The sequence below is a fragment of the Lonchura striata genome, chromosome 22 (assembly GCF_050655825.1).
Source record: "Lonchura striata isolate lonStrDom1 chromosome 22, ASM5065582v1, whole genome shotgun sequence".
NCBI lineage: Eukaryota > Metazoa > Chordata > Aves > Passeriformes > Estrildidae > Lonchura > Lonchura striata.
This window is the reverse complement of record NC_140724.1, coordinates 7,128,630-7,262,620: the sequence shown is the minus strand read 5'-3', so window position 1 is coordinate 7,262,620 and position 133,991 is coordinate 7,128,630. Positions and strand designations below refer to the sequence as shown.

General features: G+C 60.8%; 8 protein-coding genes and 1 long non-coding RNA gene across 28 annotated transcripts in view; 4 read left to right on the top strand and 5 right to left on the bottom strand.

Annotated features, from left to right (window-relative positions):
- The window catches only part of CNNM4 (cyclin and CBS domain divalent metal cation transport mediator 4), a 10,590-nt gene extending 8,254 nt beyond the window's left edge, over positions 1-2,336 (bottom strand). The window contains exon 1 of the mRNA XM_085559342.1: positions 887-2,336. Coding sequence (XP_085415468.1) covers positions 887-2,336 — 1,450 coding nt within the window. The remainder of the gene's footprint in view (positions 1-886) is intronic.
- Positions 2,337-2,818: 482 nt separating this feature from the next.
- LMAN2L (lectin, mannose binding 2 like) lies at positions 2,819-14,459 on the top strand. Of its 4 annotated transcripts, XR_014949874.1 has the most exons (10): positions 2,819-3,397; positions 3,485-3,603; positions 4,393-4,510; positions 5,312-5,394; positions 6,735-6,767; positions 8,460-8,621; positions 10,253-10,367; positions 11,697-11,816; positions 13,274-13,733; positions 13,886-14,459. XR_014949874.1 is itself a non-coding variant. In XM_085559343.1 (9 exons), the coding sequence occupies exons 1-9, from the start codon at positions 3,238-3,240 to the stop codon at positions 13,414-13,416; spliced, it is 1,053 nt and encodes a 350-aa protein (XP_085415469.1). In that variant the 5' UTR covers positions 2,819-3,237; the 3' UTR covers positions 13,417-14,459. The 4 variants fall into 4 exon arrangements, 2 of the variants coding, with proteins under 2 accessions (XP_085415469.1, XP_085415470.1); XM_085559343.1 differs by having other exon boundaries at positions 13,274-14,459; XR_014949875.1 differs by lacking the exon at positions 6,735-6,767 and having other exon boundaries at positions 2,829-3,397.
- LOC146765641 (uncharacterized) lies at positions 9,490-10,245 on the top strand. The gene is made up of 3 exons (XR_014949876.1): positions 9,490-9,566; positions 9,598-9,648; positions 9,792-10,245. It is a non-coding gene; the product is annotated as an uncharacterized LOC146765641 (long non-coding RNA).
- A 2,239-nt stretch (positions 14,460-16,698) lies between the features above and the next one.
- Positions 16,699-44,554, bottom strand: LOC146765639 (myoferlin-like). The gene is made up of 47 exons (XM_085559102.1): positions 44,470-44,554; positions 44,319-44,374; positions 44,151-44,242; positions 43,970-44,078; positions 43,548-43,886; positions 43,412-43,474; positions 42,523-42,573; positions 42,288-42,318; positions 41,440-41,702; positions 41,254-41,365; positions 40,404-40,474; positions 40,244-40,312; positions 40,105-40,148; positions 39,915-39,991; positions 39,763-39,839; positions 39,136-39,309; positions 37,862-38,360; positions 36,103-36,245; positions 34,873-34,964; positions 33,272-33,455; positions 32,990-33,142; positions 32,265-32,378; positions 31,440-31,603; positions 30,356-30,458; positions 30,146-30,248; positions 29,829-29,992; positions 28,454-28,627; positions 28,142-28,253; positions 26,899-26,976; positions 26,641-26,822; positions 24,749-24,907; positions 24,568-24,666; positions 23,304-23,453; positions 22,414-22,603; positions 22,078-22,097; positions 21,728-21,964; positions 21,136-21,267; positions 20,903-21,058; positions 20,738-20,829; positions 20,071-20,241; positions 18,925-19,073; positions 18,178-18,313; positions 17,998-18,048; positions 17,787-17,882; positions 17,370-17,511; positions 16,953-17,052; positions 16,699-16,754 (listed from the first exon to the last, which is right to left on the bottom strand). The coding sequence occupies exons 1-47, from the start codon at positions 44,552-44,554 to the stop codon at positions 16,699-16,701; spliced, it is 6,114 nt and encodes a 2,037-aa protein (XP_085415228.1).
- Positions 44,555-46,317: 1,763 nt separating this feature from the next.
- Positions 46,318-68,523, top strand: KANSL3 (KAT8 regulatory NSL complex subunit 3). 5 transcript variants are annotated; one of them, XM_085559324.1, is made up of 20 exons: positions 46,318-46,576; positions 47,692-47,862; positions 48,929-49,019; positions 49,636-49,821; positions 49,930-50,061; positions 50,469-50,585; positions 51,081-51,182; positions 51,289-51,360; positions 52,032-52,106; positions 53,397-53,554; positions 54,008-54,071; positions 54,465-54,665; positions 55,079-55,232; positions 56,669-56,845; positions 59,309-59,387; positions 60,267-60,415; positions 61,150-61,262; positions 63,011-63,224; positions 63,957-64,081; positions 66,852-68,523. In XM_085559324.1, exons 1-20 carry the CDS (start codon positions 46,344-46,346, stop codon positions 66,852-66,854), a joined length of 2,616 nt encoding a protein of 871 aa, XP_085415450.1. In that variant the 5' UTR covers positions 46,318-46,343; the 3' UTR covers positions 66,855-68,523. The 5 variants fall into 5 exon arrangements, 4 of the variants coding, with proteins under 4 accessions (XP_085415450.1, XP_085415452.1, XP_085415449.1 ...); XR_014949873.1 differs by lacking the exon at positions 56,669-56,845 and having other exon boundaries at positions 63,957-64,283; positions 65,045-68,523; XM_085559326.1 differs by lacking the exon at positions 56,669-56,845.
- Positions 68,524-69,685: 1,162 nt separating this feature from the next.
- ARID5A (AT-rich interaction domain 5A) lies at positions 69,686-74,783 on the bottom strand. The gene is made up of 7 exons (XM_085559336.1): positions 74,724-74,783; positions 74,291-74,373; positions 72,968-73,211; positions 72,824-72,876; positions 71,831-71,928; positions 71,597-71,732; positions 69,686-70,828 (listed from the first exon to the last, which is right to left on the bottom strand). The coding sequence occupies exons 2-7, from the start codon at positions 74,342-74,344 to the stop codon at positions 69,764-69,766; spliced, it is 1,650 nt and encodes a 549-aa protein (XP_085415462.1). The 5' UTR covers positions 74,345-74,373; positions 74,724-74,783; the 3' UTR covers positions 69,686-69,763.
- A 3,099-nt stretch (positions 74,784-77,882) lies between these two features.
- Positions 77,883-90,469, bottom strand: NCAPH (non-SMC condensin I complex subunit H). 8 transcript variants are annotated; one of them, XM_085559327.1, is made up of 17 exons: positions 90,255-90,469; positions 88,741-88,831; positions 87,880-87,972; positions 87,035-87,173; positions 86,515-86,633; positions 85,136-85,325; positions 84,629-84,720; positions 83,290-83,480; positions 82,968-83,116; positions 82,653-82,759; positions 82,363-82,485; positions 81,374-81,481; positions 80,465-80,617; positions 79,964-80,062; positions 79,666-79,748; positions 78,894-78,969; positions 77,883-78,344 (listed from the first exon to the last, which is right to left on the bottom strand). In XM_085559327.1, the coding sequence occupies exons 1-17, from the start codon at positions 90,458-90,460 to the stop codon at positions 78,285-78,287; spliced, it is 2,079 nt and encodes a 692-aa protein (XP_085415453.1). In that variant the 5' UTR covers positions 90,461-90,469; the 3' UTR covers positions 77,883-78,284. The 8 variants fall into 8 exon arrangements, with proteins under 8 accessions (XP_085415453.1, XP_085415454.1, XP_085415455.1 ...); XM_085559328.1 differs by having other exon boundaries at positions 82,653-82,756; XM_085559329.1 differs by having other exon boundaries at positions 90,264-90,469.
- Positions 90,470-96,580: 6,111 nt separating this feature from the next.
- TACR1 (tachykinin receptor 1) lies at positions 96,581-108,870 on the bottom strand. 4 transcript variants are annotated; one of them, XM_085559341.1, is made up of 6 exons: positions 108,446-108,870; positions 107,789-108,295; positions 103,341-103,535; positions 100,731-100,881; positions 99,376-99,572; positions 96,581-98,089 (listed from the first exon to the last, which is right to left on the bottom strand). In XM_085559341.1, the coding sequence occupies exons 2-6, from the start codon at positions 108,178-108,180 to the stop codon at positions 97,795-97,797; spliced, it is 1,230 nt and encodes a 409-aa protein (XP_085415467.1). In that variant the 5' UTR covers positions 108,181-108,295; positions 108,446-108,870; the 3' UTR covers positions 96,581-97,794. The 4 variants fall into 4 exon arrangements, with proteins under 4 accessions (XP_085415467.1, XP_085415464.1, XP_085415463.1 ...); XM_085559338.1 differs by having other exon boundaries at positions 107,789-108,870; XM_085559337.1 differs by lacking the exons at positions 103,341-103,535; positions 107,789-108,295; positions 108,446-108,870 and having other exon boundaries at positions 100,731-103,339.
- A 4,450-nt stretch (positions 108,871-113,320) lies between these two features.
- The window catches only part of SLC4A5 (solute carrier family 4 member 5), a 68,475-nt gene continuing 47,804 nt past the window's right edge, over positions 113,321-133,991 (top strand). Inside the window, exons 1-5 of one of the 3 annotated variants that reach the window (XM_085559319.1) lie at positions 113,321-120,376; positions 120,770-120,832; positions 126,320-126,524; positions 129,407-129,484; positions 132,726-132,881. In XM_085559319.1, the coding sequence (XP_085415445.1) occupies positions 120,290-120,376; positions 120,770-120,832; positions 126,320-126,524; positions 129,407-129,484; positions 132,726-132,881 (589 nt within the window). In that variant the 5' untranslated portion in view covers positions 113,321-120,289. The remainder of the gene's footprint in view (positions 120,377-120,769; positions 120,833-126,319; positions 126,525-129,406; positions 129,485-132,725; positions 132,882-133,991) is intronic. The other 2 variants (XM_085559322.1, XM_085559321.1) reach the window with 2 other exon arrangements.

The following is a 133,991-nucleotide window of genomic DNA, read 5'->3' as shown; positions in this document are numbered from 1 at the left end:
AAGGGCAAAATCCCACCTGGGAATTCTCATTTATCTGAGGGGCAGGCTGGAAAACTTTGGGAAAAGATTCCAAAAAGGGCAAATCCCACCTGGAGCTTCTCACATCCCACAGGAACTGTGGGGTTGGGTTGGAAAAACTGGGAAAAAAACCCAAAAAAGGCAAATTCCACCTGGGAACTGTCCCACATCGTCTTCCTCCTCCTGCTGCCGATTTTTGGGAAGCAGAGCAAGAATTAAAAACAAGGAAAACATTCCTGGCATGGGAAGGCTCCAAATCCACGAGGTCAAAACCCCCAAATTTGGGACTTTCCTTCCCAAAATCCCACCTGAAGCAGAACAAGGAATCATGGAATGGTTTGGGGTGGGAAGGAACCTTAAATTTGGTGACCTCCCTGTTCTCCAAAAACCTCCAGGGATAAGAATTAAAAATAAGGAAAACGTTCCTGGTATGGGAAAGCTCCTAATGCAGGAAGTGCAAATCCCTGAATTTTGGGATTAGAAGGAAGAATTCCTTCCCAAATTCCCAATTGAACCAGAACAAGGAATCGTGGAATGGTTTGGGGCTGGACGGAACCTCAAATTTGGTGACCCCTGAGCTGTCACTGGTTCCCTTGGGATTGTGGCCACTGGAGATCTGGTGTGGGCAAGCTCCAAATGCAGGAAGTCCAAATCCCTGAATTTTGGGATTAAAAAGAATTCCTTCCCAAATTCCCAATTGGACCAGAACACGGAACCGTGGAATGGTTTGGGGCTGGAAGGAACCTCAAATTTGGTGACCCCCGAGCTGTCGCTGGTTCCCTTGGCATCGTGGCCGCTCTGGCACCTCCAGCTCCATCCCTGCCCACCAAATCCCGCCCGGAATTTTCCTCCCGGCCGCTCTCCTCACCCTTTTTGAACTCCTCCAGCATGGCGTCCAGCTTGGTGTCGTGGAACACCACGTGCACGGGGTGGTTGTAGAACTTGGTGATGGTCTTGAGGGGCGTGCAGTCGTCGGGGTCCACGAAGGCCAGGTCCTTGACGTAGAGGATGTCCATGATGTTGGACCTCTCGTCCTCGTAGACCGGGATGCGCGTGTAGCCGCTCTCCATGATCTCCGACATGGTGTTGAAGTCCAGGATGGCGTCGCTGTTGATCATGAAGCAGTTCTGCAGCGGCGTCATCACGTCCTCCACCGTCTTGGTGCGCAGCTCCAGCGCTCCCTGGATCATGTTGAGCTCCTCCCTCACCAGGTCGTTGTAGGGCTCCGTCACCTTCAGCATCTCCACCAGCTTCTCCCGGTTGTAGACGGTGCCGATCTCCTGGCCCAGCACGCAGTCCAGCAGCTTGCTGATGGGGTAGGACAGCGGGAAGGTCACCAGCATGAAGAACTTGGTGACCACGATGGTGTTGGCGCCCACGGCCAGCCCGTGCCGCGAGCACAGCGCCTGCGGCACGATCTCGCCGAAGATGACGATGCCGATGGTGGAGGCCACCACGGCGCCGAGGCCGGAGCCGATCAGGTCGTCCAGCAGGATGGTCAGCGTGGTGTTGACCAGCACGTTACCCAGGAGCAAGGAGCAGAGCAGGTAATTCCCTTTCCTGCGGATGGGCTCGATGCGGCGGGCGTAGCGCTTCTCCTTCTCGGTGCCGCAGTTCTGCACGATCCTCAGCTCCATGGGGTCCAGCGCCATCAGGCCCAGGTTAAGCCCGCTGAACATCCCCGACAGCACCAGCAGCGCGGCGATCAGGATCACCTGCAGCCACAGCGGCAGCAGCGATTTCTTCTCCTCCAGCACCACGACGTGCCCGTCCGCGCCTTGGTGCGGCAGCCAGGGCTGGCCGGGCCGGCGCTGCGAGCACAGCACGTAGGTCTTGGCTCGCTCGTGCTTGCGGAGCGGCTGCACCCGCAGGCGGAGCAGCGCCGAGGTGTCGCGGGGCTCGGCGGGCCCGGGCCGCACCAGCAGGTCCTGCGAGCGCTCCCGGCACGTGGCGTTGCCGCTCGAGGCGTTGCCGTGCGGCCGCAGCTCGGCGAAGGCCACGCGCTGCGCCGCGCCGGGGCCCAGCCCCAGCCCGTAGAGGCGGAGCAGGGCCTCGCTGCCCTCCGTGAGGCGGATGGGCCCGCGCGGCTCCTCCGCGGCGGCCGGCGGCGCCGCCGGTTTGCTGCTCTCCTCCAAGCGCAGCCCCAGCACCACGGTGTCGGCGGAGGGCGCGGCGGCGCTGCCGGGCGGCGGCGGCAGCAGCAGCAGCAGCGCGAGCAGCGGCGGGACAAGCGCCGGCGGCAGCGGCGGCGGAGCGAGCGCCGAGGGGCCCGGCCGGAGCGGCGTCCCCCCGGTGCCGCCGCCGCCGCCCGCCGCCATGTTGGGCACTGGCGGCAGCGTCACGCACGGGCGGGCGCGGCGGCGCGGTGACGTCACGGCCGCGCCGGCCCCCGCCGCCGAGGACACGCCCACCGCGCGCGGCCGGAGGGTGACGTCACGAGTGGGGGGGGCACTGTGGACACGCCTCCAGCCGTGACGTCACGCGTTGAGAAGGAAGTAGGGGCGCTCTGTTCACGGTGACGTCACGCGTCGAGGAGGAAGCAGCAGGGGGAGGGAAGCCCCGGCCATGACTTCAGCCGTGACGTTACGCGCGGAGGAGGGACGCTCCGCCCCGGAATTCAAACGCCGCGCCCGCAGCCGTGACGTCACGCCCCAGGGGAACGCAGCTGCTCGTGCCCAGTTCTGACGTCATGCAGAAAACCACGCCCCCATGTGCATTTGCATGTGGCCACGCCCCCGCAGCACCCACGGGACATCGGGAGCCTGAGGAGCACCCGGGCTTGGGGACATCGGGACCCGGGGTGGCACCAGGATCCTCAGGGCCACCAGGACCCGGGGTGGCACCAGGAGCTCTGGGGGTGGCACCAGAACATCCGGAGGTGACACCAGGACCTCTGGGTTGTCCGCAGGAGCCCTGGGGGTGGCACCAGGAGCCCTGAGGGTGACCCCAGGAGCTCTGGAGGTGGCACCAGAACATCTGGAGGTGGCACCAGAACATCTGGAGGTGTCACCAGGAGCCCTGGGGGTGGCACCAAGACCCAGGGTGGCACCAGGGCCCGGGAGAAGAGAGCTCGCCCACCTCAGTGGCGGCTGCCATCACCGGGCGCCAGAACTACATTACCCACCACCCCCCTCGCGCCCCGAGCTGACAGACACCTCACTTGCCCAATCACCATCTGCGCTTCCGCCGGTGGGCGGGAGCAGCGGCGCGAAGCAGCCAATGGGCGCGCGGGGCCGGCGGCGGGGGAAGATGGCGGCGGCGGGCCGGTGGCGGGCCGGGCTGGCCGTGCTGGCCGTGGCGCTGGGGCTCGGCGGGGCGGCGGCCGAGCAGACCGAGGAGCACCTGAAACGGGAGCACTCGCTGTCCAAACCGTACCAGGGTGAGCGGGGAGGCGGGCCGGTGCCGCCCGGTGCCGCCGGTGCGCGGGGCCCGCTGTCCCGGTACCGACGGTGCGTGTGGGCCGCAGGTGTGGGCTCGGCCAGCTCGGGGCTCTGGGACCTGCTGGGGAACGCCATGGTCATGACCCAGTTCATCCGCCTCACCCCCGACGTGCAGAGCAAGCACGGAGCCGTGTGGAACCGGGTGGTGAGCGGGGCACCGGGAGAGCGGCGGGGACGGGGGGACCGGCATGGTCCGGGGAGAGGGCTGGGAGTGGAGGGAAATGGGGAGAGGGTCGGCAGAGGGATTCCCAAATTGGGAATCGGGTTCCGAAACTTCGAATGGGATTCCCAGAGTGAGAATGGGATTCCCAAATTGGGAATCGGGTTCCGAAATTGGGAATGGGATTCCCAGAGTGAGAATGGGATTCCCAAATTGGGAATCGGGTTCTGAAATTCGGAATGGGATTCCCAAATTGGGAATCGGGTTCCGAAACTGGGAATGGGATTCCCAAATTGGGAATTGGGTTCCGAAACTGGGAATGGGATTCCCAGAGTGAGAATGGGATTCCCAAATTGGGAATTGGGTTCTGAAATTGGGAATGGGATTCCCAAATTGGGAATCGGGTTCCGAAACTGGGAATGGGATTCCCAAATTGGGAATTGGGTTCTGAAATTTGGAATGGGATTCCCAGAGTGGGAATTGGGATCCCAAGGTGAGAATGGGACTCCCAAATTGGGAATGGGATTCCCAGAGTGAGAATGGGATTCCCAAACTGGGAATTGGGGTTCCCCAACTGGAACTAGGGTTCCCAAACTGGAACTGGGGATCCCAAACTGGAATCGGGGTTCCCAAACTGGAATCGGGGTTCCCAAACTGGAATCGGGGTTCCCAAACTGGAACTGGGGTTCCCAAACTGGAATCGGGGATCCCAAACTGGGAATTGGGGTTCCCAAACTGGAATCGGGGTTCCCACCTGGTCCGGGGTCCCCCCAGCCCTGCTACCTGCGGGACTGGGAGCTGCAGGTGCACTTCAGGATCCACGGGCAGGGCAAGAAGAACCTCAACGGGGACGGCTTCGCCATCTGGTACACCAAGGACAGGATGCAGCCGGGTGAGGCCGGGGACACTGGGGACACCTTGGGGACACCTTGGGGACATCCTGGGACACCCTGGGACACCCCGGGGACACATTGGGGACACCTGGGACACCCTGGGGACACCTGGGACACCTTGGGGACACTGGGGACACCTGGGACACCCCGGGGACACATTGGGGACACCTGGGACACCCTGGGGATACCTTAGGGACACCTTGGGGCACCTTGGGGACACCCTGGGGACACCTGGGACACCTTGGGGACACTGGGGACACCTGGGACACCCCGGGGACACATTGGGGACACCTGGGACACCTTGGGGCACCTTGGGGACACATTGGGGACACCTGGGACACCCTGGGGACACATTGGGGACACCTGGGACACCCTGGGGATACCTTAGGGACACCTTGGGGCACCTTGGGGACACCCTGGGGACACCTGGGACACCTTGGGGACACTGGGGATACTTTGGGGACACCCTGGGGTCACCTTGGGGACATCTTTGGGACACCCTGCAGACACCTGGGACACCTTGGGGACACCTGGGACACCCTGGGGACACCTTGGGGACATCTTTGGGACACCCTGCGGACACCTGGGACACCTTGGGGACACCCTGGGGACACCTGGGACACCCTGGGGACATCTTGGATACCTTGGACAGGCCTTTGAGGACACTTTGGACGGGACCTCGAGCAACGCGGTCTCCTGGAGAACGTCCACACAGATGGGACTGGATGGTCCTTGAGGACCTTCCCAAACAAGTGCCAAAGGTCTCCCCTGAGCTTCCCAACTTTCCTTTCCCCTTCCAGGACCTGTTTTTGGCAGCAAGGACAACTTCCTGGGGCTGGGAGTGTTCGTGGACACGTACCCCAACGAGGAGAAGCAGCAGGAGGTGAGAGCTCTTCATCCTCGGAGCTCGTCCTCCTCCTCCTCTTCCCGTTCCTTTTCCACATTTTTTTTGGTCAGGGAAATTGGGAGAGGATTTCCCAGCTGAGCTGGCGGTGCCACGTCCACCAGGAGTAGGGTGTGAGTGAAGCTGGAGTAGAAGCTGAGGAGAGGTCGAAAAGTTGGCGCGTTTCTCGGGTTTTTTTGGTGTCGTTCGTGTGGAAAAAATCCAGCTGGAGGGGACAAATGGCACCGCTTGGGTAGGGACAGGTGCCACTGTGCCAAGGTGCTCCAAGCCCTGTCCTGCCTGGTCTTGGAGAAGGTCAAAAAGGGCTCCAAAAGGTCATAAAGCCCTCAAAAAATGGTGAAAAGAGCTCCAAAAGGTCATAAAGATCTCCAGAAAGGTCAAAAAGGGCTCTAAAAAGTCATAAAGATCTCCAGAAAGGTCAAAAGATCTCCAAAAGGTCATAAAGATGTCAAAAAATGGTGAAAAGAGCTCCAAAAAGACAAAAAGTCTCCAAAAAGGTAAAAAGAGCTTCAAAAAAGGTGAAAATATCTCCAAAAGGTCATAAAGATGTTCAAAAATGATGAAAAGGGCTCTAAAAGGTCCTAAAGATCTCCAAAGAGGTCAAAAAGGGATCCAAAAGGTCTTAAGATCTCCAGAAAGATCAAAAAGAGCTCCAAAAAAGACAAAAAATCACCAAAAAGGTCAAGGAAGCTTCAAAAAAGACAAAAAGTCTCCAAATGGGTCCAAAAGAGCTCCAAAAAAGGTGAAAGATCTCCAAAAAGGTCAAAAAGAGCTCCAGAAGGAGCCTCCAAAAGGACAAGAAGACTCTAGAAGGTCCAAAAGAGCTCCAGGAAGGAGAAGAAGGAAATTTCCCGGGATTTTGGGCCCGGCTGGACTCGGTTCCAGGGGGAATTTCCTGGGATTTTGGGTCTTGCTAGACACGGTTCCAGGGGGAATTTCCCGGGATTTTGATCCCAGCTGGACTTGGTTCCAGGGGGAATTTCCTGGGATTTTGGGTCCTGCTGGACGCGGTTTCAGGGGGAATTTCCCAGGATTTTGGGTCCTGCTGGAATCGGTTCCAGGGGGAATTTCCCGGGATTTTGATCCCAGCTGGACTCGGTTCCAGGGGGAATTTCCCAGGATTTTGGGTCCTGCTGGACTCGGTTCCAGGGGGAATTTCCTGGGATTTTGGGTCCTGCTGGACTCAGTTCCAGGGGGAATTTCCTGGGATTTTGGGCCTGTCTGGACGTGGTTCCAGGGGGAATTTCCCGGGATTTCGGGCGTGCCGGGCTCCGTGACCGTGTCGCTCTCTCTTGCTTTGTGCTAATCCTGGAGGGCAGGCTCAGAAGAGGAGGTACAGCCCTGGAAACCAGGTACTGCCTCTGCCCTCCCACCCGGAATTCCCCGTCCCCCGGTTCTCCGCAGAGCTTTGGGGTTTGGAATCCGTGGGGACGAAATTTGGGGTCACCCCGGTGGTTTCTGAGGAGACTTTTGGAGTTTGGAATCCGTGGGTACAAAATTCGGGGTCACCCCGGTGGTTTCTGAGGAGATTTTTGGAGTTTGGAATCCGTGGGTACAAAATTTGGGGTCACCCCGGTGGTTTCTGAGGAGACTTTTGGAGTTTGGAATCCGTGGGTACAAAATTTGGGGTCACCCCGGTGGTTTCTGAGGAGACTTTTGGAGTTTGGAATCCATGGGTACAAAATTTGGGGTCACCCCGGTGGTTTCTGAGGAGACTTTTGGAGTTTGGAATCCATGGGTACAAAATTTGGGGTCACCCCGGTGGTTTCTGAGGAGACTTTTGGGGTCTGGGATCCGCAGGGTGGAGCAGGACGGTGCTGGTGTCTTCTGGAGCAGGTTATTTGGGATGAAGGACTTTAGGATCATTCCCGTGTCGGTTGGAGAAGTTTGGGATCGTTCCCAGGTTGTGTTGAGCAGATCCCTGTGGGGTGAAGAACTCTGGGATCATTCCAGTGTTGATTGAAGGAATTTGGGATTGTGGCTGGAGAACTTTGGGATCATTCCCATGTTGTTCTAAGCAGATCCCTGTGGGGTGGAGAACTTTAGGATCGTTCCCGTGTCGGTTGGAGAACTTTGGGATCATTCCCAGGTTGTGTTTAGCAGATCCTTCTGGGTTGAAGAACTTTGGGATCCTTCCAGTGTTGGATTGAGAACTTTGGGATCATTCCCATGTTTTTGGAGAACTTTGGGATCATTCCAGTGTTGATTGAAGGACTTTGGGATCGTGCTTGGAGAACTTTGGGATCGTTCCCAGGTTGTGTTGAGCAGATCCCTGTGGGGTGGAGGACCTTGGGTTCATTCCCATGTTGGTTGGAGAAGATTGGGATCATTCCCATGTTGGTTGGAGAACTTTGGGATCGTTCCCAGGTTGTTCTGAGCAGATCCTTCTGGGTTGAAGGACTTTGGGATCATTCCCGTGTTGTGCTGAGCAGATCCCTGTGGGATGGAGAACTTTGGGTTCATTCCCATGTTGGTTGGAGAAGATTGGGATCATTCCCATGTTGGTTGGATCGTTCCTGCGTCAGTTGGAGAACTTTGGGATCATTCCCGTGTTGTGCTGAGCAGATCCCTGTGGGGTGGAGGACTTTGGGATTGTTCCCGTGTTGTTTGGAGAACTTTGGGATCGTTCCCATGTTGTTCTGAGCAGATCCCTGTGGGGTGGAGGACTTTGGGATCGTTCCTGTGTCAGTTGGAGAACTTTGGGATCGTTCCCGTGTTGTTCTGAGCAGATCCCTGTGGGGTGGAGGACTTTGGGATCATTCCCGTGCTGTGCTGAGCAGATCCCTGTGGGATGGAGAACTTTGGGTTCATTCCCATGTTGGTTGGAGAAGATTGGGATCATTCCCATGTTGGTTGGATCGTTCCTGTGTCGGTTGGAGAACTTTGGGATCGTTCCCGTGTTGTTTGGAGAACTTTGGGATCGTTCCCGTGCTGTGCTGAGCAGATCCCTGTGGGGTGGAGGACCCCACCTCTCCTCCCCGCCGTCTCCCCGCGGTCCCACCCCACCTCCTGGATCCCAAATCCCGTTTTTCCCCCGCGGGCAGCGCGTCTTCCCCTACATCTCGGCCATGGTGAACAACGGCTCGCTGACCTACGACCACGACCGCGACGGGCGCCCCACCGAGCTGGGCGGCTGCTCCGCCATGGTGCGCAACCTCAACCATGACACCTTCCTGGTCATCCGCTACGTCAAGAGGAGGCTGACGGTCAGTCCGGGCCGGCCGCGGCGGGAGGTCCACCCCGCCCGGGCCATCGGGGCTTCCGGGGGGGATCTGGGGCTTCCGGGGGCGTTTGGAGGTTCCAGGTGGGATCTGGGGGCGTTTGGAGGTTCCAGGTGGGATCTGGGGGGGTTTGGAGGTTCCAGGTGGGATCTGGGGGGGTTTGGAGGTTCCAGGTGGGATCTGGGTGGGTTTGGAGGTTCCAGGTGGGATCTGGGGGGGTTTGGAGGTTCCAGGTGGGATCTGGGGGGGTTTGGAGGTTCCAGGTGGGATCTGGAGTTCTGGGTGGGATCTGAGGGTTCCAGTTGGGATCTGGGGGTTCCAGGTGGGATTCCAGAGTGGATTTGAGGGTTCCAGTTGGGATTTGGGGGTTCCAGTTGGGGTTCCCGAGTGGATCTGGGGTTCCTGAGTGTGTTCCTGAGGGGATGTGGGGGTTCCAGGTGGGATTTGGGGTCCCAGGTGGGATTTGGGTGTTCCAGTCGGGGTTCCAGGTGGGATTTGGGGTCCCAGGTGGGATTTGGGGTTCCGGTCGGGGTCCCTGAGGCGCTCTGGGTGGATTTGGGTGTTCCAGTCGGGGTTCCAGGTGGGATCTGGAGGTCCCAGGTGGGATTTGGGGTCCCAGGTGGGATTTGGGGTTCCAGTCGGGGTCCCAGGTGGGATTTGGGGGTCCCCAGGTGGGATTTGGGGTTCCGGTCGGGGTCCCTGAGGCGCTCTGGGTGGATTTGGGGTCCCAGGTGGGATTTGGGGTCCCAGGTGGGATTTGGGGGTCCCCAGGTGGGATTTGGGGTTCCGGTCGGGGTCCCTGAGGCGCTCTGGGTGGATTTGGGGTCCCAGGTGGGATTTGGGGTCCCAGGTGGGATTTGGGGGTCCCCAGGTGGGATTTGGGGTCCGGTCGGGGTCCCTGAGGCGCTCTGGGTGGATTTGGGGTCCCAGGTGGGATTTGGGGTTCTGGTCGGGGTTCCAGGTGGGATTTGGGTGTTCCAGTCGGGGTCCCAGGTGGGATTTGGGGTCCCAGGTGGGATTTGGGGGTTCCAGTGTGGATTTGGGGGGTCCCAGGTGGTATTTGGGGTTCTGGTCGGGGTTCCAGGTGGGATTTGGGGTTCCAGTCGGGGTCCCAGGTGGGATTTGGGGGTCCCCAGGTGGGATTGGGGGTCCCAGGTGGGATCTGGGCCCGCTCGGGGTCCCTGAGGCGCTCTGGGTGGATTTGGGGTCCCAGGTGGGATTTGGGGGTCCCAGGTGGGATTTGGGGTCCCAGGTGGGATTTGGGGTCCCAGGTGGGATTTGGGGGTCCCAGGTGGGATTTGGGGTCCCCAGGTGGGATTTGGGGGTCCCCAGGTGGGATCTGGGGTCCCAGGTGGGATCTGGGCCCGCTCGGGGTCCCTGAGGCGCTCTGGGTGGATTTGGGGTCCCAGGTGGGATTTGGGGTCCCAGGTGGGATTTGGGGTCCCAGGTGGGATTGGGGGGTCCGGTCGGGGTCCCCAGGTGGGATTTGGGGTCCCAGGTGGGATTTGGGTGTTCCAGTCGGGGTCCCAGGTGGGATTTGGGGTCCCAGGTGGGATTTGGGGTCCCAGGTGGGATCTGGGCCCGCTCGGGGTCCCTGAGGCGCTCTGGCCCCGCAGGTGCTGCTCGACATCGACGGGCGGCACGAGTGGCGCGACTGCATCGACGTGCCCGGCGTGCGCCTGCCCCGCGGCTTCTTCTTCGGCACCTCCTCGGCCACCGGGGACCTGTCCGGTACGGCCGGGCGCCGCGGCACGGGGTGCTGGACTGGGGTGCTGGGCGGGATTGGGGTGCTGGGCGGGATTGGGGTGCTGGATTGGGGGTGCTGGGCGGGATGGGGGTGCTGGGCGGGATTGGGGTGCTGGATTGGGGTGCTGGGCGGGGACCCTGCGGGGATTGGGGTGCTGGATTGGGGTGCTGGGCGGGATTGGGGTGCTGGATTGGGGGTGCTGGGCGGGATTGGGGTGCTGGGCGGGATTGGGGTGCTGGGCGGGATTGGGGTGCTGGATTGGGGGTGCTGGGCGGGATTGGGGTGCTGGGCGGGATTGGGGTGCTGGATTGGGGTGCTGGGCGGGATTGGGGGTGCTGGGCGGGATTGGGGTGCTGGATTGGGGTGCTGGGCGGGATTGGGGTGCTGGATTGGGGGTTCGGGTGGGATTGGGGTGCTGGATTGGGGGTGCTGGGCAGGATTGGGGTGCTGGGAGGGACTGGGGGTGCTGGGTGGGGACCCTGCAGGGATTGGGGTGCTGGATTGGGGGTGCTGGGCGGGATTGGGGGGCTCCAGGTGGGATTGGGGGTTCGGGTGGGATTGGGGGGCTCCAGGTGGGAACTCCAAAGGGATTTGGGGGTTTTAGGTGGGGACCCCACAGGGATTTGGGGTTTCCCAGTGGATTTGGGATTCCTGAGTGGATTTAATAAAAACTTTGGATGAGCATAAAATAAAACCAGGACTAACATGGAATAAACCAGGATTAACAGGGAATAAACCAGAACTAACAGGGAATAAAACCAGGACTAACATGAACTAAAACTTTGGCATGAGCATGGAATAAACCTTGATATCAACATGGAAGAAAACCAGGATTAGCATAGAATAAATCAGGATTAACATGGAATAAAACCTTGGGATGAGCATGGAATAAAGCCAAGATTAACATGGAATAAAACCTTGGGATAAACATGGAATAAATCAGGTTTAGCATGGAATAAACCTTGAGATTAACATGGAATAAACCAGGATTAGCATGGAATAAGTCTTGAGATTAACATGGAATAAACCAGGATTAGCATGGAATAAACCAGAATTAGCATGGAATAAACCAGGTTTAGCACGGAATAAACCAAGTTTAGCACAGACTAAAACCAGGACTAACACGGACTAAAACCTTGGGAAGATCCCATTCCTTCACCATTCCAACCCCTTTTAACCCCAAAAATCCCCCAATTTTCCAGCTGGATTTAAATTTTTTTTCACCGACTCCGACAATTCCAGCGAAATTCCTGGAATTCCAAGGAAACCCCACCAAATTCCGAGGTTTTTGGGTTTTGTTTTTTATTTGGCAGACAACCACGACATCATCTCGCTGAAGCTCTACCAGCTGACGGTGGAGCGGACGCCGGAGGAGGAGAAACGGGACCGGGAGGTTTTCCTGCCCGTGGTGGACAACCTGAGGCTGCCGGGAAGTCAGTGGGGTGGGGGAAACTGAGGCAGGGGTGGGGGAAACTGAGGCAGGGGTGGGGGAAACTGAGGCAGGGTTTGGGGGAAACTGAGGCAGGGTTTGGGGGAAACTGAGGCAGGGTTTGAGGGAAACTGAGGCAGGGTTGGGGGAAGCTGAGGCAGGGTTTGAGGGAAACTGAGGCAGGGTTTGGGGGGAAACTGAGGCAGGGTTTGAGGGAAACTGAGGCAGGGTTTGGGGGAAACTGAGGCAGGGTTGGGGGGAAACTGAGGCAGGGTTTGGGGGAAACTGAGGCAGGGTTGGGGGGAAACTGAGGCAGGGGTGGGGGGAAACTGAGGCAGGGTTTGGGGAAACTGAGGCAGGGTTTGGGGGAAACTGAGGCAGGGTTGGGGGGAAACTGAGGCAGGGTTGGGGGAAACTGAGGCAGGGTTGGGGGAAACTGAGGCAGGGTTGGGGGGAAACTGAGGCAGGGTTGGGGGAAACTGAGGCAGGGTTGGGGGGAAACTGAGGCAGGGGTGGGGGGAAACTGAGGCAGGGTTTGGGGAAACTGAGGCAGGGTTTGGGGGAAACTGAGGCAGGGTTGGGGGGAAACTGAGGCAGGGGTGGGGGAAACTGAGGCAGGGGTGGGGGGAAACTGAGGCAGGGTTTGAGGGAAACTGAGGCAGGGTTTGGGGGAAACTGAGGCAGGGTTTGAGGGAAACTGAGGCAGGGTTGGGGGGAAACTGAGGCGGGGTCCATGGGGAAACAGCCTGAGTCAAAACCCCAAGTCCCAAACCCCAAATCCCCAAAATCCCAAACCCCCAAAATCTCAAGCCCCAAATTCCAAAATCCCATCCCCAAATCCCAAACTCCTGTTCCCAAATCCCAAATCCCCAAAATCCCCAAATCCCAAACCCCAAACCCCCAAATCCCAAACCCCAAATCCCAAATCCCAAACCCCCAAACCCCAAATCCCAAACCCCAAATCCCAAACCCCCAAACCCCAAACCCCAAATCCCCAAAATCCCCAAATCCCAAACCCCAAATCCCAAACCCCAAACCCCAAACCCCCAAATCCCAAACCCCCAAATCCCAAACCCCCAAACCCCAAACCCCAAATCCCCAAAATCCCCAAATCCCAAAATCCCCAAATCCCAAACCCCAAACCCCAAATCCCCACAGTGGAGGCGCCGCTGGAGCCCATGAGCGGCCTGGCCCTGTTCCTCATCCCCAGATCCCAAACCCCCAAATCCCAAACCCCAAAATCCCAAACCCCAAATCCCAAACCCCAAACCCCCAAATCCCAAACCCCAAATCCCAAACCCCCAAATCCCAAACCCCCAAATCCCAAACCCCAAATCCCAAACCCCAAACCCCCAAATCCCAAACCCCAAATCCCAAACCCCAAATCCCAAACCCCCAAATCCCAAACCCCAAACCCCAAATCCCCAAAATCCCCAAACCCCAAACCCCAAATCCCCGCAGTGGAGGCGCCGCTGGAGCCCATGAGTGGCCTGGCCCTGTTCCTCATCGTCTTCTTCTCGCTGGTGGCCTTCGTCTTCGCCATCGTCATCGGCATCATCCTCTACACCAAGTGGCAGGAGCAGAGCCGCAAGCACTTCTACTGACCCGGCTGCCCGCTGTGCCAGGCTCCAGGGACCCGGGACGGTGCCAGCCCGGCTGGGGAGCGCCGGAACCTCCCCTGGCACAGACTTCTCTCGTTGGTGTGGCCACCAAAGTCCAGCAGACGAGCCCCACCTGGGCCAGTGCTGGCCACGTCCCGCTTGCCACCCGTGCCAGGCTGTGAGGACGGCAGGGAGCCCCAAATCCCTGGCACTGACTCGGTGCCAGCCCGGCTGAGGAGTGCTGGAACCTTCCCTGGCACAGACTTCTGCTGCTGCTGTGGCCACCAAAGTCCAGCAGATGAACCCCACCTGGGCTAGTGGTGGCCACATGCCGATTGCCACCCGTGCCAAAAGTGCCAGGGACCCCGGGATGGTGCCAGCCGGGCTCAGGAGCGCTGGAACCTCCCCTGGCACAGACTTCTCTTGTTGTTGTGGCCACCAAACTTCAGCAGACGAGCCGCACTTTGGCTAGTGGTGGCCACATGCCGATTGCCACCCGTGCCAAAGTGCCAGGGACCCCGGGATGGTGCCAGCCCGGCTGAGGAGCGCTGGAACCTCCCCTGGCACAGACTTCTCATGTTGTTGTGGCCACCAAACTTCAGCAGACGAGCCGCACTTTGGCTAGTGGTGGCCACATCCTGGTTGCCACCCGTGCCAGGGCATCAAGAACCCCCAAATCCCTGGCACTGACTCGGTGCCAGCCCGGCTGAGGAGTGCTGGAACCCTCCCTGGCACAGACTTCTGCTGCTGCTGTGGCCACCAAAGTCCAGCAGATGAACCCCACTTTGGCTAGTGGTGGCCACATCCCACTTGCCACCCGTGCCAGGGTGCCGGGGACCCCCAAATGATGGTGCCAGCCTGGCTGAGGAGCGCTGGAACCTCCCCTGGCACAGACTGCTGCTGTGGCCACCAAAGTCCAGCAAAAGTCCCACCTGGGCTAGTGGTGGCCACGTCCCACTTGCCAACCCGGGGGGGTTCTGGTGGCCCCCGGGGGGTTTTGTGGCCCCCGGGGGGTTTTGGTGTTTTCCAAGGAGAGTTTTCCTGGAGATTTGTCTCTTTTTGTCATACCTGGGTCCACGGGGAGGGGTCTCTGGGGGTCCCAGCCCCATTTTTGGGGGTCCCAGCCTCATGGGGAAGGGTCTCTGGGGGTCCCAGCCCCATTTTTGGGGGTCCCAGCCTCATGGGGAAGGGTCTCTGGGGGTCCCAGCCCCATTTTTGGGGGTCCCAGCCTCATGGGGAAGGGTCTCTGGGGGTCCAGCCCCATTTTTGGGGGTCTCGCCGCGGCCACGCCGGGATTTGGGGTGACTTTGGGTGGGATTGAGGCCGAGCGGGGGCCGAGTTCAGGAGCTGGAGCCGAATCTGGGGCTGAATTTGGGGTCAGAGCTGGGCTTGGGGTGCCTGAGCTGGGTTTGGGGTGCTGGGGCTGGGTTTGGGGTGCCGGGGCTGGGCTCGGGGTGTCCGGGGCTGGGTTTGGGGTGTCCGTGGCGGGGTTTGGGGTGTCGGGGCTGGGCTCGGGGTGCCGGGGCTGGGTTCGGGGTGCAGGGTTTGGGTTTGGGGTGCCGGGGCTGGGCTCGGGGTGCCGGGGCTGGGTTCGGGGTGCAGGGTTTGGGTTTGGGGTGTCCGTGGCGGGGTTCGGGGTGTCCGGGGCGGGGTTTGGGGTGCCGGGGCTGGGCTCGGGGTGCCGGGGCTGGGCTCGGGGTGCCGGGGCTGGGTTTGGGGTGTCGGGGCTGGGTTTGGGGTGCCGGGCTGGGCTCGGGGTGCCGGGGCTGGGCTCGGGGTGCAGGGTTTGGGTTTGGGGTGTCCGGGGCTGGGTTCGGGGTGCCGGGACTGGGTTTGGGGTGCCGGGGCTGGGTTTGGGGTGCCGGGGCTGGGCTCGGGGTGTCCCGGGCGGGGTTTGGGGTGCCGGGGCTGGGCTCGGGGTGCCGGGGCTGGGTTCGGGGTGTCCGTGTCCCTCCCAGCGCCACGGACGGGGCCGGTGCCGGTGCCGCTGCTGCTCGGACGCGGCTCTGTCGGCGGGGAGCGCGTTCCTGCGGCGGGGCAGTCCCGCCTGGCCGGAGCCGCCACCGAGGCCGCCCCGGGCGGCCCGGGCAGGGGCGGCAGAGCCGGGAAATCGCGGCGGACCGGGCGGCTCCTCCGCGCCCCGGCCCCGGCCCGCCCGGGGAGGCTCCGTGCCCGGCCGCCTTCACCGGTGGGGAGCCCGGCGGGGGGACACGGGGGGCCGAGGGAGGACCCCGGGGTGTTGAGGGGACACGGGGGGCTCAGCGGGGACCCCGGGGCGATGGGGGGATACGGGGGGCCGAGCGGGGACCCCGGGGCGATGGGGGGACACGGGGGGCCGAGGGAGGACCCCGGGGCGATGGGGGGACACGGGGGGCCGAGCGGGGACCCCGGGGCGATGGGGGGACACGGGGGGCTCAGCGGGGACCCCGGGGCGATGGGGGGACACGGGGGGCTGAGCGGGGACCCCGGGGTGTTGAGGGGACACGGGGGGCTCAGCTTGGACCCCGGGGTGTTGAGGGGACACGGGGGGCTCAGCGGGGACCCCGGGGCGCTCGGGGGGCGCTGCGAACGGGAGGAAGGAGCGGAGCAGCAGGAGCAGCAGGAACGCCGCCAGCCCCAGCCCGACCCAGAGCAGGTAACGCCACCGGACGCCGTGGCGGACGAGGCTCAGCGGGGACCGCAGCCACAGGAACGAGGACTTGGGGCGCCTGCGGGGACACCGGGCTCAGCCCCGCTCGTCCCCTGCCCGGCGGCTCCTCCCGGTTCTCCCGGGGCTCACCTGGGCTCGGGCAGCGTCGGGTGCTTGTTGGGCTCCTCCCGACCCTTCCCCGCCGGCCGCTCCTCGGCCTCCCGCGCCGTCAGCAGCTCCAGGCTGAGCTCCAGCTTCCCCTGCAAGCGGCGCCCGGCTCGGATCCGTCCCCGCCGTCCCCCAGCCCCGCCGGGATGTCCCCGACCTACCGAGAGCCGCTGGCCGCCCTCCTCCTGCAGGGTGCAGGGCCACCAGCCCCGCGCCCGCCGCCTGCGGAGCAGGTTCAGCGGCGGCAGCTGCAGCGCCGGGGCGCGGCACCAGCGCCGGGAGAGCCGGGACGGGGAGAACCGGGACGGGGAGAACCGGGACAGGGAGAGCCAGGCCCGGGAGAGCCGGGACAGGGAGAGCCAGGCCCGGGAGAGCCAGGGCAGGTCCCACGGCGAGGCCCCGCACAGGCGGGCGCTGCGGGCCGGGCGGGGCAGCCGCATCAGCTCCAGCTCCAGGATCCCTGCGGGAAAGGCCAGGGGACAGCTCTGTCACCCGGGGGACATCCCTGTCACCAGTGGGTGCTTCTTATCACCAATGGGTGCTTCTTATCACCAATGGGTGCTTCTTATCACCAATGGGTGCTCCCTGACACTGGTGGGAGCTCCTTGTCACCACTGGGAGCTCTTTATCACCACTGGGAGCTCCTTGTCACCCATGGCCGCTCGCTGTCCCCACTGGCTGTCCCCTGTCCCCTGTCCCCTGTCCCCTGTCCCTGCAGTGTCCCCCCGGCGGTGGCTCTCACCCAGCAGATCGTCCGCCTTGAACTTGTCATTGTCCCACACCTGCAGGATGAGTTTGGGCGGCACCTTCAGCAGCGTCTCGTCCAAACTCCACACGTGCTCCTGCCCGGGGACACGGCAAGGTCGCGCGTGTCCCCGGGCCGTGGCCTCAGACCGTGTCCCCTCGCTGTCCCCGCTCTGTCCCCTCGCTGTCCCCGCTCTGTCCCCGCTCTGTCCCCGCTCTGTCCCCGCTCTGTCCCCGCTCTATCCCCGCTCTGTCCCCGCTCTGTCCCCTCGCTGTCCCCGCTCTATCCCCGCTCTGTCCCCGCTCTATCCCCGCTCTGTCCCCGCTCTATCCCCGCTCTGTCCCCGCTCTGTCCCCGCTCTATCCCCGCTCTGTCCCCGCTCTGTCCCCGCTCTGTCCCCGCTCTGTCCCGCACCTTGCGGCGGATGGCGCAGAGCTTCTCTGCCGCCAGGAACTCGAAGGGGAACACGAAGCGCCAGTTGAAGGCGCCGCTGCCGTCCAGGGAGCGGTAGTGGATGTCGGTGTGCTGCCGCTGCTCGGGGAGCCCGTCCAGCCACCTGCGGGGACAGCGCTGTCACCACTGTGCCACCCCCAGGGGACAGCGCTGTCACCTCTGCACCCACCCCAGCCCGTCCAGCCACCTGCGGGGACAGCGCTGTCACCGCTGTGCCACCCCCAGGGGACAGCGCTGTCACCTCTGTGGATGGGGACACCCTGAAGTGACAAGGGACCCAGGGGATGGGGACACCCCGGGGTGACAAGGACCTGCCAGGGGCTCTGGCATGAGCAGGACACGTGCTGGGAGGTGACAGGGGACACGACGGGGACACACCCGGACACGTAGATGTCACTCATGCGCTGGCCCAGCAGGTTGATGTCCCCAAGGTCCGTGTCCCGCACGTTCCACACCACGCAGCGCAGCTCGTACCTCGGGAGGGGACAGCGACGTGTCACCTCCCGGGGCGGCCCTGTCCCCACGGGGGTGGCCCTGTCCCCACGGGGGTGGCCCTGTCCCCACGGGGGTGGCCCTGTCACTCACTCACCCCTCGGCCTTGCGGGGGTCGATGTTCACGGGGGGCCCGGGGGGGCCGAGGCTGGCGGGGAAAATGTCCACCCACATCTGCACCTTGCCCTGGGGACATCGGGACGGGCTGGCACCGGCCCCGGTGTCCCCCGGTGTCCCCCGGTGTCCCCCGGTGTCCCCCGGTGTCCCCGTCACCTGCTCCAGCCCGGGCCGGGCGCGGCTCCGCAGCCCGCGGGTCTCCAGGTGCTCCGGGACGAGCTCGCACAGGTTCAGCACGTGCAGGGCCAGGCGCTCCCGGGGCGGCCCCGAGTGTCGCATCGGGGGGTGGCCCCGCTCTGCGACACCCTCCGAGCTGTCACCCGGCGGCCAGCGACCCCGGACCCAGCCAGACCCCCAAAATTACCCCCCAGACCCCAAAACCCCCCCAGACCCACCCAGACCCCCCAAATTACACACCAGACCCACCCAGATCCCCCAAATGACACACCAGACCCACCCAGATCCCCCAAATTACCCCCCAGACCCACCCAGACCCCCCCAAATTACACACTAGACCCCAAAACCCCCCCCCCAGACCCATCCAGACCCCCCAAATTACACACCAGACCCACCCAGACCCCCCAAATTACCCCCCAGACCCACCCAGACCCCCCAAATTACCCCCCAGACCCACCCAGACCCCCCAAATTACACACCAGACCCACCCGGATCACCCAAACCCCCATTAGACCCTCCCCAAACCCCGAGACTCACTCATACCCCGTAACCCCCCCAGACCCCAAAACCCCCTCCAGACCCACCCAGACCCCGCAACACCCCCCCAGACCCCCCAAGACCCTCCCCAGGATCCCCCCAACCCCCCCAAAACCCTCCCCAGACCCCCAACTCCATCCAGACCCACCCAGACCCCCCAAGACCCTCCCCAGGATCCCCCAAGCCCCCTCACCGAAGTGGCGCAGCTCGAAGCGCTGCCCGGCCAGGCTCAGGGCGGTGCCCCCGCGGCTGAAGCGGGGCGCGGGCAGCCCCCGGGTGCCCGCCAGGAGCTCCAGGGCCCGGCTGGGGCACAGCTGGTCCCGCCAGCACGCGGGGCCCGCGCTGGGGACAGGGAGCTGGCACCGCAGCTGGCAGCGACCCCCGTGCCCGCCCCCGGCCCTGTGTGCCCGCTCCGAGACCCCTCCTGTGCCCCCGACCCTCCTGTGCCCCCTGACCCTCCTGTGCCCCTTCACCCTCCTGTGCCCCCCGACCCTCCTGTGCCCCCCGATCCTCCTGTGCCCCTTCACCCTCCTGTGCCCCCCGACCCTCCTGTGACCCCCGATCCTCCTGTGCCCCCGATCCTCCTGTGCCCCCCGATCCTCCTGTGCCCCCCGATCCTCCTGTGCCTCCCGACCCTCCTGTGCCCCCCGACCCTCCTGTACCCCCTGACCCTCCTGTCGCCTTCACCCTCCCGTGCCTCCCGATCCTCCTGTGCCCCCCGATCCTCCTGTGCCCCCCGATCCTCCTGTGCCCCCCGATCCTCCTGTACCCCCCGACCCTCCTGTGCCCCCCGATCCTCCTGTGCCCCCCGATCCTCCTGTGCCCCCCGATCCTCCTGTGCCACTTCACCCTACTGTGCCCCCCGACCCTCCTGTGCCCCCCGATCCTCCTGTGCCCCCCGATCCTCCTGTGCCCCCGACCCTCCTGTGCCCCCAGAACCTCCTGTGCCCCCCGACCATCCTGTACCCCCCGATCCTCCTGTGCCCCCGATCCTCCTGTGCCACTTCACCCTACTGTGCCCCCCGACCCTCCTGTGCCCCCCGACCATCCTGTACCCCCTGACCCTCCTGTGCCCTCCGACCCTCCTGTGCCCCCCGACCCTCCTGTGCCCCCGACTCTCCTGTGCCCCCCGACCCTCCCGTGCCCCCCGTGTCCATCCCCTGTCCCACCCTCTGTGTCCCTTCCTGTCCCCCCTCCCAGGTCCCCATGTCCCTCCCGTGTCCCTCCCCGTGTCCATCCCGTGTCCCTCCCCGTGTCCCTCCCCGTGTCCCTCCCCGTGTCCCATCCCCGTGTCCCTCCCGTGTCCCGTGTCCCGTGTCCCCGTGCCCGGGACACGCACGTGCGGTACCGCGCGGGCAGCCCGCAGTGGGCACGGCAGCGCGCCAGCAGCCGGTTCTCCAGGTCGATGGTGGTGCTGCCGATCTCCTGGTCCGGTGGCACCTTGTCGTGGTCCATGATTGTCACCCGCAGGTCCTTCTCCAGGGGGATGGTGGCCGTCAGCTCGAACATCCTGATGGCAGCAGCGCCGTCAGCCCGGGCTGGCACGGGGACAGGGACACGCGGGGACAGGGAGCTGGGGACACCGGGAATGGGACGGGTGGGGACACCGGGAATGGGACGGGTGGGGACACCGGGAATGGGACGGGTGGGGACACCGGGAATGGCACAGGGGAGCTGGGGACACCGGGAATGGGACAGGGGAGCTGGGGACACCGGGAATGGGACGGGTTGGGACACCGGGAATGGGACGGGTGGGGACACCGGGACACGGGGAATGGGACGGGTGGGGACACCGGGACACGGCAGGACAGGGAATGGGACAGGGAATGGTACAGGGGGTGACACCAGCAATGGCACAAGGATGTGGTGGCACGCCAGCACAGGGATTGGCGAGCTGGTGGCACCAGGCCAGGCTGGCACCGGGAATGAGCCCCCCCATTTCCCCCTGGGGGTGACACTGCCAGGGCCACCCGGCCCGGGGTGGCAGTGCCAGGGCCCGGCCGCACCTGCCAAAGACGGGCTCCAGGGTGTTGGGCACGTACTGGTCCCGCTGTCCCAGCGTCTTCTTGCCCAGCGCCACCCGCACGTAGGGATCGCTCTGGGGCACGGGGGGGACGCGTCGGTGACGCCGCCGGGCCCGGCCGGCCCCGCGGGGTCCCCGCTGTCCCTACCAGCCCGGTGACATCGCGGGGGGACAGCTCGAAGGCTCGCACGATGTAGACGCGCACCAGGCAGGGCTGCGGCTGGCGGGGCGGCAGCCGCTGGAAGCAGCGCGGCGCCGGGGCCGCTCCGGCGCCCTCGGGCACGGGGTAGATGCGGAAAAGCCCCTGAGAGACCCCGCCGTGCCTCGGGGGTCCCGCCCCGCTGCCGGGGTCCCCCCCCCCAGGGCGGGGGGCTCACCCACCTTGAAGCTGCCCACGGGCTCGGGGTGCTGGCCGGGCACGGGGGCACGGCCCGGCTTGCGGAGGGGGAAGGTGTGGCAGAAATCCTGCAGCCCCTCGAACTCGGGCACCGCCTCCAGCTCGCAGCCGTAGATCTGCGGAGCCGGGCCGGCCTCGGCTCAGCCCCGGGCCCCGGCCCGTCCTGGGGCTGCTCCTCACCGCGGCCCCGGCCCCTTCTTCATCCCTGTCCCCATTCCCTCCTCATCCTCAGCCTTGTTCCCTCCCCAGCTTCATCGTCATCCCTGTCCTTGTCCCCATTCCCTCCTCATCATCATCCCTGTCCTTGTCCCCATTCCCTCCTCATCCTCATCTTTGTCCCCATTCCCTCCTCATCCTCATCCTTGCCCCCTCCCCAGCTTCATCATCCCTGTCCCACTCAGCTTTATCCTCATCCTTGTTCTCCTCAGTTTCATCCCCATCGTTGTCTCCTTCCCAGCTTCATCCCTGTCCCCATTCCCTCCTCATCCTCATCCTTGTCCCCTCCCCATCTTCATCCCCATCCCTGTCCCTATCCTGTCCCTGTCCCGTCCCAGGGCAGGTCCCAGGCTCTGGCACCTTCAGCCTGTCCCTGTTGGTTCCCCTCGGAGATTTGGGGTCCTTGTCCTCCATGGAGGCGTAGAATTTGCTCCACCAGTCCCTCTCCTCCTCCTCCTCTTCATCTTCCTCGTCTTCCTCGTCCTGGTGGGCAGCAGAAGCACGGGTGGCCCTGGTGGCATCCCAGGTGCCACCCGTCCCCGTCCCTGTGCCCACCTCGTCCTCATCCCGCTTGTTCCTGAGGCAGCCGAGCAGGCCCTGTAGGGAGCAAAGGGCTCGGGGGGAAACTGAGGCACAGCCCGGGCGGTGCCAGCGCCCGGCGGTGCCAGGGCTGGTGCCAGGGCAGGTGCCAGGTGGCCGGGGGGACTCACCTGAGCCATCCTGGCCGGGGCTGCGGCCAGGAGCCAGGAACAGCAGCGCCTGCAGGGGCTGGGGGAGACGGGCACGGAAAGGAGCTCGAGCTCGTCTGGGGGACAGAGGGACAGCAGGGATGAGGGAGGGGACAGAGGGACGGGCTGGGGACACCGGGGACAGGGCAGGGACAGGGCTGGGGACACCGGGGACGGGCTGGGGACACCGGGGACAGGGCAGGGACAGGGCTGGGGACACCGGGGACGGGCTGGGGACACTTGGCACGGGCAGGGGTTACAAAGGGTGAGGCAGGGATGGCACAGGTGTCACTGAGGCAGGGATGGCACGGGCAGTACCTGGCATTGACACAACCGTGTGAGAGCCATTACCGGAGCCCGGGGGCGGCTCCTGGCGGGGTGGGGGGCACCGGTACCGGCCCAGCTCCCCGACGCTGGCCTGGCCCAGCAGCAGCCGCCGCTCGGTGCCGGCGCGGTCCCAGAGCCGCAGGCGGATGGGCGGCACCAGGCGCTCCTCCTCGGGCATCGCCTGGGGGGACAGCCCGGTCACCCAAGGGGACAGCCCGGTCACACACGGGGACAGCCCGGTCACCCGCGGGGACAGCCCGGACACACGCGGGGACAGCCCGGTCACCCGCGGGGACAGCCCGGTCACACACGGGGACAGCCCGGACACACACGGGGACAGCCCGGTCACCCGAGGGGACAGCCCGGTCACACACGGGGACAGCCCGGTCACACACGGGGACAGTCCGGACACACACGGGGACAGCCCGGACACCGTGGGGACAGCCCGGTCACACACGGGGACAGCCCGGACACACACGGGGACAGCCCGGTCACACACAGGGACAGCCCGGTCACCGCGGGGACAGCCCGGATACACACGGGGACAGTCCGGACACACACGGGGACAGCCTGGTCAGACAGAGGGACAGCCCGGTCACACACAGGGACAGCCGGGTCTCACACGGGGACATCCCGTCACTCGTGGGGACAGCCCGGACACACACAGGGACAGCCCGGTCAGACACGGGGACAGCCTGGTCACACACAGGGACAGCCCGGTCACACACGGGGACAGCCCGGACACACACGGGGACAGCCCGGACACACACGGGGACAGCCCGGTCACCCGAGGGGACAGCCCGTCACTCGTGGGGACAGCCCGGTCACCCGCGGGGACATCCCGTCACTCGTGGGGACAGCCCCGGCCCCGCAGCCCTCACCAGGGTGAGCACCAGGGCGCTGCTGGGGAAGTTGGGGTTGGTGGCCATGTCCTGGATCGGGGGGGTCCACAGGCTCTGCTCGCCCCACTGCAGCTCCAGCCGCGGCTCCCGCACGGCCCCGCGCAGCCCCCGCAGCCCCCAGGCCAGCACCTGGCGGGACACGCGGCTCCTGCCACCCGCGGGGCTCCCCACGGTGCCAGGCTGACGGGACTGTCGCCAGCCGTGTCCCTGTCCCTCCCCGAGCCACCCCTGGGCTGGCTTTGCCTCCGCCCTGTGCCCGCTCCCGTCTTGGCTCCTGTTCTTGTCCCTGTCCCTGTCCCCATCGGTTCTGCCCACAGCCTGTGCCACCCAGGCTGCATCTCCAGTCCTGTCCCCATCCCACCTTTATCCCTGTCCCGTTCCTGTCCCCATTCCTGTCCCCATCCCACCTTTATCCCTGTCCTAATCCTGTCCCCATCCCACCTTTATCCCTGTCCCATCCCTGTCCCCATTCCTGTCCCCATCCCACCTTTATCCCTGTCCCATCCCTGTCCCCATTCCTGTCCCCATCCCACCTTTATCCCTGTCCTAATCCTGTCCCCATCCCATTTTTATTCCTGTCCCCACTCCTGTCCCCATCCCACCTTTATCCCTGTCCTAATCCTGTCCCCATCCCATTTTTATTCCTGTCCCCATTCCTGTCCCCATCCCACCTTTATCCCTGTCCCATCCCTGTCCCCATCCTTGTCCCCATCCCATTTTTATTCCTGTCCCCACTCCTGTCCCCATCCCACCTTTATCCCTGTCCCGTTCCTGTCCCCATTCCTGTCCCCATCCCACCTTTATCCCTGTCCTAATCCTGTCCCCATTCCTGTCCCCATCCCACCTTTATCCCTGTCCTAATCCTGTCCCCATTCCTGTCCCCATCCCACCTTTATCCCTGTCCTAATCCTGTCCTAATCCTGTCCCCATCCCATTTTTATTCCTGTCCCCACTCCTGTCCCCATCCCACCTTTATCCCTGTCCCATCCCTGTCCCCATCCCATTTTTATTCCTGTCCCCATTCCTGTCCCCATCCCACCTTTATCCCTGTCCCATCCCTGTCCCCATTCCTGTCCCCATCCCACCTTTATCCCTGTCCCATCCCTGTCCCCATCCCATTTTTATTCCTGTCCCCATTCCTGTCCCCATCCCACCTTTATCCCTGTCCCCATTCCTGTCCCATCCCTGTCCCCATCCCATTCCGCTGTCCCCGCGCTGTCCCCGGCCCGCGGGTGGCTCCCACCTCCAGTGCCACCCTCTGCAGGCGCGGCCGCAGCTCCGGGGGGATCCCGAACCCGTCCTTCCTCAGGGGCGGGGGGCTGAGCGGAGCCGGGGACCCGTCCTGCCGTGGGGGGACACGGCGACAATGCCAGCCGGGCCCTGGGTGTCCTCTGCGTCACCCCCGCGGTGTCACCCCGCCTCACCTCGGGCTCCTGCAGGAGCTCGAAGGCCGCCAGCAGCTCCCCGGCCGGGCCCCGCGGGCCCCGCAGCGCCTGGGGCTGGAGCCGGGGCGGCTCCCGGAGCGCCGCGTCCAGCCAGACCCGCGGGGAGCACACGCAGCGGCCCAGGAGCACCGCGGCGTCCTGCGAGGCACGGCCTGAGCGCGGGGCTGGCCAGGGGGGCTGGCCCTGTCCCTCCATCCCTGACAGCGCCGGCCTTCCACCCCTAACACTGCCACCCCTGTCCCTCCATCCCTGATCCCTGTCCCTCCACCCCTGACACTGCCGGCCTTCCATCCCTGATCCCTGTCCCTCCATCCCTGACAGCGCCGGCCTTCCATCCCTGACACTGCCGGCCTTCCATCCCTGATCCCTGTCCCTCCATCCCTGACAGCGCCGGCCTTCCATCCCTAACACTGCCACCCCTGTCCCTCCATCCCTGACAGCGCCGGCCTTCCATCCCTGACACTGCCGTCCTTCCATCCCTGATCCCTGTCCCTCCGTCCCTGACAGCGCCGGCCTTCCACCCCTGATCCCTGTCCCTCCATCCCTGACAGCGCCGGCCTTCCATCCCTGATCCCTGTCCCTCCATCCCTGACAGCGCCGGCCTTCCACCCCTGACACTGCCGGCCTTCCATCCCTGATCCCTGTCCCTCCATCCCTGACAGCGCCGGCCTTCCACCCCTGACACTGCCGGCCTTCCATCCCTGATCCCTGTCCCTCCATCCCTGACAGCGCCGGCCTTCCACCCCTGACACTGCCGGCCTTCCATCCCTGATCCCTGTCCCTCCATCCCTGACAGCGCCGTCCTTCCACCCCTGACACTGCCACCCTTCCATTCCATCCCTGATCCCTGTCCCTCCATCCCTGACAGCGCCGGCCTTCCACCCCTAACACTGCCACCCCTGTCCCTCCATCCCTGACAGCGCCGGCCTTCCATCCCTGACACTGCCACCCTTCCATCCCTGATCCCTGTCCCTCCATCCCTGACAGCGCCACCCTTCCACCCCTGATCCCTGTCCCTCCATCCCTGACAGCGCCGGCCTTCCACCCCTAACACTGCCACCCTTCCACCCCTGACACTGCCACCCTTCCATTCCATCCCTGATCCCTGTCCCTCCATCCCTGACAGCGCCAGCCTTCCATCCCTGATCCCTGTCCCTCCATCCCTGACAGCGCCGTCCTTCCATCCCTAACACTGCCACCCTTCCATTCCACCCCTGATCCATGTCCCTCCATCCCTGACAGCGCCGGCCTTCCACCCCTGACACTGCCGGCCTTCCATCCCTGATCCCTGTCCCTCCATCCCTGACAGCGCCGGCCTTCCATCCCTGATCCCTGTCCCTCCATCCCTGACAGCGCCGGCCTTCCACCCCTGACACTGCCGGCCTTCCATCCCTGACCCCTCGTCCCTCCATCCCTGACACTGCCACCCTTCCATCCCTGATCCCTGTCCCTCCATCCCTGACAGCGCCGTCCTTCCACCCCTGATCCCTGTCCCTCCGTCCCTGACAGCGCCGGCCTTCCATCCCTGATCCGTGTCCCTCCATCCCTGACAGCGCCGGCCTTCCATCCCTGATCCCTGTCCCTCCGTCCCTGACAGCGCCGGCCTTCCACCCCTGACACTGCCACCCTTCCATTCCATCCCTGACCCCTCGTCCCTCCATCCCAGATCCGTGTCCCTCCACCCGTGTCCCTCCATCCCTCCATCCATTCCCCATCCATCCTTCCCTCTCTCCTTCCTCCCTCCCTCTCTCTCCACATCGCTCCATCCCTTCCATCCCTGATCTCCCATCCTTTTCCACGTCCCATTCCCCATCCCTCCCTCCCTCCGTCTCCCCGCCGCACGCCTCGCCCGGGCCCGCAGGGTCCCGTACCTGTCCCCGCCGGTCCCACACCTCCACCACCACGGCGGGGGGGTCCTCGCGGACGCCTCGGGGGTCCCCGAACAGCGGCACCCGGGGGAAGAGCAGCGTCTGCTCCCAGCGCGGGTCCAGCGCCCCGCGCACCGCCCGCGTGCGCTGGCTCCGCGACACGAACGACACGTGCGCGGTGGCATCTGGGGACAGCGGCACCGTCAGCGCCCCGGGCGGCCGGCGGGGCGGGCCCGGGGCGCCCCGGGGCCGGGGTCCCACCTATGGAGGTCCTGGAGCTGCCGGGCGCCAGATCCAGCGCCTGGAAGATGTAACAGCGGAGCTGGAAGCGGCCGGGCCCTGGGGACAGCCGGGGGTCAGGGGGGCTGCGAGCCCCCGGCCACTCCCGGCCCCGCCCCGGTCACTCCCGGTCACTCCCGGTCCCTCCTGGTCACTCCCGGTCACTCCCGGCCCCGCCCCGGTCACTCCCGGCCACTCCCGGTCCCTCCCGGTCACTCCCGGTCACTCCCGGCCCCGCCCCGGTCACTCCCGGTCACTCCCGGTCCCTCCCGGCCACTCCCGGCCACTCCCGGCCCCGCCCCGGTCACTCCCGGTCACTCCCGGTCCCTCCTGGTCACTCCCGGTCCTTCCCCGGTCACTCCCGGTCACTCCCGGTCCCTCCTGGTCACTCCCGGTCCCTCCCCGGTCACTCCCGGTCACTCCCGGTCACTCCTGGTCACTCCCGGTCACTCCTGGTCACTCCCGGCCCCGCCCCGGTCACTCCTGGTCACTCCTGGTCACTCCCGGCCCCGCCCCGGTCACTCCCGGTCACTCCCGGTCCCTCCTGGTCACTCCCGGTCCTTCCCCGGTCACTCCCGGTCACTCCCGGTCATTCCCGTTCACTCCCGGTCCCTCCCCGGTCACTCCCGGTCCCTCTCCGGTCACTCCCGGTCACTCCTGGTCACTCCCGGTCACTCCCGGTCACTCCGGTCCCTCCTGGTCACTCCCGGTCACTCCCCGGTCATTCCCGGTCACTCCCGGCTCCTTTCCCACCCCTCCCGGTCATTCCCGTTCACTCCCGGTCCCTCCCCGGTCACTCCCGGTCCCTCCTGGTCACTCCCGGTCACTCCCGGTCCCTCCCCGGTCATTCCTGGTCACTCCCGATCCCTCCCGGTCACTCCCGGCCCCGCCCCGGTCACTCCCGGTCCTTCCCCAGTCCCTCCCGGTCCCTCCCGGTCCCTCCCGGTCCCTCCTGGTCACTCCCGGTCCTTCCCCGGCCACTCCCGGTCCCTCCCGGTCCCTCCCCGGTCACTCCCGGCCCCGCCCCGGTCCCTCCCGGTCCCTCCTGGTCACTCCCGGTCACTCCCGGTCCTTCCCCGGTCATTCCCGGTCACTCCCGATCCCTCCCGGTCACTCCCGGCCCCGCCCCGGCCACTCCCGGTCACTCCCGGTCACTCCCGGTCACTCCCGGTCCTTCCCCGGTCCCTCCCGGTCCCTCCCGGTCCCTCCCGGTCCCCGGGCTCACGTTGGAAGGTGCAGAGGATGAAGAGCGGCGGCTCCTGAAGGGGGCTCAGGGAGGAGCCCCCCGGCAGCTGCGGGGCCACAGCTGGATTGTCCTGGGCCGGCTCCTCGGTGTCCTGGGAGAGGACAGGGCTGGGCAGGGGGGACCGTGCTGTCCCCCTGTCCCCCTGTCCCCCTGTCCCGTGTCCCGCTGTCCCGGCACGGCCCCGCTCCGCAGGGCTCCATCCCCGCCATCCTTCCTCATTCCACGCCTCCCATCCATCCATCTCCCCCCCATCTCCCCTCCTCCCGTTCTCCCGGTCCCTCCCGTTCCTACCGGGGCTCCCCGGAGCAGGAAGAGCCGTGCCCCGGCCGCGGGCTCGGCGGGCACCAGGCTGCGCTGCCAGCGCCGCCGGCGGCACCGGGGACCGGCCGGGACCTTGGGGCGGAAGGTGCAGCCCCAGAAGCACTCGGGGTGCCAGGGCTCGTCCTCCCACAGCTCCTCGGGGTCCTGCAGGGGCGGGACACGGGACACGGGGACACGGGGACACGGGGGACAGAGGGACACGGGGACAGTGGGACACGGGGACACGGGGACAGTGGGATACGGGGTCAGAGGGACACGGGGACACGGGGACACGGGGGACAGAGGGACACGGGGGACAGAGGGACACGGGGACAGTGGGACACGGGGTCAGAGGGACACGGGGACAGCGGGACACGGGGACAGCGGGACACGGGGGACAGAGGGACACGGGGACAGTGGGACACGGGGTCAGAGGGACACGGGACACGGGGACACGGGGACAGCGGGACACGGGGGACAGAGGGACACGGGGACAGAGGGACACGGGGGATAGAGGGACACGGGGACAGAGGGACACGGGGGATAGAGGGACACGGGGACAGCGGGACACAGAGTCAGCGGGACACGGGGGACAGAGGGACACGGCGACACGGGGACACGGGGGACAGTGGGACAGAGTCAGCGGGACACGGGGGATAGAGGGACACGGGGACAGAGGGAGACGGGGGACAGAGGGACACGGGGACAGAGGGACACGGGGGACAGAGGGACACGGGGGACAGAGGGACATGGGGACACGGTGACAGCGGGACACGGGGACAGCGGGACACAGAGTCAGCGGGACACGGGGGACAGAGGGACACGGCGACACGGGGACACGGGGGACAGTGGGACAGAGTCAGCGGGACACGGAGGACAGAGGGACACAGAGTCAGCGGGACACGGGGACAGTGGGACACGGGGTCAGAGGGACACGGGGGACAGAGGGACACGGGGTCAGAGGGACACGGGGGACAGAGGGACACGGGGGACAGAGGGACACGGGGTCAGAGGGACACGGGGGACAGAGGGACACGGGGGACAGCAGGACACGGGGGACAGCGGGACACGGAGGACAGAGGGACACAGAGTCAGCGGGACACGGGGGACAGAGGGACAGAGGGACACGGGGGACAGCGGGACACGGGGGACAGAGGGACACGGGGGACAGCGGGACACGGGGGACAGAGGGACACGGGGACTGCCACCCTCATCCCCATTACCTCCTTCCCTGTCATCATCGTGCCATCACCCCTCACCCCCACCCTGTCACCCCCATCACCCCCATCCTGCCGTCCCCACCCGTGTCACCCCCATCCCTGCCACACCCGTTTCTGTCCCCTCCATCCCTGTCCCCGTGTGTCACCAGGGTGCCGCGGGTGTCCGCGTCCTGCTCCTGTGCCCAGCTGTCGCTGTCCCTGTGGCGGATCCGCACCCAGCGCCGCCGCCGGAGGGTGTGACACTGCTGTCCCTTGCCGTGCCAGGCTGCCGGGGGGCTGCCATCCTCCGTGCCCACCGCGTACTGCCAACCTGCACGCACGGGTCAGCGCCTCCCGTGCCACCCTGTCCCTGCCACCGTGTCCCTGTCACCGCATCTCCATCGCCTCCTCCCTGCCACCCCCATCCTGTCATCCCATCTCTGCCACCCCCGTCCCTGTCACCCCTCCGGGGACCCCCCCTCACCCTCCTCATCCTCGGCCCCCTCCGTGTCCACGTGCCAGTCACTGGTGACGCGCCAGCCCCGGGGACACGCCAGCTCCTCCTTCGGTGGCACCGCCACCCCGTTCTGCAACGGCAGGCGAGCGCTGAGCCGCGACACCGGGTGCCACCCGCGCTGTGCCCGCGCTGTGCCCGCGCTGTCCCCGCGCTGTCCCCGCGCTGTCCCCCACTCACGGCGTCCGTGCTGGCCGCGCTGGCCCAGCCCCCGCTGGGGTCGCGCCTCTGGTTCTCGTAGAGCTCCTCCGGCACCGCGCTGCCCTCCGCCCGCGCCGGCACCCTGGGGACACCGGGGGACACCCTGCTGTCACCGTGCCGGCACCCTGGGGACACCGGGGGACAGGGCGGGTGTCACTGCGCTGGCACCCTGGGGACACCGGGGGACACCCTGCTGTCACCGTGCCGGCACCCTGGGGACACCGGGGGACACCCTGCTGTCACCGTGCCGGCACCCTGGGGACACCGGGGGACAGGGCGGGTGACACCGCGTCAGCACCCTGGGGACACCAGGGACACGGCTGGTGACACCGCGCTGGCACCCTGGGGACACCGGGGGACACCCTGCTGTCACCGTGCCGGCACCCTGGGGACACCGGGGGACAGGGCGGGTGACACCGCGTCAGCACCCTGGGGACACCAGGGACACGGCTGGTGACACCGCGCTGGCACCCTGGGGACACCGGGGGACACCCTGCTGTCACCGTGCCGGCACCCTGGGGACACCGGGGGACACCCTGCTGTCACCGCGCCGGCACCCTGGGGACACCGGGGACACTGGGCGGGTGACACCGTGCCAGCACCCTGGGGACACCGGGGGACAGGGCGGGTGTCACTGCGCTGGCACCCTGGGGACACCGGGGGACACGGGGCGGGTGACACCGTGCCAGCACCCTGGGGACACCGGGGGACACCCTGCTGTCACCGTGCCAGCACCCTGGGGACACCGGGGACACGGCTGGTGTCACTGTGCTCCCCGCACCGGCACCCTGGGGACACCGGGGGACACCCTGCTGTCACCGCGCCCGCACCCTGGGGACACCGGGGGACAGGGCGGGTGTCACCACGCCCGCACCCTGGGGACACCGGGGACACGGCTGGTGTCACTGTGCTCCCCGCACCGGCACCCTGGGGACACCGGGGGACAGGGCGGGAGACACCGCGTCAGCACCCTGGGGACACCGGGGACACGGCTGGTGTCACCGTGCTCCCCGCACCAGCACCCTGGGGACACCGGGGGCCACCCGGCTGTCCCCTCGCTCACCGCCGCGGCCGCTCCACGCTCCAGGGCCCGTCCCAGCGCCAGCCCCGCGGGGGCCGCAGCTCGTGCGGGGCGGGCGCGGCCCGGCCGGAGCCGTCGCAGAACGCGGGGCGCCCCCAGAGCCGCCGGGGCCCCCACTGCCCCCAGAGCCGCGTCTGCTTCTCGTACTGCGGGGACACGGGGGCTGGCCTCAGGGGACACTGCGGGCTGCTGTCCCCTCCCCGCTGTCCCTCCCCGCTGTCCCTCCCCGCTGTCCCTCCCCGCTGTCCCCATGTTTTCCCCTGTATTGTCCCCGTCCTGTCCCCATCCCTGTCCCCATCCCTGTCTCCCCGCTGTCCCTCCCCGCTGTCCCCTCCCCGCTGTCCCCTCCCAGTTGTCCCCATGTTGTCCCCTGTATTGTCCCCGTGCTGTCCCCCGTCCCTGTCCCCCTGCTGTCCCCCTGCTGTCCCCTCACCTGTCCCCGTCCTGTCCCCATCCCTGTCCCCATCCCTGTCCCCCTGCTGTCCCCGCGCTGTCCCCATCCCTGTCCCCATCCCTGTCCCCCCTCCTGTCCCCGCGCTGTCCCCTGGCTGTCCCCTCCCCTGTCCCCATGCTATCCCCGCTCTGTCCCCATCCCTGTCCCCCTGCTGTCCCCTCCCCTGTCCCCCTGCTGTCCCCGCGCTGTCCCCGCGCTGTCCCCTGGCTGTCCCCTCTCCTGTCCCCATCCCTGTCCCCGCGCTGTCCCCCTGCTGTCCCCGCGCTGTCCCCGCTCTGTCCCCTCCCCTGTCCCCATCCCTGTCCCCCTGCTGTCCCCGCGCTGTCCCCGCGCTGTCCCCGTCCTGTCCCCACCGTCTCGCTGTAGAAGCGCAGCCTCCCCGCCAGCAGCCGCGCCAGCTCCCCGCTCTCGGCCACTCGCCCCAGCCACAGCCGGACCCGCACCTGCGGCGGGCTGTGCCCGCAGCCCTGCGGCACACCGGGTCACCGGGGCGGGGACAGCGCGGGGACAGCGCGGGGACATCGAGGGGACAGAGCGGGGACAGCGAGGGGACAGAGCGGGGACAGCGGGCAGGGACTTGGAGGAGATGAGGGGGAATAGAGAGGGGACAAGGAGCCGGGATGGAGGGGACAGAAGGGGACATGGAGGGGACATGAAACAGGGAGGAAGGAGGACACGGAGGGACACCAATGGGACATGGAGGGGACACGGAGGGACAAAACGGGGCTGTGGGGACACCAAGGGGACACGGAGGGACACCAAGGGGACACGGAGGGACATCAGGGGGACATGAAGGAGACACGGAGGGACACGAAGGAGACACGGAGGGACACCAGGGGGACATGAAGGAGACACGGAGGGACACAAAGGGGACACGGAGGGACACCAAGGGGACACGGAGGGACACAAAGGAGACACGGAGGGACACCAGGGGGACATGAAGGAGACATGGAGGGACACAAAGGGGACACAGAGGGACACAAAGGAGACACGGAGGGACACCAGGGGGACATGAAGGAGACACGGAGGGACACAACGGGGACACGGAGGGACACCAGGGGACAGCGGGAGCTCCCACCAGGAACAGGGTGACGATCCTCCCGCAGAGGCGGCCGCAGGCGCCGGGGCAGCGCGGCGAGTACAGGACATCGGTGGCGGCCACACGGGCCGAGGCCACCCGCAGCTGGCCCCGCAGCAGCCACAGCTGCACGTCGGGGACACCGGCCTGGGGCTGCGGGGACACGGGGACACGCGTGAGAGCGGCACCGGCACGGCAAGCGCCCCAGAGGCAGCGCGGGCGCGCCCGAGCTCAGCCCCGTGGGGTTTGCCCTGGTCCCGTTTTGGGGTTTTTGGGTGTCACCTCCACGGCCAGCGCGGCCGCGCGCCGCAGCCACCCCCGGGCCGCTGTCGCCAGGGTGTCCCCGCGCGGGTCACCGGCCCCGGCCTCCCGCCGCAGCCGCCGCAGGAGGAGGCGCCGGCGGCTGCGGAGCTGCTGGTCCAGGGCGGTCAGAGCGGGCTGCTCCTCCAGGCAGCGCAGGGCGTCCCTGCAGCACCCCAAAAACAGCCCAGAATCACCCCAAAGCAGCCCAAAATCACCCCAAAACCAGCCCAGAATCACCCCAAAGCAGCCCCAAATCACCCCAGAACCAGCCCAGAATCACCCCCAAACCACCACAGTCCAGAGCGGCCCTGCAGCACCCCAAAATCACCCCCAAACCAGCCCAGAATCACCCCAAAACCAGCCCAGAATCACCCCCAAACCAGCCCAAAATCACCCCCAAACCACCACAGTCCAGAGCGGCCCTGCAGCGCCCCAGAATCACCCCAAAACATCCTAAAAATCACCCCAAAACCACACAGGGCCACCCCAAACCCCCCATGTCCCCCTCATCCCATTTCCACCCCAAATTCCCGTCCGGAATGACCCACTGTCCCCCAAAGCGTCCCAAATCCCCCAAAATGTCCCAAATCCCCCAAATCCCCACTGCCAGCCCCGTATTCCCCCCCAGATTTGGGATCCCACTGCCCCAATCCCCACATTTGGGATTTGGGATCCCGCGGCCCCAATCCCCAAATTCGGGATTTGGGATCCCCCGGCCCCAATCCCCAAATTCGGGATTTGGGATCCCCCAGCCCCAGTCCCCAAATTCGGGATTTGGGATCCCCCAGCCCCAATCCCCAAATTCGGGATTTGGGATCCCACGGCCCCAATCCCCAAATTCGGGATTTGGGATCCCCCAGCCCCAATCCCCAAATTCGGGATTTGGGATCCCAAGGCCCCAATCCCCAAATTCGGGATTTGGGATCCCACTGCCCCAATCCCCGATTTCGGGATTTGGGATCCCCCGGCCCCAGTCACCAAATTCGGGATTTGGGATCCCGCTGCCCCAATCCCCAAATTCGGGATTTGGGATCCCGCGGCCCCAGTCACCAAATTCGGGATTTGGGATCCCCCAGCCCCAATCCCCAAATTTGGGATTTGGGATCCCGTGGCCCCAATCCCCGAATTCGGGATTTGGGATCCCCCGGCCCCAATCCCCAAATTCGGGATTTGGGATCCCCCGGCCCCAATCCCCGATTTCGGGATTTGGGATCCCACGGCCCCAATCCCCAAATTCGGGATTTGGGATCCCGCGGCCCCAATCCCCGATTTCGGGATTTGGGATCCCGCGGCCCCAATCCCCAAATTCGGGATTTGGGATCCCGCGGCCCCAGTCCCCAAATTCGGGATTTGGGATCCCCCGGCCCCAATCCCCAAATTGGGGATTTGGGATCCCCCGGCCCCAATCCCCAATTCCAGGATTTGGGATCCCCCGGCCCCAATCCCCAAATTGGGGATTTGGGATCCCCCGGCCCCAGTCCCCAAATTCGGGATGTGGGATCCCCCGGCCCCAATCCCCAAATTCGGGATTTGGGATCCCCCGGCCCCAATCCCCAAATTGGGGATTTGGGATCGCTCACTCGCAGTCCTGCCCCAGCTCCCGCAGCAGTTTCGTCCCCGTGTCCCTCGCGGCGTCCCCGCGGCGTCCCCGCAGCTCGGCCAGGTTCCGCTCCTGGGAACGGCCCCAAAAGGGTTTGGGGTCAATCCCACCCCATCCCACCCGGATTTGGGATCGATCCCACCCGGATTCGGGATCAAGCCCACCCGGATTTGGGATCAATCCCACACAGATTTGGGATCAAGCCCACCCGGATTCGGGATCAATCCCACACAGATTTGGGATCAATCCCACACAGATTTGGGATCAATCCCACACAGATTTGGGATCGATCCCACCCGGATTTGGGATAGATCCCACACAGATTTGGGATCAATCCCACCCGGATTTGGGATCAATCCCACACAGATTTGGGATCAATCCCACACAGATTTGGGATCAATCCCACCCGGATTCGCGATCAATCCCACCCGGATTTGGGATCATTCCCACCCGGATTTGGGATCATTCCCACCCGGATTTGGGATCGATCCCACCCGGATTCGGGATCAATCCCACCCGGATTTGGGATCATTCCCACCCGGATTTGGGATCAATCCCACCCGGATTTGGGATCAATCCCACACAGATTTGGGATCGATCCCACCCGGATTCGGGATCAATCCCACACAGATTTGGGATCAATCCCACCCGGATTTGGGATCAATCCCACACAGATTTGGGATCGATCCCACCCGGATTCGGGATCAATCCCACACAGATTTGGGATCAATCCCACCCGGATTTGGGATCAATCCCACCCGGATTTGGGATCATTCCCACCCGGATTTGGGATCAATCCCACCCGGATTTGGGATCGATCCCACCCGGATTTGGGATCATTCCCACCCGGATTTGGGATCGATCCCACACAGATTTGGGATCGATCCCACACAGATTTGGGATCGATCCCACACAGATTTGGGATCAATCCCACCCGGATTCAGGATCAATCCCACCCGGATTCGGGCTCTCACCAGGCGCTGGCACAGGCCCCGCAGCAGGTTCAGGCTGTCCCAGCAGGATTTGGGATCAATCCCACACAGATTTGGGATCGATCCCACATAAATTTGGGATCGATCCCACCCGGATTCGGGCTCTCACCAGGCGCTGGCACAGGCCCCGCAGCAGGTTCAGGCTGTCCCAGCGGGATTTGGGATCATTCCCACCCGGATTCGGGATCAATCCCACCCGGATTTGGGATCGATCCCACCCGGATTCGGGCTCTCACCAGGCGCTGGCACAGGCCCCGCAGCAGGTTCAGGCTGTCCCAGCGGTGTCCGGCGTCCTCCCACCACGAGGTGACAGCGGCCACCGGTTTGTCCCCAAACCACGGCAGGTGGTAGTAGAGGTTCCCTAAATCCGGGAAAATCGGGAAATTTGGGAATTTCGGGGGCAGAACGGCCCCGGCCCCGCTGCTGAGGGCAGCTGGGGCTTGCTGGGAGGTGTCGCGGGATCATCCCAGATTCCCAAATTGTCCCCAGACCCGCAGGTGGCATCAGGCAGGTGGCACCCAATCCGTGTCCCCAACACCCCAAAACGCCCCAAAATTACCTCAGGCCAGGGCGTCCTTGCAGCACCCCAAAATATCTCAAAATGGCCCCGGAATCACCCCAAAAAATCCCAAAACACCCCAAAATCAACCCAGGCCAGGGCGTCCTGGCAGTGCCCCAAAACACCCCAAAATCACCCCAGAATCACCCCAAAAATATCCCAAAATCACCCCAAAATCATTCCAAAGACACCCAAAATCACCCCAAATTCAACCCAAACACCCCAAAACCCCCCAAATTACCCCCAAATCACCCCAAAATCACCCTAGAATCACGCCAAGAACATCCCAAAATCACCCCAAAATCACTCCAAAGACACCCCAAACACCCCAAATTCACCCCAATTTTACCCCAAAACCCCCCGAATTACCCCCAAATCACCCCAAAATCACCCCAGAATCACCCCAAAAACATCCCAAAACACTCCAGAGACACCCAAAATCACCCAGAATTCAACCCAAACTCCCCAATTCACCCCAATTTTACCCCAAAACACCCCAAATTCACCCCAAACCTCCGAGTCCCTCCCACCCACTCCGATTAACAATTCCTCCAATTAGCCATTCCCAGCAATCCATCGCTCCCAGCCTTTCCCCGGCTGTCTCCCGGCCCGGGCACCGGGCGGGCCGGGGTGGCGGTGCCCGCGGTGCCACCGTGCCACCGTGCCCGCCGTGCCACCGTGCCCACCGTGCCCGCAGTGCCCGCCGTGCCCGCCGTGCCCGCGGTGCCACCGTGCTCGCCGTGTCCACCGTGCCCGCCGTGCCACCGTGCCCGCCGTGCCACCGTGCTCGCCGTGCCCGCGGTGCCCGCCGTGCCCGCCGTGCCACCGTGCCCGCGGTGCCACCGTGCCCGCCGTGCCACCGTGCCCGCCGTGCCCGCCGTGCCACCGTGCCCGCCGTGCCACCGTGCCCGCCGTGCCCGCCGTGCCACCGTGCCCGCCGTGCCACCGTGCCCGCGGTGCCACCGTGCCCGCCGTGCCACCGTGCCCGCCGTGCCCGCCGTGCCACCGTGCCCGCCGTGCCACCGTGCCCGCCGTGCCACCGTGCCACCGTGCCCGCCGTGCCCGCCGTGCCACTGTGCCCGCCGTGCCCGCCGTGCCACCGTGCCACCGTGCCCGCGGTGCCCGCCGTGCCCGCCGTGCCACCGTGCCCACGGTGCCATCGTGCCCGCCGTGCCACCGTGCCCGCCGTGCCACCGTGCCCGCCGTGCCACCGTGCTCGCCGTGCCCGCGGTGCCCGCCGTGCCCGCCGTGCCACCGTGCCCGCGGTGCCACCGTGCCCGCCGTGCCACCGTGCCCGCCGTGCCCGCCGTGCCACCGTGCCCGCCGTGCCACCGTGCCCGCCGTGCCCGCCGTGCCACCGTGCCCGCCGTGCCACCGTGCCCGCCGTGCCCGCCGTGCCACCGTGCCCGCCGTGCCACCGTGCCCGCGGTGCCACCGTGCCCGCCGTGCCACCGTGCCCGCCGTGCCCGCCGTGCCACCGTGCCCGCCGTGCCACCGTGCCCGCCGTGCCACCGTGCCACCGTGCCCGCCGTGCCCGCCGTGCCACTGTGCCCGCCGTGCCCGCCGTGCCACCGTGCCACCGTGCCCGCGGTGCCCGCCGTGCCCGCCGTGCCACCGTGCCCACGGTGCCATCGTGCCCGCCGTGCCACCGTGCCCGCCGTGCCCGCCGTGCCACTGTGCCCGCTGTGCCCGCGGTGCCCGCCGTGCCACCGTGCCCGCCGTGCCCGTGGTGCCACCGTGCCCGCAGTGCCCGCGGTGCCCGCCGTGCCCGCCGTGCCACCGTGCCCGCCGTGCCCGCCGTGCCACTGTGCCACCGTGCTCGCTGTGCCACCGTGCCCGCCGTGCCCGCCGTGCCACCGTGCCCGCCGTGCCCGCGGTGCCACCCTGCCCGCCGTGCCCGCGGTGCCACCGTGCCCGCTGTGCCACCGTGCCACCGTGCCACCGTGCCCGCCGTGCCCGCCGTGCCACCGTGCCCGCCGTGCCCACCGTGCCCGCCGTGCCCGCCGTGCCCGCTCACCATCGAAGGCGGGCGGTGCGGGCGCGGTGGCGGCCGCGGCGCTGCCGATGCCCAGCTCCAGGCTCAGCCCCTGGGCACCGCCGGGCACCGCGCTGGCCGAGTAGAAAACCGCGCAGAGCCCCAGCTGGCAGCGGGCCGGGCGGCTCTGCGGCGAGGAGACACCCCCAAAGCGCTCAGCCACCAGCCCCGCGTCCCCGTGTCCCCGTGTCCCGCTGTCCTCCGTGTCCCCGTGTCCCCGTGTCCCCGCGTCCCCGTGTCCCCGTGTCCCCGTGTCCCCGTGTCCCCGTGTCCCTGTGTCCCCGTGTCCCTGTGTCCCTCTGTCCCTGTGTCCCCGTGTCCCCGCATCCCCGTGTCTCCATGTCCCCGCATCCCCGTGTCCCCACGTCCCTGTGTGTCTCCTTGTCCCCATATCCCCGTGTCCCCGTGTCCCTCTGTCCCCATGTCCCCATGTCCCCGTGTCCCCATGTCCCCATGTCCCCGTGTCCCCGTGTCCCCATATCCCCGTGTCCCCATATCCCCGTGTACCCCCGTGTCCCCGTGTCCCCCTGTCCCCGTGTCCCCGTGTCCCTGTGTCCCTGTGTCCCTGTGTCCCCGTGTCCCCATATCCCCATATCCCCATGTCCCCCTGTCCCTGTGTCCCCATGTCCCCCTGTCCCCGTGTCCCCGTGTCCCCACCTGCGCCCGCTCGACATCCACGGCGGCCACAGCGTCGCGCTGGCGCCCGGGCAAAGTTCCCGCGTGGGTGCAGAGCTCCAGCAGCAGCCGGCCCCGGTAAACCGGCCCCGAGTCCTGGGGAACGAGCTCGGGGTGTGGGGCGTCCCGCGGCCGCCCCGAATGTCCCATTGTGCCCTAAAATCCCGCCCCAAAAATTCCCACTTTCCCTTAAATGCCACATTCTGTTTCCCCATCTCATTTTCACCCCAAATGTCCCATTGTGCCCTAAAGCCCTGCCCCAAAAATTCCCGTTTCCCCTCAAATTCCCCGTTCTCCGTTTCCCGTTCCATTTATTCCCCATTCTCCATTCCCTCCATCCCATTTCACCCCAAAAGTCCCACTGGCCTTGAAAACATCCCAAATTCCCTTTCCCATTCCCCAAACCCCCACTGACAAGCCCCAAAATCCCATTCCCCCTCCAAATTTCCTCCTCCATCGCCCCCTTCTCACCCCAAACATCCCATGGCCCCCCTAAACCCTTCCTTTGCCATGGTAACTCGTGTTTTCCCCCCAAAAACCCCATTTCCCCCCCAAAAACCCCATTTCCCCCCCAAAAAACCCCATTTCCCCCCAAAACCCCGCTCCTACCCGGGCAGCGTCCGGCCGGGGGCCGTAGAAGGGCAGGAAGCTGGGCCCGAAGGAGGGGAAGAAGCCGGGGGTCCCCTCTGGGGGCAGAGAAAAGGGGGTTCGGGGTGGGGTCTGGCCAAGGGGGACCCCAAAAAAGGGGCGGCTCCGCTCACCCTCGAGCTCCTCGGGGTCCCGGGAGATTTGGGACAGCCTCAGGGTGGCCCTGCCCACGGCTTTGCTCCGGCACGACCTGGCGGGGGCACGGTCAGGGGTCCCCCGAATGCGGGGGGGGTCCCCAAACCCGCGGGGTGTCCCCCAAACCCGCGGGGTGCCCCCCAAACCCGCAGGGTGTCCCCCGCTCACCCACGCAGGATTTCCAGCACGATCTCGTCACAGATGGGGGGCAGCTGCGGGGACAGAACGGCGCCGAGTGTGGCTGCGGAACTGGGGGCGTCCCCCCGTTTTTGGGGTGCCCCTGTTCGGGGCCGGGGCCGCTCCTCACCCGCAGGGGGAAGAACAAAACCTCGTTCCACTCGGGGCTGGAGTCCGTGGGCACGCCGCGGGTGCAGAGCTGCGGTGGGGAGAGCCGTGAGCCCCGAAAGGATGGGGCGCCCCCAGGGCACCCCAAATTCCCTGCCCGGCACCCCAAATTGGCCGCTCACCGTCCTGCCCGCGAAGCCGACCCGCACCGACACCTTCGGCGAGCCCGCGGCGCCGCCCAGGCGCGGCTCCGCTGCGCGGGGATGGCGAGCAGCGACTTTTTGGGGAGTCCCCAAAGCCACCCCCACCCCAAATTCCCGGCGTCCCCACCCTGTGGCAAGCAGGGGATCCCCGAATCCACCCTGCACCCCAGTTCCCGCTGTCCCCACCCCAATTTTTCAATGTCCCCACCCCTATTCCCTGATGTCCCCACGCCACAGCCCCGATGTCTCCACCCCAATTCCCGGTGCCCCCAACCCAATTCCTGATGTCCGCACCCCAATTCCCGGTGCCCCCAACCCAATTCCTGATGTCCCCACCCCAATCCCCGGTGTCCCCGTGCCAATCCCCGGTGTCCCCACACCACACTCGCGATGTCCCCGTGCCAATCCCCGGTGTCCCCACGCCACACCCGCGGTGTCCCCACGCCACACCCGCGGTGTCCCCATTCCAATCCCCGGTGTCCCCACGCCACACCCGCGGTGTCCCCATTCCAATCCCCGGTGTCCCCACGCCACACCCGCGATGTCCCCACGCCACACCCGCAGTGTCCCCACACCACACCCGCGATGTCCCCGTGCCAATCCCCGGTGTCCCCACGCCAATCCCCGGCGTCCCCACGCCAATCCCCGGTGTCCCCACGCCACACCCGCGGTGTCCCCACGCCAATCCCCGGTGTCCCCACCCCAATCCCCGGTGTCCCCACGCCACACCCGCGGTGTCCCCACGCCAATCCCCGGTGTCCCCACGCCAATCCCCGGTGTCCCCACGCCACACCCGCGGTGTCCCCACGCCAATCCCCGGTGTCCCCACCCCGCGGCAGGTCCTCGGCGCGGAACACGCGGATCTGCAGCGTGCTGGCGCAGGGCGGTGGCCGCAGCAGGTTGGCCTCCACGTCCTCGTCCCCCGGCGGCACCTCCTGCTCCTGGAGTGGGGAGGTGACAGCGTGGGGACCCCCCAGGAGGGATTTTGGGGTGCGGGGGAGGGCGGGGCGCTCACCTGGGCGCTCACCTGGGCGCTCACCTGGGCGCTCTCGCCGGCGCGGCGCACGGCCAGGCTGACCTGCAGCAAGCCCTGCGAGCGGCCCCGGCGGTGCCGCGGGGGCTGCAGGCTCAGCCACCTCCCGCTCAGGCTGCGCCCTGCCCCGCCGGGGACACCGCGGTCACCTCCCGGGGCCACCGGGGCCACCGCGCTGGCACCGCAGCGCCCGCCTGAAAGCTGCTCAAAACGCCCGGTGCTGCCCCAAAATGAGGCTTCAACCCCTGGTTAGTACTGGCGTGAAACGTGGCTCAAAATGTGGCACCCCAGTGTCACCCCCCTGGCACCGCAGCGCCCGCCTGAAAGCTGCTCAAAACGCCCGGTGCTGCCCCAAAATGAGGCTTCACCCCTGGTTAGTACTGGCGTGAAACGTGGCTCAAAATGTGGCACCCCAGTGCCACCGCGATGTCACCCCTGTGTCACCCCCCTGGCACCACAGCGCCCGCCTGAAAGCTGCTCAAAATGCCCGGTGCTGCCCCAAAATGAGGCTTCACCCCTGGTTAGTACTGGCGTGAATCGTGGCTCAAAATGTGGCACCCCAAAATGTGGCACCCCAGTGTCACACCAGTGCCACCGCAATGTCACCGCGGTCACCTCCCTGCTGGCACCAGAGCCACCCTGGTGGCACTGTAGGGCCTGCCTAAAGCACCCCCAAAACGCCCGGTGCTGCCCCAAAATGAGGCTTCACCCCTGGGCAGTGCTGGCGTGAATCGTGGCTCAAAATGTGGCACCCCAAAATGTGCCACCCCGAAATGTGTCACCCAGTGTCACCCAGTGCCACCCCAGTGCCACCCCAACCCTGTCGTTACCTGGGGCAGAGTAGACGGTGCCGACGTCGAGCTGTGGGAACGGCAAAGGGAGCGGGAGTGCTCTGACAGCCCATTCCCAAAATCCCACTCCTGACACCCCATTCCCAATGCCCCAGTCCCAAAATCCCAATCCCAAACCCCCAATTCCCAATCCCCTATTCCTAAACCCCCATTCCCAAACCCCAATCCCAAACCCCCAATTCCCAATCCCCATTCCCACTCCCCCACTCCTCACCTCGAAGGTGCCGATGACGGCTTTGGTGCAGATGTTTGGTGAACGGAGCACCTGGGACGGGGAAGGGGACACGGCTGTCCCTGTGTCCCTGTCCCCATGTCCCTGTCCCCGTGTCCCTGTGTCCCTGTCCCTGTGTCCCTGTCCCCATGTCCCTGTCTCCGTCCCTGTGTCCCTGTCCCTGTGTCCCTGTCCCCATGTCCCTGTCTCCGTCCCTGTGTCCCTGTCCCTGTGTCCCTGTCCCCATGTCCCTGTCCCTGTCCCTGTGTCCCTGTCCCTGTCCCTATCCCTGTGTCCCTGTCCTTGTCCCTGTGTCCCTGTCCCTGTGTTTTATCCCTGTGTCCCTATCGCTGTGTCCCTGTCCCTGTGTCCTATTTCTGCGTCCCTGTCCCTGTCCCTGTGTCCCTGTCCCTGTGTCCCTTGTCCCTGCTCCTGTCCCTGTGTCTCTGTGTCCTTATCTCTGTCCCTGTCCCTGTCCCTGTGTTTTATCCCTGTGTCCCTATCCCTGTGTCCCTGTCCTTGTCCCTGTGTCCCTGTCCCTGTGTTTTATCCCTGTGTCCCTATCCCTGTGTCCCTGTCCTTGTCCCTGTGTCCCTGTCCCTGTGTTTTATCCCTGTGTCCCTATCACTGTGTCCCTGTCCCTGTGTCCCTGTGTCCTTATCCCTGTCCCTGTCCCTGTCCCTGTCCCTGTCCCTGTCTGTGTCCCTGTGTCCCTGTGTCCCTGTGTCCCTGTGTCCCTGTCCCTGTGTTTTATCCCTGTGTTTTATCCCTGTGTCCCTGTCCCTGTGTTTTATCCCTGTGTTTTATCCCTGTGTTTTATCCCTGTGTCCCTGTCCCTGTGTCCTATTTCTGCGTCCCTGTCCCTGTCCCCGGAGCCACCGCTCGGTCCCACCTGGATGAGGATGGGCAGTGCCACCAGCTGCTCGGGCGTCAGGCGGAGATCCCGGCAGAACACCTGAAGACCGGGGCAGGGCCGGTGAGGCCGGGCCGCGGGCCGGCGCCGCGCCCGGTCCCCTCCGCGCTGTCACCTCGTTGAAGTAGGGGTTGTTCCCGCTGCGGCTGCGGCTGCGGAAGCTCTGCTTCCCGATCTGCACCCTCACCACGGGCTTGATGTCCTTGCCCCGCAGCTGCCGGGCCCTGAGCACCCGCACCCGCACCTGCGGGGTGCCACGGATGTCACCCCGCGGGTGCCCCCGCGCCCGTGGGTGCCCCCGCGCCCGTGGGTGCCGTACCTGGAAATCCTCTTTCCTCTCCGCAGGTGCCGCCGGCGGCGGCTCCGGGGCCACCTGGCCGTGCCCGGGGGTGACAGGGGGGACATCCCCGGCCGCGCCGTGCGGGTCGTGGTAGCAGCGGAGGGTGACGGTGCACTGCAAAGGGACAGCGACACGGGGACGGTGCCACCCCGGGGTGCTGCGGGGCGCTGCGGGGCGCTGCGGGGCGGGGGGCTCACCCCCGTGGGCCGTTCCCGGTGGTCCAGCAGCGGGATGTCCCTGACGACCATCGGCAGGCTGGGGTTGGCCACCAACTGGTCCAAGGCCACCGTGGTGGCACCCAGGTCCCTGTGGGAGCGGGGGACACGGTGAGGGCGGCCGTGGCCAGGGGGTGGCCGCAGGTGAGGGGTTGGCACTCACCCCGGGGGCAGCGGGCAGTCCCCGCGCCGCAGGCGCAGGCCCAGCGTGTCCGTGGCACTCAGGGGACACATGTCCAGCGGCCACACCAGCTCCTGAGGGGCGGGACACGGCTCAGGGGGGCGACCCGATGTCCCTGTGCCACCACGGGTCACCCCGGGGCCGCCTCACCTCGTTCCAGGCGAGGCTGCGCTCCTCGGGCATCACCTGGGTTCTCCTGGGGACGCCTGTGCGGGACAGGAGGGTGGTGGCACCTCGGGATGGGGACACCGGGGACCGGCCACGTGCACGGGCAGCGAGCGGGGCCCCAGCCCCGCGGTACCTCGGAAGCAGACGGACAGCAGGACGCCGGGACCGAAGCCGGTGGCGCCGGGAATGCGGGCGGCGACTACGTGGCACCGCAGCATGGCCACGGAGCGCTGGCACCGGCGGCGGAGCTGTCACCAGGGAGTGCCACCAGTGGGCCACCCCCGAGGTGCTGCCATCGGGGATGGCGGCAGGTTTGTCACCGAGGGGTGCCACCACCGTGCCACCCCCGAGGCTCCGCCACCGGCGGCAGGGCTGTCACCGAGGGGTGCCACCACCGTGCCACCCCCGAGGTTCGGGCACCGGCGGCAGGTTTGTCACCGAGGGGTGCCACCGGCGGCAGGGCTGTCACCGAGGGGTGCCACCACCGTGCCACCCCCGAGGCTCCGCCACCGGCGGCAGGGCTGTCACCACCACCGTGCCAGCCCCGGGTGCCACCAGCCCTCCGGCCAGCAGCCCGGCGGTTGGCCCGCCGTGTCCCAGCGCCAACGGCGGGTGGCGGCGCGGGGACTGTCGCGAGGGCGGCCGCCACCGGTAAAGTGGCGGTGTCCCCGTGTCCCCACGCGGGACGCTCCGTGACCCCGCGGGAGCGCGCAGGGTCCTGCGCGGGGCAGGGTGAGCCTCCAGGGACACTGGAGTGTCCCTTCCCACGGGGACATTGCTGGGACGTCCCAAGGACATTCCCGGGCACATCCCAGGGACAATCCCGGGTCCCCACGAGCACATCCCAAGGACATTCCCGGGCACATCCCAGGGACAATCCCGGGTCCCCACGGGCACATCCCAGGGACATTCCCGGGCACATCCCAGGGACAATCCCGGGTCTCCACGGGCACATCCCAGGGACATTCCCGGGCACATCCCAGGGACAATCCCGGGTCTCCACGGGCACATCCCAAGGACATTCCCGGGCACATCCCATGGACATTCCCGGGTCTCCACCGGCACATCCCAAGGGCATTCCCGGGCACATCCCAGGGACATTCCCGGGCACATCCCAGGGACAATCCCGGGTCTCCACGGGCACATCCCAGGGACATTCCCGGGCACATCCCAGGGACAATCCCGGTCCGCGCGGGCACATCCCAAGGACATTCCCGGGCACATCCCAGGGACGTTCCCGGGTCCCCACGAGCACATCCCAAGGACATTCCCGGTTAGCAGGGGGCACATCCCATGGACAATCCCGGGTCCCCACGGGCACATCCCAAGGACATTCCCGGGCACATCCCAGGGACAATCCCGGGTCCCCACGAGCACATCCCAAGGACATTCCCGGGCACATCCCAGGGACAATCCCGGGTCCCCACCGGCACATCCCAAGGACATTCCCGGTTAGCGGGGGGCACATCCCAGGGACGTTCCCGGGTCCGCGCGGGCACATCCCAGGGACAATCCCGGGTCTCCACCGGCACATCCCAAGGACATTCCCGGGCACATCCCAGGGACAATCCCGGGTCCCCACGGGCACATCCCAAGGACATTCCCGGTTAGCGGGGGGCACATCCCATGGACATTCCCGGGTCCCCACGGGCACATCCCAGGGACATTCCCGGGCACATCCCAGGGACAATCCCGGGTCCCCACGAGCACATCCCAGGGACATTCTCGGGCACATCCCAAGGACATTCCCGGTTAGCGGGGGGCACATCCCAGGGACATTCCCGGGTCCCCACGGGCACATCCTGCGGTCCCGCGGGGGCGCGCCCGGCCCACGGAACACTGAGGGGAGGCGGGAGCGCGCCCCGCGCACGCGCGCTGAGGGGGAAAGGCGGGAGCGCGCCCCGCGCACGCGCGCTGGCGGTGAGGCGGGAGCGCGCCCCGCGCACGCGCGCTGGCGGCGCCGTGAGGGCCGGGCTGAGGCGGGGCGGGGGGGGCGGAGCTCCCGCCATGTCGCTGCGCTCCGGGGACCGCGATCGCGACCGGGAGCGCGAGCTGCAGTGGTCGGCCCGCAGGATGGGCACGTCGCTGCTGCTGCAGCTGTCGGCGCACGAGCGGGAGCTGGACCTCGTGTGCCTCGACCACAGCTACGCCAAGCCCTGGAGCGCGCACCCCGACGCCAGCGCCGCCCGGCCCGCCCGGCTCCTCTTCCTCACCCCGCGGAGGCACCTCGGCAGCGCCCCGTGAGAGCCCGAGCGGCGGAGGGGGCGGCAGGGCTCGGACGGGGAGACTGGGGGGGTCCTGTGGGGCTGAGGGGGCTGGGAGGGGAAATTGAGGGGTCCTGTGGGGCTGTGAGGGAAATTGAGGGGTTCTGTGGGGCTGTGAGGGAAATTGAGGGGTCCTGTGGGGCTGTGAGGGGAGAGGAGGGGTCCTGTGGGGCTGTGAGAGAAATTGAGGGGTCCTGTGGGGCTGTGAGGGAAATTGAGGGGTCCTGTGGGGCTGTGAGGGAAATTGAGGGGTCGTGTGGGGCTGTGAGGGAAATTGAGGGGTCCTGTGGGGCTGTGAGGGGAAAGGAGGGGTCCTGTGGGGCTGTGAGGGGAAAGGAGGGGTCCTGTGGGGCTGTGAGGGAAATTGAGGGGTTCTGTGGGGCTGTGAGGGAAATTGAGGGGTCCTGTGGGGCTGAAGGAGAAATTGAGGGGGGTCCTGTGAGGCTAAAGGGCTTTGAGGGGAAAGGAGGGGGTTCTGTGGGGTTGGGGGTGGTTGCAAGGGCGAGTGGGGGAGTTGTGAGGGGGAAAGTGGGGGTCCTGATGGGTGAGGGGGGCAGTGAGGAATCTCGGTTTGGGGTGTCCAGGGGTCTCAGTTTGGGGTGTCCAGGGGCCTCAGTTTTGGGCCTCTACGTTTGGTGCTCCAGGCTGCTTGGTTTGGGTCTTCAGGGAGATCAGTTTGAAAGTGCAGAATAGGTTTGCTTTGGGGGCCCAGAGGTCTCAGTTTGGGGTGTCCAAGCTGCTTGGTTTGGTGGTCCAGGGGCCGCCAGTTGATGGCCCAGGAGTGATGAGGACCCTGAGTCCAGCCTACCCTGTGCATCCCTGGGAGAGCTGCTCAGACCCCCTGGAACCCCAAACTCTTGGATCCCCAAATTCCCCCTGGGAGCGCCAAACCTCCCTGGGAATGCCAAACCCCCCTGATCCCCCAAACCCCCCTGGATCGCCCAAACCCCTGGGAACCCCAAACCCCCAGAAACCCCAAATCCCCGTGGATCCCCCAAACCCCCCTGGATCCCCCAAACCCCCCGGATCCCCCCAGGCGCGGTGGGGCCCGGGGTGCCCCGTCGTTGCCCTGACCCCCGTGTGGGTGGCAGGGAGGCCGATGTCCCCATCGATGTGGAGACGGTGACGCCCACGCCGGTGCCGCTGTACGACAACCAGAAGGCTCGGAGCGTGATGAACGAGTGCGAGCGGCACGTCATGTTCGCCCGCACCGACGCCGACGCGCCCCCGCCGCCCGACGACTGGGAGGAGCACGTCAACAGGTGGGAACCGGGAACCGGGACTGGAAATGGGAACTGGGGCTGGGAGGAGCACGTCAACAGGTGGGAACCGGGAACGGGAACCGGGACTGGGAATGGGAACTGGGGCTGGGAACAGGAACTGGGGCCGGGAACGGGAGCCAGGACTGGGAGGAGCACGTCAACAGGTGGGAACCGGGAACCGGGACTGGGAATGGGAACTGGGGCTGGGAACAGGAACTGGGGCCGGGGCTGGGAGGAGCACATCAACAGGTGGGAACTGGGGCCGGGAATGGGAACCGGGGCTGGGAACGGGAGCCGGGACTGGGAGGAGCACGTCAACAGGTGGGAACCGGGGCCTGGAACGGGATTGGGGCCGGGAATGGGAACCGGGACTGGGAGGAGCACGTCAACAGGTGGGAACTGGGGCTGGGAACGGGAACTGGGGCCGGGAATGGGAGCCGGGACTGGGAGGAGCACATCAACAGGTGGGAGCCGGGACTGGGAATGGGAACTGGGGCTGGGAACGGGAACTGGGGCTGGGAGGAGCACGTCAACAGGTGGGACCCGGGCCCTGGAACGGGAACCAGGACTGGGAATGGGAACTGGGGCTGGGAACGGGAACTGGGGCTGGGAGGAGCACGTCAACAGGTGGGAACCGGGGCCTGGAACGGGAACCGGGAATGGGAACTGGGGCTGGGAACGGGAATCGGGACTGGGAGGAGCACATTAACAGGTGGGACCCGGGGCTGGGAACGGGAATTGGGGCCAGGAACGGGAACCGGGGCTGGGAACGGGAATATGGACTGGGAACAGGAATTTGGGCTGGGAGGAGCACGTCAACAGATGGGAATGCCAGGGAATGCGGTCTAGGAATGGCAGGGAAGGCCAGGGAATTTGGGCTGGAAGTGCCGGGGAATAAGAATATGGGCTGGGAATTCCAGAGAAAGGGGATGCAAGCTGGGAATTCCAGGGAATGGGAATCCAGGCTAGGAGGAGCACATCAACGGGGGGTTGGCAATTGCAGAGCAGAGGAAGCAGGAGTGCTGTGGTGGTTTTGTGGGTGACCCCTCTGTGTCTGTCCCCACAGGACGGGCTGGACCATGGCCCAGAACAAGCTGTTCAACAAGATCCACAAAGCGCTGCAGTCGGACAGGCTGGCCCGCCTGGCCAACGAAGGGGTGAGAGGGGCTGGGGTCCGGCCTCCCCACGAAACCCGGGCTGGTCAGCGTGGAGACTGGGACCCTGGGGTAGCCCTAGGAGCAGCTCTGGGCTCCCCTGAGCCGTGGCTTTTGTGGGGTCGGAGAATGTCCTGGGCTGGAAGGACCCACGTGGATCATCAGTGCAACCCCTGGGAGCCCTGCACAGACACCCCAAAATCCCACCCTGGCAGCCCTGGGAACCCTGCACAGACACCCCAAAATCCCAGCCTTGGGAGCCCTGCACAGACACCCCAAAACCCGAACACTCTGGAGCTCTGGCAGCCTCAGGGCTGTGCCCATTCCCTGGGCAGTGCCCAGCACCCTCTGGGGAAGAATCATTCCCAAAATCCAGCCTGAGCCTGGCCCGGCTCCAGCCGTTCCCTGGGTCCTGTCCCTGTCCCAGGGATCAGAGCTTCCCCTTGGAAAGTTTGGATTGCTCTGAGGGCTCCCCTCAGCCTCCTCCTCCTTGGACAGATGTTATCCTCACTCCAGATGTTTGTGCAGCTCTCGCTGACATTTCCCTAGGGATGGGGCTGCAGTGCCATGCTCCATCTTCCTTCCCCTGAGCTGTTTTTTTGGGAATTGCTGCTTCCAGGCCTGCAACGAGCCGGTGCTGAGGAGGATCGCCGTGGATAAATGTGCCCGCAGGGTGCGCCAGGCCCTGGCCAGCGTCAACTGGGACACCAAACTCATCCAGTGGCTTCACACCACGCTGGTGGAGACCCTGAGCCTGCCCGTGCTGGCTGCATACCTGGATGCCCTGCAGACCCTGAAGGGAAAGGTGATAACAGGAGGAGCTTGGCTGGCACAGCGGGCAGAGGGGAGAGGCTGGAACTGCTGTCCCGTGGTTTGGGTGCGTTTTCTCAGTCTCCCCTGCCTCTGCTTGCAGATCCCCACGCTGATCGACAGGATGCTGCTCTCCTCCACGGCCAAGACGGGAGCAGCGGGCGCTGAGGCGCTGTCCCTGCTGCTCAAGAGACCCTGGGACCCCGCAGTGGGTGTCCTGTCCCACAATAAACCAGTGAGTGCCCTGCGGGCTGTGGGGGTCCCGTGGCAGATTCACTCTTCCCGTGGTCTGCCTCTGTCCTCTCCCTGGGCTCCTCTGCTCCGTGAGGGGAAGGGAAAACCAGGATCATCAATCCACCCCAAAACCCCACCCTGGCATCCCTGGGAGCTCTGCATGAACACTCCAAAATTCCAGCTTGGGAGCCCTGCACAGACACCCCAAAGCCCAAACACTCCTGGAGCTCCGGCAGCCTCGGGGCTGTGCCCATTCCCTGGGCAGTGCCCGGCACCCTCCGGGGACAGAACCTTTCCCAAAATCCATCCCAAACCTCTTCTCTCTGGGGAAGAACCTTTCCCAAAATCCAGCCTGAGCCTTTCCTGGGAGCGGTGCTGGCCCTGACACGGCTCCTGTTGGCTCTGCAGAGCAAACTGCCCGGATCCCCCCTGATCCTCATCGCTTCCTCCGGCCCCGCCAACTCCCTGTTCCCCACGTCCCGGCGGCACCGCTTCTGGCAGTCCCAGCTCTCCTGCCTGGGAAAGGTCTGTGGGGTTCCTCTGTGGGGCTGGATCAGTGGGGTTCCTCTGTGGGCTGGATCAGTGGGGCTGGATCAGTGGGATTCCTCCGTGGGGCTGGATCAGTGGGGTTCCTCTGTGGGCTGGATCAGTGGGGCTGGATCAGTGGGATTCCTCCGTGGGGCTGGATCAGTGGGGCTGGATCAGTGGGATTCCTCCGTGGGGCTGGATCAGTGGGGCTGGATCAGTGGGGTTCCTCCGTGGGGCTGGATCAGTGGGGTTCCTCTGTGAGCTGGATCAGTGGGGCTGGATCTGTGAGCTGGATCAGTGGGGTTCCTCTGTGGGCTGGATCAGTGGGGCTGGATCATTTGGGTTCCTCTGTGGGGTGGCTGTGTGGGGTTCCTCTGTTGGGCTGAATCTGTGGGACTGCCTCTATGGGCCTCCTGCTGCTGTCCCCAGCCCTGCTGGCTGTCCCTGCTGCCTGTCCCTGCTGCTGTCCCTGACGTCCCCTCTCCCTGGCAGGTGATCCCCATCGCCACGTCCCTGCTGAACAACGGCAGCGGGGTGGGGGTGCTGCAGTGCCTGGAGCACATGATCGGCGCCGTCAGGGGCAAGGTGGCCGAGGTGAGGACAGCCCGAGGTGCCCCTGTGCCCCCCGTGCCAGCTGTGCCACCCTGGGCACTGCCCCCGCGTCTGTCCCGGCTCTCCAGCTCTGGTTTGTGTCCCGCAGATCCACAACCACTTCTCTCACAAGCAGATCATCCTGATCGGCTGGAACACGGGTGCCTTGGTGGCCTGCCACGTGAGTGCCCCGTGCTCGGTGTCCTCGGGGGCACGGCGACGGTGTGGCTCTGCTAGGGCAGGCCAGAGGGCTGCTCCAGGGCTGGAGCCCCTCTGGGGCTGGGACAGCTGGGAATGCTCACCCAGAGAAGGGAAATTCCAGGGGGAGCTGGGAATGCTCACCTGGAGAAGGGAAATTCCAGGGGGAGCTGGGAATGCTCACCTGGAGAAGGGAAGGCTCCAGGGAGAGCTGGGAATGCTCACCTGGAGAAGGGAAGGCTCCAGGGAGAGCTTCCAGCACATTCCAGGGCCTAAAGGGACTCCAGGAGAGCTGGAGAGGGACTGGGGACAAAGGATGGAGGGACGGGACACAGGGAATGGCTTCCACTGCCAGAGGGCAGGGATGGATGGGAGATTGGGAAGGAATTCCTGGCTGGGAGGGTGGCGAGGGGCTGGGATGGAATTCCCAGGGGAGCTGTGGCTGCTCCATCCTGCGAAGTGTCAGGAGCCTGGCAAAGCAGCCTTCATTCCTGGGATGTGCTGGGCTCTGGGAATGCTGAGTGGTGGAATGTGTCCCTGCTGGGCTCTGGGAATTCTGACCTGTGATGGAATGTGTCCCTGCTGGGCTCTGGGAATTCTGACCTGTGGTGGAATGTGTCCCTGCTGGGCTCTGACTGCTCTCTCCCTGCCCAGGTTTCCGTGATGGAATATGTCACTGCTGTCGTGTGCCTCGGCTTCCCCCTGCTCACCGTGGACGGCCCCAGAGGGGTAAGGACCAGATGGAGCTGCTTAAAGAGCCCTGCTTGTCTTTAAACCTCCCTGGCTTGCTTGGTGGAACGGTTCCCGAAGTCCAAGGCTGGTTTTTTGGGGGAGTGTGGGTGTGAGTGTTGCTTGGAGAAGCTGTTGTCTCAGAGGAGGGGCTGTAGCAACCCCAGTGGGATTCTTGATGCCACAGCTGGTGTGAGGATGCTCTTGGCTTGTCTCTGCTGTGGTGTGGGCTCCTTCCTGGGGACCTGTGTCCCTTGTTATCCTTGTCCTGTGTCCCTCATTATCCCTGTCCTGTGTCCCTCATTATCCCTGTCCTGTGTCCCTCATTATCCCTGTCCTGGCTCCTTTATCCATGTTCCTTGTTATCCCTATCCTGGTTCCATTATCCCTGTCCCGTGTCCATGGTTATCCCTGTGCCGTGTCCCCGGTTATCCCTGTGCCGTGTCCCTGGTTATCCCTGTCCCGTGTCCCTGGTTATCCCTGCTCCATGTCCCCGGTTATCCCTGTTCCATGTCCTTGGTTATCCCCATCCCGTGTCCCTGGTTATCCCTGTCCCATCTCCCTGGCTATCCCTGTCCCGTGTCCCTGGTTATCCCTGTCCCATCTCCCCGGCTATCCCTGTCCCGTGTCCCTGGTTATCCCTGTCCCGTGTCCCTGGTTATCCCTGTCCCGTGTCCCTGGTTATCCCTGTCCCTTGTCCCTGGTTATCCCTGTCCCATGTCCCTGGTTATCCCTGTCCCGTGTCCCCAGTTATCCCTGTGCCGTGTCCCTGGTTATCCCTGTCCCGTCTCCCTGGTTATCCCTGTGCTGTCTCCCTGGTTATCCCTGTCCCGTCTCCCTGGTTATCCCCGTCCCGTGTCCCCGGTTATCCCTGTCCCGTCTCCCTGGTTATCCCTGTTCCATGTCCCTGGTTATCCCCATCCCGTGTCCCTGGTTATCCCTGTCCCGTGTCCCCGGTTATCCCTGTCCCGTGTCCCCGGTTATCCCTGTCCCGTGTCCCCGGTTATCCCTGTCCCGTGTCCCCGGTTATCCCTGTCCCGTGTCCCTCATTTTCTGTCATTTCCACGGAGCCCAGACTGTCTCTTTTGGGTGTGACTGGATGGGGACGGACACAGCCACGCTGGGAAGTGGCTCCTTCCAAGGGCAGTGGGATTCCATTGGAAAGGCTCCATTTCCTGCTCCCTTTTCTGGAGCACGCTGCAGCTCCAGCAGAGCTTCCCTCCGGGCTCAGCAAATCCCGGTGGGCCTCAGCCCTGGGAGCCCCTCAGCTCCATCCCAGCCCTGTTGCAGGATGTGGATGACCCCCTCCTGGAGATGAAGACCCCGGTGCTCTTCATCATCGGGCAGAACTCCCTGCAGTGCAACGTGGAAGCCATGGAGGATTTCCGGGAGAAGATCCGGGCCGACAACAGCATGGTGGTGGTGGGAGGAGCAGATGACAACCTCAGGTGAGGCTCTGCCACCTGGGCTCTCTCTTCCTGGGAATTCTGGGCAGCACCTGAGCGTGCTGGGGACACCAGCCCCAAATCTGGTGTTGGAATGAGGTGGGAATTGCATGGGAAAACTCCAGACTTGTCTGTGTTGGGAATAGCTGCAGGAAAAACCTGTATGGGAATGGGCCTGATTTCGGGCTGGGCTTAATTTAGGGCTGCACCCAGCAGCTCTGAGGAGGTTTTGGAGCATCACAGGAGTCAGGAATCGCTAGCAGTGAAAATCAGTAAAAGAGAGGAAAGAAAGAAGCCTAAAACTGACACTGGGTGTGAAGGCAGAGCTCTGAAATGTCAGCTTGGTTTTGGGGAGTCACAAAAAGGATCTTTGTCCTCATCAGGGGAAGAATGATGGCAGTGTGCTCGTGGAAGAGTGTGGATTTCCACCTGTTTTGGTTCTTTTTTCCCCCCTAGGATAAGCAAAGCCAAAAAGAAGTCAGAAGGGCTGACCCAGAGCATGGTGGACAGGTGCATCCAGGTACCCACAGGCATCGGGGAGGGGAAGGTGGAAGGTCCCAGGTTACAGCAGGGATGGGTTGGGCTGGGGGGAATCCCTGGTGTGAGATCCCTGGGGATGCCCCTTAACCTGAGCAGTTTCCTGAGTGTCCCAACACATCTGCCTGGGGACACAGCAGCATTTTGGGAGAAACCATTGTGGTTTTTTCCCCACAAGTCCCGAATCAGTGCTTTGTGAGCTTCACTGAGAAACGTACCTTCTCTCTGTGAGGTTTTGGGGATTTCCTGCAGAAAACCAAACCCACAGAGCCTTACCCGTGTATCCCCTTGGGAATACTTCATTTCCTTGCTTCAAGATCCATTGCTCAGAGACCTGCCCAGCACTGAATCCCACTGTTTATCCCAAAATTGCCAGGATGAGATTGCAGACTTCCTGACAGGGGTGCTGACCCGGGCCGAGAGCCACTCGGGCTCCGAGCCCCGCGACCTGGACGCCGAGAGGAAGAAGAAGCCCCGTGAGTGCAGCAGGAGGGATCTGTCCTTCGAGCTGCCCGAGAGGAGCAGCAGACCCGCCTCCCCTGCAGCCAAAGTGCCAGCCTCGCCCTCAGGCTCCGAGGTGGGGGCTCCTCCCGGCCTAATTCCAGCTGGGCGTGTGCAGAGAGGGGTTTTTGTGCCACCAAAATCTCCCAAATCTGTGCTGAGCGCTGGGAGAGGGAGGTGAGAGGGTACCCGGGGGGATGTGGCCTCAGAGGGGGTTTAGATGAGAGATTTAGGGAAATTATCTCATGGGAAGGCTCGTAAGGCTTTGGAACAGGCTGGTGGAGTCACCAGCCCTGGGATGTTCAAAACACAGACGGATGTGGCACTGGGGGACAGGGCTTGGTGGTGACCCTGCTGTTGACAATGGCCCTCGATCCTGAAGGTCTTTCCCAGCCTTAAAAACCCCAGGATTGTCACGGTGAGGGAAATGAGTGCTCAGGCCAGGGCTGCCTCGGGCAGCGTGGGCTGAGTGTCCCTCTGTCCCAGCAGGACCTGTCCAGCGTGTCCAGCAGCCCCACATCCAGCCCCAAGACCAAGGTGGCCGCGCTGGCCCTGCCCAAGCCCAGCCAGGTGGGCCCCACGCAGCTGCAGAGGAGGCAGGTGCCGAGGCCAGACGCTGTCCTGACCCACAAGCAGGCACAAGGTAATTCCCTGCAGCTTCCCCACCCTTCCAGCAGCTGTAATTTTGGGTTTTCTCTCTCTGGACCTGCGTAGGTTTTTATTTGCCCTGTCCTCTGTTGAATTCCAAGCTCCTCGTGGCAGCTTTCTTTGCAGCTCAGCTCCTGTCACAGCCTCGGAGGGTTGGAAGGGGGCTGGAAATGGTGTTTCTGCAGCTTGGAAGTGGGAAGGATTCTCTCTCTGGCTGACCAAGCCCCCTGCAGCCATGCTCTGACCCTTTTGGGACACCCTGGTCTGGTGTCACCCTGGGGAGACCCTGAAGGTGCTCAGGAGATGTTGAGGCTGTTGAGCCGAGGTGGAAAGCGGGATCTGGGGAATTCCAGACCCATCCTGTGGAAAACCTGCTGTGGAGAAGGAGCCAGCTTGGGCTGAGGGGTTTGTGTCCTGTTGGAGGCTGGTTAAAAACCTTTGGTCTGGTGGTGAGCCTGAGGAGTTCAGGGGGTGCTTCTGTGACCGAGGAGCCCTCCTGGCAAATTCCAGCAGCACCTGGGGATGGATCTGCATCCTCCTTCCCTCCTGGTCCTGCTCAGGGCAGACCTGGACAGGCTGGTGGGTGTCACCTGCAGCAGTGTCACCTGCAGGTCCATGGGTGTCACCTGCAGCTGTGACCCTGCAGCTGATGGATCAGAGATGGATTTGGGAAGGCCCTGATGGATCAAGGATGGATTTGGGAAGGCTCTGATGGGTCAGGAATTGATCTAGGAAGGCTCTGATGGATCAAGGATGGATTTAGGAAGTCTCTGATGGATCAAGGATGGATTTAGGAAGGCTCTGATGGATCAGGAATGGATTTGGGAAGGCCCTAATGGATCAAGGATGGATTTAGGAAGGCTCTGATGGATCAAGGATGGATTTGGGAAGGCCCTAATGGATCAAGGATGGATTTGGGAAGGCCCTGATGGATCAAGGATGGATTTGGGAAGGCCCTGATGGATCAAGGATGGATTTAGGAAGGCTCTGATGGATCAAGGATGGATTTAGGAAGGCTCTGATGGATCAAGGATGGATTTGGGAAGGCCCTGATGGATCAGGAATGGATTTGGGAAGGCTCTGATGGGTCAGGAATTGATTTAGGAAGGCTCTGATGGATCAAGGATGGATTTGGGAAGGTTTTGATGGATCTGGGGAGGCTCTGATGGATCAGGGACGGGTTTGAGAAGGTTCTGATGGATCAGGGATGGCCGGGCAGGCTGGCACGGAGGGAATTGGACAGGCTGGCACAGAGGGAGCCGGGCAGGCTGGCACAGAGGGAATTGGACAGGCTGGCACAGAGGGAGCCGGGCAGGCTGGCACAGAGGGAACTGGACAGGCTGGCACAGAGCGAGCTGTTTGTGGGCACGTTCCCCTCCCGGCACCCCGAGCCACCCTGGGCGCTCCAGCAGCCCCTTCTGTGTCCCCCAGCTGCGGTGGCCCCCGAGCCCGCGGAGGGGGCTGCCAGAGGTGGGCGAGTGCAGCTGAAGAGGCAGCAGAGCCCCGGGCAGTGCAGCACGGCCTCCAAACGAGCCAAAATCCAGGTGGCCATTGTCTCCCACCGAGATGCCACGGGCACCGGAGCAGCCCTCGGCACCCCGGCTGCAAGTGAGTGGGGACCTGGTGTGGCACCCGCAGGGCCTGGCGGGAGGGAGCTGTGCCTCCTTAGCCTGCCTTTCCTTGGGCCTGCCTTTCCTTGGGCTTGGTTTTCCTTGGGCCTGCTTTTCCTTGGGCTTGGTTTTCCTTAGGCCTGCCTTTCCTTGGGCTTGGTTTTCCTTGGGCCTGCCTTTCCTTGGGCCTGCTTTTCCTTAGCCCTGCCTTTCCTTAGGCTTGGTTTTCCTTGGGCCTGCTTTTCCTTAGCCCTGCTTTTCCTTAGCCCTGCCTTTCCTTAGCCCTGCCTTTCCTTGGGCCTGCTTTTCCTTAGCCCTGCTTTTCCTTGGGCCTGCTTTTCCTTGGGCCTGCTTTTCCTTAGCCCTGCTTTTCCTTAGCCCTGCTTTTCCTTAGCCCTGCTTTTCCTTGGGCCTGCCTTTCCTTAGCCCTGCTTTTCCTTAGCCTGCCTTTCCTTAGGCTTGGTTTTCCTTAGCCCTGCCTTTCCTTAGGCTTGGTTTTCCTTAGGCCTCCTTTTCCTTAGCCCTGCTTTTCCTTAGGCTTGGTTTTCCTTGGGCCTGCCTTTCCTTAGGCCTGCCTTTCCTTGGGCCTGCTTTTCCTTAGGCCTGCTTTTCCTTAGGCCTGCTTTTCCTTAGCCCTGCCTTTCCTTAGCCCTGCTTTTCCTTGGGCCTGCCTTTCCTTAGGCTTGGTTTTCCTTGGGCCTGCCTTTCCTTGGGCCTGCCTTTCCTTGGGCCTGCCTTTCCTTGGGCCTGCCTTTCCTTGGGCCTGCCTTTCCTTAGGCTTGGTTTTCCTTAGCCCTGCCTTTCCTTAGGCTTGGTTTTCCTTAGGCCTGCTTTTTCTTAGCCCTGCTTTTCTTTAGCCCTGCTTTTCCTTAGGCTTAGTTTTCTTTGGGCCTGCTTTTCCTTAGGCCTGCTTTTCCTTAGCCCTGCCTTTCCTTAGGCTTGGTTTTCCTTAGCCCTGCTTTTCCTTAGGCCTGGTTTTTGCTTCATTATCCCTGTTTTTGGAGGATTTAGCTTCAGGGAAAAGGTGGAGAGACTCCTGGTGTGAGTGTCTGAGTGAGCTTGGCAGGAGTGTTGCAATTCCACACTCCTGAGAAACAGGATGGGGGTGGGATCCTGCAGCTCCTTCAGGTCATGCACCTTCCTCTGGAGGCCTGGAGCTGCTGCTGGGAGCAGGGTGCTGGTGCTGCTGGTGCTACTGGGAGCAGAATGGGTGCTGGTGCTGCTGAGAGCAGGGTGCTGGTCCTGGTGGTGCTGCTGGGAGCAGGGTGCTGGTCCTACTGGGAGCAGAATGGGTGCTGGTCCTGCTGGGAGCAGGGTGCTGGTCCTGGTGGTGCTGCTGGGAGCAGGGTGCTGGTGCTACTGGTCCTGCTGGTGTTGCTGGTGCTGCTGGACCCCTCCCTCCACATTCCTCCTGCCCCGACCCCGCTGCTGCTTGTGGGGTCTTGGGGCAGTTGCTCCCTCTGCAATCCAGAGTTCTGTGCCCTCCAGATCCCCACCCGGCCGAGCTGCCTGCCCTGGGATTCCCATCCCAGCAAACCCAGCTCCATCCTGTCCCTGCACCCCGGGAAGAGCTGCTGGGCTCCATCTTCTGCCCTGAGCCCCGAAGCTCTGGCTGCTGTCCCTCAGCACCTTCCTCCCACAGAGCAGCCCCTGCCCGTGGGATTTGTGTCCTCCCACAGAGCAGCCCCTGCCCGTGGGATTTGTGTCCTCCCACAGAGCAGCCCCTGCCCGTGGGATTTGTGGAATCAGAGGCCAGCAGCTCCATCCTGCTGTGAAATCCCAGGTGTTCACAGCTGGGGAATGACTCTGCTCCTTTCCAGGCACCTCTGTGCTCCTTTCAGCATCTCTGAGCTGCCACAAGACACCAAACCCACGTCCTTCTGGAAGGTTTCACTAGATCTTCTGGCAGCTTTGAAAACCTCTGCTTTCCAGAATCGTTATTTTATTTTTATTTTTAATTTTCCCAACTTCTTTCCACAGAAAGGAAATGAATTGCAGAAGTATACATGAACCCAAAGGAGAATTGCCTCTTTGCCAGGAGGAGTGCACGAGGAAGGAAGGCAGTTGTATCCAATGCTGCAATAAATAAATTCCGTGACTTGTCGCATCCCTGTGTATTTTGTAAAGTGTCTTGAGCCAAGAATCCTTACAAAGCCACCCAGATCCCAGCAATCCATCCCTGGAGAGGAGGGGATTAGTGGAGAGAACCTTTAGGAGAGAGATTTGCATTTGGTGGCAGCGGCCTGAGGTTCCGTAGGGATTTCGGGAGGCGATTCCTTCCCTCCTGCCTCTGCCATTCCATCATTTCTGTGTTCTAACTGGATTTTGCTCCTCCCAGTCTGCCATTCCTGCAGGAGATGCTCTGGGAGCTGGATGGGTGCTTGGAAAAAGGGGGATCCCAGAGGAATCCCAGAGGATTTGTGGGGGACAGGGGCTGAGCCTTCTCCTTTTTGTCTTGCAGTTGTCTCCGGGAAGCCGCTGCCCCTGGGCCAAGCCGTGTCCAGCACCAAGGAGCTCTCGGGGCTGCTCTCCACCCCCAAGTGAGTGGGAATTTGGGAATTTGGGGGGCTCTTTCTCTCCTGCACGTGGAGCTTTCCGGTGTCTTGCTCCCCACTGGGATTTTCTGGCGTGGGGGAGGCTCCAGTGGGGCCTGGGGATGGCAGGAGTGGAGGTGCTGTGGCTGTGCTGGTGTCTGCCGTGGTTTCCCAACCTCAGGTGTGTTTATCTCTGTCTCTGTGGTGGCTTTGGCAGAAGTTCTGTGTTTAATCTTTCCTTTCTGGCACCTTTGCAATAAAAATAACGTTTCTGTGGCAAAGACAAGGGAGGGGAGCCCCAAATCAGCTTGTGAAGGGCATGAGCTGTGCACTGCTGGGGAGTAAATCTCACCTTGACACCTTTTCCCCATCCGAAAATGGAAACATTTTCAAGCTTTGGGGAACTGGGCTCTGACTGATCCCATTCCCAGAGGAGCCCTGGAGGCGTTGGACAGGGCTCAGAGTGACCTGGGACAGGGGGAGGTGTTCCTGCTGGTGGCACCTTTTAAGGCCCTTTCCAGCCCAAGCCATGCCACGGTTCTGTGGTCTGGGATAGGAGAGGAAGAAGAGCTGGTTTTAAATAATAACACCTGTTTTATTTATAAAATTAAATTTTAAATGAATAAAAAGTGGGGTTTAAGCAGGTGGTGACCCTGCCTGGGAGGTGAACACAGCCACCAAGCTCTCCTAGTTTAGAAACCCTTGGATTTGGCTGCTCCCCTGGAAGTTTCTCATGGAATTGATGATATTTAAGAGTTTTTTTTCCCCAGCCCTGCCATTCCCCTGCTGTGCTTGTGCAGCTCAGCTCCCTCCTCCCCGCCCCTGGCTGTGGGGCAGCGCCAGCTCTGTCCTGGCGCTCACCGGGCTCTCTCCCTTCCCTTTCAGGCTGAGCTCAAGCGCCGAGGCCTCGCTGAGCCCGGCCCAGGCCGGGATCCCCAGCAGCTCCAGCCCCAGCGCCTTCCACGCCCTGCAGAGCCGGCTGGTGGCCAGCAGTGGCCACGGCCTGCCTGCCCAGCCGGCCGCTGCCCTGCCAGGTACCGCGCCCGGGGAGCCTCTCCTGGCCCGGCCCGGCCTGCCTCGGCTGGGGCTTTGCCGGGGGGATTGTGCCATTTGGGGGGAAAACAGCAGAACCCCAAAGGCTGCCGTGCTCCACAGCCACCCTCTGCAGCTGCAGCAGGAAATGGAGCAGGGCAGCGGGGCTTGGGGTGGGTTTGGGGAAAGGTTCTGTCCCCGGGGGGAAGAGGTTCTGGGACAGGTTCTGTCCCCAGGGGGAAGAGGTTTTGGGAAAGGTTCTGTCACCAGAGGGAAGAGGTTCTGGGAAAGGTTCTGTCCCCAGGGGGAAGAGGTTTGGGGTGGGTTTTGGGACAGGTTCTGTCACCAGAGGGAAGAGGTTTTGGGACAGGTTCTGTCCCCAGGGGGAAGAGGTTTTGGGACAGGTTCTGTCACCAGAGGAAAGAGGTTTTGGGAAAGGTTCTGTCACCAGAAGGAAGAGGTTTGGGATGGATTTTGGGACAGGTTCTGTCCCCAGAAGGAAGAGGTTTGGGGTGGGTTTTGGGAAAGGTTCTGTCCCCAGGGGGAAGAGGTTTGGGGACAGGTTCTGTCACCAGAGGGAAGAGGTTTGGGGTGGGTTTTGGCAAAGGTAGAACCTCAAATCCCACACAGAGCCCTTTTTGGGGGTGAAAGGGACCTCAGATCCCAGCCAGGGCCCTTTTTGGGCTGAAAGGGACCTCAGATCCCAGGCTGACCTTGTCCTGCCCTGGTTTTTCAGGAGCAGCCTCTGCCAGCAGCCTGCTCCAGGGGCTGAGCTTCAGCCTGCAGGATTTGGGCACCAAGGCCTCCAGCCTGGCCCCCAGCGCGGCGGCTGCCGGCTCACCTGTGCAGGTGAGGGCCTGTCCCACGGGGCAGGGGAGGTTCTGGGGGGCACGGGAGGTTCTGGGGGGCAGAGGGAGCCGGGCTGTGCTGTGCCAGGGGTGTGCAGGCAGCCCCAGAGCTGAGCTGCAGAGCAGCCGGGAGGGATCAGGGAAAGCAGCACTGAGACCCTCAGGGTCCCACTCCAAGGCTGGGAGGGACAAATCCACCAGGGCCAGCCCTGCCCGGAGCCAGGGAGAGCTGTGGAACCCCCAAAGGCTCTGCTGGACAGGGGAGCAGCCACCCCAGCCTGGCCTGGGCCTAAAGGAGCTCAGGGCTGCCTCTGTCCTTACAGAGCCTAAAGGAGCTCAGGGCTGCCTCTGTCCTTACAGAGCCTAAAGGAGCTCAGAGCTGCCTCTGTCCTTACAGAGCCTAAAGGAGCTCAGGGCTGCCTCTGTCCTTACAGAGCCTAAAGGAGCTCAGAGCTGCCTCTGTCCTTACAGAGCCTAAAGGAGCTCAGGGCTGCCTCTGTCCTTGCAGGGCCTAAAGGAGCTCAGGGCTGCCTCTGTCCTTGCAGGGCCTAAAGGAGCTCAGGGCTGCCTCTGTCCTTACAGAGCCTAAAGGAGCTCAGAGCTGCCTCTGTCCTTACAGAGCCTAAAGGAGCTCAGGGCTGCCTCTGTCCTTGCAGAGCTCAGCCTAAAGGAGCTCAGGGCTGCCTCTGTCCTTGCAGAGCCTAAAGGAGCTCAGAGCTGCCTCTGTCCTTGCAAAGCTCAGCCTAAAGGAGCTCAGGGCTGCCTCTGTCCTTGCAGAGCCTAAAGGAGCTCAGGGCTGCCTCTGTCCTTGCAGAGCTCAGCCTAAAGGAGCTCAGGGCTGCCTCTGTCCCTGCAGAGCCTAAAGGAGTTCAGGGCTGCCTCTGTCCTTGCAAAGTTCAGCCTAAAGGAGCTCAGGGCTGCCTCTGTCCCTGCAGAGCTCAGCCTAAAGGAGCTCAGAGCTGCCTCTGTCCTTGCAGAGCCTAAAGGAGTTCAGGGCTGCCTCTGTCCTTGCAAAGCTCAGCCTAAAGGAGCTCAGGGCTGCCTCTGTCCTTGCAGAGCTCAGCCCTGCAGGCTCTCATGGCTCTCTATCCTTTGGAAGCTCAGCCCTGCAGGCTCTCATGGCTCTGTCCTTGCAGAGCTCAGCCCTGCAGGCTCTTGGGGCTCTCTCTATCCCTTGGAAGCTCAGCCCTGCAGGCTCTCTTGGTTCTGTCCTTGCAGAGCTCAGCCCTGCAGCCTCTCAGAGCTCTCTATCCCTTGAAAGCTCAGCCCTGCAGGCTCTCAGAGCTGCTCTCTGTCCTTGCAGAGCTCAGCCCTGCAGGCTCTCATGGCTCTCTATCCTTTGAAAGCTCAGCCCTGCAGGCTCTCTTGGTTCTGTCCTTGCAGAGCTCAGCCCTGCAGGCTCTCAGAGCTCTCTATCCCTTGAAAGCTCAGCCCTGCAGGCTCTCATGGCTCTCTATCCTTTGAAAGCTCAGCCCTGCAGGCTCTCTTGGTTCTGTCCTTGCAGAGCTCAGCCCTGCAGCCTCTCAGAGCTCTCTATCCCTTGAAAGCTCAGCCCTGCAGGCTCTCATGGCTCTCTATCCTTTGAAAGCTCAGCCCTGCAGGCTCTCTTGTTTCTGTCCTTTCAGAGCTCAGCCCTGCAGGCTCTCATGGCTCTCTCTCCTTGCAGAGCTCAGCCCTGCAGGCTCTCATGGCTCTCTATCCCTTGCAAAGCTCAGCCCTGCAGGCTCTCATGGCTCTCTCTCCTTGCAGAGCCCGGCCCTGAAGGCGCCCGGGGCCCTGCAGGGCCTGGCTGCCCTGGGCTCGGAGGCGGGCGCCGTGGTGCGCACCATCCCCGTGGCCACCTCGCTGGCCCTGGGGGCCTCGGGCAAGCCCACGGCCATCCACCAGCTGCTGAGCAACGGCGGGCTGGCCAAGCTGGCCAGCAGCCTGCCCGGGCTGGCCCACATCTCCAACCAGGCCGCAGGTGAGAGAGGGAGGAGAAGGGAAGGGAAGGGAAGGGAAGGGAAGGGAAGGGAAGGGAAGGGAAGGGAAGGGAAGGGAAGGGAAGGGAAGGGAAGGGAAGGGAAGGGAAGGGAAGGGAAGGGAAGGGAAGGGAAGAAAAAAGGGAAAGACAGAGGGAAGGAAGGAAAAGGGAGATAGAGGGAAGGGAAGGTGGAAGAAAGAAAGAAAAAAGGGAGAGAGAGGGAAGGGAGGGAGAAGAAAGAAAGGAAGAAAGAGAAGGGGAAGGGAGGAAGAAAGGAAGAAAGAAAAAAAGGGAGAGACAGAGGGAAGGAAGGAAAAGGGAGACAGAGGGAAGGGAGGGTGGAAGAAAGAAAGAAAAAAGGGAGAGAGATAGAAGGGAGGGAGAAGAAAGAAAGGAAGAGAAGGGGAAGGGAGGAAGAAAGAAAAAAAGGGAGAGAGAGAGGGAAGGGAGGGTGAAAGGGAGGGAGGAAGGAAGAAAGAAAAAGGGAGAGAGAAAGGGAAGGGAGGGAGAAGAAAGAAAGGAAGAAAGAAAAAGGGAGAGAGAGAGAGAGGGAAGGGAGGGAGGGAGGAAAGGATGGAGGTGCTGCCGGTGCCTGGAGCTTTTTTCCCCAAGCTTCTCCTGCTCTGGGGGCTGCTCCTTCCCGAGCAGCCCCTCTGAGGGAAGCCCCAGCCCTGTTTGGGGCTGGCCTCCACCACCCCTGTGTCTCAGGGAGGTTTTCTGTGTGCTCTGCAGGCCTGAAGGCCCCGGCCACCATCACGGTGACCCTGCGGGGACAGCCCGGCCGCGTGGGCACCCTGAGCCAGGCGGGGCTGGGCACGGCACAGCCCCAGCTGGAGGAGCAGCCCCAGGGCCCTCAGGTAAGGGGGAGCCTCTCCTGGCTCACCTGGGCAGCTGCTGGCCCTGCCGGGTGTGCCTGTTCCATCTCTGGGGTGTGAGGAGGGGGTGGCAGCAGCCAGGGCGGTGTCACCGTGTCACTGTGTCTGTGCAGGTCTGATTGTCCTTGAGCCCGTGAAATCCTGGGGTGCTCTGGGCTGAAAGGGACCTCACATCCCACCCAGAGCCTTTTTGGGCTTAAAGGGATCTCAAATCCCACCCAGGGCCCTTTTTGGGCTGAAAGGGACCTCACATCCCACCCAGGGCCCTTTTTGGGGCTGAAAGGGACCTCACATCCCACACAGAGCCCTTTTTGGGCTGAAAGGGACCTCACATCCCACCCAGGGCCCTTTTTGGGCTGAAAGGGACCTCACATCCCACCCAGGGCCCTTTTTGGGGCTGAAAGGGACCTCACATCCCACCCAGAGCCTTTTTAGGGCTGAAAGGGACCTCACATCCCACCCAGGGCCCTTTTTGGGGCTGAAAGAGACCTCACATCCCACCCAGAGCCTTTTTAGGGCTGAAAGGGATCTCACATCCCACCCAGGGCCCTTTTTGGGCTGAAAGGGACCTCACATCCCACCCAGGGCCCTTTTTGGGCTGAAAGGGACCTCACATCCCACCCAGGGCCCTTTTTGGGCTGAAAGGGACCTCACATCCCACCCAGAGCCTTTTTAGGGCTGAAAGGGATCTCAAATCCCACCCAAGGCCCTTTTTGGGCTGAAAGGGATCTCAAATCCCACCCAAGGCCCTTTTTGGGCTGAAAGGGATCTCACATCCCACCCAGTTCCCTTTTGGGGCTCAAAGGAACCTCAAATCCCACCCAGGGCCCTTTTTGGGCTGAAAGGGACCTCACATCCCACCCAGGGCTCTTTTTGGGCTGAAAGGGACCTCACATCCCACCCAGTTCCCTTTTGGGGCTGAAAGGGACCTCACATCCCACCCAGGGCCCTTTTTGGGCTGAAAGGGACCTCACATCCCACCCAGGGCCCTTTTTGGGCTGAAAGGGACCTCACATCCCACCCAGGGCCCTTTTTGGGCTGAAAGGGACCTCACATCCCACCCAGGGCTCTTTTTGGGCTGAAAGGGACCTCACATCCCACCCAGGGCTCTTTTTGGGCTGAAAGGGATCTCAAATCCCATCCACTGCCCTTTTTGGGCTGAAAGGGATCTCAAATCCCACCCAGGGCCCTTTTTGGGCTGAAAGGGACCTCACATCCCACCCAGGGCCCTTTTTGGGGCTGAAAGGGACCTCACATCCCACCCAGGGCTCTTTTTGGGCTGAAAGAGACCTCACATCCCACCCAGGGCTCTTTTTGGGGCTGAAAGGGACCTCACATCCCACCCAGAGCCTTTTTAGGGCTGAAAGGGATCTCAAATCCCATCCACTGCCCTTTTTGGGCTGAAAGGGATCTCAAATCCCACCCAGGGCCCTTTTTGGGCTGAAAGGGACCTCACATCCCACCCAGAGCCCTTTTTGGGCTTAAAGGGACCTCACATCCCACCCAGTTCCCTTTTGGGGCTCAAAGGAACCTCAGATCCCTCAGAGCTGCTGTGCTGCCTTGGTGTCCCTGCCACCTCCAAACCCTCTGGACAGCCAGGGCAGGGATGGAGCTGTTGTGCAGGGTGAGGCCATCCAGGAAGGGGTTAATTTTTTGGATTCTGACTTTTCCTGACAATGCTGAGCTTGTGTGTTCAAGGCAGGGCTCCAAAAGCAAACTGAAAGCAGCTCTGACAGGAAATGAGGCTTTGTTCCTAATTTTAGCCCTGACATCAGCAGGTTACATAACCATGACCCTCCCCAAAGCCTCAGCAGCAGCCAGAGCTGAGATTCCCTTTGGAATTCCAGCTGAGGGAATTCTGCAGGAATTTAAATCTGGGGCCGAGCTGGGCATCACAGGAATCCCCCCTGGGAGCAGGGTGAGGAGAAACCTGAGGGTCGGTGTGGCTGGGAGGTGAGAATTGGAGTAAAATCGAGTTTATCTTTGCACTAAACTGCCCCGGGAGGGCTGGAGCTTGTGGGGACAGCCACAGCTCCGTGTGCCTGGAGCTGCTTTGGGTGAGGATGGTGGCAGGAGAGCTCCCAGCCCTCGGAGGCAGGAATTCCTTTCTCTTCCTGGGGCCCTGTCCCCTTGTCCGCAGTGACCACCTCAGGGTGTCCCCAGGGCACTGACCCTGTCCCCTTGCCCACCTCGGGGTGCTCAGGGTGTCCCCATGGCACTGACCCTGTCCCCTTGCCCACCCCGGGGTGCTCAGGGTGTCCCCAGGGCACTGACCCTGTCCCCTTGCCCACCCCGGGGTGCTCCGGGTGTCCCCAGGGCACTGACCCTGTCCCCTTGCCCGCAGTGACCACCTCAGGGTGTCCCCAGGGCACTGACCCTGTCCCCTTGCCCGCAGTGACCACCTCAGGGTGTCCCCAGGGCACTGACCCTGTCCCCTTGCCCACCCCGGGGTGCTCAGGGTGTCCCCAGGGCACTGACCCTGTCCCCTTGCCCACCCCGGGGTGCTCAGGGTGTCCCCAGGGCACTGACCCTGTCCCCTTGCCCACCCCGGGGTGCTCAGGGTGTCCCCAGGGCACTGACCCTGTCCCCTTGCCCACCCCGGGGTGCTCAGGGTGTCCCCAGGGCACTGACCCTGTCCCCTTGCCCACCCCGGGGTGCTCAGGGTGTCCCCAGGGCACTGACCCTGTCCCCTTGCCCACCCCGGGGTGCTCAGGGTGTCCCCAGGGCACTGACCCTGTCCCCTTGCCCGCAGTGACCGCCACGGAGCCCCCGTGCTGTGGGAGGCCAGGCTGGCAGCGCCGGCGGGCTGTGGCCGTGCTGAGGCTGCCCTGTGCCAGCCTGGGCACCCCGAGGTGGCACCTGCCCTGCAAGGCTCCTCCAGGACACTGCGGGGACACCCTGGGGACACTGCGGGGCTGGCCAGCAGCAGCCAGCCCGCCCCGGGGGCTGTGGGGACCCCCAGCATTCCTGGAGGGAAGGAAAGGGGGGATGTTCTTCTGCGTTTGTTGCTGTTTAATAAAAACTTCCTTTTTTAATGTTTTTTTTTTAATTTTGTTGTGCTTTTGGGCCGAGTTTGTGGCCGTGGCCACTCTGGGGCTGGCTTTTGTTGAGGGTGGATTTTGTGAGCAGTGAAGGGATGGAGGGACAGAGCAGGGAAGGATCCACGCTGGGCAGCTCCCTGAAATAATCGGAGAATCCTGGAATCTGCTGAGTGGCAAGGGACCCGCCGGGATCATCAATCCAGTCCCTGGCCCTGCACACACCTCCCAAAATCTGAGCTGGGGGAAGAACCTTTCCCAAAATCCAGCCTGTTCCCAATTCCCAGTCTTGGCCTTTGCACGGATTCTGTGGCTCACAGCTCCTGCTCCCCCCGAAGCTGTCACAACCCTGGGGACGAGGAGGTGCCACCATCCCTGTGCCCTGTCCCAGCCGGGCCTGGAGCTCCCACGGAGCCTTGGGATGCTCTGGAACAGCTCGGGTGCAGCTGCTGGGGCAGAAAGGACCTGGGGACTAAAAGGACCTGGAAGGCAAAAAAGGATTCTGGAGGCAAAAAGGATTTGGAGGCAAAAAAGGGTTCTGGAGGTAAAAAGGATCTGGAAGCAAAAAGGACCTGGAGGCAAAAAAGGACCTGGAGGCAAAAAAGGATTCTGGAGGTAAAAAGGATCTGGAAGCAAAAAGGACGTGGAGGCAAAAAAGGACCTGGAGGCAAAAAAGGATTCTGGAGGCAAAAATCACCTGGAGGCAAAAAGGATTTGGAGGCAAAAAAGGATTCTGGAGGCAAAAAAGGACATGGAGGCAAAAAAGGATTCTGGAGGTAAAAAGGATCTGGAAGCAAAAAGGACCTGGAGGCAAAAAAGGACCTGGAGGCAAAAAGGATTTGGAGGCAAAAAAGGATTCTGGAGGCAAAAGAGGACCTGAAGGCAAAAATTACCTGGAGGCAAAAAAGGACCTGGGGACAAAAGGATTCTGGAGGCAATAAAAGGACATAGAGACAAAAAGGCCTGGAGGCAAAAAGGATTTGGAGGCAAAACAAGGACCTGGAGGCAAAAATAGGATTCTGAAGGTAAAAAGGAGGCAAAGAGGGCTTGAGAGGCACAAAGGAGCTGGAGCCCTTGCTGGCCTCTCTCCCACCTGGATTCGCGGCTGCCCCGTGGAATTGCTGCGGTTCCCCAAAACGGAGGGGGAAAAGCTCCTCCTTCCCTGCCCGCGGATGAATTCTCAGCCCTGCAGCTCCGGGCTGGGCCAGAGGATCCCCCCAGCCCTGCCCCGATCCCAGAAATCACGGACACCCCGACGGGCCCCGCCAGGCCGGGTTTATTCCCTCCCCAAATCTGGATGGAGCCACCCAAACCCCAAATTGGGCTGTGGGGGGCCAGGCTGGGAGCACCCACCCCAGCGGGGCACGAACAGGAACCTGCAGCGCGGCTTTTGCTCCCTTTTTTATAGATTTCTGCGCGGATGTAGAGAAAATAGAGAGAACGTGGGGCGCCCCCAGCAGAGCCACGGCCGGCTGCAAACAGCTCTGAGGTGGGGAATCAAAAGGGCCCCGTCCGGATTGTCCCGGGCTGTCCCCTGCCTGTCCCGGGCTGTCCCCCTGCTGTCCCCCGGCTGTCCCCTCCTTGTCCCGGGCTGTCCCCTGCCTGTCCCGGGCTGTCCCGTGGCTGTCCCGGGCTGTCCCCTGCCTGTCCCGGGCTGTCCCGTGGCTGTCCCGGGCTGTCCCCTGCCTGTCCCGGCCTGTCCCCTGCCTGTCCCGGCCTGTCCCCTGCCTGTCCCGGGCTGTCCCCTGCCTGTCCCGGGCTGTCCCCTCCTTGTCCCGGGCTGTCCCCTGCCTGTCCCCTGCCTGTCCCGGGCTGTCCCGTGGCTGTCCCGGGCTGTCCCCTGCCTGTCCCGGGCTGTCCCCTCCCTGTCCCGGGCTGTCCCCTGCCTGTCCCCCGGCTGTCCCCTCCCTGTCCCGGGCTGTCCCCTGCCTGTCCCGGGCTGTCCCCTGGCTGTCTCTGCCTGTCCCCCGGCTGTCCCCTCGCTGTCCCCCGGGCTATCCCCGGACTGTCCCCTTGCTTTTTCCCGGCTGTCCCTGACTGTCCCCCCGTTGTCCCCCGGCTGTCCCCCCGTTGTACCCGGGCTGTCCCCGGCTGTCCCCCTGTTGTCCCCTCGCTGTCCCTGGGGCTGTCCCTGACTGTCCCCCCGTTGTCCCCCGGCTGTCCCGGGCTGTCCCTGGCTGTGTCCCGGGCTGTCCCCCCGTTGTCCCGCGCTGTCCCCCTGGCTGCCCCCGGGCTGTCCCGGGCTGTCCCCGGCTGTCCCCCCGTTGTCCCCCGGGCTGTCCCGGGCTGTCCCCCTGTTGTCCCCTCGCTGTCCCTGGGGCTGTCCCTGGCTGTCCCCCCGTTGTCCCGGGCTGTCCCCGTTGTCCCCCCGTTGTCCCGGGCTGTCCCCCCGCTGTCTCCCCGTTGTCCCGGGCTGTCCCCTCGCTGTTCCCCCGTTGTCCCGGGCTGTCCCGGGCTGTCCCCCTGTTGTCCCCTCGCTGTCCCTGGGGCTGTCCCGGGCTGTCCCCCCGCTGTCCCCCGGGCTGTCCCGGGCTGTCCCCCCGCTGTCCCCCGGGCTGTCCCCGTTGTTCCCCCGTTGTCCCGGGCTGTTCCCCCGTTGTCCCGGGCTGTCCCCCGCTGTGCCCCGCTAGGGCCTGGCGTGGTGCGGGAAGGCCGGGCCGTGCGGGGAGCCGCAGGAGCGCTGCCCGTGCCACGGAGCCGCGGGGTACAGCCGGGGCGAGCTCCCGTAGGACGCGGGCAAGCGGCCGGCGCCGGTGGCCACCACCAGAGGGCTGGGGAAGGCCGGGATCACCAAGGGGCTGACGGAGAGCGCCGGGACCACCGGCACGCCCCGGGATTTCAGGTGCTCCAGGCGGCTCCCGAAGGCGCCCGGGAAGCGCAGCGCGGCCGCCTCGAAAGCGGGAGCGGCCGGCACGGCCCTGGGCTCGGCCAGCCCGCGGTGCCCGCCCGAGGAGCGGCTCCGCCTGGCCCGGCCCTCCTCGGGCACCGGGGACACGGCGCGGCAGCTGCCCGTGGGGCCGAAGGGCTCCTCCTCCTCCTCCTCCTCCTCCTCCTCCTCCTCCCCGGGGCGGCCGGCGGCGGCCCCGGGGGACACCCAGCCTGCCCGGCCCGGCCACGGCCGCCCCGCCTGGCCCCGCGGCTGCTCGGGCTCCTCGGGCCGCGCCGGGCCCCAAAAATCCTTCAGGCTGGAGAAGTAGCCCCAGGGCTGCGGGCCCTCGCCGCTGCGGTAGGCGTGGAAGTAGCCGGTGAAGACGGCGGGGGCCGCGGCGCCGTCCTGCGGGCAGCCCTGGCTGTCCCTGCCGGCCGGGGACGCCGCGCTCGGGGCTCTGTCCGCGGCTCCCAGCGGCTCCGCCGGGCCAGCGCCGCGGAGCCCGGGCGGCTCGGGGCCGGCGTGGCTCGGTGCCCGCCGGCCCTCGGGGCACTGGCGCTTGTGGCAGGGCAAGGACTCGGCCTTGCTGACCTGCGCCAGCAGCTTCTTCTTGGCCAGCGGCGACATGATGGGGTGGTTCCCTTTGGAGTAGAAGCTGGAGAAGAGGCGCTTGTAGGTCTCGCCGTGGCTCCTGCAGGGGCTGGGACACCTCCCCGAGGGGCTGGGGGCCGGCATGGCCGGGATGGAGCGTCCCTCTGTCCCCCGGCCCCGCTCCGCCGCGTCCTCCGCGCCCGCCTCCGGCCGCGCCCTGTCCGGAGCCACCTGCGGGCAGAGGGGTCGGGCTGAGGCTGGGGTCCCGGGCTGGGGTCCGGGCTGGGGTCTGGCCCGGGGTCCCGGGCTGGGGTCCCGGGCTGGGGTCCCGGCTGGGGTCCGGGCTGGGGTCCCGGGCTGGGGTCCGGGCTGGGGTCCGGTTCGGGGTCCCGGGCTGGGGTCCGGGCTGGGGTCCCGGCTGCGGTCCCGGGCTGGGGTCTGGGCTGGGGTCTGGGCTGGGGTCCCGGCCGGGGTCCCGGGCTGGGGTCTGGGCTGGGGTCCCGGCCGGGGTCCCGGGCTGGGGTCCGGGCTGGGGTCCGGGCTGGGGTCCGGTTCGGGGTCCCGGGCTGGGGTCTGGGCTGGGGTCCCGGCTGCGGTCCCGGGCTGGGGTCTGGGCTGGGGTCTGGGCTGGGGTCCCGGCCGGGGTCCCGGGCTGGGGTCCGGGCTGGGGTCCGGGCTGGGGTCTGGCCCGGGGTCCCGGCCGGGGTCCGGGCTGGGGTCCCGGCCGGGGTCCGGGCTGGGGTCCCGGGCTGGGGTCTGGGCTGGGGTCCGGTTCGGGGTTCCGGGCTGGGGTCTGGGCCGGGGTCCCGGGCTGGGGTCTGGGCTGGGGTCCCGGGCTGGGGTCTGGGCTGGGGTCTGGGCTGGGGTCCGGGCTGGGGTCCCGGCTGCGGTCCCGGGCCGGGGTCCCGGCTGCCCTCCACCCCCGGCCGGGCCCGTCCCTCCCGGCCCTGCCCGTCCCCGGCTCCGGGGCCGCTCCCATCCCGTCCGGAGGGGCCGCACCTGCTCGCGGCCCTTCTCCTTCCTGGCCCTCTTGCTCCTGTCGTCCTTGGAGACCTTGTACTGCCTGCGGGGTTTGCTGGGGGGCAGCGGTTTGTCCTCCTCGCCCTTCAGGTGCCGCACGTAGGGAAGGACGAGCCTGCGGAGCGAGCGGGGAGCGCGGTCAGCGCCGCGCCGGGGGAAACTGAGGCACGCGGCGGGACAACGCCCCCGGCCCCGGTCCCGGCCCGGTCCCACCTCTCGTAGTGGCGCCGGGTGCAGGTGGCCGCGCTGGTGCTGCCGGGGCTGCCCCCGAGCTCGTCGTAGACGTTCTTCCAGAGCCGGCGGCCCGTCACCTGCAGGAGGGGGACAGAGGGACGGAGCGGTGAGCCCGGGCACCCCGGGGACACCCGGGCACCCCGGGGACAGCCTGGCACACCAGGGGACAGCCTGGAACCCAGGGACAGCCTGGAACCCAGGGACACCCGGGCACCCCGGGGACAGCCTGGCACCCCGGGGACAGCCTGGCACCCAGGGGACAGCCTGGAACCCAGGGACAGCCTGGAACCCGGGGGACAGCCTGGCACCCAGGGGACAGACTGGCACCCCAGGGGACAGCCTGGCACCCAGGGGACAGCCTGGCATCCCAGGGGACAGCCTGGCACCCAGGGGACAGCCTGGAACCTGGGGACAGCCTGGAACCCGGGGGACAGACTGGCACCCCGGGGACAGCCTGGCACCCAGGGGACGTACCAGCACCCCAGGGGACAGCCTGGCACCCAGGGGACAGACTGGCACCCGGGGGACAGCCTGGAACCTGGGGACAGCCTGGAACCTGGGGACAGCCTGGCACCCCGGGGACAGCCTGGAACCCAGGGGACAGCCTGGCACCCAGGAGACAGCCTGGAACCTGGGGACAGCCTGGAACCTGGGGACAGCCTGGCACCCCGGGGACAGCCTGGCACCCCGGGGACAGCCTGGAACCCAGGGGACATCCGGGCACACCAGGGGACAGCCTGGCACCCAGGAGACAGACTGGCACCCCGGGGACAGACTGGTACCCCGGGGACACCCTGGCACCCAGGGGACGTACCAGCACCCCAGGGGACAGCCTGGCACCCAGGGGACAGCCTGGAACCTCAGGGTCACACTCGTGTCTAGCCCTGATGCCCAGGGGACACCGTGACACTCGAGGAGACAGCCTGGCACCCAGGGGACACCCTGGCGCCCAAGGGCCACCCCGGCACTCACCAGCTCGTAGGCTCCCAGCTTTTCCACGGCCTTGTAGATCTTCCAGAGGTTAACTGGGAACAGATGAGGGGAGATGCCGAGGGTGAGGAGCCGCGGGAGCTGGGCGCGGCCACCCCGTGTCCCGGTCCCCGGGCTGGGACTCACTCTGCTTGAAGCCGAGGTGCGGGATCCTCTCGATGGGCGTGCGCCGCTCCTTCATGAACTTGTAGAGGCTGACGAGGAAAGCCTCCTCCTCCTCCTTCTCCTTGTCCTCCTTGTCCTCCTTGTCCTCCTTGTCCTCCTTGTCCTCCTTGTCCTCCTTGTCCTCCTTGTCCTCCTTGTCCTCCTTGTCCCCACCTTCTCCCGCCGCCTTGGCCCTCTCGGCACCATCCCCGGGCCCCGGCGCGTCCTGCGGGACGTGGGGCTGAGTTTCGGGGGAGCTGCGACCCCTCCACCCGCACCCCCCGGTCCCGTTCCCCCGGGGGAGCTCCAGTCCCGTTCCCGCAGCCCGGGGGAGCTCCGGTCCCGTTCCCGCAGCCCCGGGGAGCTCCGGTCCCGTTCCCCGGGGGAGCTCCGGTCCCGTTCCCGCAGCCCCGGGGGAGCTCCGGTCCCGTTCCCCGGGGGAGCTCCGGTCCCGTTCCCCCGGGGGAGCTCCGGTCCCGTTCCCCGGGGCAGCCCCGGTGCCGTTCCCCGGGGCAGCCCCGGTGCCGTTCCCCGGGGAGCTCCAGTCCCGTTCCCGCAGCCCCGGTGCCGTTCCAGCCCCGGTGCCGTTCCCGCAGCCCCGGGCCGGTGGCCAAGTTGGTCAAAGCGCTGGATGCGGGCGAGCACACGAGGAGCGGCTTCCAGGAAAACAGACGGGCAGAAATTCCGAAATTCAGCCCCCCCGCGCCGCCGCCGCCTTCCTCAGCTAAAAATGTTCCTCGTTTGTTTGTTCTACATTTTCCGGAGTTATAAAACTTGTTGCTATTTTTGGGCAAAGAAGCTGCTCGGCTCCCAAGTCCGTCCTTTTCTATTTTTTTTTAGTCTTTCTTTTTTTATTCTTTTTTTCTTTTTTTTTTTGTTCTTTCTATTCATTTAACGGCATGTGACAGACACCGGATTTTAACGGCTGAAAGAGTTCAAAGCTTTCTCTGTTTTTTTTTTTTCTTTTTTGGTGGTTTGGGTTTTTCTTTTCCTTTTTTTTTTTTTTTTTCTGTGAAATAAAAAGCTGCTGGGGGGGGGGAGGGAAAAGCTCCAAAAATCCAAACCCCTTTTCCTCACGAGGATAAAAAATAATTACAAAAACGATCCTATTGCCACGGGACCGCTCACTTCTCGCCCCAAAAATGCCAATTTTGGTCCATCCCCCCCCTCGCCCCCCACCCAGAGCTGGGATTTTCCCGTTTCTCTGCCTCATCCTCACTTCCACCGGCGGCCAAGGCGCTCCTCCCTCCCTCCCCGGAGTTCTGGGGCGCCCAGCAGCCCCGAAAAGCAGCGGGGCGCACTCACGGCGGGGCCGGAGGGGTCCCGGGGGTCTCCTCGCGGCTCCCGGTCCTTCTCCATGGGGGGAATCGCTGCCCCTGGGACGGGACCTGGAGGGGGAAAAACGGGGCGAGGCTGCGACCCCAAATCGCCGCCGCTCTCCTGACATCGCGGCGCACTCGGGGTGGGTTGGGGCCGCCCGTCGGGCACGGGAGCGGCCCGGAGCTGCTCCGTCCGCCCGTCCGTCCGTCCGTCCGTCCGTGCCCCCCGCCGTTCCGGGCCCGCCGCCCCCAAATCCTCCCGCGTTTTGAGGCAAAACCCCGGGAAAACGGCGGAAGGCGGCGACGCCAACCTGGGGAAGCAGCGGGGCGGGCAGAGCGGGTCCCGGGGGTCCCGGGGCTCCCCGCGCCCCCCGGTCCCGCCCGAGCCCCGCCGCTGCCCCCGGTCCCGGCGCGCTCACCGGCCGCGCCCGCGCCACGTGACCGCGCGGCGCGCCCGCGGGGCGGGGCCGGCGCGCCCCCTCCGCTGCCCATTGGCTGGAGACAACACGCCCCTTCTCCTATTGGGCAGCCGCGCGGCCTGTCCCCGCCCTCCCGCGAGGGGCACGCCGGGAGTTGTAGTCCTGAAGCTGCAGCGTGCGCGCGGCTGTGGGTGAGCGCACCTGAGCGCAGGTACAGGTGTGCGGCTGGTACAGGTGACACACGCACACACACACACAGAGGTGTGTGCGGGTACAGGTGTGCGGCTGGTACAGGTGACACGTGCACACACACACGCACACACAGAGGTGTGTGCAGGTACAGGTGTGCGGCTGGTACAGGTGACACACGCACACACACACAGAGGTGTGTGCAGGTACAGGTGTGCGGCTGGTACAGGTGACACGTGCACACACACACGCACACACAGAGGTGTGTGCAGGTACAGGTGTGCGGCTGGTACAGGTGACACACGCACACACACACACAGAGGTGTGCAGCTGGTACAGGTGACACACGCACACACACACAGAGGTGTGTGCAGGTACAGGTGTGCGGCTGGTACAGGTGACACACGCACACACACACACAGAGGTGTGCAGCTGGTACAGGTGTGCAGCTGGTACAGGTCACACACACAGGTGTTTATCAGTTTATCAGGTACAGGTGTCACACACATAGACACACACAGGGGTGTGTGGAGCTACAGGTCACACACACAGGTGTGCAGTTACAGGTGTCCCACGCACCCACAGGTGTTTATCAGGTGCAGGTGACACCCACAGGTGTTCAGCAGGTGCAGGTGTCCCACCCCTGTGGGTGCCGGTGCCGGTGTCCCCGCCGTGTCCCGCCCCCGGTTCGGTTCCCGGCACCGCTGACGCGATTTCCTCCCTTCCCGGCGGCGCTCCGAGCGCAGAAACCGCGCGGCTTTTGGGGCAAAACGCGCCCGGTTCGGGGCCGAACGAGCCCCGCCGGTGCCAGCACCCCCCGCAACCCCCGACCCGCCGGTACCGGGGCTGGGGGCGGCACCGGGCTCTAATTACACCCTTAATGAGCTACCGACCGTCATTATCGCAACAGTGATGACGGGCGCTCCGGCGCTTTCCCAGCCCATCCCGGATCCCGCCCCGCTCCCCAGCGCCGCGGGCCCGGGGCCGCTCCCCGAATCCCGGGGGCCGGGCCGGGCCGGCGGGGCTGGAGCGTCACGGCCCGGAACGGCGCGGGAGCGCCGCCAGGCCGTGCCGGCGGCTGAGCCACGGGCTGAAGTCACCGTCCCGTCCCCGTCCCGTCCCGCCGGTCCGCCCGAACCCGCCCGGCATCCCCGGGGCGGCTCCGGGACCCCGCAGGGCTCCGGCTGCGCTCGGGATTTCGGGGCTCCCGGCCGGTCCCGCTCGGGACGCGGCGGCTCCGGGACCCCCGGGACCCCCCGGGACCCCCCGGGACCCCCGGACTCACCGGCGGAGGCTCGGGGCGGGCTCCGGGACCCCCGGGACCCCCGGACTCACCGGCGGCGGCTCGGGGCGGGCTCCGGGTGCGCGGGTGTCGCGGAGCGGGACCGAGCCCGGGCTGAGTCAGCCCCGCTCGGGGAAGTGGCGTGGAGCGGGAGCGGGGCGAGCCGCGGCCATTGACTCTTTCCTTACCGGAACGGCGGCGCCTTTGGGGCTTCTCCCCCCGCGGCCCGAATGACTGGGCCGGACTTCCCCGCTCCCGGAGCCGCCCCGAGGGCGGGGACACGGCGGGGACACGGCGCGATGCTCCGGGCTCCGCTCCCTTCCCGGGGCTCCCCGGCGGTCCGGTGTCCCGGCACCGCCAGTCCCCGTCCCGCGGCACCGGAGCCGCTGCCCCGCCGGGGAGAGCCGGGGCTCAGCCCCCCGAGGATCCCTCCCCGCTTCGGCTGCTGAGAGTCCCGAAAAATGAGAGAAAAAGAAAAAAAAAATCCGCCGGTGACTCATTTTGGGCCAAAAGCCCGAGAAGCAGCAGCGGGGGGAAGGCGGGGGGGGCACCGGGCTCCTGCCGCCCCTCCCGGGCAGGAAGCGCCGGAGGAGCCGCGGGCGGCACCGAGCCCCGCTCCCCGCGAGAAACCCGGGATTTAGCGAGAACGGCCGAAAACAACCAGCAAAAACCCCGCGCGGGGTTTTATTCCCGGGTTTTGTCCGGAGCTGCGCGAACGAGGGGCCCTGCCTCAGTTTCCCCTCGCTCCCGGTGCAGCCTTCCCATCTCCATCGGCGCTGGGATGGAGTTCAGGAATAAATAAAGGGATTTTAGGAATAAATAAAGGGATTTTAGGAACAGCTCGGGTTTCAGCGTGCCGGGGCCAGCTGAGCACCCCTGGGCGGGACCGCCCCGACCCCACAACTCCGAGGGTGGAAAATCCCGAAATGCCGCGGGATCGCTCCAGCCCTGCCCGCAACTCCCGGAGCTTCAGCTCTGCCCGGGATCCCCTGGAATATCGACCCCTGGAATAACAACCCCTGGAATAACAACGCTGGAGCAGCAGCCTCTGGATTATCAACCCCTGGAACAACAATTCCTGGAGCAGCTGCTCCTAGAATATCATTGCCTGGAGCATCAATTCCTGGAAAATCATCCCCGAAGCAGCAGCCTCTGGAATTCCAAAGCCGGGAGCAGCAGCCTCTGGAATTCCAAAGCCGGGAGCAGCAGCCCGGGAGGAGCGAGGGAAGGGCCGCACATCCCCGCTGGAATCCCCGCGGAGCGCCGGGAGCGGCTCCGCATTCCCGGAGCAGGAGCGGGAGGTGCCGGCGGAATTCCCGAGCCCCGGGAAGAGCCCGGCGGGTCGGGAACTGCGGCTCTGGATGTTCCCAAAGGAGCTCCGGCCCCGGGAAAAGCAGAATTCCAGGGGTTTCAGCAGGAAGAGACCCCTCCCCTGGGGATCTTTATCCCAGGAAAGGCTGGAGGAGAATTCCAGGGGTTTCAGCAGGAAGAGACCCCTCCCCTGGGGACCCCATTCCCAGAAAGATCCTCTCCCCATCCCAGAACTGATCCCAATCCCAGAATTCAGCTCCTGGATCCCATTCCCAGCTGCTGCTCCAGGCTCTGATCCCTGCATTCCCTTTTTTTAGGGATTTGTCCCCATTTGCTGCCCCACCCCACTCCGGGGTTATTCCTCGCGGGCCCCTCTCCAAAGTGTGCAGAATTTATTATCCCTAATAACAGTACAAAACCAGGAATAATCCCAGGGAATGAGGGAACGGGCACCAGGAGTAACAGTCAGTCCAAAAACTGGGAATTACAGACTGGGAAGGACACGGGGAGGGAATTCTGGGACACACAGAGGGAATTTTGGGACACAGAGGAGATTTTGGAATACAGGAAATTTGGGACACAGACAGAGGAAATTTTGGGATACAGAGAGGAAATTCTGGGACACAGAGCAGCCTGGGTTCACAGTGAAGTGCAGGAATTCCCAATCCCAGGGAAAAGCTGCTGGATCCTGGCTGGATCTGCCCAGCCAGGACATCCCTGAATGTCCTTCCCGAGGGATTTGGGATCTGGGAACTCTCAGCATTCCCTGCTGGATGGAGTCAGTCTCCTGCTCTCACCAGGATATCCGACAGGTCCTCGGTGCTCTCCAGCTTCAAATTCTGGGAATGGGAAGGAAAAGCTTTGGGATAAAACCCCCTGGGATGAGCCTCGGGAACAATCCCAGCCCTTCCTGCCCTGCTGGGGGCTTTTCCAGGGAATTGGGACGGAGCAGGAATTTCCTCATTGGAAAGGGGCCCCCAGGGGGGTTTGGTGGAATTCCAAGGAATTCCTGGATGCGGAAGGAATCCCGATGTGGATTGGGCAAGGAATGGGCACGTTGTGACCTTGGAGAGTTTTTCCAGCCTCAGAAATTCTGGGATTTTGGGATTCTGCTCCCTTATCCAGAGTCTGGAATGCTCTGGATGGGTCTGAGGGACAAACCCTGCATGAGCTGGGAATGTTCCCATGCCCTGGAAAAACTGGGATTGATGGGAACGAGGTGTATTCCATGGAATACCCAGGACAGACTGGAAATGAGCTGCATTCCATGGAAAAACTGGGATGGATGGATGGAATAAGCTGCATTCCATGGAATTCCCAGGATAGTTGGGGTTGAGCTGCATTCCCTGGAATTCCCGGGATAGCTGGGAATGGCTCCCAGCTCTCACCTTCTCGTTGGCCAGGTGCAGGAGGCAGACGAAGGCCAAGGGCACCGACAGGTTGGTGGCCATGGTAGGAGGGAGCCTGCGGAAAAGCGGGATCGGGATCAGAGCCCGGGAATGCCGGAGCGGCCAGGAACGCTCGGGAGCAGGGGCTGGGCACAGCTCGGAATTTTCCCAGTCCCATTCCCAGTCCCATGAGGGATTTTCCCATTCCTGTTCCCATTCCTAGTCAGGATTTTCCCTGTCCCATTCCTGTTCCCATCCCCATTCTCCTTCCCATTCCTAGTTAGGATTTTCCCTGTCCCATTCCCGTTCCCATTTGGGATTTTCCCTGTCCCATTCCTGTTCCCATTCCCATTCTCCTTCCTATTCCCATTCAGGATTTTCCCTGTCCCATTCCCGTTCCCATTTGGGATTTTCCCTGTCCCATTCCTGTTCCCATCCCCATTCTCCTTCCTATTCCCATTCAGGATTTTCCTTGCCCCATTCCCGTTCCCATTTGGGATTTTCCCTGTCCCATTCCTGTTCCCATCCCCATTCTCCTTCCTATTCCCATTCAGGATTTTCCTTGCCCCATTCCAGTTCCCATTTGGGATTTTCCCTGTCCCATTCCTGTTCCCATTCCCATTCTCCTTCCTATTCCCATTCAGGATTTTCCCTGTCCCATTCCTTTCCCATTTGGGATTTTCCCTGTCCCATTCCTGTTCCTATTCTGGATTTCCCCATTCCCATTATTCCCATTCCCATTATTCCCATTCCCACTATTCCCATTCCCGACCTGTGGAGCAGATCCTTGGTGAGGTCACTCAGCGTTTTGTCTCCGGCCATCTCCTTGTCCGTCCCTTCCTCGCCTTCCTCCCCCTGCTCGGGAAAATCCAGGAATGCAGAGCCCCGAAATTCCAAGGAAAACCCCTGGGAACCTCAGCCCGTCCTGGCCAACGGGAAACCCGGGCTTCATTCCCATGGAACTGGGGTTTATCCCATGGGATCGGGGCTGATCCCATGGGATTGAGGCTGATCCCTGGAACTGGGAAGGGACCCCTGCAGAATTCCCAGCGGGAATTTCCCTTCCCGACCTCTCCCTGCTCCGTCAGCAGCTCCCACATGTTCCTCTTCAGCCTCCTCATGTCCATCCTCTTGGCTGTCCTGGCGTATTGGATGGAGATCTTCTGGATCTGAGGGGGGAATCCGGGATCGTCACCGGGATCGTCACCGGGATCGTCACCGGGATCGTCGGGATCACAGCCACAACAATCGGCATTCCCGATTTTCCATGGGAGTAACAGCGAGTGCAGCCTTGCTGCCAATCCTGGTGTTTAATCTGGGAATTGTTCCTCTGGGAGTGACAATCCCAATGTTTAATTTGGGAATTGTTCCTCTGGGAATGACAATCCCAGTGTATAATGTGGGAATTGTTCCTCTGGGAATATGAATCCTGGGAATCCCTGGAATCAGAGGGGTGTCCTGGGATTTTTAACCCTGGAGGTGCTGGAAGGTTTTTTCTCCAGTTCCAGGGAGGAATTTCCAGCCCAGTGCTCCCAGTCCCTGTTCCCAGTGCTCCCAGTGTTCCCAGTGACCTTGTGGGGCTCGGCGATCAGCTCCAGCTCCGTGCAGCCCGGGACGTTCCCGCCGTCGATCCCGGAGCGCTCCGGAGCCTCGGGATGAGGCGGGAGCGGCCCGGCCTGGCCCAGGAATTCCGCAGGATCGGGATCGTCATCGCTGTCGGGGACCTGCCGGGGGACACGGGGGGACACAGGGAGGAGCCAGAGGCAGCAGGAGCTGCTCCAGAGGGTGGGAATTCCTGCCTGGCTTCCCCAGGGGATTGGGTTTATTCCAATGGGATTGGGTTTATCCCCATGGGATTGGGTTTATTCCAATGGGATTGGGTTTATCCCCATGGAATTGGGGTTTATTCCAATGGGATTAGGTTTATTGCAATGGGATTGAGGTTTATCCCCAGGGGATTGGGTTTATTCCAATGGGATTGGGTTTATCCCATAGGATTGGGGTTTATCCCCATGGGATTGGGTTTATTCCAATGGGATTGGGTTTATCCCATGGGATTGGGGTTTATCCCCATGGGATTGGGTTTATTCCAATGGGATTGGGTTTATTCCAATGGGATTGAGGTTTATCCCCATGGGATTGGGTTTATTCCAATGGGATTGGGTTTATTCCAATGGGATTGAGTTTATCCCATGGGATTGTGGTTTATCCCATGGGATTGGGGTTTATCCCATGGGATTGGGGTTTATCCCATGGGATTGGGTTTATCCCATGGGATTGGGGCTCATCCCCATGGAACTGGGCCAAGGCTGAAGCCAAGGCAGCTGCGGGGAGCAGAAATCCCAAAGTTTTCCCATCCCTGGGAATGTCCAGGCGGGGCTGGACGCCAGCAGGGCCCTGCAGCTCCCGTTCCGCCCCTCAGGAACTCTCCATCCATGGATTTCCCCGGGTTATCCCGGCGGGAATTCCCGGGGCTGTACCTGCAGGGCAGGGCAGAAGTTGGTGGTGTCGTTGGGGTTGTTGTAGTCGTAATCCTCAACTCCAGCCTCGCTGTCCAAGACTCCCACGGGATCCGAGCTCGGGCTGAGCTGGGGGAAAACATTCCAAAATATTCCTGGAAAAAGGCCGGGCCTTGGGCCCTCTTCCCCCTTTTTGCCCTCCCAGGAGGGTTTGTGGTTGGAGCAGCCCTGGGAACATCCAGAACATTCCCAGGCTCTGGTGAGGAGAGGTTTGGTGCTGGGAATGACTTCCTGGGATGATTCCTTGGGATGGTTCCCTGGGATGATTCCCTGGAATGACTCCCTGGGATGATTCCTTGGGATGATTCCCTGGGATGATTCCTTGGGATGACTCCCTGGGATGATTCCTTGGGATGATTCCCTGGGATGATTCCCTGGGATGATTCCTTGGGATGATTCCCTGGGATGATTCCTTGGGATGATTCCCTGGGATGATTCCCTGGGATGATTCCTTGGGATGATTCCCTGGAATGACTCCCTGGGATGATTCCTTGGGATGATTCCCTGGGATGATTCCCTGGAATGACTCCCTGGGATGATTCCTTGGGATGATTCCCTGGGATGATTCCCTGGGATGATTCCCTGGAATGATTCCCTGGGATGATTCCTTGGGATGATTCCCTGGGATGATTCCCTGGGATGATTCCCTGGAATGACTCCCTGGGATGATTCCTTGGGATGATTCCCTGGGATGATTCCCTGGGATGATTCCTTTAGTTGGTTTATTCCGCAGGATGATTCCCTGGGATAATTCCCCAGGGATGATTCTCCAGGATGGTTCCCTGGGATAATTCCCTAGGATGATTCCCCAGGATGATTCCCTGGGATAATTCCCTAGGATGATTCCCCAGGATGGTTCCCTGGGATAATCCCTTGGAATGATCTGCTGGGACGATTCCCTGGAATGGCTCCCCGGGAGGATTCCCTGGAATTCCTTCGGGAATTCTCACCTTGAGCAGGGGTTTGAGGAAGAGCTGCCGCAGGTTCTGGGGGTTGTAGTTGAAGTCCGCCGGCAGCGTGGTGCTCCGGCTGTTCTGCTTTTCCAGGATGGATTTGGCCAAGGTTGTGGATGCCTGGGGACGGGATCGGACAGTTCCATGGAAAAACGGGAAGCTCCACCAGCTTTCCATGGGAAAACAGGGAGAGTTTTGTCTGGGAAGGGGCAGGGTTGGAGGTGCCCCCCAGGACAGCCAAATCCCGGGAATTCCGGGCTGCTGTGGGAAAAGGGCTCCGTGGGCACCTTGGTCTTCTGGAAATGGGCCTGGAAGTCGATGTCCTCCTGGAAATCCAGCTCAAAAACCTTCCTGGAAATCCTCTGCCGGGAATCCTTCTCTGGGCCAGAGGCTGCTGAGGGAGAGTGGGAAAAAGCCCAGAATTCCAGGATTGAGCCCTTCCCATTCTGGAATTGCAGGATTTGAGCCCCTCCCAGCCCAGAATTCCAGGACTGAACCCTTCCCAGCCCGGAATTCCAGGATTTGAGCCCCTTCCAGCCCGGCATTCCAGGACTGAGCCCTCCCAGCCCGGAATTCCAGGATTCCCAGTGCTGGGCACTCACGGGGCTGGCGGGGCCGGAAGCGCCAGTGCTCGGGGCCGGCCCACATGGAGAGGACGCGGGGGCTGAAGTAGGAATATTCCCCGGGATTCAGGGACACGTGCAGGCTCAGCGTGCCGATGTCCCCCTCTCCCAGGGGAGCTCCACTGCCCCTGGAAAAGGAATGGCAGCTGCTCAGAATTCCATCAGAATTCCTGGGATTTGGTATTCCTGCTGAGTTCTCGCAGTATTCCCAAAGGATTTGGTATCCCTGCTCAGAATTCCCGGGAATTCCTCCTGGGCACTGGGAATTGCAGCCCAGCCCCATCCCTGGATCCCAGCCCACCTCTTGCTGCGGCCGAGGGAGTCTCCGTCTCCGCTGGCCGGGAATTCCCGGCTCCCGTCGCCGGCCGGGGATTCGGGCTGGAATTCCGGCTGGGAGGGGGCCCAGCCCTCCCCGTCCTCACTGTCGGGATCCAGGTTGGGATCGAAGGCCTGCTCGCTCCTCCGGAACTTCTCCAGGAGCGCCGACACCGACTGCAACACAGGAGTGGCCAGCCTGGATCGGGAATCCTGCCTGGATCGGGAATCCTGCCTGGATTGGGAATCCTGCCTGGATTGGGAATCCTGCCTGGATCGGGAATCCTGCCTGGATTGGGAATCCTGCCTGGGTCGGGAATGCCCAGCCTGGATTGGGAATCCTGCCTGGATCAGGAATGCCCAGCCTCGGTCGGAAATCCTGCCTGGATCAGGAATTCTGCCTGGATCGGGAATCCAGCCTGGATTGGGAATCCTGCCTGGGTCGGGAATGCCCAGCCTGGACTGGGAATCCTGCCTGGATCGGGGATCCTGCCTGGACTGGGAATCCTGCCTGGATCGGGAATGCCCAGCCTGGATCGGGGATCCTGCCTGGATCGGGAATGCCCAGCCTGGATCGGGAATTCTGCCTGGATCGGGAATGCCCAGCCTGGATCGGGAATCCTGCCTGGATTGGGAATCCTGCCTGGATCGGGAATGCCCAGCCTGGATTGGGAATCCTGCCTGGACTGGGAATCCTGCCTGGATCAGGGATCCTGCCTGGACTGGGAATCCTGCCTGGATCGGGAATCCTGCCTGGGTCGGGAATCCTGCCTGGATTGGGAATCCTGCCTGGATCGGGAATTCTGCCTGGATTGGGGAATCCTGCCTGGATTGGGAATCCTGCCTGGACTGGGAATCCTGCCTGGATCGGGAATGCCCAGCCTGGATTGGGAATCCTGCCTGGATCGGGAATCCTGCCTGGACTGGGAATCCTGCCTGGATCGGGAATCCTGCCTGGATTGGGGATCCTGCCTGGATCAGGGATCCTGCCTGGATCAGGAATCCTGCCTGGGTCGGGAATTCTGCCTGGACTGGGAATCCTGCCTGGATCAGGAATCCTGCCTGGATTGGGAATCCTGCCTGGATTGGGAATCCTGCCTGGATCGGGAATCCTGCCTGGATCGGGAATCCTGCCTGGACTGGGAATCCTGCCTGGATCGGGAATCCTGCCTGGATCGGGAATCCTGCCTGGATCGGGAATCCTGCCTCGGTCGGGAATCCTGCCTGGACTGGGAATCCTGCCTGGATCAGGGATTCCCCACCTGGCTCTGGGATTTCCAAACTGGCTCAGGAATTTCCAAACTGGCTCAGGAATTCCCACCCACCTCATCGTGGGCCTCCTCATCCCACTTGGTGAACTGGAATCCGGCCAGGGAGGAGCAGATCCGGCGTTTTTCCAGGCACGGCGCCAGCAGGGCTGTGGAGAGGTGGGACACAGGTGAATTCCTGGGATCCCAGCAGGAATTCCCACCTGGATCGGGACCTCAAACCTCCCAAATTCCTGCACAGGATCCGAAATTCAAGAATTCCCACCTGGCTCTGGAATCCCTAATCTGGATCAGGAATTCCCACCTTCCTCAGCACCTCAAACCTCCCAGATTCTCAATTTTCCAGCAGCCTGGAAAATTCCCAGTTTTCCAGCAGTTTTCCAGATGCCAGGGATCCGAGCAGCGAACAAACACAGGGGAAAAGGAGCCAGATAAGGGCAGGAAAAGCAGGAAAAGGAGCCAGATAAGGGCAGGAAAAGCAGGGAAAGGAGCTGGATAAGGGCAGGAAAAGCAGGGAAAAGGCTGGGAAAGGCTGGGATTCGGCAGGAAAAGGCTGGGATTCACCTCTCAGAGCCGGCACGGTGACGGGCTGGGAGCTGGGCAGGGCCAGGCTCTCCGAGGAGGGCAGAGGGACAATTCCAGAGTGGAAAAGGAGCCGGCTCTGGAAGCTCTGGGAGCGCAGCCCCGTCAGGAAAATGCCGGCCGTGTTGCACTCGTCGAAGGAGGCGGCTGCTCTCTGGAACATGGGATCCACCTGGGAAGTGGGAATGCACGGGGAATCAGGGGTGGGAATCTGGGAATGGGAACGGAGAGGGGACTGGGGATGGGAACTAGGGAATGAGAATCTTGGGATGGGAACTGGGGAATGGAGATGGGAATCAGGGAATGGTAATCAGGAATGGAGATGGGAATTAGAGAATGGAGAAGGGAATTGGGGAATGGGAACTGGGAATAGGGAATGGAGCTGGGAATCGGGGAATGAGAATCAGGGAATGGAGGTGGGAATCAGGAACAGGAAAGCAGGGCAGCAGGACAGGGAGGATGAGGAGCAGGGTGGGAGGATGAGGAGCAGGGCGGGAGGATGAGGAGCAGGGCGGGAGGATGAGGAGTGGGATGGGAGGATGAGGAGCAGGGTGGGAGGATGAGGAGCAGGGCGGGAGCATGAGGAGCAGGATGGGAGGATGAGGAGCAGGATGGGAGGATGAGGAGCAGGATGGGAGGATGAGGAGCGGGATGGGAGGATGAGGAGCAGGGCGGGAGCATGAGGAGCAGGATGGGAGGATGAGGAGCAGGATGGGAGGATGAGGAGCAGGATGGGAGGATGAGGAGCGGGATGGGAGGATGAGGAGCAGGGCGGGAGCATGAGGAGCAGGATGGGAGGATGAGGAGCGGGATGGGAGGATGAGGAGCGGGATGGGAGGATGAGGAGCAGGATGGGAGGATGAGGAGCGGGATGGGAGGATGAGGAGCGGGATGGGAGGATGAGGAGCAGGGCAGGAGGATGAGGAGCAGGATGGGAGGATGAGGAGCGGGATGGGAGGATGAGGAGCGGGATGGGAGGATGAGGAGCGGGATGGGAGGATGAGGAGCAGGATGGGAGGATGAGGAGCGGGATGGGAGGATGAGGAGCGGGATGGGAGGATGAGGAGCAGGATGGGAGGATGAGGAGCGGGATGGGAGGATGAGGAGCGGGATGGGAGGATGAGGAGCAGGATGGGAGGATGAGGAGCAGGATGGGAGGATGAGGAGCGGGATGGGAGGATGAGGAGCGGGATGGGAGGATGAGGAGCGGGATGGGAGGATGAGGAGCAGGGCAGGAGGATGAGGAGCAGGATGGGAGGATGAGGAGCGGGATGCGAGGATGAGGAGCAGGATGGGAGGATGAGGAGCAGGGCGGGAGGATGAGGAGCGGGATGGGAGGATGAGGAGCAGCCCAGGCCCACCTCGGCCCTGCGGCTGCCCTCGGGCATGTTGATGTTGCTCAGGTTCTGCTCGATGGTTTTGAAGTTTTGCTTCTTCTTTGGCTGAGACTTCTTGGCAGCCCCGGGGGCTGGGCTGGAGCCTGGCACGGGAAAAGGGACAAATTCCACCTCAGAAGGGCTGGGATCACCCAAAGGAGGAGAAATCCTGGGATTTGTACAGCAAACTACAGCAGGCACTGAGATTCCTCAGGATCTGAGGGCATGAGCAACGCTCTGCTGGCTTTTTATGGCTTCTGTTGGGCAAAAAACTGCCCTTGTTTGACCCCAAAGTGCCTCTGTTCGGCCCCAAACTGAAATCTGAAATCCCTGAGGGACAGCTCCAGCTCCTCCTCCCACCCCTCCCTGCCCCAGCGTTCCAGGAGAACCAATCTGGGATCTCCCAGCCCAATGAATCCCAAACCCCTTCAGAACTCCCAAAGATCCCGGGTGGGAAATGAGGGAATTCCCGGGGTTTTTGGGGAGGAAAAGAGGGAATTCCCACCTTGCTGGGGGCTGTCCGGGTCCCTGGCAGGGGCTGTCTCCTTGCCCAGGTGGCCCAGGACCCTGAAGGCGTCGGCGTGGACGCAATCCACGCGCACGGCGTAGATCTTGGCGCTGGCGTCCAGAGTCCCCGCTGCCACCTGCGGGAATGGGAATTCCCGGGAATTCCAGCTGGGCAGGACAATCCCACAGGGAACGGGAATTCCCAGTTGGGCAGGACAATCCCACGGGGAATGGGAATTCCCAGCTGGGCAGGGCAATCCCACAGGGAACGGGAATTATCCTACCTAATATTTAAACTGTTTTCATCCCCAAGGCCCTCCCAGTCCTGTTTGAGCCCTTTTGGACCCCACAACTGGGAGGATTCAGCCTTAGATTTAGAAACAGATTTGTGGAAAATTCTCAGAACCTGACAGAAAAGTCAGAGTCTGCATCTGCAAAGCTTGAGAGAAGAAATGCTGACTTAGAAATGCCATGGACAGGACAGACATTGCTGAGAGAGAAACAGAAATACAAACAAGCTTCAAAGGGTGGCCTTGCAAATAAGACCAGACAATTTAGATAAATAGAACTGTGAAAGATACCACAAAGGCTAATTTTAGATTATTTGCTTTAAGTAATTTACAGAATAGTGTAGCAAAAGCTGACAGGCTAAGAAACACAGTGTTTGGTAATTAGGAAATATTTGGCTGCTGATTGTGATGGAGTGAATTATAACACCTGCATTGTCTCATGAGACTGAAAATGGAATACAAGTTTGTAAAATGTCTCAGATGCCCCGTGTCTGGGCCAGAAAAGGGCACGAGCTGACAAAAACAAAGCAGCAGCAGCAGGGACCCCTCTGACCTGGAAGTTGGTGAGCTCCGAGTTCTTCTGGTTCAGGATTTCGGTCATGTAATCGATCAGGTGCAGCCCAAAGGCGTTCTTGGTGGTGATTTTCTGCAAGAAAGCACAGCTGGAGACCCTTCCCCTGCCTGGGGACCCTTCCCCTGGCTGGGGACACCCTGGGGATGAGGGGACAGCCTGGGTGGCACCAGGGACAGAGGACAAAGCCCAGGCATGGCCACAGCTTCCTCTTGGAAGAGGAGCGAGAGCTGGACAGAGAATTGTCAGGAACTCAACAGAGAATTGTTTGAAATTCAAACTCAGGTAGGGACACTGGCACAGGCTGGAGGCGATGGCTATGGAGAAGGACCTGGGGGACAACAAGGTGTCCCTGACAGGGTCCTGGGGACAAGGACACGAATGGGATCCACCAGGAAGAGCATTCCCAGCAGGACAGGGAGCGATCAGCCCCAGGAGTGTCAGCAGGACAGGAGGGACAAGGAGCTCCAGCAAAGGGTGACAAAGATGAGGGATCTGGAGCATCTCCCTGGTTATCAAAGGCTGAGGGAGCTGGGGCTGGGCAGCCTCGGGAAGAGACAGCTGAGAGGGGAACTCAGCCCTAAATATCCAAGAGGGAATGTGGGAGGATGGATCCAGGCTCTGCTCCATGGGATGAGAAGAACAGGCAGGAAAAAGCCCCACAGGAACTTTTTTCCTTGGATTGCCCAGATACTCCAGAACCGTGTGGACAGAACCCATGGCCCAGTGGGACCAGACACTCCTTTATGGTCCCTGAACCTGCCCCACCACGCTGCAGAGCCCCGGGCGTCTCAAACCCCGCTGCTGAGGGGCTTTAACCCCAAACGTGGCCGCCCCACTCACGTTCTCGGTGGAGAGCTTGATGCAGGTGCTGTAGTGCTCCGAGATCTGCGCGTTGCTCCACTGCGGCAGCGGCGGCTGCCAGCTCTCGGACCTGCGGGACACAGCGGGGTCAGTGTCCGGCTGTCCTTGACCCCGGGACACAGCGGGGTCAGTGTCCGGCTGTCCCTGACCCCGGGACACAGCGGGGTCAGTGTCCGGCTGTCCCTGACCCCGGGACACAGCGGGGTCGGTGTCCGGCTCTCTCCTCATCCCCATCCCAGCGGGGTCAGTGTCCCCGATCTCCCCCCTCATCCTCATCCTCATCCCCATCCCAGCGGGGTCAGTGTCCAGGCTCTCTCCTCATCCCCATCCCAGCGGGGTCAGTGTCCGGGCTCTCCCCTCATCCTCATCCCCATCCCAGCGGGGTCGGTGTCCGGCTGTCCCTGACCCCGGGACACAGCGGGGTCGGTGTCCGGCTGTCCTTGACCCCGGGACACAGCGGGGTCGGTGTCCGGCTGTCCCCTCATCCCCATCCCAGTAGGGTCAGTGTCCAGGTTCTCCCCTCATCCTCATCCCCATCCCAGCAGGGTCAGTGTCCAGGTTCTCCCCTCATCCCCATCCCAGCGGGGTCGGTGTCCGGCTGTCCCCTCATCCCCATCCCAGCAGGGTCAGTGTCCCCGATCTCCCCCCTCATCCTCATCCTCATCCCCATCCCAGCGGGGTCAGTGTCCCCGATCTCCCCCCTCATCCTCATCCTCATCCCCATCCCAGCGGGGTCAGTGTCCAGGCTCTCTCCTCATCCCCATCCCAGCGGGGTCAGTGTCCGGGCTCTCCCCTCATCCTCATCCCCATCCCAGCGGGGTCGGTGTCCGGCTGTCCTTGACCCCGGGACACAGCGGGGTCGGTGTCCGGCTGTCCCCTCATCCCCATCCCAGCAGGGTCAGTGTCCCCGATCTCCCCCCTCATCCTCATCCTCATCCTCATCCTCATCCTCATCCTCATCCTCATCCTCATCCCCATCCCAGCAGGGTCAGTGTCCAGGTTCTCCCCTCATCCTCATCCCCATCCCAGCGGGGTCAGTGTCCAGGCTCTCTCCTCATCCCCATCCCAGCGGGGTCAGTGTCCGGCTCTCCCCTCATCCCCATCCCAGCGGGGTCAGTGTCCGGCTCTCTCCTCATCCTCATTCCCATCCCAGCGGGGTCAGTGTCCAGGCTCTCTCCTCATTCCCATCCCAGCGGGGTCAGTGTCCGGCTCTCTCCTCATCCCCATCCCAGCGGGGTCAGTGTCCAGGCTCTCTCCTCATTCCCATCCCAGCGGGGTCGCTGTCCTGCTCTCTCCTCATCCTCATCCCCATCCCAGCAGGGTCAGTGTCCAGGTTCTCCCCTCATCCTCATTCCCATCCCAGCGGGGTCAGTGTCCAGGTTCTCCCCTCATCCTCATTCCCATCCCAGCGGGGTCAGTGTCCAGGCTCTCCCCTCATCCCCATCCCAGCGGGGTCGCTGTCCGGCTCTCCCCTCAGCCCGAGCCCCGCGCACCGGCCGTACTTGAGCGAGGGGGAGCCGAGGCCCTGCAGCGACGATTCCACCACCCTGGAGCGGCGGCGCTGGCGCCTCTCGCGCTCATCGTCGTTGCGGGGGCACTCAGCGAGCACGGGGGTGCCGGGGCCGCCGAGGGTCCGCGGCGTCGGGGAGCCGAAGGCGGCGGCGGCCGCGGCCGCTCCGCGGGGGCTGCGGGCGGCCATGGCTGCGGCGGCGGGCCGCGCTCAGGGGGAGCCCGCCATCGCCGCGGCCACGCCCCCTCCGCGCCTCCCTGCCAATCAGAGCGCGGGGGGCCAGCGCGGCAGCCAATCAGCGCGCGCAGCGCCGCCGTCGAGGCGGGTTTGAACGGCGGCGCGCGCCCAGTAACGGCCGTGAGGGCGAGGGGCGGGGCCGCGCTCTGAGGGAGCCCGGCGGGAGCCCGGGACGGGAAGCGGCGGCGGCGCCGTTTTCCCCCTTTTTCCTCCCAATTCCGGGGCCCGAGCGGGGTCAGCAGCCTCCGGTGCTAGCCCGGCACCCCCCGGAAGGAGGAGGAGCCGCCGGAGCAGCGCCGCTTACCCCGGAATCCCTGAGGCTGGAACCCTTGGGGTCACCGAGTCCAAGCTGGGCCCGATCCCCGCCTTGTCACTGAGGGCAGCGTGCCGGCCTTCCCCTCCAGGTGGGTCCCGGTATTCCCCGTGACCGTCCAGGTGTGTTCCCACATTCCCCGTGACCCTCCAGGTGTGTTCCCACATTCCCTGTGATATTCCAGATGTAATTCCCACATTCCCCGTGACCTTCCAGGTGTGTTCCCACATTCCCTGTGCCAACAGGTATAATTCCCACATTCTCTGTGACTCTCCAGGTATAATTCCCACATTCCCTGTCACTCTCCAGGTGTAACTCCCACATTCTTTGTGACTCTCCAGGTGTGTTCCCACATTCCCTGTGCCTCCAGGTGTAATTCCCACATTCTCTGTGACTCTCCAGGTATAATTCCCACATTCCCTGTCACTCTCCAGGTGTAATTCCCATAGTCCCTGTCACTCTCCAGGTGTAATTCCCACATTCCCCTGACCCTCACCTGGCTCCAGGTCCCTCATCCCGGGCTTAGGGGACACTCCTGGTAGAGCCCGAGCTCTGTGCCTGAGGCAAAGCTCCACCAGGAGGGAAGGAAATCCATGGATTTTCCTTCTGCAGCATCCCTCGTGCTTTGGGAGCTTTAGGAAAAATTCGGGATGGCCTGGATGGGGCAGATCCGTTCCCCAAACTTGGGAATCCCATTGCGTTCCAAAGCTGGGGAAGAGGGGTGTGAATCCACCGGGAGCAGGAGCTTTTCGGGCATTCCCAGCTGGAATTTAGGATTTAGGAACGCTGCCGCTGATTTTCCCGGAGATTTTTCCCGGCCGAGCCGCAGATGGAGCAGGGGGAGAAGCTGTGACAGGAATGATTCCCAGGATTTCCCCTCCCTGCATGGAGCAGCCAAGGGCTCACAGAACCATGGAATTGTTGAGGGTGGAAAACGCCTCTGGGGTCATCAAATGGGAGCTCCAGTGTGGGATGGAGCCGCGGGATTCCTGCGGGGGGATAATCCGGATTTAGGGAATGGTGTCCCTATCCAGGATATTCTGGTTCAAGGAAACACTGCCCAGTGACAGCTGGGTTTTCATAGAACTCCTTCCAAACACAGCCATCCCTCAGCCAAACAAGGACAATCCCATTTTTCCTAAGGAATATGTGGATTTGGGGTGATCTTTAACCCCCAAATCCCACTGTGATGTTGGCTCCATCTGCCCCTCTGGAGCTGAGCTTGATCCAATAAACTTGGGTGTTTATTCCACATGCAACTATAAAACAACCAAACAAGGTCAATCCCATTTTTCCTAAGGAATGTGTGGATTTAGAGGTGATCCTTAACCCCCAAATCCCACTTGGATTTTGGCTCAATCTGTCCCTCCGGAGCCAGGCTCCATTCCCGCCAGGACGGAGCCGGAGGGATCTCAGCTCTGCCTTCATCCAACCCCAAAAATGGCAAAGGAATCGATGCTTGGAGCCCAGAATCTCCTTGGAAGATTCCAAGCACCCGGGAGGCCCCAGCCAATTCCCAAACCTGCAGGATCTGAACCACTTTGGGGTTTTTTTTGTCCCCCTGATAATCTGGGGGCCGAGCAATGGGCTCGGTCCCTTCCCTCGGCTGCTCCAGGAAAACCGGGAGAGGCTGGAAAGTCCCCGGCCGAGTTTGGGATGTGTTTTCCCGGGAGCAGCTGCTGCTTTCCGTGGCTGCAGTAAACAAATCAATCTCTGCAGCTGAGCCCATCCCGGAGGAGACTCCAAGGAATTCTGATGGGTTTTATGCCCAAATAAATCATTCCTGCCCTGGCAACGGCATTGGATTTTCCCCCGGCATCAGCAGGAACGTTCCCGGATGGAAGTGGGAATTGAGGGAATGGATCACTGTGACAGCAATGCTGCAAGCGGCTTCGATCCCTTCCCGGCTCCAGAAATCCCTGCCAGGACTCCATTCCCAGCTCCCCACATTCCAGAGGGGTTTGCATTCCCGAAATCTTGGGAGGATGTGGGGATGCTCCTGGGTGCAGGGAAAGGTTTCCTTCGGGAGCTGCTGGGGCTTTCCCAACTAGGTTTGGGAGGATTTGGGACACCGGGATGTCCCTGAGCTATGGGGTGGGAAACTTGGGAAAAGGGGAGGAAATGGGGATTGGAGGAGACCTTGCCTGGAACAGGAAAGGAATGAGCAGGGAATGGTCAGGGAATCCCACCCCGGGACCAACTACCCATTCCCTGCCCATCCATGGATCATTCCCTGAATGGAAGCCTGGAAAAGGCCTCGGATTTGGGATTTCAGGGCATTCTCCCCCTGCTTTCCCCTTCCAGGGCCATGTCCATCCCCTCCAGCATGACTCCAGTGTTCAGGAGAGGGAAAGGGGTTGGATCTTTCCAAGATTTCATTGGGAAGCTCTGCTCTGCCTGGCTGCCGCTTGCCTCGCTCGCATCCAGCTGGGATGGATTCTTTTCCCTTTAGTGGGAATGCTGTGGAAGAGGCTGGGGTGTCACAGACCTCAGGATGGCCCCAATCCCTCCTCCTGCTCCTCATTCCCTGGGAATGGCCCCAGTCCCTCCTCCTGCTCCTCATTCCCTGGGAATGGCCCCAATCCCTTCTCCTGCTCCTCATTCCCTGGGAATGGCCCCAATCCCTTCTCCTGCTCCTCATTCCCTGGGAATGGCCCCAATCCCTCCTCCTGCTCCTCATTCCCTGGGAATGGCCCCAATCCCTCCTCCTGCTCCTCATTCCCTGGGAATGGCCCCAATCCCTCCTCCTGCTCCTCATTCCCTGGGAATGGCCCCAATCCCTCCTCCTGCTCCTCATTCCCAACAAGCAGTGAGGATCTGTCCTTTGGTGCTCCCATTCCCTGTGTTTTATCCCCAATTCTTGCGCCACAAATCCCAGGATTTCCCAGGTTTTTGGTGCTGCCATTCCCTGTGTTTTATCCCCAATTCTTGCGCCACAAATCCCAGGATTTCCCAGGTTTTTGGTGCTGCCATTCCCTGTGTTTTATCCCCAATTCTTGCGCCACAAATCCCAGGATTTCCCAGGTTTTTGGTGCTGCCATTCCCTGTGTTTTATCCCCAGTTCTTGCGCCACAAATCCCAGGATTTCCCAGGTTTTTGGTGCTGCCATTCCCTGTGTTTTATCCCCAATTCTTGCGCCACAAATCCCAGGATTTCCCAGGTTTTTGGTGCTGCCATTCCCTGTGTTTTATCCCCAATTCTTGCGCCACAAATCCCAGGATTTCCCAGGTTTTTGGTGCTGCCATTCCCTGTGTTTTATCCCCAATTCTTGTGCCACAAATCCCAGGATTTCCCAGGTTTTTGGTGCTGCCATTCCCTGTGTTTTATCCCCAATTCTTGCGCCACAAATCCCAGGATTTCCCAGGTTTTTGGTGCTGCCATTCCCTGTGTTTTATCCCCAGTTCTTGCGCCACAAATCCCAGGATTTCCCAGGTTTTTGGTGCTGCCATTCCCTGTGTTTTATCCCCAATTCTTGCGCCACAAATCCCAGGATTTCCCAGGTTTTTGGTGCTGCCATTCCCTGTGTTTTATCCCCAATTCTTGTGCCACAAATCCCAGGATTTCCCAGGTTTTTGGTGCTGCCATTCCCTGTGTTTTATCCCCAATTCTTGCGCCACAAATCCCAGGATTTCCCAGGTTTTTGGTGCTGCCATTCCCTGTGTTTTATCCCCAGTTCTTGCGCCACAAATCCCAGGATTTCCCAGGTTTTTGGTGCTCCCATTCCCTGTGTTTTATCCCCAGTTCTTGCGCCACAAATCCCAGGATTTCCCAAATATTTGGTGGCCCTGTCCAACCTGGCCTTGGACATTCCCAGTGTTCCAGGGGTAGCCACACCTCCTCTGGGAATTACATCCCAGCCCCTCAGGGAGGAATTTCTTCCTAAAAAATCCTGGCTGGAATCCCCCAGGATTCCTTAAATCCTCCTGCAACCCCGGTTGCTCCAATGAATAATTAATTTCTAATTAAGCCCATCAGAAGCAATTCCCTCTTTCCCCTTTTCCCTTCCTTCCCTCTGGAATTCCTGATGCCCAGGAGGTTCCTCGGCCCTGGAAACACCAAATCCGATTGAATTCCTCATTTCGCACCCCAAAATTCCCACCCAGCCTGGCTTGGTATCCAATTGCTGCAGCTCCTGCTCAGAGCTCAGTAATTAGCGGGGTAATTAACGCTAATTACTGCTGGGAACAAGCCAGAATTCTTCACCCTCCAGGAACCCCAAATCTGCTGGAATCTGCCCCAAAAATGAAACTGAGCATTCCTGAAGAACCCAAATTGTTCCTCCCTGAACTCCGATTTTTTGGGAAGCATCCCAGAGCCCCCCGGGTGCCATGGAAACTGTGGGATCTGCCCAGGGAGCCGCCTTGAATTCCCTTTTTTTTTTTTTTTTAAATTTTCTGGGATATTTTGGACTCTGCATTAAGCAAACATTTATGCAAAACGCTGGAGTGCATCCATGGAAATGAGGCTGAACAACCAAAGGGGGAATTCAGCGGGATGGGCTCGCTCAGGGCTGCGGATCCTGCTCAGGAAGCACCAAAACCAACAAAATTTGGGGTTTTTTTGGGGTCACTCCCGATCTTGGGGGGTTTCCCGTGGAATTGGAGATGGAGGAATAATCCAGAGCTTTGGGAATGTGGAATTCCCTTTCCTTGTGAGGCTGAGGGGGATTTTTGTACCTCATTTTATGGGGTAGGGGTGAAATTCCCCGTTAGGGACAGCCCTGTAAAAGGGGATGGGATGATCCCGATGGATCTGTGGGGATCTGAATCCCACTGGGATGGGATGATCCCGATGGATCTGTGGGGATCTGAATCCCACTGGGATGGGATGATCCCGATGGAGAAAATGGCTCCGTGGGGATCTGAATCCCACTGGGATGGGATGATCCCGATGGAGAAAATGGCTCCGTGGGGATCTGAATCCCACTGGGATGGGATGATCCCGATGGCTCCGTGGGGATCTGAATCCCACTGGCATGGGATGATCCCGATGGATCTGTGGGGATCTGAATCCCACTGGGATGGGATGATCCCGATGGAGAAAATGGCTCTGTGGGGATCTGAATCCCACTGGGATGGGATGATCCCGATGGCTCCGTGGGGATCTGAATCCCACTGGGATGGGATGATCCCGATGGAGAAAATGGCTCCGTGGGGATCTGAATCCCACTGGGATGGGATGATCCCGATGGATCTGTGGGGATCTGAATCCCGCTGGGATGGGATGATCCCGATGGAGAAAATGGCTCCGTGGGGATCTGAATCCCGCTGGGATTGGGGATCCAGCCCGGTGTCCACTGGAAGCTCGGGCAGGAACATGTGGCTGTTCATGGCTTCTCTCCTTTTTCCCGGATAAAATCACTGATGGAAAACCAACAGCCGGAGCTTACCGGGCCCGTGGGATTGAGCGGAGCCCGGGAACGCTGCTTTAATTAAAATCCAGAATTCCAGCCAGCCGGAACTGCCAGCGGGGGCGGGATGCTGCTGCAATTCCCACCTGGAATGTCCCGCTTGGAAAAGCACGGATTGCGCGTTTCCGGCAGAGCAGCGGAATTTGGGAAGCCCAGCCCGGGAAGGGGAGCCGGGATCCATCAGGAGGAATTTTGGGAATTGTCCCTTTTCCTGTTTCAGTGACATTCCAGGGCAAACTCCTCTCACAGAGGGTGTCCCAAACCCATCATCCATCTTTTTTATGGAATTTTAGCTTTTCCACCTCTTCCCGCTCCCACCCTCCTCCCCTCGTTAAAGGATAACGAACCATTCTCCACATCAAAGGAATATTTATCCATGAAAATCCATGCTGGGACAATCCCGAGACACTTTGGGAAGGACGGTTGGGTTGGGTTCCCTCTCTCTTGGGATGTTCCCATGGGAAGAACTTCCCAGAAATCTCCTTCCAGCTGCTGCAATCCTGAATCCCGAGTTCCCCAGGGATGTCAGAGTCACAGGGATGGGATTTGAGGTGGATATTCCAGCAGGAATGGGATTTAAGGTGGATATTCCAAGGAAAAGGAGGATTCCCATGCTAAACTTTGCATTATAATGATTGTGTCCATTTTTCAGCTGGACAGGGGATTTTGGGACAGGGTTTGGGAGAGGAATAAATCCCAAAATCCCAGAATCCCAGAATGGGGAAGGCTGGAAGGCCCCATGGTGGATCCTGAAGGCTGAAAATTGGAATTTTATACGATTAGGGTGATTTTAATGGGAAATAAACCCTGGGAACTCCGAGGCTGGGCTCTGTGACCTCACACCAAGGCTCCAGCAAGGACACGGAAATCCCAAAAAGCCCAAATCCCGTCATTCCCTGTGGGAATGCTCCGTAAACGGCGGATCCTGCGCTTCCATCCTGGAACGCTCGGCCGTGAGGAGCCCTCGAGGGACAGAAAACAAAAACAACAATAAAGACAAGGATGGGCGGGGCAGGCCTTGTATCCACGACAATCCCAGAAAAACGCTGGGAACAATGGGAATGGCTCCCGGATGGATCCTTGGCTGCGGCTTCCAAAGGCGCCGCAGCTCTTCTGCCAAACACACCCAAACCAGGGCCAGGCCTGCTTGAATCCCAGAATCCACGCTGTGGCCGGTGACTCCCCATGGAGCTGGAAAAAGCCTTTTTTGGGATTTTGGGATTCAAGATCCTCCTGGATATCCAGCAGGGAGAATGAAATTAAGGATGGGAGGAGGGAGGTGCAGGACGGGGCTGTTTTCCGTGGGGTGGGATGCACCGAGAGGTCCCTCCTGCCTCGCAGAGAGCGCGGAAGCGCCGGCCGGCGTTGGAATTCCGGAGGAAAAGCCGGCTCTGTCCCGTCCCTGCGTCCCCTTCATCTCCAGCCCGGCAGTGCAAACATTCCTGGTGTCCGGCCCCACGGCGGAACTCATCCCAAGGAAAAGAGGCGGGAAAGCAGCGTGGGAAACACCGGCACGGCACAAGAGCAGGGCGGCGACACCGAGGTGGCGCTGAGGGGACCTCCCTAGGTGAGGGTGTTGGAGTAGAAGCTGAAGCTCTCGGAGACCGTCTTGGAATCGCTGCGGGAGGAGCCGTTGGAGGTCATGTCCAGGGAGAGCCGCTTGGCCCGGCTGGGCTCGTCCGGCTCCTCGTCGGCCGCGCCGAGCGCCGAGGCCACGGTGGTGGTGTCCATGCGGCTGAGCTTGGACACGGAGCTGCGCGTGTGCAGGAAGCGCGCCGAGCGCAGCTCCAGCCCCTCGTACTCGCCGGCGCGGACCCACGGGCACCACCGGAAGGCGTGCTTGAATCCCACCCGGAACCTGGCCACAGGGGTGGGATGGACACCGGCATGGATGTGGCCAAAGGAACGAGGAAAGACGTGGAGATGGCCAAAGGAGTGGGATGGATGTGGCCGAAGGAAGGGGATGGACATGGCCAAAGGAATGGGATGGATGTGGCCAAAGGAATGGGATGGATGTGGCCAAAGGAATGGGATGGACGTGGCCAAAGGAATGGGATGGACATGGCCAAAGGAACGGGATGGACATGGCCAAAGGAATGGGATGGAGATGGCCAAAGGAATGGGATGGACGTGGCCAAAGGAATGGGATGGACATGGCCAAAGGAACGGGATGGACATGGCCAAAGGAATGGGATGGAGATGGCCAAAGGAATGGGATGGACGTGGCCAAAGGAATGGGATGGAGATGGCCAAAGGAATGGGATGGACGTGGCCAAAGGAACGGGATGGACATGGCCAAAGGAACGGGATGGACATGGCCAAAGGAATGGGATGGAGATGGCCAAAGGAGTGGGATGGACATGGCCAAAGGAATGGGATGGACATGGCCAAAGGAATGGGATGGACATGGCCAAAGGAACGGGATGGACATGGCCAAAGGAACGGGATGGACATGGCCAAAGGAATGGGATGGAGATGGCCAAAGGAATGGGATGGACGTGGCCAAAGGAATGGGATGGACATGGCCAAAGGAATGGGATGGAGATGGCCAAAGGAATGGGATGGACATGGCCAAAGGAATGGGATGGAGATGGCCAAAGGAGTGGGATGGACATGGCCAAAGGAAGGGGATGGACATGGCCAAAGGAAGGGGATGGACATGGCCAAAGGAATGGGAAAAGACATGGACAGGGCCAAAGGAATGGCATGGACATGGCCAAAGGAATGGGATGGACATGGCCAAAGGAATGGGTTGGACATGGCCAAAGGGACGGGATGGACATGGCCAAAGGAAGGGGAAAAGACATGGACAGGGCCAAAGGAAAGGGGAGACAAAGCTGAGCTTTTCCAAACATGACAAAATTGCCGTCTTTCAGCGAGGGGAGGAAAAACCCCCTGAGAAATGGAAAACCCCAAGAAATGCAAACCCCCCATCCCTGTAAACCCCAGTTAGGAACTGGGGTTGTTTCAGTTGATGTTTGCCCTCAAAATCCACAGGGATTCGGAAAGACCCCAGGTGAGAGTCGTGCCACCCCCACCTCCTCCGGAGGTGGCAGAGGGCGGGACAGGACCACCCAAACCATCCCCATCCGCCCTCTCCGCTGGGACCCTGCTGCGCGTTGCCGAGCTCGGCGGCGCTCCCACCTGTCGTTGAGGCAGCAGTAGATGATGGGGTTGTACATGGTGGAGCTCATGGCCAGCCACATGACGGCCAGGTAGACCTGCTGGATGAAGCTCTGCAGGTACCACTGGGGCCGCAGGTACTGCAGCGTGAAGTAGACGTGGTAGGGCAGCCAGCAGAGCGCGAAGGTGCACACCACCATGATCATCATCTTCACCACCTGCCGCGGGAGAGGGCGAGCCTGCAGCCATTCCACCCCCTGGAATGGCCTTTCCAGCTGGGAACCCGTGGTCAACATCCCAGCTGAACCACAGCCGTGGGGGAAGTGTCCTAAACCCATCCGTCGGTCATGCCACCCTCGGGAATGGCCCTTCCAGCTGGGAATGTGCAGTCAGCATCTGTAGTGGAGGAGATGTCCACAGGACTCTGCTCCATCTTCATCCCATCCATTGGTCATTCCAGCCTTTTTTTGGCCTTGGAGACCTTTCCAACCGGGAACAACATCTCGGCTGAAGCACTTCGGTGTTAGGACATCTCCTAAACCCATCCACCAAGTCCTCACCTGCTCCATAATGAAGGGTTTGGGGCTGGGACTGGCCAGGAATTCTGGATCCAGCCTTTCCTGGAATTCCTCACCTTGTGGAGGTTGGCCAGGAATTCAGGATCCATCGCCTCCCAGAATTCCTCACCTTGTGGAGGTTGGGCATGGATTCTGGATCCATCCCCTTCTGGAATTCCTCACCTTGTGGAGGTTGGCCATGGATTCTGGATCCATCCCCTCCCGGAATTCCTCACCTTGTGGAGGTTGGGCATGGATTCTGGATCCATCCCCTCCCGGAATTCCTCACCTTGTGGAGGTTGGGCATGGATTATGGATCCATCCCCTCCCGGAATTCCTCACCTTGTGGAGGTTGGGCATGGATTCTGGATCCATCCCCTCCCGGAATTCCTCACCTTGTGGAAGTTGGCCATGGATTCTGGATCCATCCCCTCCCAGAATTCCTCACCTTGTGGCGATTGGGCAGGAATTCTGGATCCATCCCCTCCCGGAATTCCTCACCTTGTGGAGGTTGGCCATGGATTCTGGATCCATCCCCTCCCGGAATTCCTCACCTTGTGGAGGTTGGCCAGGAATTCTGGATCCATCCCCTCCCGGAATTCCTCACCTTGTGGAGGTTGGCCATGGATTCTGGATCCATCCCCTCCCGGAATTCCTCACCTTGTGGAGGTTGGGCATGGATTCTGGATCCATCCCCTCCCGGAATTCCTCACCTTGTGGAGGTTGGCCATGGATTCTGGATCCATCCCCTCCCGGAATTCCTCACCTTGTGGAGGTTGGGCATGGATTATGGATCCATCCCCTCCCGGAATTCCTCACCTTCCTCTTGGCCGACACCTGCTCGTGGTAGCGGTCGGAGGAGTCTCCGGGGATGGCGCTGGCCCAGAGCGTGCGGCCGACGGCGCCGTAGGCGCAGCCGATCACCAGCAGCGGCAGCAGGTACAGCAGCACGGTCATGGAGAAGTGGTACCTGGAAAAATGGGATAATCCCTGAGGATCCCTCAGGATGGACATGGAGAAATGGTGGGACCTTGAAAAATGGGATAATCCCTGAGGATCCAGCAGGATGGACATGGAGAAGTGGTGGGACCTTGAAAAATGGGATAATCCCTGAGGATCCAGCAGGATGGACATGGAGAAATGGTGGGACCTTGAAAAATGGGATAATCCCTGAGGATCCAGCAGGATGGACATGGAGAAGTGGTACCTGGAAAAAATGGGATAATCCCTGAGGATCCAGCAGGATGGACATGGAGAAATGGTGGGACCTTGAAAAATGGGATAATCCCTGAGGATCCAGCAGGATGGACATGGAGAAATGGTGGGACCTTGAAAAATGGGATAATCCCTGAGGATCCAGCAGGATGGACATGGAGAAATGGTGGGACCTTGAAAAATGGGATAATCCCTGAGGATCCAGCAGGATGGACACGGAGAAATGGTGGGACCTTGAAAAATGGGATAATCCCTGAGGATCCAGCAGGATGGACACGGAGAAATGGTGGGACCTTGAAAAATGGGATAATCCCTGAGGATCCAGCATTGGGAATGCCATGGAAGTGCTGGGAAGCCCATGGAAGCACTGGGAATGCCATGGGAAATCTGGGAATGCTGTGGAAGCACTGGGAATACCATGGGAAACCTGGGAATGCTGTGGAAGCACTGGGAATGCCGTGGGAAATCTGGGAATGCTGTGGAAGCACTGGGAATGTAGTGGGAAATCTGGGAATGCTGTGGAAGCACTGGGAATACCATGGGAAACCTGGGAATGCTGTGGGTCAGTGAGGACCTCTGTTGGAGAGGAGTTTAAAAGGAAATCAAATAATTCCAGGTTTAAGCACAGGAGGGGGATGGAGGCTCCAACCTTCTGGAAAATCCTGGGAAATCCTCCTCCCTAAAACCTGACTCCACAAACGTGGCTGGAAAACTTCCCAAATCCCGCCTGGCTAGCAGGAATCTTATTCCCAAGGCTTTGGGGCCTCTGGGTGGATTTTTGGGCTCCCAGCTCCTCTATCTTTGCAAGGATTTGGACTCCAATCCAGGCCCTGCTCCCACTGCTCTTCCCGGGAGTTTGGATTGAATCCCGGCTCCGGAGGGTGAGGAGTGGGAGCAGGGCCTGGATTGGATTCTGCTGCTCGCTACCAGAATCTGATTTTCCCAGCCCTAATTCCATTTGGGATGGCCTTGGCGGAGCTGGATTTCGTTGGCTCATTCCAGAGGCGTCTCGGCGGCTCCGCAGGAGGATTTTTGTTGCTGTTCCCATGGAATTCCGGATCCTCGGAGCGCTGCAGGAACGTCTGGAGGAGCTGCAGGATAACGTCAGCAGCGCAGAGCCCCGTTCCCAGAGGGGTCTGGGCTCCGAGAGCCCTTCCAGAAGCTCCAGGAATCCTTTTGGGATGGCAGGCATGGAAAAACAGTGGGAATGTGCTGCCTGCAGCATTCCCGGGATCGCAGCGCTCCGGGAGATTTGGGGTTTGCAGCTGGAAGGGGTTTAGGATCTGGGGCGGGATGGAGGATGGAGCTGCCGCCTCCTTTTCCCTGGGAATCCCGGGAATGTTGGCATGGAAGGGACATCCCTGCATTCCCAGGGGATCCTCAAAACCCCAAACGGAATTCCTGATCCCGTTGGGAAGCAGGGATCGACGGCCCGATGGAATCCCACAGGATTCCCAGCTCTGGGATGTTTTCCAGGGAAAAACCAGCTCTGCTACCCTCTGCACACCGGGCTTGTGCTCCCCAGAGGTTTTCCAGAGGAATTCCCCCCCAAAGTGTTGGAATTCCCTGTTTTCCTCTGGTTTTTCCTCCTGTTTTCCATGGGAACTGGAAAAAGGATGGAATTTTTTCCTCCTGGCGCCGCAAACGGAGCAGCTGCCACCGCAGCGTTCCCGGAATATCCACTCGGAGGCCGTGGAGCGGGGAAGGGGCTGGAATGACGCCTCTGGAATGACCCAAGCACCTGTCCCGAGTTATTTAGGGCAGGAAAATCCCATCCCGGGATTCCCGAGAGTGGAGCCGCCGCCGAGCCGCCAGTTCCTCCCAATCCCTAAATTCTTTGGGATTTGCCATCCTGAAGCTGCCAGGGATCTCCTTTCCCAGTTTTCCCAGTTTCTCCAATTTTCCCAGTTTTCCCAGTTTCCTGGAGCATGGCATGCACATCCCCTGTGGATTTAGTGGCGACGTTTTCCTTTGGGATCAGCCTTTGGAAAAACCACCGGAATGTTCTGTCCCAATCAGCGGCTGCCTCATTCCGTGCTGGGAATCTGGGAATATTCTGGAATGCAGCGATGCCACTCTGGGAATGAGGTGACAAAGGACACAGGGAGGGTTTGACACCGGCCGCTCCTGGACCTGCCACCCGGCCTGGCTCCAGCGGAATTCCAGAGCGGAATTCCCCTCTCCCAGCCCGTTGTTCCCGTTGTTCCCGCTCACGTTTTCCCGGACTCGGCTCCGCCGGGCTCCGGCCACTCCACGAGGCAGACGAGGCGTCCCGGGAGCTCGGCGGTGACGGAGAAATATCCCTGGGGAAAGGCCAGGAGCAGCGCCAGCAGCCAGATCAGCCCGATCAGAGCCTTGGTGGCCGCGGCCGAGAGGCGCGGCCGCAGCGGGTGGATGATGGCCATGTACCTGTGCGGGAAAATCGGGAATTTGGGATGGGAAACCCCGGGTGCCAGCCTGGGAAGAGCGGGAATATGGCTGGGAAATCCCGGGTTCTGGGTCTGGCAACAGTGGGAATTGGGGCTGGGAAATCCTGGGGTTCCAGCCTGGGAACAGCGGGAATATGGCCGGGAAATCCCGGGGTTCTGGCTCTGGGAACAGCGGGAATATGGCCGGGAAATCCTGGGGTGCCAGCCTGGGAAGAGCGGGAATATGGCTGGGAAATCCCGGGTTCTGGCTCTGGGAACAGCGGGAATATGGCCGGGAAATCCTGGGGTTCCAGCCTGGGAACAGCAGGGATCAGGGCTGGGAAATCCTGGGGTTCTGGCTCTGGGAACAGCGGGAATTGAGACTGGGAAATCCTGGGGTTCCAGCCTGGCAACAGCGGGAATTGAGACTGGGAAATCCCGGGGTTCCAGCCTAGGAACAGTGGGAATTGGGGCTGGGAAATCCTGGGGTTCCAGCCTGGCAACAGCGGGAATCGGGGCTGGGAAATCCCGGGTTCCGGCCTGGGAACAGCGGGAATATGGCTGGGAAATCCCGGGGTTCCAGCCTGGGAACAGCAGGAATTGGGGCTGGGAAATCCTGGGATTCTGGGTCTGGCAACAGTGGGAATATGGCCGGGAAATCCTGGGGTGCCAGCCTGGGAAGAGCGGGAATATGGCCGGGAAATCCCGGGGTTCCAGCCTGGGAACAGCAGGAATATGGCTGGGAAATCCCGGGGTTCCAGCCTGGGAACAGCGGGAATTGAGACTGGGAAATCCCGGGGTTCCAGCCTGGGAACAGCGGGAATATGGCCAGAAAATCCTGGGATTCTGGGTCTGGGAACAGCGGGAATCAGGCTGGGAAATCCCGGGGTTCCTTTTGGGAACAGCAGGAATATGGCTGGGAAATCCCGGGGTTCTGGTTCTGGGAACAGCGGGAATATGGCTGGGAAATCCCGGGTTCCAGCCTGGGAACAGCGGGAATATGGCCAGAAAATCCCGGGGTTCCAGCCTGGGAACAGCGGGAATATGGCTGGGAAATTCCGGGTTCTGGCTTGGGAACAGCGGGAATATGGCTGGGAAATCCCGGGTTCTGGCCTGGGAACAGTGGGAATATGGCCAGAAAATCCTGGGATTCTGGCCTGGGAACAGCGGGAATATGGCTGGGAAATCCCAGGTTCCAGCCTGGGAACAGCGGGAATCGGGGCTGGGAAATCCCGGGGTTCTGGCTCTGGGAACAGCGGGAATATGGCTGGGAAATCCCGGGGTTCCAGCCTGGGAACAGCGGGAATATGGCTGGGAAATCCCGGGGTTCTGGCTCTGGGAACAGCGGGAATATGGCTGGGAAATCCCGGGGTTCCTTTTGGGAACAGCGGGAATCGGGGCTGGGAAATCCTGGGATTCTGGCCTGAGAACAGTGGGAATCAGGGCTGGGAAATCCCAGGGTTCTGGCCTGAGAACAGTGGGAATCAGGAAAATCAGTGGAAAATCCCGGGGTTCCTTTTGGGAACAGTGGGAATCGGGGTTGGAAAATGCCAGTATTCCCTTTGGGAAAAGTGGGAATATGGCTGGAAAATCCTGGAGTTCCATCATTGGGAAGAGCAGGAATGGGAGCTGGAAAATCCCAGGGTTCCCTTTGGGAAAACAAAGGATGGGGTGGGAAACCGGGGAGCCGAGGGAGCTGCAGGGCTCTGAATTCTTTGGGATTTTCCTGAGGCACTTCCCGCAGTGCCAGCCCCGATCCCGAATTTCCTGCCATTGTCCCGAGTGTTCGGAACAACTTCCGCCTGTTTTTCTTTCGTGCCCAGGGCTGGAGCAGCTCCAGGGGAAGGAGGGGATGGAGGAACTTCCAACTAAAATCCCGCACGGATCCACGATGGATCCCGCAGAAAATCCCACCGGGGATTCCGGGCCAGCCGTGGGTTCCCCTGGATCCTGGGAAGTGCCAGGAAGGGCTGGAGGCTCTGGAGCGACCTGGGATAGGGAAGGTGGCCCTGGGTGGGATTTGAGATCCTTCCCAATCCCAGCCCTTCCAGGACTTTGGGAACACGAGGCTCCTTCCATGCTGCTTCCCTGATTTTTGGTGGGAATTGGGAATTCTAGCCAAAATTGAGAATTCTGAATTCTGCCCGTTCCAAATCCTGGCTCTGGCTCTGCCCATTCCCATTCCCAGCTCTCCCCATTCCCAATCCCATTCCCAGCTCTCCCCATTCCCATTCCCAGCTCTCCCCATTCCCATTCCCAGCTCTCCCCATTCCCATTCCCATTCCCAGCTCTCCCCATTCCCAGTTCTGGCTCTCCCCATTCCCAATCCCATTCCCAGTTTTCCCCATTCCCAGTTCTGGCTCTCCCCATTCCCAGTTCTGGCTCTCCCCATTCCCAATCCCATTCCCAGTTTTCCCCATTCCTGTTCCCATTCCCAGCTCTCCCCATTCCCATTCCCGGCTCTCCCCATTCCCAATCCCATTCCCAGTTTCCCCCGTTCCTGTTCCCAGTCCCAGCTCTCCCCATTCCCAGTTCTGGCTCCCCCATTCCCAATCCCATTCCCAGCTCTCCCTATTCCCATTCCCAGCTCTCCCCATTCCCAGTTCTGGCTCTCCCCATTCCCAGTTCTGGCTCTCCCCATTCCCAATCCCATTCCCAGTTTTCCCCATTCCTGTTCCCAGTCCCAGCTCTCCCCATTCCCAGTTCTGGCTCTCCCCATTCCCAATCCCATTCCCAGTTTTCCCCATTCCTGTTCCCAGTCCCAGCTCTCCCCATTCCCAGTCCCAGCTCTGGGAACTGGGAATTCTCCCTCCCAGGCTCCTGGAGCTCATTCCAGCTTTTCCTGCCTTTCAGCTCCATTGTCAGCTCCCAGCCAGAGGAAAACAAGGAATTTTCCCAAGCTTTGGAGGGGCTGAGGATGGGATTTGGGATTTGTTCCCTTCCCCGTTCCTGGCTGGAATTTGGGATGCAGCACATGGAGGCTGCAGCTTCCAGGTGGGAGCCTGGGTTTTTTTGGGAAAACTGAGCCTCTCTTCAGGGTTTGAGGTGCAGGAAGATTTTTTGGGAATGCTAATCCTCAAAAAATTCCAGCCCCAGCCTCCCAGACCTCCCTGCTTTACTGCAGCTTCCCTGGGTTTGCTCTCCTGGTTTTTTTGGTGTGGATCAAAGTCTGTAAATTAAATTGTTCACCCCAAAAAATAATCCCTGGAATTCATCCCAGCTCTAAAGGGCCTTTTCCAGCTGATCCCAAGGATCCTCCTGGAACCACACCGAGGGAGAGGAACTGGAAATGTGCCGGTTTTTACCGATTGCCTCAATTCCATGGATTTTAGGGAGAGGATTCGGTGACAAAACCAAACCTGGGGCTGTTCCAATGCCCAGGGAGCCTCATCCACCCCAGCCCTGCTTCCTGCAGGGAATCCTGGAGCCAGCGGCGCTGGAAAAGGGCAGGAAAAGCGTCCTCCCCCCGGATCCCGGCCACAATTCCCTTTATTCCCTGGGAACGGAGAGGAGGCAGAGCCGGGATTCGTCCTGGGGCTCCAGGGGGAACGTCCCCAAATTCCCGGGAAGGGAACGGAGACTTCCTGCGGGCTCCGGGGCTTTGGGACCCCCCAGTCCCACTGGGATCCGGCTGAGCTTGGGATCGTGATCCAGTGGGATCTAATGGAGCTTGGGATCGTGATCCAGTGGGATCTGGGATTTAATGGAGCTTGGGATCGTGATCCAGTGGGATCTAATGGAGCTTGGGATCGTGATCCAGTGGGATCTGGGATCTGGCTGAGCTTGGGATCATGACCCAGTGGGATCTGGGATTTAATGGAGCTTGGGATCGTGATCCAGTGGGATCAGGGATCCAATGGAGCTTGGGATCATGATCCAGTGGGACCTGGGATCTGGCTGAGCTTGGGATCGTGATCCAGTGGGATCTGGGATCCAGCTGAGCTTGGGATCGTGATCCAGTGGGATCTGGGATTTAATGGAGCTTGGGATCGTGATCCAGTGGGATCTGGGATCTGGCACTGGGCAGGGCCCAACCCAGGCCTGGTCACTGACCTGTCCAGACCACGGCCAGGACCGACCCCTCACTGACCTGTCCAGACCCTGGCCAGGACTGACCCTGTCCCTGACCTGTCCAGGACTGACCCCTCACTGACCTGTCCAGGACCGACCCCTCACTGACCTGGCCAGGACCGACCCCTCACTGACCCCTCACTGACCTGGCCAGGACCGACCCCTCACTGACCCCTCACTGACCTGTCCAGCGCGATGGCCGTCATGGAGTAGATGCTGGCGAAGACGGCGGCGATGGGGAAGAAGTTGTGGAAGCGGCAGTAGGCGGGCCCGAAGTACCACTCGTTGTGCACGGCGTAGCTGAAGTTCACCACGGTGTTGAGCGCGGCCATGGAGGCCTCGGCGAAGGCCAGGTTCACCAGGAAGTAGTTGGTGACCGTGCGCATCCGCTTGTGCGCCAGGATGATCCACATGACCACGGCGTTGCCCACCACGGCCACCACCACGATGAGCGCGTAGGCCACGGCCCACAGGGCCACCTGCCACGGCGGCTGCACGAACGGGTTGGCCCAGGACTCGTTCAGGGAGATGTTGAGGGGCTCCAGCTCGGCCACCAGCGGTGGGGACTCATCCATGGCCCCGGAGACCGGCGTGAGGGACCTCAGGGTCAGCGAGATCGGGGTGAGGGACCTCAGGGTCAGTGAGATCGGGGTGAGGGACCTCAGGGTCAGTGAGATCGGGGTGAGGGACCTCAGGGTCAGTGAGATCGGGCTGAGGGACCTCAGGGTCAGTGAGACCGGCGTGAGGGACCTCAGGGTCAGCGAGATCGGGGTGAGGGACCTCAGGGTCAGCAAAACTGGGGTGAGGGACCTCAGGGTCAGCAAAACTGGGGTGAGGGACCTCAGGGTCAGCAAAACTGGGGTGAGGGACCTCAGGGTCAGCGAGATCGGGGTGAGGGACCTCAGGGTCAGCGAGATCGGCGTGAGGGACCTCAGGGTCAGTGAGATCGGGCTGAGGGACCTCAGGGTCAGCGAGATCGGGGTGAGGGACTTCTGGATCAGTGAGATTGGGCTGAGGGACCTCAGGGTCAGCGAGATCGGGGTGAGGGACCTCAGGGTCAGCAAAACTGGGGTGAGGGACCTCAGGGTCAGTGAGATCGGGGTGAGGGACCTCAGGGTCAGCGAGATCGGCGTGAGGGACCTCAGGGTCAGCGAGATCGGGGTGCAGGGGGCACCTGGATCAGCCAATTTGGGGTGAGGGACCTCCAGATCAGCAAAACTGGGGTGAGGGACCTCCGGATCAGCAAGATCAGGGTTCAGGGAGCACCTGGATCAGCCAATTTGGGGTGCAGAGCCCACTAGGATGCAGTAGGACCAGTGCACAGCCAGTTTTGGGGTGCAGGAACCTCCTGGATCAGCCAGTTTGGGGTGCAGAGCCTGTGTGGGTCAGGGTGCTGCAGATTTGGGGTGCAGAACCCGCCAGGGTGCTGAGGGTTTGGGGTGCAGAGCCTGTGTGGGTCAGGGTGCAGCAGATTTGGGGTGCAGAGCCTGTGTGGGTCAGGGTGCTGCAGATTTGGGGTTCTGGTCCCTCCAGTGTCCAGGGGCAGCCAGAACCGGGAGAGCGGCCATGGCACGGCTGGGTCGGGGTGTGGGACCGGCCCGGTTCGGGGTGTGGGACTCTCCCGGTTTGGGGCGCTGGTCCTGCCCGGATCGGGGTGCAGATCCCGCCCGGTTTGGGGTGCAGATCCCGCCCGGTTTGGGGCGCTGGTTCCCCCCGGTTCGGGGCGCTGGTTCCGCCCGGTTCGGGGTGCAGATCCCGCCCGGTTCGGGGTGCAGATCCCGCCCGGTTCGGGGTGTGGGACTCTCCCGGTTTGGGGTGCGGGTCCCGCCCGGTTCGGGGTGCAGATCCCGCCCGGTTCGGGGTGCAGATCCCGCCCGGTTCGGGGTGCAGATCCCGCCCGGTTCGGGGTGCTGGTCCCGCCCGGTTCGGGGTGCAGATCCCGCCCGGTTCGGGGTGCGGGTTCCCCCCGGTTCGGGGTGCGGGTTCCCCCCGGTTCGGGGTGCGGGACCGGCCCGGTTCGGGGTGCAGATCCCGCCCGGTTCGGGGTGCGGGTCCCGCCCGGTTCGGGGTGCAGATCCCGCCCGGTTCGGGGTGCTGGTCCCGCCCGGTTCGGGGTGCGGGACCGGCCCGGTTCGGGCACGGCTGGCTCAGCGTGCGGGGCTGCTTCAGGGTCCGGGTCCCTCCGGGCTCGGCTGCGGCTTCCCCGGGGTTCGGATTCCTACCGGTTCGGATTCCTACCGGTTCGGGATGCAGCCGGTTCGGGGTGCGGGTTCTGCTCGGTTCGGGATGCCGGTTCTGCTCGGTTCGGCACCGGCCTGGGCTGCAGGGGCAGCGGAGCAGGTGCGGATCCCTCCCGGTTCGGGAAGCAGCCGGTTCGGGGTGCGGATTCCCCGGTTCGGGATGCCGGTTCTCCCCGGTTCGGGATGCAGGCGGTTCCGGATGCGTATTCTCCGGTTCGGGATGCAGATTCCCCGGTTCGGGATGCGGATTCCCCGGTTCGGGACGCGGATTCCCCGGTTCGGGAGGCGGATCCCCGCTCGGTTCGGGACGCGGATTCCCCGGTTCGGGATGCGGATTCCCCGGTTCCGGATGCGGATTCCCCGGTTCCGGATGCGGATTCCCCGGTTCGGAATGCGGATTCTCCGGTTCGGGAGGCGGATTCCCCGGTTCGGAATGCTGATCCCGGCTCGGTTCGGGAGGCGGATTCCCCGGTTCGGAATGCTGATCCCGGCCCGGTCCGGCCCGGCCCCGCCGCGGCTCGGGGCGCAGCCGGTGCCGCGCTCCGACTGCGGCGGGCGAGGCACGAGCGGCGCTTTTATGGGCGGCGCCGGAGCGGGAGGGCCGAGCCGGCCCCGCCCGGTCCCCGCTGCCCGCTCCCGTCTGTCCCTTCCCCGGTCCCCCCTTGTCCCCCCGGTCCGTCTCCCGATCCCTCTCCCGGTCCCCCCGGTCCCTCTCCTCATCCCTCTCCCGATCCCTCCCCGGATCCCTCTCCCGGTCCCTCTCCCCATCCCTCTCCCGGTCCCCCCGGTCCCTCTCCCGATCCCTCTCCCGATCCCCATCCCTCCCCCGGTCCCTCTCCCGATCCCTCTCCCGGTCTCCTCGGTCCCTCTCCCCGATCCCTCTCCCGATCCCCCCGGTCCCTCTCCCGGTCCCCCCGGTCCCTCTCCCCATCCCGGTCCCTCTCCCCATCCCTCCCCCGGTCCCTCTCCCGATCCCTCTCCCGGTCTCCCCGGTCCCTCTCCCCATCCCGATCCCTCTCCCGGTCCCTCTCCCGGTCCCCCCGATCCCTCCCCCGATCCCTCCCCCCATCCCTCTCCCCATCCCTCTCCCGATCCCTCTCCCGGTCCCTCTCCCGGTCCCCCCGGTCCCCCCGATCCCTCTCCCGATCCCTCTCCCGATCCCTCTCCCGATCCCCCCGGTCCCTCTCCCGGTCCCCCCGGTCCCTCTCCCCATCCCGATCCCTCTCCCGGTCCCTCTCCCGGTTCCCCCGGTCCCTCTCCCGGTCCCTCTCCCGGTCCCTCTCCCGGTTCCCCCGGTCCCTCTCCCGGTCCCTCCCCCGATCCCTCTCCCCATCCCTCTCCCGATCCCTCTCCCGGTCCCCATCCCGATCCCTCCCCCGGTTCCCCCGGTCCCTCTCCCGGTCCCTCTCCCGATCCCCCCGATCCCTCTCCCGGTCCCTCTCCCCATCCCGGTCCCTCTCCCGGTCCCCCCGATCCCTCTCCCGGTCCCCTCCCCGTTCCCGGGGGCTCCGCCGCCGCCGCCGCCGCCGTTCCGAGCTCCGCTGGCAGCGGCTCCTCCATCCCAAATTTCCCTTCCCCCCATCCCCTTTCCCACCTTTTCCCCCCCAAATCTCCCCCCGGGGCCCGACCCCAAAATCAGCGGGAATGTCAAGATCCCGGTAACGGCAAAGCTCCGGGGTTTTATCGGTGATTTTATCGATTATTGATTGATTTCATTTTTATTTATCCCGAGCCTTTCCAGCCTCCCCAAGAAAGGGCTGGAAATTCCCTCTCCATGAAAATCCTTCTCCCTGAAATTCCCTCTCCATGAAATTCCCTCTCCATGAAAATCCTTCCCCCTGAAATTCCCTCTCCATGAAATTCCCTCTCCATGAAAATCCTTCTCCCTGAAATTCCCTCATCTCCCCAATTAATTTCATTAAACCGGGATCAGGGAATTGTCCCTTCCCGCAGCCCGGATCGTATCCAGGGATTTGAACTCTGCTGCTGCCAGATCCATGCCGGCCCTGCGGCTCCAGCCGGGAATTCTGCCGGGAATTCTGCCGCTCCCTCGGGAATTCTGCCGGGAATTCTGCCGCTCCCTCGGGACGCTGCTGCGCTGCGGCCGCGGGCGATCCCAAATCCCGGATTTGGGTAAATCCCGGAGGAATTCGGGCTGGGAGCTGCGCGTGGGGAGGGAGAAGCCACTGGAATTCCGCTCCCAGAGCGATCCCGGGCTTTATTCCAGGCGGGAATAAAGAAATTCCCGGCGTTCCCAGGGGGGCCGGGCGCTCCTCCCGCTCCATGCCGGGAATGCTGCTCGATGGCGGCATTCCCTAAAAACATGGGAATGGGAGCTGGGAATGCGGGAATGGGAGCTGGGAATGTGGGAATGGGAGCTGGGAATGTGGGAACTGGGAATGTGGGAACTGGGAGCTGGGAATTTGGGAACTGGGAGCTGGGAATAGGAACTGGGAATGAGGGAATGGGAGCTGGGAATGTGGGAATGGGAGCTGGGAATGTGGGAACTGGGAGCTGGGAATGTGGGAACTGGGAGCTAGGAATAGGAACTGGGAATGAGGGAATGGGAACTGGGAATGTGGGAATGGGAGCTGGGAATAGGAACTGGGAATGTGGGAATGGGAGCTGGGAATGTGGGAATGGGAATGTGGGAATGGGAATGTGGGAATGGGAGCTGCAGAGGCAGAGCCTTTAAAGGGTTAACGTGGCCGCGCTCGGCCCCAGGTTCAAATTCCCGCAGGAATTCCAGCCGGGAAGAGCCGGGAGTTCCAATTCCCGCAGGAATTCCAGCCGGGAAGAGCCGGGAGTTCCAATTCCCGCAGGAATTCCAGCCGGGAAGAGCCGGGAGTTCCAATTCCCGCAGGAATTCCAGCCGGGAAGAGCCGGGAGTTCCAATTCCCGCAGGAATTCCAGCCGGGAAGAGCCGGGAGTTCCAATTCCCGCAGGAATTCCAGCCGGGAAGAGCCGAGGATGGCCCGGACCTGCCGCGATTCCCACTTTTATTCCTCCGGATCAAATTCCCTCTCTCCGCCTGCGCCGCGCTCTCCTCGGTACATTTCTTCCCTGATTTTTCCCTGATTTTTCCCTGTTTTCCCCCTATTTTCTCCCTGTTTTTTTCCTCAAATTTTCTCCTATTTTTTCCTGTTTTCCCCTATTTTTTTTTTTTTTTCTATTTTCTGCCATTTTCTGGAAAACTGACTCCGAGGTCATCTCCATGTCTGAGGGATCCTCGGGAGGGAATTCCATGGATTCCAAGTCCAAACCATGTCTGCGACGTCTTAATGAGGAAATTCCATGGATTCGGAGTCATCTCCATGTTTTGGGAATGCTGGGGAGGGAGTTCCATGGATTTGGAGTCACTGTCATGGTTTGGGAATTCCATGGAGGAAATTCCTTGGATCCAGGATCACCTCCATGGTTTGGGAATTCCATGGAGGAAATTCCTTGGATCCAGGGTCACCTCCATGGTTTGGGAATTCCATGGAGGAAATTCCTTGGATCCAGGATCACCTCCATGGTTTGGGAATTCCATGGAGGAAATTCCTTGGATCCAGGATCACCTCCATGGTTTGGGAATTCCATGGAGGAAATTCCTTGGATCCAGGATCACCTCCATGGTTTGGGAATTCCATGGAGGAAATTCCTTGGATCCAGGATCACCTCCATGGTTTGGGAATTCCATGGAGGAAATTCCTTGGATCCAGGATCACCTCCATGGTTTGGGAATTCCATGGAGGAAATTCCTTGGATCCAGGATCACCTCCATGGTTTGGGAATTCCGTGGAGGAAATTCCTTGGATCCAGGATCACCTCCATGGTTTGGGAATTCCATGGAGGAAATTCCTTGGATCCAGGATCACCTCCATGGTTTGGGAATTCCATGGAGGGACTTCCACAACATTTTCCCTCCCGAGGTCCATCCCGGGATGTGAATTCCCAAGGAAAGGAGAATTCCCAAGGAAAGGAGAATTCCCAGGAGCAGCGCCTCCCCCCAAGGCCAGCGGGTTTTTTGGGAATGGGGCGGTGAAAAGCCGGGAATTGTGAGGACAGGAAGAGGAGGGAATTGGCCCTTCCAGGAGAATTCCCGGGAACAGAAGGAGCAGGGAAAGGAGCTCCTGGAGCTGAGCTGGGCCTGGCAGCTGCAGCTTTTGGGATTTTCATGGAAAAACAGGGAAATTTTTCGGGATTGTGGCTTAAAGAGTTTGGGATTGTCTTTAAAAGACCCGGATTTGTGTTTTAAAGGATCCAAATTTGGATTGGAAAGGATCTGGGAATTGTGTTTTTAAGGATCCAAATTTGGATTTTAAAGGATCTGGGATTTGTATTGTAAAGAATCTGGGATTTGGATTTAAAAAGATCTGGGATTTGTATTGTAAAGAATCTGGGATTTGTGTTTTAAAGGATCTGGGATTTGTGTTTTAAAGGATCTGGGATTGTGTTTTAAAGGATCCAGGATCTGGATTTAAAAGGATGTGGGATTGTGTTTTAAAGGATTTGGGATTTGTGTTTTAAAGGATCCAGGTTTGGATTGAAAGGGATTGGCATTTGGATTTAAAAGGATCTGGGATCTGTGTTTTAAAGGATCTGGGATCCTGATCTTTAAAAGGATCAGGATTTGGATTTAAAAGGATCCGTGTTTAAAACTATCTGAATTTGTGTCAAAAAAATCTGGGATGCTGTTTAACCCTGGATTTGCATTCCAGAGGATCTGGGATTGGTGTTTAACCCTGGATTTGCATTCCAGAGGATCTGGGATTGGTGTTTAACCCTGGATTTGCATTCCAGAGGATCTGGGATTGGTGTTTAACCCGGATTTGTATTTTAAAGGATCTGGGATTGGTGTTTAACCCTGGATTTGTGTTTTAAAGGATCTGGGATTGGTGTTTAACCCTGGATTTGTGTTTTAAAGGATCTGGGATTGGTGTTTAACCCTGGATTTTTGTCCAGAGGATCTGGGATTGGTGTTTAACCCTGGATTTGTGTTTTAAAGGATCTGGGATTGGTGTTTAACCCTGGATTTGCATTCCAGAGGATCTGGGATTGGTGTTTAACCCTGGATTTGTTTTAAAGGATCTGGGATTGGTGTTTAACCCTGGATTTGTGTCCAGAGGATCTGGGATTGGTGTTTAACCCTGGATTTGTGTTTTAAAGGATCTGGGATTGGTGTTTAACCCTGGATTTGTTTTAAAGGATCTGGGATTGGTGTTTAACCCGGGATTTTTGGCCAGAGGATCTGGGATTGGTGTTTAACCCTGGATTTGCATTCCAGAGGATCTGGGATTGGTGTTTAACCCTGGATTTGTGTTTTAAAGGATCTGGGATTGGTGTTTAACCCTGGATTTGTGTTTTAAAGGATCTGGGATTGGTGTTTAACCCTGGATTTGCATTCCAAAGGATCTGGGATTGGTGTTTAACCCTGGATTTGTGTCCAGAGGATCTGGGATTGGTGTTTAACCCTGGATTTGCATTCCAGAGGATCTGGGATTGGTGTTTAACCCTGGATTTGCATTCCAAAGGATCTGGGATTGGTGTTTAACCCTGGATTTGCATTCCAAAGGATCTGGGATTGGTGTTTAACCCTGGATTTGTGTTTTAAAGGATCTGGGATTGGTGTTTAACCCGGGATTTTTGTCCAGAGGATCTGGGATTGGTGTTTAACCCTGGATTTGCATTCCAAAGGATCTGGGATTGGTTTTTAGCCCTGGATTTTTGTCCAGAGGATCTGGGATTGGTGTTCTGTGGGAGCTGGGCTGCTTCTCCCCCGGTTTCTCCCCGGAGCCTTGGAATTCCCGCTGGAATTGGGATGATTTGTGTGCTCGGATGGAGCTGACAGCTCCATCCATCTCCCGCCTCCGCCGGAGCGGCCGCTCCCAAATCCCAAATCCCAAATCCCAAATCCCAAATCCCGGGATCGGGATCCATGGCCTGGAACCCCAACCCCAACCCAGAGGATTTGTGCTCCAGAGGGACAGGAATGAACCCCAAATCTGCTCCAGAGGGACGGGAATTAAATCTGCTCCAGAGGGACGGGAATTAACCCCAAATCTGCTCCAGAGGGATGGGAATGAACCCCAAATTTGGTGTCTCGGGCTGGAATGTCTGTTTTGGGAATAATTAACGAGGACCAAAAGCTCGGAGCTCGTTAAGGGCAGGAAGGAGCAGCTCCCGGGAGGATCCATCAATCCCGGGATGGATGAGCTCGTTAGCGGCCGCATTAATTGAATCGGAACCTGACGCAGCATCCAGGCCCGGAGAACCATTTCCTCGGGAAGTTTCTCCAAGGAATCCGGAATGTGTTTGGAGCTTTGTGCTGGGGGAGACCCTCGGGCTCCTTCCCGATCCCTTCCCGATCCCTTCCCAATCTTTCCTGATCCCTTCCTGATCCCTTCCTGATCCCTTCCCAATCCCTTCCCGATCCCTTCCCAATCCCTTCCTGATCCCTTCCCAATCTTTCCTGATCCCTTCCCAATCTTTCCTGATCCCTTCCCAATCTTCCCTGATCCCTTCCCAATCCCTTCCTGATCCCTTCCCAATCTTTCCTGATCCCTTCCCAATCTTTCCTGATCCCTTCCCAATCTTCCCTGATCCCTTCCCAATCGTTCCCGATCCCTTCCCAATCTTCCCTGATCCCTTCCCAATCTTTCCTGATCCCTTCCCAATCCCTTCCTGATCCCTTCCCAATCCCTTCCTGATCCCTTCCTGATCCCTTCCTGATCCCTTCCCAATCTTCCCTGATCCCTTCCCAATCTTTCCCAATCCCTTCCTGATCCCTTCCCAATCTTCCCTGATCCCTTCCCAATCTTTCCCAATCCCTTCCTGATCCCTTCCCAATCTTCCCTGATCCCTTCCCAATCCCTTCCTGATCCCTTCCCAATCTTCCCTGATCCCTTCCCAATCTTTCCTGATCCCTTCCCAATCTTTCCTGATCCCTTCCCAATCTTTCCTGATCCCTTCCCAATCTTCCATGATCCCTTCCCAATCTTTCCTGATCCCTTCCCAATCTTTCCTGATCCCTTCCCAATCTTCCCTGATCCCTTCCCAATCCCTTCCTGATCCCTTCCCAATCTTTCCTGATCCCTTCCCAATCTTTCCTGATCCCTTCCCAATCTTCCCTGATCCCTTCCCAATCGTTCCCGATCCCTTCCCAATCTTCCCTGATCCCTTCCCAATCTTTCCTGATCCCTTCCCAATCCCTTCCTGATCCCTTCCCAATCCCTTCCTGATCCCTTCCCAATCTTTCCTGATCCCTTCCCAATCCCTTCCTGATCCCTTCCCAATCTTTCCTGATCCCTTCCCAATCCCTTCCTGATCCCTTCCCAATCCCTTCCTGATCCCTTCCCAATCTTTCCTGATCCCTTCCTGATCCCTTCCTGATCCCTTCCCAATCCCTTCCTGATCCCTTCCCAATCTTTCCTGATCCCTTCCCAATCTTCCCTGATCCCTTCCCAATCTTCCCTGATCCCTTCCCAATCTTTCCTGATCCCTTCCCGATCCATCCCTGATCCCTTCCTTGATCCCTCTGGATCCCTCCCCAATCCCTTCCCAATCCCTTTCCCATCCTTCCTGATCCTTCCCAGTCTGTTCCCAATCCCTTCCCAATCTTTCCCAATCCCTTCCCAATCCCTTCCCGATCCCCCTTCCGGGATGGGCGGTGACACGTGGGGGACACCAAGGTGGAATTTTGGCCCAAATTCCAGGAAAACCCAGAATTCCGTCCTTTCCCCATTCCAGTTCCGGGTGCTGCTGCTGATCTTCCCGATGGAGCGGCTGCTGATCCTGGAGATCACCTTCGGAGCAAGGTGGGACGGGGAATTCCCGGGAATTCCGTCGGTGTTCTGGAGACGGGATCGTCATTCCCAAAAAATTCCATTGTCATTCCCAAAAAATTCCACTGTCGTTCCCAAAAGCAAGATGGTTTTTCTCAAAAATGGGATGGCCATTTCCCCAAAAATGGAATAGTCATTCCCAAAAATTGAATCGTCATTCCCAAAAATTGAATCGTTATTCCCAAAAATTCCATTGTCGTTCGCAAAAGATGGGATGGTCATTCCCAAAAATGGGATGGTCATTCCCAAAAATTCCATTGGCATTCCCAAAACCAGAATGGTTATTCCCAAAAATTGAATTTTTATCCCTGACCGTGGCACTATCATTCCCAAAAATTAAATTTTCATTCCTGACCATGGAATTACCTGGGATGGAGCAGAGCAGGAGGATCCCAAGAATTTTTCCTGCTTTTCCTTGGAAAATGGGAGCAGAGGGAAAAACATCCCAGAATCTGTTCCTGGGTGAGTTTGGTGTTTAAAAAATGGGAAAAATCCTTTTTTTTTCCTGCTTTTCCAAGCACTCCAGCCTTTCCTGGCCATTCCAGGGTTTTCCCTGGAAAATTCCAAGTTTTTTTGGGGGGGAATCCCAATTCCAATTGTTTTCCGTGGGGAGGGAGGAGCTGCTCCAGACCTGGCTCCTTTTTATTCCGTGGACAACTCGGAATGACTTTGATTGGAATTTTTTAATCTTCCCTGCTGGAAAAAAGGAGATTTTTAATTGGATTTTTTTTTCCCTTTGTAGCTGCAGGATTTGATCCCAATTTATCCTGACAGGAAGAGAATTCCCTGAGGGGCTGGTTGGGGATTTTGGGGATTTTTTGGGATGGCTGAGAGCCACCAAATTCATCCCTGCCTCAGGAAAAGCCGGATTTGTCCCTTGGAATTAGAGCGTGGAAGTGGGGATGGAGCTGAGCCACGCCCAAACCCCTCTGAAATGGGGAAAAATGGGAAAAATGGGAAAAATTCCCTTTTTTTTTTAACTCATTGACTTCCCTGGGAGCAGAGAAAAATTGGGAAGTGGAGATGCAGGGAATGGGATTGGAATTCAGAGATGGGATCCCAAAATTCCCAGGAAAATCCCAAAATTCCCAGGAAATCCTCTCTGCTTCATTGTCCTCAGGGTGAGCAAGGAAAAACCCCAAAATTCCAGGAAACCCCAAAATTCCAGGAAAATCCCCTCCAAAATTTCCCAGAGCAAAATTTTCCTTAAAATTTCTTTGATCCAACCCCAAAATTTTGCGGAAAATTCACCCGAGGCTGCTCCTGGGATTCCGGATCCTGGAAAATCCCAAATTTCCCAGCCAGGATTTTGGGGGAAGTTTGGGAGAAGTCCCAAACTCTGCCGGGAGCAGCAGCCAGGAGAATTCCAGGAGAATTCCCGGGGTTTTTAATGGAAAACAGGGGAATGTGAAGGGGTTTGATTGGCCTGATATGCAAATGAGATGCAGATTTTTCGCTCCTCGTTAATCAAGGCCTTGATGAAGATTCCTGCCGGGAGGAAGGCTGCAGGGAGCCCGGCAGCTTTTTTGGGTATTTTTCCACTCCCGTGGAGTTTTTTGGGAGAATTTGCTCCAAAAAATCCCCAAAAACCTCAGGAGGGGGAGGGAAAAATCCCCTCAGTGCCGAGGGGGAGAATTTGGGGAATTTTTTTTTGGGAATGCTGAAGCAGCCTGGGATTTTGGGATGGGACGGGATTCACGGCCCCTTCCCACCCAAACTCCCCGAGCTGGGTCTGGAGGCTGCTCCAGGAGGAAAATCCAGGGATTCTCCATGGGAATTCCATGGTTTTTCCAAGAGGGAAAACCCCCGGCTGTGCCTCGGAGGTTTTTTGGGAACCCGGGAAACACCAAAACCTTGGGATGGATTTGGCCACCCCAGAATTCCGGGAAAAGAAGCGGGAGAGCCGAATCCCTTGGGAATTTCCTGGCCTCGAATCCCATCTAGGGCCAGCCACGGGGACAATTCCCAATTTCCCTGGGTGCTCCCAGGGATCCAGGAGCAGCCCCAGCTGCTCTGGGAATTCCATCCCAAAATCCCAAAATCCCATTTCAGATTTCCCGCTTGGAAGCCATTCCCATCCTCCATCCCTCATCCCAAATCCCTCCCCAGCTCTCCTGGAGCCCCTTCAGGCTCTGGAATGTTCTGGAAGCTCCCCCTGGAATTTCCCTTCTCCAGGTGAGCATTCCCAGTTCTCCCTGGAATTTCCCTTCTCCAGGTGAGTATTCCCAGCTCCCCCTGGAATTTCCCTTCTCCAGGTGAGCATTCCCAGCTCTCCCTGGAATTTCCCTTCTCCAGGTGAACATTCCCAGCTCCCCCTGGAATTTCCCTTCTCCAGGTGAGCATTCCCAGCTCCCCCTGGAATTTCCCTTCTCCAGGTGAGCATTCCCAGCTCCCCCTGGAATTTCCCTTCTCCAGGTGAACATTCCCAGCTCTCCCTGGAATTTCCCTTCTCCAGGTGAACATTCCCAGCTCTCCCAGAATCCTGGAACGGTTCGGGTTGGGATTTGCCCCTCAGTCCCAGGGACACCCCAGATTTTGGGATTTTGGGATTTTTCCCGGTTTTCCGCAGCACCGAAGGGCGGGAAGGGCTCGGATAAAGCAGCAGCGGGAAATTTGGGATGATCCCAGAGCCGGATTTGCGCTGGCAGACGGATCCGACCCCATCCCGGCGTCATTCCCGAATTTTCTGGGACAGCCCATCCCAGGTGATCTCATCCCAATCCATTCGGTGCTAACTGGGAATGCTAATGAGGCTGCTAATTGGGAATGCTAATGGCGCTGCTAATTAATTGGGAATGCTAATGGGGAGAAATCTGCAGGAATCCAAGCTCTGATGGAGCTGGAGTGGTGCTGATAATTGGGAATGCTGGGGAGAAATCCCGGGAATGCTGATGGGGCCGGAGTTAATTGGGAAATCCCGGGAATGCTGATGGGTCCAGAGTTAATTGGGAAATCCCGGGAATGCTGATGGGGCCGGAGTTAATTGGGAAATCCCGGGAATGCTGATGGATCCAGAGTTAATTGGGAAATCCCGGGAATGCTGATGGATCCCAGCACAAGCTCTCCCCTCATCCTCCCCATCTGCTCCCGAATTTCAGCCCTTGGAAGATGGATCGGGCTGGATCCTGCCAGGATTTGGAGGGAATTCCGTGGGAATTCAGGTGAGCATTCCCAGCTCTCCTGGCTCTTTCTCCAGGAGAACATTCCCTGGAATTTCCCTTCTCCATTCCCAGCTCTCCTGGCTCTTTCTCCAGGAGAACATTCCCTGGAATTTCCCTTCTCCATTCCCAGCTCTCCTGGCTCTTTCTCCAGAACATTCCCTGGAATTTCCCTTCTCCATTCCCAGCTCTCCTGGCTCTTTCTCCAGGAGAACGTTCCCTGGAATTTCCCTTCTCCATTCCCAGCTCTCCTGGCTCTTTCTCCAGAACATTCCCTGGAATTTCCCTTCTCCATTCCCAGCTCTCCTGGCTCTTTCTCCAGGAGAACATTCCCTGGAATTTCCCTTCTCCATTCCCAGCTCTCCTGGCTCTTTCTCCAGGAGAACATTCCCTGGAATTTCCCTTCTCCATTCCCAGCTCTCCTGGCTCTTTCTCCAGGAGAACATTCCCTGGAATTTCCCTTCTCCATTCCCAGCTCTCCTGGCTCTTTCTCCAGAACATTCCCTGGAATTTCCCTTCTCCATTCCCAGCTCTCCTGGCTCTTTCTCCAGGAGAACATTCCCTGGAATTTCCCTTCTCCATTCCCAGCTCTCCTGGCTCTTTCTCCAGGAGAACGTTCCCTGGAATTTCCCTTCTCCATTCCCAGGCCTTGGAGCCGGGATCATTCCCTGTCCCTCAGCCCTGCAGTGCAGCAGCAGAACATCTCCAATCCCTGGTTTTTCCCTTCAAATCCGGGATTTTTCCCATCCCCAGGAAGCAGAAAATTCCGCATCCAGGAAAACGAGCGGATCCTGGCGGTCCCTGCCGAGGGCTCCCATCCATCCATCCATCCGTCCATCATCCATCCATCATCCATCCATCCATCATCCATCCATCCATCATCCATCCATCATCCATCCATCATCCATCCATCCATCCATCCATCCATCCATCATCCATCCATCATCCATCCATCCATCCATCCATCATCCATCCATCATCCATCCATCCATCCATCCATCATCCATCCGTCCATCATCCATCCATCATCCATCCATCCATCATCCATCCATCCATCATCCATCCATCCATCATCCATCCATCCATCATCCATCCATCCATCATCCATCCATCCATCCATCCATCATCCATCCATCATCCATCCATCCATCATCCATCCATCCCCCATCCATCCATCCATCATCCATCCATCATCCATCCATCATCCATCCATCCATCATCCATCCATCCATCATCCATCCATCCATCATCCATCCATCCATCATCCATCCATCCATCATCCATCCATCATCCATCCATCATCCATCCATCCATCATCCATCCATCATCCATCCATCCATCATCCATCCATCCATCATCCATCCATCCATCATCCATCCATCATCCATCCATCATCCATCATCCGTCCATCCCAGGATTATTTTCCCTCTCTCCCTTCCATCCCAGGATTATTTTCTGTCCCATCCATCCCAGGATTATTTTTCCCTCTCTCCCATCCATCCCAGGATTATTTTCCCTCTGTCCCATCCATCCATCCATCCATCCCAGGATTATTTTCTCTCCCATCCATCCCAGGATTATTTTTCCCTCTCTCCCATCCATCCATCCATCCCAGGATTATTTTCCTTCTCTCCCATCCATCCCAGAATTATTTTCCCTCTCTCCCATCCATCCATCCATCCCAGGATTATTTTCCCTCTCTCCCATCCATCCCAGAATTATTTTTCCCTCTCTCCCATCCATCCCAGGATTATTTTTCCCTCTGTCCCATCCATCCCAGAATTATTTTCCCTCTCTCCCATCCATCCCAGAATTATTTTCCCTCTCTCCCATCCATCCCAGGATTATTTTCCCTCTGTCCCATCCATCCCAGGATTATTTTTCCCTCTGTCCCATCCATCCCAGAATTATTTTCCCTCTCTCCCATCCATCCCAGAATTATTTTCCCTCTCTCCCATCCATCCCAGAATTATTTTCCCTCTGTCCCATCCATCCCAGGATTATTTTCTCTCCCATCCATCCCAGGATTATTTTTCCCTCTGTCCCATCCATCCATCCCAGAATTATTTTCCTTCTCTCCCATCCATCCCAGAATTATTTTCCCTCTCTCCCATCCATCCCAGGATTATTTTCCCTCTCTCCCATCCATCCATCCATCCCAGGATTATTTTTCCCTCTCTCCCATCCATCCCAGAATTATTTTCCCTCTCTCCCTTCCATCCCAGAATTATTTTTCCCTCTCTCCCATCCATCCCAGGATTATTTTCCTTCTCTCCCATCCATCCCAGAATTATTTTCCCTCTGTCCCATCCATCCCAGAATTATTTTCCCTCTCTCCCATCCATCCCAGAATTATTTTCCCTCTCTCCCATCCATCCATCCATCCCAGGATTATTTTCCCTCTCTCCCATCCATCCCAGGATTATTTTCTCTCCCATCCATCCCAGAATTATTTTCCCTCTCTCCCATCCATCCATCCATCCCAGGATTATTTTCCCTCTCTCCCATCCATCCATCCATCTCAGGATTATTTTCCTTCTCTCCCATCCATCCATCCCAGGATTATTTTCTCTCCCATCCATCCATTCCAGAATTATTTTCCCTCTGTCCCATCCATCTCTGCGCGGGGGCGGCCGTTCCCCCCGGAGCGTCAATCCCGGAGATGGACGACTCCATTCCGTGAAAAACGTGGAATTTTTCCTCCGGCCGTCATCTGCCGGTGACAGGGATGGAAAACGTTCCCGGTGCCGGGGGAAGGTTTCCTTGGAAGATTGATTTGGGATTTGTTCCTTCTCCAGTCTCCGCCGCGGCTGCCGGAGCGGGAGGAGGGAACGGACGGGATTTTTCCATCGGAGCTCTCCGGAAATCCCAGTTTAGGGAATGGAAAACCAAAACAAAAAGGAAGGAAAGGGAAAAAAACAACCCCAAGACTTTGGGCTTTGTTAACTCTGGGAAAACTGGGAATGCTTCGGCATTCCCAATGTGAGCAGGATCCGCCCAGAACTGGGGAATATTCCCGCATTTCCATGGAAAAGGGATTTTTTTCCAAGGAATTTGGAGTCGGGCACGGCTCCAAAAACCTCCCTGGAATTCCAGGCCCTTTTTCCATTGGGAAATGGGGCGGAAAGGGAACTCTGAGGCTTTTCCTTCATTCCCGAGCCCTTTCCCTTCGCTTCCCGGGAGGATTTGGGGCCGTTCCCAGTGGGAATGTGATCCCAAGGGATCACATTTGGGATCGAGCTGAGCCTTGGGATTCTCCGTGGGAGGCAGGAGTCGGCTTTGGAGGAAGCACGGAACGCTGCGGGCCGGGAGCGGCCTTCGGCACTGTCCCATTCCATGAATTCCCACCGGAATTTTCTGGATCCTCCCCGTGCGAAACCCCCGGGATTTATTTACCCGCCACGGGAGCGGCTTTTCCCTGGATTTCCCCACCCCGGGCGCTCAAACCCCGCAGCAAAAAACCCGGGAAGGGTGGAATTCCAGCAGGAAGCAGCGGCGCTTCCCTAAATTCCAACGGCAGCGATTCCCGGATCTCCATCCGAGAGAAAATTCCGCTTTTTCCTTTCTCCTCGCCCGGTTCGTTCCCGTTTTCCTGCAGCGGCGCCTCCCGAGCCCGGCGGTGCCATAAAATCCAATATTGGAAACATCCATAAAAACCGGCCCCGGGGCTTTGGGAACGGGATCGGCTTTGGTCATTTATTCCCTTTTATTCCCTGTTTTCTCTGGGATTTGGGATCATGACTGATTTTATTCCCTTTTATTCTCCATTTTCTCTGGGATTTGGGACCTTCAATGCTTTTATTCCCTTTTATTCCCTGTTTTCTCTGGGATTTGGGACCTTCAATGCTTTTATTCCCTTTTATTCCCTGTTTTCTCTGGGATTTGGGACCTTCAAGGCTTTTATTCCCTGTTTTCTCTGGGATTTGGGATCTTCAATGCTTTTATTCCCTTTTATTCCCTGTTTTCTCTGGGATTTGGGATTCTCAAGGCTTTTATTCCCTTTTATTCCCTGTTTTCTCTGGGATTTGGGATCTTCAATGCTTTTATTCCCTTTTATTCTCCATTTTCTCTAGAATTTGGGATCTTCAATGCTTTTATTCCCTTTTATTCCCTGTTTTCTCTGGGATTTGGGATCTTCAATGCTTTTATTCCCCATTTTCTCTGGGATTTGTGATCCTGACTGCGGGGTTTGGGATCATCCCAATGAGGGGATTTGGGATCCATCCCAGTTCTGGATTCGAGATAATCCCAATTCTGGATTTGGGATCACCCCAGTTCTGGATTTGGGATCATCCCAGTTCTGGATTTGGGATCATCCCAGTTCTGGATTCGGGATCATCCCAGTGAGGGGATTTGGGATCACCCCAATGAGGGGATTTGGGATCACCCCAGTTCTGGATTTGGAATCACCCCAGTTCTGGATTCGGGATCACCCCAGTTCTGGATTCGGGATCACCCCAGTTCTGGATTTGGGATCACCCCAGTTCTGGATTTGGGATCACCCCAGTTCTGGATTTGGGATCATCCCAGTTCTGGATTCGGGATCACCCCAGTTCTGGATTTGGGATCATCCCAGTTCTGGATTCGGGATCACCCCAGTTCTGGATTTGGGATCACCCCAGTTCTGGATTCAGGATCATCCCAGTGAGGGGATTTGGGATCATCCCAATGAGGGGATTTGGGATCACCCCAGTTCTGGATTTGGAATCACCCCAGTTCTGGATTCGGGATCACCCCAGTTCTGGATTCGGGATCACCCCAGTTCTGGATTCGGGATCACCCCAGTTCTGGATTTGGGATCACCCCAGTTCTGGATTTGGAATCACCCCAGTTCTGGATTTGGGATCACCCCAGTTCTGGATTTGGGATCATCCCAGTTCTGGATTCGGGATCACCCCAGTTCTGGATTTGGGATCACCCCAGTTCTGGATTCAGGATCATCCCAGTTCTGGATTTGGGATCATCCCAGTTCTGGATTTGGGATCATCCCAGTTCTGGATTTGGGATCATCCCAGTGAGGGGATTTGGGATCATCCCAGTTCTGGATTTGGGATCATCCCAATGAGGGGATTCGGGATCACCCCAGTTCTGGATTTGGGATCATCCCAGTTCTGGATTTGGAATCACCCCAGTTCTGGATTTGGAATCATCCCAGTTCTGGATTCGGGATCACCCCAGTTCTGGATTTGGAATCATCCCAGTTCTGGATTCGGGATCACCCCAGTTCTGGATTTGGAATCATCCCAGTTCTGGATTTGGGATCATCCCAATGAGGGGATTTGGGATCACCCCAGTTCTGGATTTGGGATCATCCCAGTTCTGGATTTGGGATCACCCCAGTTCTGGATTCGGGATCACCCCAATGCAGGAACCCCCTGCCATTCCCCAGACCCAGACCTGGCTTTCCCTTCCCGAATCCCAAATTCCCGACCCGAAATCCGCAGGGACAGCAATCCCCCGAGCCCCGCGGCTCCGGGCTGCATTTTCCAGGTCCTGGAATTCCCGTCCCTGCTGGGGCCGGTTCCGTGGGCTGCCCTCCCTCCCCCCGTGATCCTCCGCGCTCGATGGATCCCGATCGATCCCACGGGATCGGCGCCGGCCTCTGGGATCGCCGGGCTCTTGGGAAGAGCGGCTCCGGCGATCCCGCTGCTCCCGACCCGCTCCCGATCCCAAATCCGCTTCTGGGGAGCCCCAGGTGAGTCGGGAAGGGGGAACCTCCTTCCCGGGCTTTGCTCTCCCTGCCCTCCTCCCGTGGAATCCCGCTCGCTTTTCCAGCTCCAATTCCTGCTCCGTTTTTCGGGATTTAGGGGGGAAAAGCTCCCTGTGGGAAAACCCCCAGCTTGTGGGAGCCCGGGATCGATCGGAGCTCCCATTTAGGCCGTGCCTAACAAAGCCTGCCTTCACCCCGGGGTGCTCTGTGCTTCCCAGCTCCTCCAGATTCCCAAAAAATCCCGGCGTTGTCCCAGCTGGAAGGGTTTGTAGCCCGATCCATCCCTGGCAACGCCGACCTGCCGGGATTTCCTGGGGTTCATCTTTTCAAAGGGCGTTTTCGGAGTCAAAATATTCCTGGGGGGTCTTTTCCTGCTTTTCCCGCTTCCTGAAATCCTCAGGGTTCGCCCCGGAATGTTTTTGGGAAGCCAAGTTATCCCTAAAACAGCCAGGAGAAAAACCCTAAATTCCCCTCCGGAGGAAAAACCCTGAATTTGTTCGGCCCTAAACGAAATCAATTCCTGCCAAAAGCGTCGGATTGATGGAAAAAAATCCCAATCTTGGAAATTCAAATCTCAGCCAGGATGGGACGGGAGCTGGGCTGGGAGAAACTGGATTTAATTTGGGATAAACTGAATTTAAACTGACAGGGATAAACTGTATTTCATTTGGGCTGGGATAACCTGGATTCAATTTGGATTGGGATAACCTGGATTTAATTTGGGATAACCTGGATTTAATTTGGGTTGGGATAAACTGGATTTGAGCTGGGCTTGGAAAACCTGGATTTAATTTGGACAGAGATTACCTGGATTCAATTTGGACTGGGATAACCTGGATTTAATTTGGGATAACCTGGATTTAATTTGGGTTGGGATAAACTGGATTTAATTTGGGATAACCTGGATTTAATTTGGACAGAAATTATCTGTCTTCAATTTGGACTGGGATAACCTGGATTTAATTTGGGATAACCTGGATTTAATCTGGACTAGGACAAAGCGGATTTTCCCGAGGAAAAGGGATCAGGAATTCCCGCCCTGCAGCCCCAGTGGCTCCAGCTGTTCCTGTTTCCCGTGGATTTTGGGGTTTTCTGGCTGGATTTTGGGGTTTTCCGGCTGGATTTTGGGGTTTTCCGGCTGGATTTTGGGGTTTTTGGGCTGGATTTCGGGGTTTCCGGCTGGATTTTGGGGTTTTCCGGCTGGATTTTGGGGTTTTGGGCTGGATTTTGGGGTTTTGGGCTGGATTTTGGGGTTTTCCGGCTGGATTTTGGGGTTTTTGGGCTGGATTTTGGGGTTTTTGGGCTGGATTTTGGGGTTTTCTGGCTGGATTTTTGGGTTTTCTGGCTGGATTTTGGGGTTTTCCGGCTGAATTTTGGGGTTTTCTGGCTGGATTTTGGGGTTTTTGGGCTGGATTTTGGGGGTTTTGGGCTGGATTTTGGGGTTTTCTGGCTGGATTTTGGGGTTTTGGGCCGGATTTTGGGGTTTTTGGGCTGGATTTTGGGGTTTTCCGGCTGGATTTTGGGGTTTTTGGGCTGGATTTTGGGGTTTTTGGGCTGAATTTTGGGGTTTTCCGGCTGGATTTGGGGTTTTCTGGCTGGATTTTGGGGTTTCCGGCTGGATTTTGGGGTTTTCCGGCTGGATTTTGGGGTTTTCTGCCTGGATTTTGGGGTTTTCCGGCTGGATTTTGGGGTTTTCCGGCTGGATTTTGGGGTTTTTGGGCTGGATTTTGGGGTTTTCCGGCTGGATTTGGGGTTTTCCGGCTGGATTTGGGGTTTTCCGGCTGGATTTTGGGGTTTTTGGGCTGGATTTGGGGTTTTGGGCTGGATTTTGGGGTTTTCTGGCTGGATTTTGGGGTTTTGGGCTGGATTTTGGGGTTTTCCGGCTGGATTTTGGGGTTTTCTGGCTGGATTTGGGGTTTTCTGGCTGGATTTTGGGGTTTCCGGCTGGATTTTGGGGGTTTCCGGCTGGATTTTGGGGTTTTTGGGCTGGATTTTGGGGTTTTCCGGCTGGATTTTGGGGTTTTCTGGCTGGATTTGGGGTTTTCTGGCTGGATTTTGGGGTTTTGGGCTGGATTTTGGGGTTTTTGGGCTGGATTTTGGGGTTTTCCGGCTGGATTTTGGGGTTTTTGGGCTGAATTTTGGGGTTTTCCGGCTGGATTTGGGGTTTTCTGGCTGGATTTTGGGGTTTTCCGGCTGGATTTTGGGGTTTCCGGCTGGATTTTGGGGTTTCCGGCTGGATTTTGGGGTTTTCCGGTTGGATTTTGGGGTTTTCTGGCTGGATTTTGGGGTTTTCCAGCTGGATTTTGGGGTTTTGGCCGGGTTTGGGTTTTTCTGGAAAATGCGGGAATGCCGCTGGGATCGCCCTCCGAGTGACTTTGGAAACATCGACCGGCCGGGAATGGAAAGAGCCGGGGCAGCCGAGTGTGAAAGGCATCGCTGGAGCTCGGCTAATTAGGGGATCGTTAATTAACTCAGCAGCAGCGAGCCTGGCACATCCCACCGGGATCAACCCGGGAAGGGAAATGTGGGATCGGGAATGGGGAGAGGAAAATCTGGGCTGGGAAATCCCGTTGGGATGTGTGGGGTCACTCTGGAATAATGTGGAATAACCTCTGGAATTCCGGGAAATTCCAGGGAAATGTGGGATCAGGGATGGGGAAAATCCCTTTGGGATGTGCGGGGTCACCCCGGAATTCCTGGAGATTCCAAGATCCCATAAAAAGCCCAGATCCCACTCAAATCCCAGACCCCATAAAAATCCCAGATCCCGTAAAATCCCAAATCCCGTATAATCCCACATCCCACTCAAATCCCAGATCCCCCAAATTCCCAGATCCCATAAAATTCCGTTCCCAATCCTTCCACAGCTCCTCTGAGCAGCCGGACCATGCTGGAGGATGAGGATGGGCTGAGCGAGCGCCGGAGGAGATTCGAGGATGAGGAAGGTGAGGGAAATCTGGGAATGGAGGATGAGGAAGGTGAGGGAAATCTGGGAATGGAGGATGAGGAAGGTGAGGGAAATCTGGGAATGGAGGATGAGGAAGGTGAGGGAAATCTGGGAATGGAGGATGAGGAAGGTGAGGGAAATCCCGGGAGTGAGGATGAGGAAGGTGAGGGAAATCCCGGGACTGAGGAGGAGGAAGGTGAGGGAAATCCCGGGATGGAGGAGGAGGAAGGTGAGGGAAATCTGGGAATGGAGGATGAGGAAGGTGAGGGAAATCTGGGAATGGAGGAGGAGGAAGGTGAGGGAAATCCCGGGAGTGAGGATGAGGAAGGTGAGGGAAATCCCGGGATGGAGGAGGAGGAAGGTGAGGGAAATCCCGGGATGGAGGATGAGGAAGGTGAGGGAAATCTGGGAATGGAGGATGAGGAAGGTGAGGGAAATCCCGGGATCGAGGATGAGGAAGGTGAGGGAAATCCCGGGATGGAGGAGGAGGAAGGTGAGGGAAATCCCGGGATCGAGGATGAGGAAGGTGAGGGAAATCCCGGGATCGAGGATGAGGAAGGTGAGGGAAATCCTGGGATGGAGGAGGAGGAAGGTGAGGGAAATCCCGGGATGGAGGAGGAGGAAGGTGAGGGAAATCCCGGGATGGAGGAGGAGGAAGGTGAGGGAAATCTGGGACTGAGGATGAGGAAGGTGAGGGAAATCCCGGGATGGAGGAGGAGGAAGGTGAGGGAAATCCCGGGATGGAGGAGGAGGAAGGTGAGGGAAATCTGGGACTGAGGATGAGGAAGGTGAGGGAAATCCCGGGATCGAGGATGAGGAAGGTGAGGGAAATCTGGGAATGGAGGATGAGGAAGGTGAGGGAAATCCCGGGATGGAGGAGGAGGAAGGTGAGGGAAATCCCGGGATGGAGGAGGAGGAAGGTGAGGGAAATCCCGGGATGGAGGAGGAGGAAGGTGAGGGAAATCCCGGGATGGAGGAGGAGGAAGGTGAGGGAAATCTGGGACTGAGGATGAGGAAGGTGAGGGAAATCTGGGACTGAGGATGAGGAAGGTGAGGGAAATCCCGGGATGGAGGAGGAGGAAGGTGAGGGAAATCCCGGGATGGAGGAGGAGGAAGGTGAGGGAAATCTGGGACTGAGGATGAGGAAGGTGAGGGAAATCTGGGACTGAGGATGAGGAAGGTGAGGGAAATCTGGGACTGAGGATGAGGAAGGTGAGGGAAATCCCGGGATGGAGGAGGAGGAAGGTGAGGGAAATCCCGGGATGGAGGATGAGGAAGGTGAGGGAAATCCCGGGATGGAGGATGAGGAAGGTGAGGGAAATCCCGGGATGGAGGAGGAGGAAGGTGAGGGAAATCTGGGAATGGAGGATGAGGAAGGTGAGGGAAATCCCGGGATGGAGGAGGAGGAAGGTGAGGGAAATCTGGGAATGGAGGAGGAGGAAGGTGAGGGAAATCTGGGAATGGAGGAGGAGGAAGGTGAGGGAAATCCCGGGAGTGAGGATGAGGAAGGTGAGGGAAATCTGGGAATGGAGGATGAGGAAGGTGAGGGAAATCTGGGAATGGAGGATGAGGAAGGTGAGGGAAATCTGGGAATGGAGGAGGAGGAAGGTGAGGGAAATCTGGGAATGGAGGATGAGGAAGGTGAGGGAAATCTGGGAATGGAGGAGGAGGAAGGTGAGGGAAATCTGGGAATGGAGGAGGAGGAAGGTGAGGGAAATCCCGGGAGTGAGGAGGAGGAAGGTGAGGGAAATCCCGGGATCGAGGATGAGGAAGGTGAGGGAAATCTGGGAATGGAGGAGGAGGAAGGTGAGGGAAATCCCGGGATGGAGGAGGAGGAAGGTGAGGGAAATCCCGGGATGGAGGAGGAGGAAGGTGAGGGAAATCCCGGGATGGAGGAGGAGGAAGGTGAGGGAAATCCCGGGATGGAGGAGGAGGAAGGTGAGGGAAATCCCGGGAGTGAGGAGGAGGAAGGTGAGGGAAATCCCGGGATGGAGGAGGAGGAAGGTGAGGGAAATCTGGGAATGGAGGATGAGGAAGGTGAGGGAAATCTGGGAATGGAGGATGAGGAAGGTGAGGGAAATCTGGGAATGGAGGAGGAGGAAGGTGAGGGAAATCTGGGAATGGAGGAGGAGGAAGGTGAGGGAAATCCCGGGAGTGAGGAGGAGGAAGGTGAGGGAAATCTGGGAATGGAGGATGAGGAAGGTGAGGGAAATCTGGGAATGGAGGATGAGGAAGGTGAGGGAAATCCTGGGACTGAGGAGGAGGAAGGTGAGGGAAATCCCGGGATGGAGGAGGAGGAAGGTGAGGGAAATCCCGGGATGGAGGAGGAGGAAGGTGAGGGAAATCCCGGGATGGAGGAGGAGGAAGGTGAGGGAAATCTGGGAATGGAGGAGGAGGAAGGTGAGGGAAATCCCGGGATGGAGGAGGAGGAAGGTGAGGGAAATCCCGGGATGGAGGAGGAGGAAGGTGAGGGAAATCTGGGAATGGAGGATGAGGAAGGTGAGGGAAATCTGGGAATGGAGGATGAGGAAGGTGAGGGAAATCCTGGGATGGAGGATGAGGAAGGTGAGGGAAATCCCGGGATGGAGGAGGAGGAAGGTGAGGGAAATCTGGGAATGGAGGATGAGGAAGGTGAGGGAAATCCTGGGATGGAGGAGGAGGAAGGTGAGGGAAATCCCGGGAGTGAGGATGAGGAAGGTGAGGGAAATCCCGGGATGGAGGAGGAGGAAGGTGAGGGAAATCCCGGGATCGAGGAGGAGGAAGGTGAGGGAAATCCCGGGATAGAGGAGGAGGAAGGTGAGGGAAATCCCGGGATCGAGGAGGAGGAAGGTGAGGGAAATCCCGGGATGGAGGAGGAGGAAGGTGAGGGAAATCCCGGGAGTGAGGATGAGGAAGGTGAGGGAAATCCCGGGATGGAGGATGAGGAAGGTGAGGGAAATCCCGGGATGGAGGATGAGGAAGGTGAGGGAAATCCCGGGATGGAGGATGAGGAAGGTGAGGGAAATCCCGGGATGGAGGAGGAGGAAGGTGAGGGAAATCCCGGGATGGAGGATGAGGAAGGTGAGGGAAATCTGGGAATGACCTGGAGGAGATTTTTTAAAAACTTTTCATTCCAATTATCCCTTCACCCAGATAACTTCCCGCAGGAATTTTTCTCCCTGGAAAATGAATTTCCCCTGCCTTCCCCACCCCCCCCCCAAAACCCTGGATTTTTTTAACCCTTCCTCTCCCGTTCCCAGACTACCACTCCATCTCCATCGGGCTGCCGGTGGCGCGCGGGTTCCGCCGGCGCCGGCGCCGCTCGCCGGGCTCCAGCCGGGAGCGCCGCCAGCCCTGGGACGGCGCCGAGCGCCGGGGCTGGCCCGGGAGCGGCACCGAGCACGGCAGCAGGAGCAGTGAGTGCCCAAAATACCCCAAATACCCAAAATACACCCAAAATACCCCAAAATACACCCAAAATACCCCCAAAATACCCAAAATATACACCAAAATACCCCCAAAATACCCCAAAATACCCCAAATACACCCAAAATACCCCCAAAATACACCAAAATACACCCAAAATACACCCAAAATACACCCAAAATACCCCAAATACACCCAAAATACACCAAAATACACCAAAATACACCCAAAATACACCCAAAATACACCCAAAATACCCAAAATACCCAAAATACCCAAAATACCCCCAAAATACACCCAAAATACCCAAAATACATCAAAATACCCCCAAAATACCCCCCAAAACCCCAAATACCCCCAAATCCCCCAAAATACACCAAAATACCCCCAAAATACCCCCCAAATCCCCCCAAAATCCCCGAGGGGTTCCGGGCTCGGGGCGGGATCAGCCCGGGTGCACGCGGGGGTCGGGATTTCCTGCTGGGATTGGGTCCCACAACCTCCACAGCGTGTTCCTGATGGGTTCTCACTCCTTGTTCCCATGATTTTCCCACTGAAATGGAATTTGGAGGGAATTTCCTCCTGGGATTTGGGTTCCCAGAACTTTCACACCGTGTTCCTGATGGGTTTTCACTCCTTCTTCCCATGTTTTTCCCATTGAAATGGAATTTGGAGGGAATTTCCTGCTGGGATTGGGTCCCCACAACCTTCACATCATGTTCCCAATGGCTTTTTGGACATCACACCTTCTTCCCATTTTTTCCGGATGTTTTTCCCATTGAAATGGAATTTGGAGGGAATTTCCTGCTGGGATTGAGTCCCCACAACCTTCACAGCGTGTTCCAAATGGGTTTTCACTCCTTGTTCCCATGATTTTCCCATTGAAATGGGATTTGGAGGGAATTTCCTGCTGGGATTGGGTTCCCAGAACTTTCACACCGTGTTCCAGATGGGTTTTTCCCATTGAAATGGGATTTGGAGGGAATTTCCTCCTGGGATTGGGTTCCCAGAACCTTCATATCATGTTCCCAATGGCTTTTTGGACATCACACCTTCTTCCCATTTTTTCCGGATGTTTTTCCCATTGAAATGGAATTTGG

Excerpts from the sequence above, each read along its gene's own strand:
- LMAN2L (XM_085559343.1), top strand. The coding sequence starts at position 3,238 with ATGGGCGCGCGGGGCCGGCGGCGGGGGAAGATGGCGGCGGCGGGCCGG. Across the intron at positions 3,604-4,392 it reads GAGCCGTGTGGAACCGGGTG|CCCTGCTACCTGCGGGACTG; the intron begins GTGAGCGGGGCA and ends GGGTCCCCCCAG. Across the intron at positions 11,817-13,273 it reads CAACCTGAGGCTGCCGGGAA|TGGAGGCGCCGCTGGAGCCC; the intron begins GTCAGTGGGGTG and ends AAATCCCCGCAG.
- TACR1 (XM_085559337.1), bottom strand. The coding sequence starts at position 101,666 with ATGGTATTCCCAGTGCTTCCACAGCATTCCCAGATTTCCCACTACATT. Across the intron at positions 99,573-100,730 it reads AGGTGTCGGCCAAGAGGAAG|GTGGTGAAGATGATGATCAT; the intron begins GTGAGGAATTCC and ends CTCCCGCGGCAG. Across the intron at positions 98,090-99,375 it reads TACTGCTGCCTCAACGACAG|GTTCCGGGTGGGATTCAAGC; the intron begins GTGGGAGCGCCG and ends CCCTGTGGCCAG.
- KANSL3 (XM_085559323.1), top strand. The coding sequence starts at position 46,344 with ATGTCGCTGCGCTCCGGGGACCGCGATCGCGACCGGGAGCGCGAGCTG. Across the intron at positions 54,666-55,078 it reads CCTCGCCCTCAGGCTCCGAG|GACCTGTCCAGCGTGTCCAG; the intron begins GTGGGGGCTCCT and ends CTGTCCCAGCAG. Across the intron at positions 60,416-61,149 it reads GCCGGCCGCTGCCCTGCCAG|GAGCAGCCTCTGCCAGCAGC; the intron begins GTACCGCGCCCG and ends CTGGTTTTTCAG.
- NCAPH (XM_085559327.1), bottom strand. The coding sequence starts at position 90,460 with ATGGCCGCCCGCAGCCCCCGCGGAGCGGCCGCGGCCGCCGCCGCCTTC. Across the intron at positions 84,721-85,135 it reads CACCGTGCCGGCTCTGAGAG|CCCTGCTGGCGCCGTGCCTG; the intron begins GTGAATCCCAGC and ends ACCTCTCCACAG. Across the intron at positions 81,482-82,362 it reads TCCTCAAACCCCTGCTCAAG|CTCAGCCCGAGCTCGGATCC; the intron begins GTGAGAATTCCC and ends GTTTTCCCCCAG.
- LOC146765639 (XM_085559102.1), bottom strand. The coding sequence starts at position 44,554 with ATGCTGCGGTGCCACGTAGTCGCCGCCCGCATTCCCGGCGCCACCGGC. Across the intron at positions 28,254-28,453 it reads TCCTGCTCCGGGGAGCCCCG|GACACCGAGGAGCCGGCCCA; the intron begins GTAGGAACGGGA and ends GTCCTCTCCCAG. Across the intron at positions 17,883-17,997 it reads GACCCCCGCAAGGCCGAGGG|GTACGAGCTGCGCTGCGTGG; the intron begins GTGAGTGAGTGA and ends TCCCCTCCCGAG.
- ARID5A (XM_085559336.1), bottom strand. The coding sequence starts at position 74,344 with ATGGAGAAGGACCGGGAGCCGCGAGGAGACCCCCGGGACCCCTCCGGC. Across the intron at positions 73,212-74,290 it reads GGGACCCCTCCGGCCCCGCC|GACGCGCCGGGGCCCGGGGA; the intron begins GTGAGTGCGCCC and ends CACGTCCCGCAG. Across the intron at positions 71,733-71,830 it reads ACCCGGCGCCACTACGAGAG|GCTCGTCCTTCCCTACGTGC; the intron begins GTGGGACCGGGC and ends CTCGCTCCGCAG.